Raw genomic sequence first — 144,179 nt, 5'->3', positions numbered from 1 at the left:
ATGTGTGTTAGAATGCGTAAAATGTAATAAAGTAGGACAATGCTAGTTGCATTACTTCCCTTTTCCTGGCTAGATTTTCTTCTGGTTAGAGGAAACACAGATGAAGTGTGCTATGATCCATAGCCTTCAACTAAATAAAATACATTGAAGTAAAATATAATAGAGTTTTTACATGAGTATGATGGGCTTCTAAATAAAAATATTAACAAAGAGATCATTATATTATATCAAGGGATAATTTTAAGAGAAGTGGCATTCAATAAAGACGCAAGTGTCCACTTCCAAAACCATGAACTTTTAAGAAAACTTTAACAGAGGTGCATCCAGTGCAGGCAGCAGCTAGAGAACATTACCTCTTGTGCATTGCCATAGTAATTGTCTTCTATATCATCAGGTTCTATAAAATGACTTCCAAAATCCAGGAATTGTAACTCAGATCTTTCAGTCTTTCTGCTCTCTACTTTGCTTGACTATTCATAAAACATATTTTGAACTTTAAGGCAGTAAATGAAACCAGACGATTATTTATTAACAACATCCAGCTGGGGAACACTTTGATGGCAGAAAACAAACCTTTTTCAATATACACATGGCCAGATTCTTTTCACATTAATTGAGATTGACTGCTCTTCTCTAAGGCTTCCCTACAGCACGACAATAAAACATATTTTTCATTTAACAACTCAATATGCTAACGTGTCTCTAAGCACACTTCAACAAATTCACAACACACTGGGCAGTTCTTACCCAAGTCATGCAAATCCGACTCCACCCTAAAACAACAACCTTTTGTTGTTGCAGCATGAGAAGTGTCAAGCTGGAGCAGGAAGCCCTTCCTGCATGTGTCTGTATCACTGTGGACACCCAGAAAACCCAAATGCTGTTTGCTGCTGGATTTTGTGAAGTGTCACACAACTGTCATCCTCCTAAGGACTGCAGGCAGGTTGGGCACCTACTTGCGATTTGTGGTAAGGCCATAGCCTCCATATTCCACTGATAAATGTACCATGTGAATAGTTACTAAATTGTGAAGGATAATAAAATACATGCAAACAGAACCTGGTTTTTATATCATGATGAATTCTACCACGTTTGCTGATAGTGGTTTATAATAGTGTCTGCCCAGAATGAGAACTGGTTTTTCCTCAGTGTGAAGTAAGATAGAGTTACTTTTTCATTGGAGTCCATTGCTACGTTGGCACTAACGAATCACATGTTCCTTGGACATCTCTCTGGCGTTCAGGTCAACAAGCACAGGAGAGTTCCCATCCATACTAACAAACTCTCCTATCTCAAAAGTAGAGCTAGTTTCTGAAAACAGAAATCCTCCCTGGTACTGCACAACTTACTGGTATAAATGTAGCCTACGGGAGGTGGATTGAATCCTTTAATTGAACATGCATCGTAAGAAACCTCACTAACAACCTATATGTCAATCAGGATAGAATTTAACCAAACAAAGCTTATTCATTTTCAACTGCCAACCTAGTTGTCTTTAAATTAGATGGTTGAAAGGCCTGATCAAAAATGTTTTGCAGACCTGCAGACCAGTAATTGAATACTCAGAGAAATTACAAACAGAAAAACACCTTTTCTTCAGCTTGTACATAGCTAGTAATTTTAGCTAGAAAAATATCCCTTTGGATTCAGTAACTGCTGCCTGACTACTTTGCATTTGCACCTCCAAGGCTTATTTGCCTGATGCTGGGCTTAGAGAAATGTGTTTGCTTCATCTGTACAATGTGACAGGCATCACATTGCACAGATGGTTTCCAGTCACCACGTTTTTTCAACATACGTGTGCGTACACCAAACCCCAGTCTCAAGTCTTCAGGCTTTCTGCCCCACAGACCTTTGTGGGCTTGCCAAGACATCGGACATGCTTAAGAGAACACAGATCCTATTCAAATAAATAAAAAAAAAAGCCTCAACAACACATAGAAATCAACTACAAATGTTCAGGATAGCAAAACAAGCCAAAATGTACTTTTCTAATTTATTTTCTGTATTTAAAACTGCACTGAACATTTGCAGATGATTTGTAATATTATTACTTCCCTTACGGTATAGTTATAATTTGTTTGTCTTGTAGTTAACCATTGTTGCCCGTTGTTGTCTCCATCTGCTTATTGTTTTATCTAGATTCAGAGTGGACCTTGAAGACTCCCTCAGTGTTTTAAGATGGAGTTTATTATGATAGCTGGATATGGATATGTTCTGCTAGATGTTGATCTGTTTTAAGGAGAGATCAAGATTTGGCAAAATAAATGAGATAATTCCTGTCTTTATTTAAAGAGATCTAACCCTCAAAGCACATTCCTATTACAAGTACACACATTTACACATTTTTATGCTCGACCTCAGTGTAATTGTATGGAGGAGTGCAGCCTTTCAGTCAGATAATGAATGTAACACATGATAGAGCACTGTAGTACAATGTTTTTTCTGGCATGAGCTTAGGATGACTGCACTCATTAAGAGTGAAGCCATATTATGAAAGGACACACTCCCAGATTAAGCAGAAGAAACCAAAACAAGCAATCTAATTCACTGCTATGGAGATACTGAAGTTAATTTAGAGGTTAGCAATTACATATATATGTAATGTATATTCTTTGTATGTAAAAGAAATACGTAGGCTATACATAGGATATATATGTATATAGGCTAGGATCTATTTATGTATAATATAAAGGCTATAAAGAAGCTTCATGGACCTGGTTCTGCTCTATGATTAGTTGTTGCAACATGTTAAATTTCACTAGTACATTATCATTTTGACCTTGACCTCCTGCACTCCATTGTATCTCGCATGTGACTGCCTCTGTCCCACCACAAACGGAATGTTTGAAATATCTGGAGTCAGATTTTCTTTTTTAAGGCTATAATGCTTTCAGCACCATTGATTACAACTCAATGCAGCTACAACTGATTGGAGAACTTTAGCCCAAAGATGCAGGATGAAAACTGTAACATTCACTCGTAAAAGTAACAACCTGAGGGGTCAGGGACAAGGACAGCAGATGCAAATGTGTGTGAGAATCCACAATGAGGCAGAAAACGAATGAAGAGAAGACAGAGGTTATCATGACACTGTCTTAAAAAGAAGAGCTCCAAAAATAAGCGAAACCATGCTTTCTGTATCCAGTGCGTCATGTCCTTCATCTGCCCACTCATCATGACCCTTCAGACCCTGCTAGGAAGGGGCCTGGCCAAGCTAACTCACAGCATCATGGGATCTTTGACATAAGACTTGGAGAGAGAAGCAAGGCCACCTGCAGATTTGGGTGTGAGCAGCTTCTGTTGAGTCAGTTGCAGTGCACAAGTTTTATCCAATATCAGTGTCTGAAGGCAATGGGGCTCAGTCACAGACTTGGGCTCACACTTTAAGGCAACATAAGTAGGTTTTTAGGGAGCAGCTGATGAAGAGTCATAAACATTGTTCTTAAGAATTAATTCTCAGGCCAGTAAAGTCAGTAGAAGCTTTTCCTATAGCAAGCTGCATCCCACATAGCTTATCCCATGTAGGATCATCTAATAACCTGAAAAGCAAGACTTCGTTTTTACTTTCTGTCTTGATCTCAATGGTCATTTCCATGCAGAGAAGGCTGTTTTCCAGTACTACATTACATACACAAACTTCTTATTCATGTTCATGTGCAGGTTTGCAAAGCTGTAGATACCCCTGTGGTACATGGTCTCTACCCAGTAGTTGATAGTGAGACTCAAAAACTACTGAAGTGTAGAAATATGTGAAAATCCTTACTGATTTCATCCAGACTCCTTAGAAGTTACAATAGTCCTTCCACATAAATCTGATTAGTAGCTCTGCCCTTTATCCTGCAGAGGCCTTTAGTACCTTTTCAGGTGAAAAATATTTACTGCAAGCCATCATCAGTTATGTTCCTGGGGAAAACAAAAACTCTTCAGCCATTCCTCAGGGCTGGGAGGAAATAAAAACAAAAATTTACTTTAAAGCTGAACAAACAATCCTTTCTGAAGGATACCTTTCCTCTGCAGTTATTTCTACTGGGAAGTGATTTCTGGCTCTCTCTCCTAGGATCACAGAAAGTCTAAAGAGGAATTAAAAAGCAATTTTATTCTTAAAAAGACTAACATCAAGGAATAAACCTTCAAGGTTATTTCCCTGTGATGACGGGAGAAATGGTTTTCTCCTGTCTTTCCAAAATGTTCCATGACAGGCTGAGAGACAGCAATCTTGCCTCAAATTCCAGTCCTGGGCAATAAACAAATGTTGGTTTACTATCACAAAACATCACCTAAGGAAGTTAATGTTCTGAAATTTTATTTCCAGCACCCAGAGTCCTGAATACTTTTATGGCAGCCTGAAAAGAAACACAGAGTCCAACATGTAACAGTTTTGTTGTCATCATTTATTTTCTTCCATACATTTCACTATATATATATATATATATCTACTTTTAGCTAGAAGAACCAGTGAGGTTTTTGTATCAGTCGTTGGCTAATAAATATTCCACATACTTAGCAGGAGGATTCATGAAAATCTATGGGGCCAACAGAGCAGGTGAAGAGGCCCAGCAAAGTACTGGGAAGCTCCAAAGGGGAAAAAAACCAAACCAAACCAAACCAAAACAAAACAAAAGAAAAACAAACAGACAGACAAGCAAACAAAAAAACACAAGAAAGGTTTTTGTAACATTGCAAAATTTAAATGTAAAAAGTAGAAGAGTTAGTCCAGTAATAGGAGTAGAAAGGCAGAAATAATTACTTTAAAAATTCAGAAAAACAGTGCAGGTATAGATTGTAAAGATTTACACATCAAAAATCTGTAACTTAAACATGATAAGTATACTGGCTATTTGTTTTAGTTGTTTTTTTTTTTTTTTTGCATAAGGAAACAAAGAATTTGCAAGAAAAGAGAAAAAAAATATACTCACGTTACAGTAGCATAACGTAGCTAGAAAGTGAAGCTAAACATACCATTTAAAGAATAATAACAAAGTGGGACACTTTACCAAAGGTAGCAGTTGGACCTCTGTCACTTGCAAACAGTTTGTTTAAAACAGAAATTAATTCCGAAAGTCGTTTGGCCTGTATTATGGAGAAAATCTAATCAGAAGGTCACAATGGTCATTTCTGCTCATTTACAATCTATAAATCTTTGTTACCAAACTTGATCACACTGTCAAGTAAGGCCAGTAGAAAACCAGGGAAACTGATAGACAGAATAAGGTAACAGTAACTATAACACTTAACTCCCAGTGAAGCCGGGACATTCCTCCAAGGGAAAAACCTCCAGCATGACAGAGCCACACATGTCCAGGAGCTGTGGAAGGAACAACTGCTCTGCTCGGGTGGGACTCTCCTCTCTCAGATCTCTACAACTCTGGTTTCTAGTCCGGTCCATTCCCATGAGCTCCAACTGTAATCAAGGCAGATCAAAAAGCATCTGTAGAAGACAATTCATTTCATCTGTCTTCAATATGTGTTCTAGGATGATAATCCATGGGGTATATAAAGAGCCTAGATGTTTGCCTTGGATCAAACGTTTGAGTGGTTTATATCTGCTCACCAGTTGGAAAACACAGAATTAAAATCAGAGGAAAACACTTGCTAAACTGTGGAATAATCTCCCAAGACACGTACAAGAAGCAATTTCATTTGGCTATTGTCCTGGTTTTGTTAAAAACAAGTTTCTCTTTCAGTGAATTTTGCCTGTCAGCTAAAGCCTTCATATTAACTGCATTTTCCTGAAGAACCAGACACATGTTTTGGTAAACCTAGCAATGGAATGCAAACTTACTGATAAGCATGGATGGACATCTCGCGAGAGTGGCAACGAGAAACTGGTGACCAAGAAAGTGACCAACTGTGTATAACATTCCATTCACGTGAATACTTCATATAAAAGTGGGAGATCACGAGGATCTCGTCCCTTTGCCCTTTTGCCTTTGCTTTTTCCCTTCTGCTTATGGCCAACATTAGGAGAGGACCTTGTTAGTCGTCCCTGCGAACTGAGGCCTAGTGAGAGACTGAATCCAGCCCTGGTTGGCTGCAGAGTCTAATCCAGGACTTTGGGTGCCGGCTCTGCAGTTGCTGAGACTTTCAAGATTGGTTTTGTATTATTTTCTCTATTCTTATTAGTAGCATTAGTAAAACATCTTTAATTTTTTCCAACTCTCTTCTCTCTGTTCTTCTTTTCCTCCCAATCGCCTGTCCTGAGTGGGAAGGGGGGAGAGGGAGGGGCAAAAAGGGGGAAGTCGGGGGGGGAGAGGGGGTTAACAATACATCTGCCAGGGTTTTATTGTCACCCTGCAATCTAAACCCTTGACAGCTATTTAAAACAGAATTGGATTATAACACTAGATGTACTAAAGATGTATCCTGTCTTTGGCAGGCTTTGGTGTGTAAAATAAGTCCTTTCCAGTTCAAATGTAAAGGGACAAATTTATTAGGGCTATTTTCCAGTGATCAGCTGTTAATCAACTTCTCCTACAGAAGCTGGGGCAGGGGGGGAGGAGGATGGTTGAATATTTTTCTCTAAAAGTTGTGTCTTGGTTGGAGCTTGAACATTTTATGATGCTTCTGAGCTTCACAGGAAATATTTCTATATTACTTTCACAGTGTTGTCAAGAAACTGCATCAACAGAATAAAGCAAGTAGAGACAGAGGAAAACAAAATGGAAATTTTGTTTCCATTCCAGAGTTTTTGATGTTGCAACCATGATCTATGGCTTCTAACAATTTTCTGGGCAGTAGCTATTAAATAATGCCACATAAATTCATTTATTCTCTTGGCAGATAAGCATTCACAAAAGGCTCCTGTTCTGTGTTTCTTCTTTCCAGGACAGGACAGAGCTTTAAGAATGTTATTTCTAGGGCATTTTAAATCACAAATATGAAAGTGAAATAAATATTTGTTTTGCAAGAAAACCTTAATCTCCAGTCTAACTTTTTTTAATCAGAAACAACTCTAGACAACTGATTCAGATCCAAGATACAGTGACTGAGTATAAGCCTCTATGATCTGCATATTATCTTCCCTTCCATTTCCTTACTCCCCAGCTTATTTAATACTCATTGTTGCTTCCAAAGGAATGGGTTTCCAGCAGAGTGGTGTGTGGCCACTTGTCTACCAAATGAGACAAGTGCATTGTCTGGCGTCTCACAGTGGGTGCTCAGCAAAAGCATGGTTTTCATCAGCCAACCTCCTGCTTGGATGGGTCATAACTATCCAGGTTACTTTTTAAAGTGTTCTTCGCTTCAGAACAACATTTGGGTGTTGGCACCTGAAGGTGGAGTCAGGCAGATACTATAACACTCTCTACCCTCCCACAAGCCCCCCACGTTCTGCAGGAGCTCTGCCTAAGGGCAAAGAGATGCAGCGTCACCATGGGGCCGTGACAAGAGCTGTCCTGCAAGAACACATATTATTACATGGATAAGTATTAACAGGAGACCTGAAGTGCTGTTAGTCCGAAACACCTATTCTCTTATACTTTTACCTTAAAGATTTTTACAGGAATTACATATCGTGAACATAGCTATCTGCTAGGTAATATAAAAAAATGTCAATAGAACATCATAATAGTAAAGTGTCTAAATAAGCACTGAAAGGAGTTACTTCCTAGAAGCATTTCTTGTGTCTATTCAGTGGAAAGTTTTTGGCAAAGCTGGTGTATACAACAGAATTGTGAATGTTGTGATCTACATAACCTGGTTCTGGCTTTTCTGCCCAGATCAGTACTTTTTAATGCCCACAGAAATACAGATAAAGCCCACTGCAGTATTCTGGTTAGTGGGCCAATGCCATGTTGAATGGGTAGGAACCTTTCTAAGATGACCCCAAATTGATTTCTTTCTCCAGCAGAAAAAGCAAGATGAAGCAGGGAGGTGATAAAACGTTCAGATATGGGCAACATTGTTTTGGTTTTGTTTTCACAAGAATTCTTGTTTTGCCTTTCCCCCCTTTTAAAGTATTTCAAGAATTTCTTGATTATATTTAAATATGACTGTAAGAGCCAGATGCCTGAAGTAAAATGCTAGGTATTTAAATCTGGTTTATATCCCCTGCTCTGAGAGTCATTCCTTTGTCATGGCTCTTGCAAGGTACAGTGATAGGAAAAAATAACGGACCATAGTCAAGTAACCCATTCAAAAAGTTTCAAAGTCTGAACACCAGTCTTTGAACCATAAAAGCACATTTTTAAGCACGACCATTTTTCTTAGCCTATAAAACAGTATAAGCTTGTTGTATAGGAAATGAAACATAATTTACAAGCAAAAAAAGGACAAATGTCATTTAATGAACATCAGTGTCTTCTAACATGTATAAAGGGAAGAAGGAATTGTTTTTACATGTAGCAGTGGTCTTGTACTTGTCTTTTTAAGGCAAGGAGCAATATAAAGTTTGTAGGAAAAGCAAATATAGGCAAGTTTTCAGGCCTTTGAGATCTGAAGAAGGCCATGTGTGCCCGAAAGTTCTTCTGTTTCTTCCAACGCCATCTCTTGATCAAAGACAATATACTACCACTTCTTCAAACCTTGTGATTTTTTGAAATCAAATTTACTTTTAAATGTTATAAATTAGAAAGTATTCTTTTGCCTACCCAGATAGTTAATCCGGACTAGGGTAGGACATGTAAAGTGGTTGTAATAGTTAACACATTCAAAATTAGACACACTTATTTCATATAGCAGCATCTACACAGAAAGCTAATTGAAAATAGTTAAACAAGAATAGTTATGTAAGAATAAATTTCCATGTGTATAAATTCTGCAGAATTATCTGAAAGCTGACAGTTCTTCTAGCACCTCAGTGAAATGAAATATGATTGGAAATTGATTATATATAGCACACAACCGTGATTTTAAAACAAACAAGTTTTAAAAAAAAAAAATTCCTTAATTCCAGCACCTGCTGTTTGGTGAAACTCACCATCTTCCTACTTGGAACACTTGCAAATTGTGATTTGGCAGGCTAGTTTAATCTGTTAATATTTACATTTTCTTAGTTCAAATATTTTGACATTTTAGTGACGAAGTTGTGATATTATTTTAGAATGGAGTTATTTTTTTCTTGACACGAGTTTCCTGGTTATACTGAGTTTGATGTCATATGTGGCAACTCTGTTATGCTGTAAGAAGCTGGTTAATAAGAATAGCTACTTAACTCTGATTTTGAGCCCAAAGACAATATTTTATGAGAAAGCAGAACACTAGTTGTTTGCAATATTGTCCCTGTTTCACAAAAAGCCTTTTACAGAAAAATGCACCCTGCACCATTACTGATGAAAAGGTTTTCCTGGATGCCTGATAATTTAATACATGGCTTTTACCTATTAATGGTTCTATCTAGTTGGCCATTAGTAGGCAACTACTGCTACGCAGCCCTGGTAAACAAGGTGATTTATCCTTGGATTTCTGCTGCCAGGCCTTTGGACATAATTGCTTCATAGAGGAGGACAAGAAAAGATGTGCAAAGCTGCATTTATTCAATCTTTTCAAAGGGCACATTGTAAACCAAAGAGGAGAAGCAGGCCATCCATAAAGAGACAGCTGTATGAGTCAAGACGGCAAGAGAAAGCTCTGGAAAGCTCTGATAGCTCTGTAAAGGAGAAGGAAATTAAAATCAGAGCACAAAAAAACAGAGCACAACTTATAAAAATTTACTTTCACCCTCAACCACGAGTTAAAATGAAGACCAGTTATCCCTTAACCCACATCTCCAACACAGAATCTTCTGAAATGCATCTAGTAAAATAGTGTTTGTTTACCCTTTCTTTCTCTTTTTCACCTCTTCCTCCTTTCTGTCCACACTTACTGCATTCTCTGCTGGAGACATTGTATAATGTCTTCTGTTGTCCAGCTGGGATGCTAAGTACACAGTCCAAGTCCAGGACATGTCCAGCAGAAGGCAGTCAACTTTGCTGCCTATGAATGGCATAACTCATTTTTACTATAGTGTGAAAAATCAGATTGATAATGAAATGAGAGAGGAAACATGGTTTCTTGTTTTGTTTCGTTTTTGTTTGTTTGTTTTCTTAAATCAAAATGAACCAGATGGTAAAGCTCTTCTAAATAAACAGGAGACCTCTCACTTTTACTCACCTGACCCGCATGCTTTTTATGGAGGCGATAGTTGCAACAATATCCAGGATGCTCTGTGTGATGCTTCTCTCAAGAAATATTGCAATGCATGGGGTCATACCACATGAGATCTTTTGGCAAAATATGGCTTTTTACTATCAGAAGTGTTTATTGTTGAAAAACAACAGTGGACGTTGTTAAATGGTTAACATAGAGTGTGCCAAGTCTCCAGCTTGAACTTGTACATTTTTATAATAAACACTAAGGAACAGAAACAAGTTGTCGTACATGTCTACAAACTCCAGTCCTTCCTTATTACCTCAAAGCACCAGTGTCAATACTGGCTTTGTAGGCAGGCACAACAACCCTCCTGGCATCACTTCCCAGCCTGGGATCTGCTTCCGTCCCTGCTGCTGATTTAGACACTGAAGCCTGAACAAACTCAAGATGTCAGCCAAAAATATAATAGAAATACATGCTTTTTAGGGAACAAGTTCAACTTCATCTGGGACCTTGTCTTTTGAAGTTTTAGATATATTTCACAACTGCTGCTTCGTTATTGCTAAACTCATGCACGAGCACACATTTAATTTTGTGTGAATTCTACTTGGTCTGCAAATGAAATGAGAAAGGATAATAGAATTGTGTGATTCTCTTTAAATGGAAATTTGCTATGAGATAACCAATAGAATTTTTAAAATGCTTTTACTATCTGCTTATCAGTATTATGAGTTATGTACCATGAACTTCAAGTGCTGAGCTGCAGATCATTAAAAGTAATGGAATTATGATTTCTAGGTCAAAAGCCCAACCTGAGGAATTAATTGTGAAGTAAAAGGACTAAGAAGTGAATGGTACCCTTGATAAGCAAAAATGCTAGTCTAAACAGATGTCCAAATTCCAACTGAATATAATTCAATTGTCCTGCCTAAGTTTCTCAACAGTTTCAGCATGGTATTCTTCTGTACATCCATTAAAAAATGGGGTTAATTTTGCTCTGGATTTAGATAAGGATCAAATTCAGTGGAACTTAACTATATCCAAAATAGCTGCTTTTGACATCACATGTTATTAAATTACTCTTACACCTTGATGTACCTTTTCATATTCTTTGGGAAAAAAAAAAAAAAAAGGAGCAAATTCTCAGTATATGCTTTACAAAACCCAGCTCAGGACTCCTTGATGTCAAAAGACTTTTGCTTTTGAATTGAATGTGCCTTGGAGCACATACACAAAAGGAATCTCTGATTTAAATCTAAATAAAATACTAAAACTTATAAGTCAATATTCTTCTATAAAAAGATTGAATCATTTACTTTTTTATAGTCTACATGCCCCAAAGGATCTGATGAACATAATCAGGGGTTCATCTGTCTTTTGAGCTGTGCGCTTCTGCCCAACTGGTTATCTTACAGCAATGCCACAAAAACATGAGAGATACAACCTTGCAATACATCTGATAGCTAATCAATAAAAGTGAGAAGAAAAGCTGAGAGATTGTGTCCTGTGAAAAAGCAGACATTAGTAGCAGCTTAGAGCCAGATCCCTTAAGGATGACAAGCAGCAAAGTTGCTGCTTTTATTCTTGAAATGAAGGGAGAAAAGTGGAATGATAGATGGGAGCTGTACATTTTCCAAAGTCACTAGTAGTAGGTTTCATTGTGAAAGTTTTAGATTAAAATTCTTAATAAAGTCATTTGCTGTCAATGAGAATGGTGACAATCACTTAAGAGGAGCAAAAAGCGTACAAGCTGCCTCAGAGACTAAATACCTCAGACTCCAATCCCTTTATATTGTTTAGATATCACAAAATCCTCAAAATCTTTGGCTTAAATTCACTATATTTCCATTAGCCTGTGTTCCAAATTAAATTTAGCATAGGAAGCATGACATTCCAGTTGCAATTTTAAATGTTTCAAGAAACTTGAGGAGGTGAAACCAAGACCGATGCTCAAAATTCCTCTGTACCATTCTTTTCATTTAAGCATAGGAAGCATATATATGACAGAACATACTTAGTGTACATCAATCACACGCTATATAGAACACGCTACATTTTCCACAGAATTTTGTCTGTATGTGTTTATCTCTGTGTACATGTATATCTGCAAAGTGTTTTCACATATCTAAAAATACATTGAATTGCACAGAGTTTTATTACATGGAAACTGGGCTTGAGAGCTGCAGCAAGCTCAGTGCACAGACCAGGTTCACTGCTACTTCATCAAACTTCTTATAAATACAGACCCAGACCAAATTATTTTTTACAGTTCATACCTTTTAATACATATGATAGACAAAATTTGGACATTGCAAAGGGTCCCTGAACAGCCTGGGACAAGTGGGACAGTAAGGCCTTCCTTCCTTATTTCCAAAATCACCAGCTGGAGAGCAGGAGGCTGTCCTGCAAAAAGGTTTTTCAGGAGTTTCTGGAGCTTACTGCTTTGATTTCTCACCTTGAACCCTGTTTATCACTGCTCAACATTGATCTTTAATTTTCAGTTGTTTACATCGTGCTTTCTGGAATCCTTGTCCTAGTGCCTGTTCCCAGCCTCAAGCCCCAGCTCTACTTTCTTGGTATCTGCCGACACCCTAAGTAATTTGTTATATCTATATGATGAGGTTTGGAGGATCAGTCCTTCCTGGGATTAACTTTCCTCTACTTAAGAAGTTTTCATAACAGTTACCTCAAAGATCAACAGCTCTCCTTGATGGCCTTAGTACAGACATAGCACATGTAGTTCATTTCAACAAATACGATGGATATTTATTTTATTAAAGGTGTATTCCAAAGTTTCAATTACAGATATAATGGTTCTTTCTATTCTTACACTGGCCTTTTGAAATTGCAGCTATGTTTTTGCTTTGTTTCAAATATTTATGCTTTCTCAAATTCAAGATGAAATACATTTTTTAGTCAGTCTTTGGACACTGAGTGTGTCCTCTGAAGAAACACATGTTACTCTTAAAACAATGGTCTGTCTTACAAACCATCTGAGTCATAAGCAATACCTGCAAGCATTTCTTCACTTTAAGATACAATTTAGCCGGTATCACTCCATAACCAGAATAAAACAATAACTTTTTTTTCATGTAATATAAAAATAATATGAAAGCTGATCATGAAGGCTACTGGAATTTTTGATTCCATGAAGGCTCAAACCTTACCAAGAGAGAAATCACCTGCAGTGCAGAAAGCTGTGCCCTTTTGAGGGTCTTGCACGAACAGACCAAACCTGGTGGTTGTGTTAGACCCACGCCATGCTGGTGTTAAGCCAGAGCAGAGACCCCAGCCAGGCACACCTTATCAGCCCCATTGGCTCCAAGTGATCACTGAACCATGTAACCGGTTGGTCCATTCCTATGGAGCCTTTCCAGATAGGAATGTAGGTATTTTACCCTTAGAAAGTCTAGTTAGCAGAGCCCGTCAAATAAACAAATCTGCCCACAGCCTCCCAGCGCCAGTACTGCATTAAAGATCAGACATAACAACATTCTTCCCCCAGACAGTGAAATTCCCGAACCCTCAACAGCATCAGGCAGAGCTGGCTCAATTCTCTGCAGTGCTGCTGCAGAGCTGGAGCTGTGAGAGATGAAGAGCCAAGCGAGGAGGCAGGTGGCCACCCAGGTGAGCAGCAGACTCAGAAACCTCCATCCCTTTGGCTGTCCCCTAGGTCCCATCTCAGGAAAACAGGCAGAGCAGAAAGGCTCTTAGTGATTTCAGTGGACTACAGCACTGCTCTGAGTTGAAGAAATTTGGTATCACAGAGTGAAGCCTGCAAACCTTTCATCTTCCCTATTTCTTTGTGTCTTGCAATGATAAAGTTTTAAACTGTAAACTCCAGGATGCAGTCTGAAAATTCCTCCCTTTCTGGGCACCACTGAGCTCACAGCCTGTATTTAGCACATAATACATTGTTTTAAAGTACTTAGAAATTATTATTAGGATAATAATTTCTAAGAATAGGCATACTCTCCCCAGTGTACTCAGCCAAATGGATTTCTCTTCAGTGTCATAAAAATTGCTTCTCTAATCTGTCAGCACTCAGCATTTCCCCACAGGTTTGTTGTTGTTTGTTGTTTGTGGGCTTTGTTTTTTAAAGACAAAATGTAATAGCAGTTTTCGAATTTGGTTTTTACTTGAGTATTTTCTGCAAGGAAGGCTGTGTTAGCCAAATTCCAGCTTGGCTGGAATATGTGTCACCTTTATGAAGTCCAAGACTGAGCCAAAAATGCTGACTCAGTGCTTTCAACCCATCCCACCTACATCCCATCACAGAAGACCCTGGTTTCACTCCCCCTTGTCCACTCTGCTCGCCACTCCTCTCCAGCAGTGATCGTGCCAGGTCGGCTCCCCTCTTACAAATGTGAACAAGCTAATGAGCATTTTGTTGGCTCAGAAAAGCAAGCAGCACTTCAGCTGCACTCAGAGATGCAGCTCAAGTCTCTGTAATCTGCTGCTTGGTCAGAGGCATGCAGTGATTTGTTCAGCTGGTTTTGGGAAAGTGAGAAAGCCACCAGCCCTTCTGCTCCCTGCAACTCTACAGCTGAACTTCTTTGCTAATCTTTTGCCCCAGGTTATTGTTTCAAATTCAGGAATGAAAAGCTGGACAGTCAGACCCTGTTTCTTCATCACTTTGTGTTTTCTTTGTACTTTGAGCGCTGCACAAAATGCTGGAGGGACCTGCTGTGTTCACATGCTTTGTGCCTATTCTGTACTCTTCTTCTCCCTCTCTCTGAAAGAAGCCTCTTGGCATGCAGAAGAAGAAGCTGAAGGAAGAAATTTGTATTGTTTAGGAAAAAAAAAAAAAAAAAAAAAAAAAAAGACACTTATTAAATGAACTATTTCCCTTTTTTGCCCCTCTTGTCCAAACCAGAGTTACTGTAATTTCAGAGTAAAGGTTACTTTTCTGGCAAAAGACCAGGTCATGCAGAGATACCCATACAAACTAATTAATCTGTTTCAGAAATAATACAGCCATGTTAGGGCAGTGTTACTAGCCCTGCTCTGGGCTTTCTAAGTTGTTCAGTGTTTCCCAGCTTCAGTGTTTGATTGTTTTCAGTCAAACCAGCTGTAAATAATAGGTGATAGACCACATGTCAGTTATTTTGAAATTTCATAATATGAGGCAGTGGCCAGACAGTGGTTTCACAGATGTTAAAATGATGTTTTATTATGACTTTTTTTTCTACGATTAGCATCTTCATTCATATTTGATTGCAAACATGCCCATGAATCTATATCCCATTTTCAGTGTCTCACATCTCAAGCGTAATACAATTTGCAAAAATCATTTGATATGCACAATCCAACATGCTAAGATTAGCTTAAAGTAATAAAACACAATCATTTAGAACTACTACTCACATTTTTTCCAGCTAACATAACAAAGCTATGCACAGTTGTTCCAAGAGAACAGGGGGGTTTAAAAGTTAATTTGAAGTTTAGCTCAACTTGGCCTGTATTTTCAGTATCTCTGACAATGCTTAACAGCTTTCTCAATGTCAGTGTTGTCTCTGGACCTTCTCAGATTTTTCTTTCCCCAAGTGACTTTCATGTTTCCTTCTAAATACTTTTCTCTGCATCACCTTGCCACCACTAAGTGTTCCTTCAACAATTTCTCCCTTAAACTGATAATACAGGTGGCAAAACTGTCCAAGCCATCTGTGCTCACAGCTCCAATGTTTTACCGGCTGGGTTTCATTCGAGCAGTAGCTGTGACACGTCACTTAGCTGTGCTGAACTGAGGCCGAACAGGACTTTGTGATCAGGACACATACGTAACCCAGATCTGTTTAGAGCTTCACTGACCTTCTATTAAATGGTTCAGAAAATACACCTGCATCTACCAAACATTCCTGGGTTCATATGAAATCTGAAATCTCATACTGCCAGAGGAAAATATTCTCCATAGACATATATTTTAACTGGCTAAGCTTTTTGCTTGGCAAATGCTAATTTTCTCAGGGGTTAATTATTGAAAACCAAGGAGTCCCACTTTTGGGTAGCATCCTATCATCTCATCCCATTTTGTCCCCACCCAGCTTAATTGGAAAACAGACCTATCAGCCTTAATTTAGTCAGACTTTTTTTCATCCACTATATGACCTACATATTTCAATGTTACATGGTGGGAGTTCAGTACTCCAGATCCTTCTGCAGTACAATTTGACAGTTATCTTTAAAATGTAAAAACATCCAGGAACTAGAAACAACTACTATCAGAAATAAGCAGTATTTTCTCAGTATACTTTCTGTTTATGTGAAAATTTAACTCTCAGGCATCTTAAATGTTCTACAGAGTTTCAGTTGCATTTTGTTTTATTTTGGGGAAAGAGAGTACTGGTTGTCAACAAGTCAGTGTATAGCTGTTATGTTTACAAAGAAAACCTCAAAAATGTAACCTACTGTCTGTCTGAATTTGCAGAGAACATGAAATAACAAGTTCAACGTTCTATTTATTTCTACTTATACTAAATTTGATGGCAATAAAGACACTTTAAATCTCAACAATTCCACTGTTCATCAAAGCATGGAAGAAATGCAGGAACAGCTCATTTAAAAAAGAACTACTTAGTGCGTTTGAATGATTACCCTTTGTAATAGATCTTCAATCATGTGTTAATTAAGTGGTTTCCAAGTAATGCTGCAAAAGCAATATAATATGGGTGGTTTTTCTGAACAAGGATTTAAAACTAAAAACACTTGGATAGCCACTTTCGCTTTTGTCCCTAATCTTTCTCCACTATTCAAACATCTGAGTATCTAGAAATGAGCTTAAGATTGGCCTTTGAACTGAGTTTTTTCACCACATTGGTAAAGAAAGATTTGACATTTCTCTGCCATCAGAGAAGAGTTTTGTTTTATTATAAGAAAATCTGCCTGATAACACGTTTCTATATGAACATTTTTCCCATGCTATTTTTCACCATTACATTGTACATGGGGTTGATTAAGGCTACTGAAATTTTATTAGCAATTTCTGCACATACAGTCTTGCCAAAATAAGTGCTTGTAAAAGCTTTTTAAAATTACCTACATTATTGAATCTTAAGCACAAATTGCTACTACTGGAAAGTTTAAAAATCAAAACATTTTACCTGAGATGAGTACAATTCAGCTGCATTCAATATGCAGTTCAACTACACGCACTATACATTCCAGTCTTCTTGCTACACGCATTGCTTGTGATTACCTGAGTGTATAAGAAAGAAATGGAAACATCAAGAACCTCTTTGCTGTGCTAAATAATTACAGTTCTGTTGAAACACAAGGAGCCTGTATGGCAATGCTAACAATGATGGGAGGAGACCTCTCCAGAAGCCACTAAATACCACAGGAAAAATAGAGCACTGCAACTCCAGAGGTTGCCAAATATTACAAAAGTTACCAGGTAATGCTTTGGGAAGGTAAACCCCATATCTTCACGTTAAATCTACACAAAACTGCAAAAGCTTCGTGCCAGCAGGAGCCTTGGAACAAGGAACATGCTTGTTTTTCAGTTATGAGTAGTTGTATGTGGCATACACAGAAATGAAACTAATCCAGGCATGATGCTTGGCTAGTCCAATTCACCACTCTATGAAAAAAAGTGAGCTAAATAGCTGCTCCACTAATAAAGAGAGAACATTCCTCTCCAGGAGGTCACAGTGTGTCCTTTGCTGGCTGCTGTTCATTTGTTGTGCCCAATTATGAGCAAATGTGATACCCCACAGACTGTTTTTCTGGGAAAAAAAGGTGAGGAAGTCTGCTGAACATTTTTAATATATCGTTATTAAAGTTAACTTTGCAGACCTAGTGTTATATATGGTAATGGCTGCATGCCAGATGAATGATTACTGTAAATGTGTCAGTTAAATAGTCCAGTGACAGGTCCATATGCGCTCCATAAAGAAACTAGTTAAGCTAAGCCTGATCAAAACCAGAATGATTGACTCCAAATTTTAGGAGCTGAGAAATACAAAGACTGGTTAGAGATCTGAAATAGACTTAGGCAGATTCTTTTATCTGCTGTGATTATGCTCTCCCCCTCTGGACCACATCTCTGTACATATCCTCCAAACCTACACAGCATCTGTCCCTGAATGCAAAAGCTCATACGTTCTTTGTAGATGACCAAAGCTCTTGGAGATGCTGCTGCTGCTGGATCACTTTATGGCCCCCCAACATCTGGAGCTGCCACTGGTGGAGACTGCAGAAATGATCAGACATAGACTCTTCTGCATGCCGAGTGCAAAACCAAACACCTTGGCAGAGGTGATGGCCACATGCTCAGCTGCTCCAGGGAGACGCTGGAGGGGCCTGGGCTGGAATCGTGTTGCTTTCTCAAAGAGCAGCATGGCACGGGAAGATGGCAGCCCTCAAAGCTATGTCCTGTGCACACGAAAAGGGGTCAGTCAGACAACTGACCTCCCTGCACACCTGTGCTATTCTGAAACAGCAATATCTGCTGGCAAGTACTTCAGATAGAGAGTGCATGTATCTTATGTCCATTGTGTTTCCTTTAACAGAAACGAGAGATTTTACAAAGATGGCCTTGCTGTGTATTCTATGTCAGTTTGGGGTTCAGATTTTGAAGCAGAGTAGGAGATAACATTAACCGAAAATAGTTTAGTATTGGTTTCAGAGGGAATTCGTTTCCCTGGTATGATCAGATTCAAGAGCTTCAATATGTTACTAATTTTCAGCTACAGAGCGTGGCCTTTTTAAGCAATCAGATGACGAAAGAGCCCGTGCATACTCCTTTTGTTCAACAGCAGACCTGACTTTGAAATATTTGAAGCCACTTGTAGTGCAGAATTTGTTTTCACAGTTTTCAGACTCTGCTTTTCACATTACAGTGATCACTTTATGGTTAATACCTGCTCCATGTTCTCCTGAAAACTGATGATTTCTATTTCGTCTTAGCATAGGGGTGAAAGAATACAGACCAACTCGATACTTTGTAGCATAGCTCCCTAATTAAAAAAAAAAAAAAGTGAAGAACTAATCAAAATCCTATGTGTTCCCAACTGGCAAAAAAATGCAAGCAAAAAATACATTCACCTGTGTCAGAATAGGACCTACTGAAACAGTGTCCTGAAGAAACACACAGGAGTTGGGAATGGTTCTTCGCTGGCCTATAACCTCTTTGAATTAAAGTTTTTCAAATCTTTATGCATGCTAAATTAGCTGAAGTAATCAATTCTGAAGTGTCATTGTGGTTCACTTCCTTAATAAAATAACACTATGCAGCAGTAGGAACAAAGCACTGTTTCCTGCCAGTATGCTCAGTATGCCTAGACTCTAAACAGATAAGCCATTTCTCCCTGGGTACCATTTCACAATAGGCAAAGTATTGCTTACAGAAAAAAAAAAAAAAAAAAAATAGATACATGCTTGACTTTTGTACTTTGTTGGCCTATCTTCAAGGGCCGTGTCTTCCATGGCTGTGAAGTTAACAGCTGCTACAACTATAGACTTGTGGCTTGGCTTGTTAAGATTTCAGGGAACTGCAAAGTTTTTCCAGCAATGTCTCTCTTTGTGTTTGTTGATTATGGTTTCCTTTGAGGTACCTCCACATTTTTATGTCCATTCCTTTAGTGTATAGTCTTTCTTCCCATGTATTTACTTAGCTGTGGTCTCTCACATTTTTTCCTGATTCCAAAACTTGAGTTCTCACCCTCTCTAAGCAGTATTTTTATGAGTTTTAAAGCAAGTTCAGGTGGTGTTGAGGTCTCAGGATGTATAAATTCTTAAGTTCTCTCTTTTGCTTTCTGAATTCTAGCAAAGACCAGTTTCTGACATTGTTGAAAAAACAGCAGCAGCAAAGAGCTGGGTTATTCTGTTCCTTGTTTACTTCCTGAACTATCTGTGGTTTTGTATAGTCCTACAGTAGTATTGAAAAGCCTCAACAAAGAGACAGTCCCTGAATTGAAGAGCATATAGGTGATTGTATTAGACGCATGACAAGATATATTAAGTAATGTCAAAATATGTAACAGACAAGTTGTGAGATGGCAGTACCAGGAAAAATAATGTAAAGGCATTGAATGAAACCTTGATTCTGTTAAAACTCTATCATCCCAGGCTACAGTGAAGGCAGCAGTTCCCTTTTAAGGAGAACAACATCACTAAAGTGATGTGCTCATAAAAATGCTAACATGGTCCTTAAAATTATTCTAAACAGATTCTTTAAGATAAGATACAGAAGTATTAAGGCGGTTGTGCATAGCAGTGGTGAGGCTTTATCTAGAGTATTGAGTACAGTTCTGTTTACAAGAAAAGAACTAAATTATTTTAGCTTAAGTGAGCAGAGAAAAAGCTGAGAGAGAATACGCATGCTGCCCGAGATGTACGTTATTATGAGGACAGACATAAAGGAGACCAGACAACGGATTATGAACAAATGCACAAAGGCAAACAGGTCTTGCTGTAGGCTGGAGATCAGCAGAGACTCACTAGCCAGCAGAACAGGCAGATTCTGCAACCACATTGGCAGGACTAAACCCAGACCACTGCTACGAGGAAGCTGGATAAGTTTATGAGGGTCACTGTAAAACATACTGCCACAACAGCAGACAGAACTTCAGCCCCAATCTAGAGAACTGGGGCAAAAGGGTGTCTTCCAAAAGCTTTCTTTGTCCCACATGTAAATTTTGCTCTCATGAGCTCTAAATTAATGGCTCAGGAGATGCCTTCTAGTCTTGTGATCCCATTTTATGCAGAAATCCTCCAGTGCTTGAAGGGTGGTGAGAGAAAGGACAAAAGTATTTCAGGAAAAAAATATTACACTGATAAGCAACAAAGGATAATATCAATGACTCCTAAATAGAGGGGCCACATAACAGACAATTTTTCATAATACTGGAGCTAAACTTATGAGCTAGTGGGAAACAAGGGTACTCAGTATATCACAGAAACTGCTCAGTGTTTTGAAGATCTAGCATCACCTAAATAAATTAATTCTTTCTGTGCTTTACAGTTCAGTCCTCATCTGCTGACATGAAAGGCATTGTTTTCACTGATGTCAGCCACACAGGAACAGGACAGGTTTTTAAGTGAACTATGTACTTAATGAATCAAGTGGTTTGTCCCCATCATTCATTTTAATTTTAAGCCAGATGCAATGTTTCATTCAAATACATGACTTCTTCTTCTGTGATAAATGGCGTGCTTCTAAACCCTGAACTTTCAGGAAAAGCCTTGGAGTTTTGCTTTTAATCTTCAAAGTTTTCACTGATAACAAAAAATTCAAATTCTCTTCTTGGCTTTCCCTATAATTTTCTTCTTGTCATTGAACATACTGAGAGAAATAAACTCGGGATAATTCCTCACAAAACTAAAGACCCCCAATCCCATTTACCTCTTATTTACATAAAATAGACTATTTTATGTAAATTGTGTGCATTAAAGTTCTCCAAAATAACATGTATTTTTCCATTTTTTGTGTAAATGGAATTTCACTGTTGTTATTCTTGAGCTTGTAAATCTTCATTGACAGCTGTGTGACACAGAAATCTCCTTGTATAACATTAATAACTTCAGAGCAAAACACTCTTTTGAAAAAAGGCCTAAATTTTGGCAAAAGCAATCTCTGGGTTACATTCGCCTAACACACAGACTGGTTTGCAGACTTTGAACACATGTGTTGCAGCCCCAGGCTGCATGGAGAACAAAGCCCCGTTTTCCTCAGATGACCCCATAATATCTGGGCAATCCTACTGCAGAGAGAGTTTTCTGGGATTTCTGGAACCTCAGAAAATGTTTTTGTTGTGCCAGACAGACCTACGCACATAATTTCCGTCTCTTCACTTTGAAACACTTGCTATGAATGATGATGTCGTGAAGGACACCCTCTTAGACTCTCAATCACTTAAACACTCATTACCTCAAGGAAAGCATACCAGTTATTAGCGAATGGCAATCATTAATGTGGCCATACAAACATTTTAGTTAATTGTTAAATTAGTCCTAATTAATTCAGTTACTCCTACCTAGAATATTGCATGCTGTTAAGGGGGAATTTAACAACTCTACAAAGGCCTCAGCTTCAAAAGCCTGGTACAGTAGAGCTTCCTTGCGACTAGGCAGCTTTCTGCTGAGAATTTTGGTTCAGGCCCATCTCTGCCAGTAACTAAGAGTCCTGGGGACCAGTATCCTTCAGGAACAGGCTCAGCAGGAGCAGAATAGCTGCCAGAGCTGTTTCTTTCTCATCCTAAAAGAAACGGATCCTACCAGAATAGCGCATGATGGAAGTTACTAACCAAGAATTACAGAGGATATTTCTGGCTTGCTTGCCTCAAGCCAGACAGTTTTAGCTCCTGTTAGAATATGTGTTTCAAGGAGTATTTCAATAAAGCCTTCTACCCATGTAATGATTAATAAGGTTATACTAAGAACCCTGGAGGCAGAATTTTCTTTTTGAAAAATGATAAACCATGGCAATATCTGTAATATCCTGAAGGCAATGAGCAGGGCAGAAAAGTTCTATATGCTCATTCAAAGGAATAAAGACTATGTTCAGACAACAACAGTAATTTATAATAAAGGCCTAGGGGGAAGGACTATCTGAAAACCATAGAAAATATTTTTCAGAACCTATTAATCATTCAGGTTGTTTCTTAACGCTTTTGAAGAAGTAAAACAGCATTTTCCAAACTAATGTTTTCAGCAGTTTCCTTCTGCTGGATTCATAGTCTTTTCACAGAATCACACAGAATCACAGAATGTTAGGGATCAGAAGGGACCTTGAAAGATCATCTAGTCCAATGCCCCTGCCGGAGCAGGAACACCTAGATGAGGTTACACAGGAATGTGTCCAGGTGGGTTTTGAATGTCTCCAGAGTAGGAGACTCCACAAACCCCCTGGGCAGCCTGTTCCAGTGCTCTGGCACCCTCACTGAGAAGAAGTTTCTTCTCACATTTAAGTGGAACCTCCTGTGTTCCAGTTTATATCCATTGCCCCTTGTCCTACCATTGGTTGTCACTGAGAAGAGCCTGGTTCCATCCTCATGGCACTCACCCTTTACATATTTATAAACATTAATGAGGTCACCCCTCAGTCTCCTTCTCCAAACTAAAGAAACCCAGCTCCCTCAGCCTTTCTTCAGAAGGGAGATGCTCCACTCCCTTAAGCATCTTTGTGTCTCTGTGCTGGACACTCTCAAGCAGCTCCCTGAGGGTCCCAGAACTGGACACAATATTCCAGATGCAGTCTCACCAGGGGGTGATGACAACTTCTCTGGACCTACTAACCACCCCCCTTCTAATACACCCCAGGATGCCATTGGTCTTCTTGGCCACAAGGGCACAGTGCTGGCTCATGGTCATCCTGCTGTCCACCAGGACCCCCAGGTCCCTTTCCCCTATACTGCTCTCTAACAGGTCATTCCCCAACTTATCACAGAATCACAGAATCACAGAATCACAGAATCGACTGGGTTGTAAAAGACCTCAGAGATCATCAAGTCCAACCCTTGGTCCAACTTCAGTCCATTTACTAGATCATGGCACTAAGTGCGATGTCCAATCTCAGTTTAAAAACCTTCAGAGACAGTGAGTCCACCACCTCCCTGGGCAGGCCATTCCAATGCCTGATCACCCTCTCCGTAAAGAATTTCTTTCTAATATCCAGCCTAAATTTCCCCTGGCAGAGTTTGAGTTCATGCCCCCTTGTCCTATTGCTAACTGACTGGGAGAAGAGACCAATCCCCACCTGGCTATAACTTCCCTTCAGGTAGTTATAGAGAGTGATGAGGTCACCTCTAAGCCTCCTCTTCTCCAGACTAAACAACCCCGGCTCCCTCAGCCTCTCCCCATAGGTCTTGTGCTCAAGTCCCTTCATCAGTCTTGTTGCTCTTCTCTGGACCCGCTCCAGCACTTCAATATCTTTCCTGAACTGAGGGGCCCAGAACTGAACACAATACTCCAGGTGTGGCCTCACCGATGCAGAGTACAGGGGAAGGATCACTTCCCTTGTCCTGCTGACCACGCTATTTTTGATACAGGACAGGATACCATTGGCCTTCTTGGCCACCTGGGCACACTGTTGGCTCATGTTGAGCTTCCTGTCAATTAGTACCAGGTCCCTTTCTGCCTGACTGCTCTCCAGCCACTCTGTGCCCAGCCTGTAGTGCTGCAGGGGGTTGTTGTGGCCAAAGTGCAGGACCTAGCACTTGGCCTTGTTGAACTTCATCCCACTGGAATCAGCCCATTTTTCCAGTCTATCCAGATCCCTTTGCAGAGCCCTCCTGCCTTCCAGCAGGTTGACACTCCCTCCCAGCTTGGTGTTATCAGCAAATTTGCTGATGACGGTCTCAATCCCCTCATCTAAATCATCAATAAAGATGTTAAACAGGACTGGACCCAACACTGACCCTTGGGGGACACCACTAGTGACTGGCCGCCAGCTAGATGCAGCCCCATTCACCAGCACTCTCTGGGCCCGGCCCTCCAGCCAGTTCTTAACCCAGCAGAGAGTGCACTTGTCCAAGCCATGGGTTACCATGTGGTTGTTCCTGCCCAGATGCAAGACCCTACCCTTGCCCTTATTATATTTCATTAAATTTCACCCCACTGAACTCTCTAACCTGTCTAGGTCTTGCTGGATTTTTTCTGGAATGATCTGTATTTCGTACTTGGGAATTTTAAAAGACTCCCAGTATTTCCTGTATGAATGGACAGAACATCTTTTTTGTGATGATCGTGGTAAACACACAATCTCTTCTCAGCTGAGGACATTATTGACTTAGCTCTCTAAACTATTATACAAATTTAGGATATTAAAGCCCTATAGCACAGAAACAAATATACACCATAAAGCAGTATTTTCCCAGCATGGTGGACACAGTCTGATTAAGACACACAAAACATAGGAGACTCCACATCTGAGACAACAACATTTGTTCTAGTCTTCTTCTTTGGTATCTTTAACCTTCTACTTTGCTGAACCAGGCAGGCTGCCCATAGGTCTCCTCTCCTGGACTGGTTGAATTCAAGAAGAATCCTGGCCTCCTTCCTCTTGCAGCATGAGGCCTTCTTCAAAAGTACTTGGATGTTCGAACACACTGTTCTGCATCTATATTACCTCCAAAATATGTTGTAGCCTAAACAGCTCCATACTTTCCCATCTTTCCTAGGGTTTCTTCAGCCTCCTTGCAATACTCATCACCACCTTCACCTTTGGATTTCCAGATCTCCAGGGTGTGGACCCCTCAAGCCCCCAAGATTTCTACATGCTTATAGTGTCTTTCCTGTTGTCTCTTTACAGCTGTTCCAACTTTAAACTTACATAGCATTTCTCAGTCATGTGCTCCATCTGGATGTTACACCACCCATATAGAATTAGCTTCAATAGAGCCATAGCCCCCATAAAAAGCAAAGGAACAGACAGAAGTATGTGTTACAAGCCCAGAAGACATCATTACACCACCCGCATAACCCACACCTACCAGCATCACTCTCATGAAATTACGCACTAATTACTGGTTAAGCAAGCGTGTAGCTTCTAGAAGGCTTGTGGCTGCCTTTCATAACTTCACTTTCACTCTCCCAAAGAGACAGACTTTCCAATCTGCACAGTGCCATGAATAAAATTGATTCATAACAAGCACATATACGCACATTGGTCCTATAAAGAAGAGCATATCAAAGTGGTTTTTAACAAACATAAGAGTGAAATTGCATTTCTAAGGAAAAAAGAAAAAGCACACCACATTCTTTTCTTGTCTATAACAATTCTAGACACTTCAACTTCAGTTACACTTACCTCCTGCTTTATTCCAAGAAGATAGTGAAGACAATCCATTCCACCAATAAAAGTAAGTATTCATAAGCACACTAGGATCCTTCAGGCTGGAAGAAGTTTCTATAAATGTAATACATACTATATTAATGAGGCAAACTACTTGGATATATCCAACTATGAGCAGACAGATTCAGATGCAAAACAAATTCCATTGTACTTAGTAAGCTCCTACAAGTTAAAAAATAACTCTTTTCTCTTCTACACGTAGGTTATACTGGCATTTTTTTTCAGCAACAGGGAGATTATCTCCTGAATTTGTTGAGAACACAAGAGCAGTTTTCCAAGGAAGTGGTCATCCTGACCCATGTTCATTTCATCAGAGTAAAATGTTCTGTTCCAAAATTTCCTTTTTTTTCTCTTTTTCAAGGAAGTCAAGGAGTTTGGTCTAGGTAGATACGACTGAGCTCTTGGCAGTATGTATCTAAACTATCTGCCTATACCAAGGGTTACCAAGCTCACCAGAGCCAAGCACAGTGTTGGAATCAGCACTGGAAAAAGCATTGGGGATGGGTAGCTTCCAGAAAGTAGTTTACAAATTACTCCTCCTAATAGCATAGTAGTTTATAACATTCAGCATTGGGCTCCTGGCTGCATTCTTGTTATTGAAAACACTTAAAAACAATAGTTAAGATGAATGACCGTAAGATTGCGGGTCAACTAGAAAATTACGTTGTCATTAATTAGAACAAAAGAAATTTAAACTGTTGTGACTACAATAACCTGTGATTGCAGTAAGCAAAGCCTCGTGCCTCCATGCAGTTCATTGTCAAATCACAGCCTAATAGCTGCATAATTAAGATTAAAATTATTAAAGAAACTATTTATAAAGCGTGTCCCTCCAGAGCATAGGTCTGAAACTGGATAAGTGATCAGAAATAACATTAGAAGATTCAAGTATGTGTACATCTTTAAAAAATTAAGTAAAATACACATTAGAAATCCTCCCCACTGTTATAGTACCCAACCTGATGAGCTACAGGATTGTTTTCCCTGCCCCATAAATGAAAAAATGTCATTCATGATGAAACAAATAAAGATGTGAACTGCTTGTGAGTAACAGCTTTACCAAAACTCCAAATGTGAGGAGAAGTTGTAGAGGTTCAGAAAAGGAAACTAAGATAAACCTCTCTTGAAATGCTGTTAAGAAGTGATGAGGATAAAGCTTTAAACTGGTACCTCTCTGCATTTTTTCCCTTTATCATACATGGTCAGCAGGGGAACTCCACTGACAGAATCATCCAGAACAAAAGCCATCACTCCTGCAAACATAAGATTGGTGACATGTGAGAAGACATGTTTACATGAATGTGTTTTAACAAAATGTAGGCATTACAAATTAGTTCCTCGAAATAGGATGTTTATTGCTATTTCTATACTGCCTGCAGTATCTGGTCAAGCATAGTGGTTCTGCTGGTTAGGCTTGCATGACAGCTGAGTTGACATAATGGTGAGAAACCCAGTGGGTTCACATACATCTTCTTTGTGTGATTTAAAAGAGAAAAAAAAAAAAAAAAAAAAAAAAGCATGAAACCAAAGATGAAAAACAGAGTAGAGAATTATTTTTTCCTATTTCAGGCTCAGCTCAGCCTCCAGAAAAATAATTAAAAAAAAAAAGTCACCACAGGAACTTTGCTTTTCTATTTCCTACAAGTCTTGCATGGGAGCAATTAGCTTAAAGCATGTGACCCTCTACAGCACAATGCAAACAGCACAAAATATGGAAGCTGAGAGCTAGCTCACCATTCAGAAAACACATGCCAAAACCTCATAGTTCCTTGATATTTTTTTCCTTGTCTGAGGAGAAGGTGAGCTGCAAGAAGAATTATGTTCAGATATTGCATTTTTATTAAAGTAGGTTTACAGAACCACAGAGAATAGGAGAAGTAGCAAGGAGTGCACTTTCAGTAATAAACCAGACACATCCAGGGTACAGGGTTAATCTAAGAGACAATCTGTAAATGAAATAGTGTTCATTTTAATTCAGGCAAGGGTAATGCAGGACTGTGCTGTTTCAAATGAAAATTAGAAATCTCTCAAGTAGAGAAATATTCTGCAAATCCTGCGTCGTACATTTTTAGGACATCTGGAGATTCTTTGTTCTTTGCAATTCCCACTTCTCTCCTAAAGACCATTATTAAAGTGTCAAATAAAAACTGCTGGCAAGCCCTAAGTATTTCATAACAGATTGTGCTATCTTATATGATAATATCTTGTTAGGGTGTGAGACAACGAAAAACAATATGTGGAAAAACATTCAAATCGGAGGAGTCAATACAAAGCACAATAAAAGTAGGAAAAGTACTCTCTTTACTCATTTTCAGTGTCCAGACAAGTTCACATCACCCAAAGGAAATGGCAGGAGCCTCCCTGTGCTGAACAAAGCACCAAAGAATACCCTGAGAGGAAGGAAAAATCGTGAAATGAAGGGAAGATAAACAGATGCCCAAGAAAAGGGGGGAGAAAAAAGGGGGACCAGAGGGGGAAATCCAGACCTCGGTTTTTGTAACTTCTATGGCAACTCCCAAAGAATGAGCATCCATGTCTTGGAATAAAAAATAAAATAAAATAAAATAAAATTAAAATTAAAAAGCTGTCAATCAACTTTCCAGATTTGGTAAGTTTTTTAAATAGTCTATATGTTTCAGCTGCTATGTTTCACTGGTCCTTTAAATCATTTCGACAGCAGCATGACTCTATTGAAACCAGCAGGGTTACAGCATAACAGAGCAGAGAATTAGGATCACTAGTGTGATTGCTGGTTGCTAGACTGAAGGAAAAACAACTTTGTTTGAGCTTCACATAAGTTCTTTTAATCACTACACAGGCTGAGCTAATCCAAAAGACGTCAGGCAATTCCTGCGCTTGGAGGACATCAAGTGAGCTGGAGTTCTTTTTTACCCAGTATGGGACATTACTGAAGTAGCACAACAAATAGTCTGGACATCGTAACCCTCTGAAGACACTTCTAACCCCACAGATGTGATTAGCAAATTAACAGAACAGGAAGCTGGGAAGAACCAGTAGATCATGTTGTCTGCCCCTTTACCAGCAAATTTTATCCAGTCTTTGAGGCCAGTAACTTTTATGTCTGATTAAAGCATTCCGTATGTTTCAGTTAAAGCATATTTTCCCAAATGACAAAGATCTGAAGATTTTGAAAGAAATTCGCTGCTTCCCCAATGGTTAACTTCATGTTTGAAATAATTATTTTAAACATTATTTTTTTTTAAAAAAAAGGTATTTCCGGGAACATCAGTGCAAAGAGCAAAGATTAATCTGGAAAATATGGCACATCACAGATAACTGTCACATCTACCATTAATAGGCATACAAGCCAGTAACATCTAGAAAACCTAACAAATGGCTTTTAACCTTAGCAAGTGACGTTCTGCTGGAGGTTGGGCTCAAGATCCCACATCAGGATGGCACCAGGAGGCTTCCAGGACTGCAGCTGCAAAAATCACAATTCTAATACCATCCCTGAAGAAGCATCTCATCTCACTTCCAGGCTAAGTAATTCTCTGCAGCTGCTCAGGCTTCAGGACACCAAATAGTAACTTGTAGTGCCCAGAATTAAGTAGTTTTCTACAGCTGCTCACAGTCATTTGCAGGAATAGCCAGGGCTGAGAGATCCCCAACATTAAAATCTGTGTATCATTACAGTGCTTGACTCAACTGTTCTTAAAAATGAGTACTTACCGTGCTATTTAACCCACTATTTCTCCCTATATATGTAAAAACACCAAGTTGTTCCCATTACACAATGACAATGGATTTTTTGGTGCTTTTTACTTTTTCCTGGCACTATTTCTCCAAAAAGCAGAAAATGCAGCTAAAGACACTGAAATTATTTGATTGTTAATGTGCTTACATGGCCCGGAAAATCACTTGAAGGGACTAGGGATATTTTCTGTATTTTCTTTTCTTTAGGATAGAAACTGTCAGAAGTGTTTCTCTGTTTGACAGAACTGTTTTCCTTTCATAAACTCAGTTATAGTGAAGCTGGATTGCTAACGAACATGTGATAGAAAGATGGGAGATTGCCACCCCTCCGAATTGATCCGGACACCACTACTGAACACAAGCAGGTCTCTTCAGTTTGCATTTGATTACTTTGTAAAGTAATATTACAATATCCTTTGCAGTACTTCAAAACTCATAGGAGACTCACTAGCCCTATAAGCAGACCTGAGGATTTGTAGCTATGGGACTGGTGAAAAGTAACTTAACGGGACTCATATCACTAAACCGCTTAGCAAATCCCACCCCTTACAGTCTGGAGATGGCCATAATATTACTATGCTTTGTTTTGATTAAGGTATATGAGGCTGTATAAAAGCTATGCTAAGGTTTTGCCAGGATTGAAGCAAAAATTCTAAAAAAGGTCATAAGTATCCAACTTGCACAGCATTTTGTAGGGACTGGTGTACCACATCGGTTTAAAGCCCAATAAAAGAAACTCAGTTTCAAATTTGCCATATTTACCTTGTTAAATAAGGTGTTTCTAGGAAGGTCTATAGAAAAATTGCCACCAAAAAAACAACTCAGATTATACTGGTATTTCACAAGTCATTGCAGTGCTGGTGCAAGTACTCACTTTTGGTGCCTCCAGCAGAGCAGTGTGAGGAGACACAGATCTCCTACAGCATCAGATTCAAGAGCTGAGCTGTGGCTTGTTACCCTCTGAAAGAAATCCCACATATACAGTCACAGCCAGCTTCTCCTGTGAGACAAGGATGGAGCTAGCAGTGAGCCCAGACCTTTCTATTTGGCAGATTTGGGAATGGATCTTTTCCTCCGTTCCTGTTGCTGCTCAGCCATAGAAATAGCTGTATCTGGAAATGAGAGGCTTTGTCTCCTGGAAGATGACTAATCATAGTGTCTTTTGGAAGCCAGTTATGAAGGAACTGATGACATCGTTGTCAAATTATACTCATGGCCCTTTTATATTTTTGAAAGCTGAGGAGCTCTAGCAAGCTGCATGACTTAGATAAAGCTTATTGGGGCAGAAAATGGGTGACAGTGGGAGCTTGTTGGATTTGCAGCTGCCACCTGGGAAGGAGGTAAGGCCATCCCTGCCTTTACCTTGCAGTGAGAGCCTGAATGTCTTCTTGATTCTTCACCACAGTCCTTCCTTCTCAGCTCCCACTGCCACTTCCAGTCCAAATTGTGGAGACAGATCATAGAATTAAAGAATGCTTGAGGTTTGAAGGGACCTTCAGAAGTCATCTGGTCCAACCCCCCTGCTCAAGCGGGGCTACCTACATCTGGTTGCCCAAGACCATGTCCAGACATCTTCCAAGGATAGAGTCTCCATAACCTCCCTGGGCAACCTGTGCCAGTGAAAAACTGTTTCCTGAATATTCAGAGGGAACCTCCTGTGTTTCAGTGTGTGCCCACTGCCTCTGGTCCTGTCACTGGGCACTACTGAAAAGAGGTTCCCTCCTTTTTACATTGTCCCTTCAGGTATTCATTTGTACACATTGATGGGATCCCTGGAGCCTCCTCTTCTACAGGCTGAACTGTTTCCGGCTCTCTCAGCTTCTCATATGACAGGTGCTCCAGTCCCTTAATCACTTTTGTGGCCCTTTGCTGGACTCTCCACTATGTCCCATTCTCTCCTGTACTCAGGAGCCCAGGACTGGACCCAGCACTCCAGATGTGTCTCATCAGCGCGGAGCAGAGGGGAAGGATCACCTCCTTCAACCTGCTGGTGACACAACCAATCCTGGATAAGGAAGGAAATGCCAAGGGGCTTTATCTTCATGCACAGAGAAACACTGATGAGCGCAACATTGTTCAAAAGTCCTCCAGATTCTTCCTACACATTTCAGCAGCCATGTCATCAAAACATCTTAAAAAAGACTGCAGTCAAGAGCCTAAACTTCACAAAGCTGGGACACATTTTGTGTTCAAAAGATGACTCTTACCTTGTAAAATTAGCAAGAAGAATTTACTGGTAGCTGAATGACTCACATGGGTGATAGTATTGCTCTCCCTGATAATGCTACCCTACAGCTCAGTTTGAATTTTATTTTTTTGTTGTTAAATTATTTTTTTTAATTCTGAAGAACTGGGAAGAATGAGAAGTTATGTTACAAAAATTAACAATCATTATGGAAAAAGTCCTCCACACTTGAAGAGTCTCTGTTCTGATTTTGAACAGTGACTCACTGCATGAATTTGAAATGTTGCATAATTTTTCTGTTTCTCAAGTCTTCTGGAAAAGAAATGACAATTAAGCACCTTTCTAAAACTATGGGGTTATATTTCAAACATTTACCTGCTAATCTCATTATATATCATCTGAGGATCGTAAGCAGACGTATTTTACTAAGGATGCTTCACAAAATCATCATAATGTAACCCATAATTTTCTCTAAAGGATGCTTTTATCTTTGCCCCTCAATTAACAGCATAAGATTAGTGACTAATCTAGTTCAGAGTGAAATCATTTTTCTTTCACTTACAAAACAATCTCTGAAGGTTTCGTGGGTTTTCAGTTAATGAAACCTCGCAATGGAAAAATATGAGCATCTGATGAAGACAGGGGCCTGAGGTCCTTGACATTGGCATGGAGAGCCAAAGCCCCCATGATAACCACTAGAAAAACAAGGAAAAGCAGAAAGAAAAATAACAGATACCTTGAAGCCTGAAATACTTTTTGAAATTAAGTACACAATCTTTGGATGGATTAATATGCCTAAACTTTCTGGATTTAGAAATTCCAAAGGGTTTGAGATCAGCATTGCATATCAGTTTTCTAAGTAAAAATGAGCTCAGATTGCAATCTCAAAAAGAAACAAATTTGTAGAAGGCTGCTAGCCAGGTAAATGTGTTTGCACTGGTCCTTGTGATATATGTTACATTTTATACCAAATATTAGAAAGAAACCACAGACAGATCGTGGCATGTGTAGTATCAGTTCACAGCAGGAACTAAAGATGAAAATCTCTGGAGTCAGAGTTCATGATGAGCTCTAAGGATCCTTCCAGGTGTTTTCATGGAAATTGATACAATAGAGCACAGAGATGAAAGAGCAAATATATATTATTTTAAATCATAGCTTCAGGGCTTAAAGCTAAGCTCAGCAAGTACTAGGAGACCCAGCATGGATTTCAAAGCAAACGTACATCTAAAGAAAGCAATTTTTCATTAGAGTAATATTTTACACTTCACTCACTTTTTGTTTTCTTTTTTCTCTCACAGTTTTCTCTTTCTACACTATCACAATCTTCTCTTCTGCTACTGCTTTTTGTTAAAAGAAAAAAAAAGTTTCAGAAAATGAAAAATTGTATTTCTGCTTGATTTTATGCCCTCTTCATTTATTGTTTCCTGACTATGTGCAGAATACAGGCATAATTCAACTTACAACTAGGCAAGCCAACAGTGCAGCTCTGTATTTACAAAAGTAACAGTGATGTAACAGTACCAATTAATGTGAAATTTCCTATGTCAGATGCAGGCTATGAAAAAGACAGTGAAGAGAAAAATCCCATTTGCATGTAAGACCTGCCACGGCATTCCAGAGAAAACAACATTTTGAACACTCCAGTTCAGTGGTGATAAAAGAAGAGTTCCGTCCTAGTCTGATAGCCACACATGCAAAAAATAATGCATTCATCTGGATTTTTGATAGAATATATACTCAATCTTTTATGTGATGGCCTGCTCCCTACTAGCTGAAAAAAGCAAGTGGAATCTGAGATCCACTTGCACGATTTCTCACACTTCTAGACACACAACCAGATTTATACACGGAAAACTCTCCAAAAGCACAATATGCACTTTACTTGGTAAGAGAGATGACTGTCATGTCTGGGTTGGTAAACTCTTGCTTGTGTGTACACACAGAGATTTTATAGACAAGTATCTGGAAAAATGGAATTATGGTTCAATTTGATTTCAGAGAGCATTGATACTTTTGAATAACCCACTCCATGTCTTAGATTACTATAAAAACTTCCAAGATACTTAATGGCTTTCATATGGATGCATAGTATCTTTATATCATCTGTATTATGGATCTTTGTTTTACATGGAAGAGACATACAGCCTCTAGTACTGTTTACAAATAAATATACAAAGTAGATTTGTTAAAAAAATACTGAGTCCTTCTTTTTCTGTTATCAAAAGGGAACAAATAACATTCATTTCACCTGAATAGTTTAACACAACACAGTCCTTTGTTCAGTTACTAACAAAATCACTTTACGACAGTTCCCTGGAATTTATAGATTTTTCCATTCGCAAGTAAACTTTTTTAAATTTGTAAAAAAAAAACTTTAAATAATTAGGAATTGAATGCCTAAGAGAAAACTTCATTGAAAACACACTGAGGCTACAGAAACTATGATTTTATCACACTTTCCCTTGGGTTTCTGCTACCCCTGATTCCAGAAGTACAGCCACAGAAAAAGTAATATCAGGAAACACCAACTTTGCAATACAGAACATAGAGCAGTTCTTTCCAATTCCAGTTTTATATGGGTAGAGCACCAATACAGGGAATTTTTACTCAGACACAGGACTTCACATAGAAATAGCTTGTCTGTGCTCTAGTTGAATTCCAAAGGTACTTCCACTACCATATTTTCCTGTAAATAACTGCAAAGCTATTATATACATAAAAGATTACTTGGATATAAGCAAAGAAATGTACAGAAACAGATTGATTGCCCCCAGATGGATGCTAACTCTGTTGTGGCAAACCACAACACCAAACCAAACTCCTCTATCTACTAGGTAAATTCCACACAGGACTACATGAGAAATCATAGAATAAATGTAGAATATATGCTTTACTTCTAAGAGCACTAGAACTAGTGGTCTTTTGGATGACAGGGAGCAAGACAGTTCTTGAACAGAAAGGAAAAGAGAAGAGGGGAAAATATGAAAATGTTTCAGTTTAGGTTTGGAAAGAAAGCAAGAAATCATAAACAAATATATAAGCTGAACTAGATATTTTTCATCATTAATATTGCTTACTACAATGCTCCACATCTTTTAAAACCTTTCAGACAAAGATTGTGACACGTTAACAGCCTTTCAGGAATTAATGAAGGTGAAAGGCAAGGCACTGGAAGGAAAATTGAGTTGTATAGCAGTTATGGGATTTGTCAAAGGTCAGGCACTGAATCGGTGATATGTGGAAATAAAAGCGTGAAGTTTCCACTCCAGCACCCTCATCTCACTACTATACTTCATACAAAAATTCTGCTGCTTCTCATGGACATTCTGGCAGAAGCTGAGGGACTTAATAGAGCAAAGCAGAACAATCTGCTGGGTTTTACTTTAAATCGTATTGGCCTGCCTCACAATTTTTTTAGGAAAGAAGGTGGAGTAAAATTCCCTGTCAAAATGTTCTTGCTTCAATACACTTCACTACGGTTCCTTTATCCACGTGATCAGTATGACCAAGCAAAGTAAAATCTACCAAAATAAGAGGTATTAAAAAAAACTTTTGTTCCCCTTATGAAAGTAGCTTAGATAGACAGATAGATATAGATTTAGATAGATATAGATCTGGTTTTCAGTTCAATATTAGTTAAATTACCATCTGTTTCCACTAAGCACGTCTAACTGGTCACTCTCCCACTAATGATCCCCTTCATTGTCCTGAGCTGAATTTAAATATAAGAGCAAGTTTAAGTCACATAAACCAAGGCTCCTAGTGATACCATGTAACATGAGCACTTTTGCAGCCATATATAACACAGCAAACAAGGTCTGTTCAGATGTAGTGCCGAGAAATCCAACCACATTAGCCATTTCTGCTGACTGCTGCTGACCGGGAGCACTGGACCACAGAGTTACCCCAGGAGTCTGTGAGCAAGAGAAGCTGCATTCATATACTGAGAACAGTGGATCGCTGTAGCTGGCAGGAAGAGAGTCAATGGTAAGGGTCAGGAATACAAACCTCAAAATGCCCCGCATGTCTTGGAGGTTCACGGAATCATCGAAACTTTTTCATGATTGAGCCAGATCAGTCTCCTAATTGTCTGTGGTTTGTCTGTCATCATTTTCACATGTGCCATGATTACTTTGTAAAGCTAGCCATTCAAAAAGTTAACCCCTTTATTAGGGGGTAAGCCTACACCACATACTACAAACACACATGGAACAAATAGAATCAACTTTCAGCTTTTCAGTGAAGTCTAAATGGCCTTCCCCTCTTGAACTGTTCACATTGAACAGCAAGAACAACTGACTGTCTTTTGCTCTCTCTATGTTGCCAGGGCAATCTTCAGAAATTTCTTGCAGAATATCAAAGATCTACATTGCATGTAATAACATGGATCTGAATTAAAAAAAAAAAAAGAAAAAAAAATTTAAAGGTTCATTATCTTCAAGACTCATGCATCATGGTTAATCTAAACACTCAGTGCCCACGAGGTCACCCTTGGAGGATATGCCACAATCGTGATACATAATATTGACTGCAATTTCCACACCAAGGACTCTGGCTGAACCTAATATGCTATTTGCTTCTACAACGATGAACTACCAAATTGTAGTGAGAGACTTACTGCCACATCTATCAGGTGTATCACAAGCAGTCTTGCATTCAGCCGCCAGTAATGTGTGTCAGTAGGCTACATATTCTCAGTCTACTGTAGCTTATTGCTATTTAAATAGGTCTCATATGTGTAGTTATAATGCTTAACTGCCTTCATAAACTGTTTGGAGATCTACAGAAGGAAAGGCTGCATGTCTTAAGGACCGCTCTGCACAAGCAAAAAGCCCATTTCATGGTCACCCGTGATTGCAGGGGCCAGGTTCTGTGACCCAAAGCACTGCTAGCACTTCCTCACACTTCTGAAAAAAATATAATCTGTACTATGAACTTCACCAGGGAATCTGGGGATCCTGTTACCAAAAGGTAATGCAAAGAGGTGGTGGATGGCTTAGCTACAGTCCTAGACTTTTAGAATAAGCAGCTAATGCTGTAAAATGATGTGTCAGAAATCAGTAACGGATAGTCAGCCAAATTCTGAGCTCATTGATACTCCAAGTAACTCCACTGAAGTAATGAATTCACACTTGTCCCAGTAAATGAGATCAGCGATGAGCCCATTCAAAAGAGCAGATTTCCAGCTGGTGTTATTGTCATAGCTCTGTAATCATTAGTATTGGTTGATGTTCTGACTGTCTGTAGCTTGAGTCATAATGCTAGTGTGTTGACAACTCTTTACCGTCCAGTTTAGCTGATCAAGACAAACTACTGATCCACTTGTAATTGTCTTTATTGCTTCTTACAGTGCAATATTTATTTAGGTTGGTGAGTGGAAATCAGTGGCATATCAATAGTAATTATCAATAGCGACATCAGTGGCAATGTCATGGACAGGGATACATGTCGTATGACACATATTCTTAGCCCATCAAATAATAGCTTCTTATAAACACGTCTTTATCTCATCCCTTCTCTCAGTTGGATTTTCAAGTTGTAATGATGGAGCTTCACACAATCAGGGGTATTTACTGCTCTTTATCACCCTTGCAAGCTTACAGACAAGGTGTTCTGCTTCAAAAAAATTTTTTTTGTTGCTTCCTTGGATTACAGCCTGGACAGGAAACGAAGAAACAGATGTCAGGGAGCTGGATGAGTAATAGAATAATTTTGAAGAGTGATCTGAGCTGCTAAGAAGATGACACTTGAGAGGTCAGAGGTACAAGACATTTTCCACTTTCTTTCCTTCTGAACTCAGAGCTTAAGGCATAAGTTGTGTGTGATTCAGCTTTGTCAAGCTGGCGTGGTGAGTGCAGCTATTGTTTAGATCTATTCAGCCATTACGAAGGTCTTCAGCAATGACATTTCAGGGAGAAAAAAAAAAAAAAGGGCAAAAAAAGCAAAAGCAGGGAGATGTGTTACAGCTAGAGAAACTGTTTCATGTATCATTGTGCTGTTACAGACCAGGATTTACCAGAGAGGCTGAGAAACCATTAGCTACCCAGCCCACCCCCAGCAGCACAGCTTGGACTTGCACAGCTGTGCGAGCTTCTCCCTCCCACTTAGTGCAGAGCTACGGTCAGGGCTGTCCTAGTACTAAGTGGATGTTGAATCATTATTTATGTTACAATGATAATGACAGCCCTTCTTGGTCTGGATGGGGAACCTTCTCCCGGCTCAAATGTTATTCCTTGGCCAAACAACAGGAGACACTTCCTGTCCACAAAGCCCAGAGCCAAAGCTGGCAGGACAGAAAAAAGGTGTGTGGGTGACGCTGCTGTTCTCTCTCCTCCAAACTGGGAAAGTGGGGTACTCAGACCTGAACAAAGTGGCCTGAATTCACAAGGGAAGGTTACGACAGGAGGGGAAGCCAGTGTCTTCTCAATCCCCAGGGACTCTGATCACAAAACCATCTTTGAGCAGAAGTTTATAAAACTGACAAGTCTTTACCCAGGTGTAACTGGTCTAGGTAATAACCCTATCCAGGATAATGGGGACACATACAGACCCGTCTGCCCTCAACATGCTGATCAGCCAAAATCCAAAGAGCACTAGAGGGTACAGCACAGACAAAAGGGGACCCCGAATGTATAGAAAATGAGCATCCCTCCCAAGGGATTGTCACAGCAGGAATGCATTAACACTGTACTGGGGCAAGCGGTAGCTGCTACAGAAGTCCTCTAACTGCAGTATTAAAATGTGAATAGCAAAGTATTCAGGTATTCTGCTTCTGTTACTGTACATTGCAAGTTATCTGTCGGCAGCAACTAGTAGATTTTCTGGGGATACTGCATCTCACACTGAAAGCTTTTTGCTCCAGAAAACAAGGACAGAATATGTCTTCATTTGCTTAGCTAAAAGTGTGCCTCATGTAGAGGACCCAAACAATACCAGGATCAAGCCACAACACAGACACACGGGACTGAAACTTTCTATTGAAGTAAGATGCTGCCACCATCAGACCAAACTGAAGATTAGCAGAACTCCCATGGAGGTAAAATGTACTCTGAAAAACTGGAAATCTAAGGTAAAGGCAGGAAACAATGAACGTCTCAATGCCGTGTCAATGATACTTAGTTACACGTTTTTCTGATATAACATATAACTTTGTATTGTAAAAAAGACAGCAGAATATATTATGACCATGCTTCCTGGAGAGCTTAACACCTATTAATTTTTACTATTCTGTACAATGCTCTTTTCTTATAAATAAAGGCTTATAAAATGCTTTAGAATAAGCACATGTAGGCTCTGTGCATTGCTACTTGGCATTGTTGTCTTTCTCTTGAGGCAAAGACAACAGAAATGAGACAGGGAATTGCAGAAAACTATAAAATAGTTATTCAGATCAGATTTGGGCTAACACACAGAGCTCAGCATGTTTTATTGCTCATTACAAAGACAGCATGGATTTCTTAATAGCTATAGGTTACATGAGCAAGATCAAGGAGAAGAAAAATGTAAAGGATTTTTTTTCCTCAAATAAACAATGGGGAAAAGACAGCCTGGTTTTTGTTCTTTTCACCCTCAATTCAGAGAAACTCTCTGGATTCCTCTGGTATTTGCACGGATTTTAGGGAGAAACTTGGAACTATCCATGAGAGAGCCTCTTCCCTCAGCTTTGACATTTGAGTGCCTTCCTCTGTCGGCTTCTTGGCAATGTGTCTCAATTGGAGTCAGGATCTCAGCAGCTCACCAGCCAAAACCTTACAGAGCCATCTGTGAGATCACAGAATGTCAGGGATTGGAAGGGACATCAAAAGATCGTCTAGTCCAATCCCCCTGCTGGAGCAGGAACACCTAGATGAGGTTACACAGGAAGGTGTCCAGGCAGTTTTTGAATGTCTCCAGAGAAGGAGATGCCACAACCCCCCTGGGCAGCCTGTTCCAGTGTTCTGTCACCCTCACTGAGAAGAAGTTTCTTCTCAAATTCAAGTGGAACCTCCTGTGTTCCAATTTGAACCCATTACCCCTTGTCCTATCATTGGTTGCCACTGAAAAGAGCCTGGGTCCGTCCTCATGGCACTCACCCTTTACATATTTGTAAACATTAATAAGGCCACTCCTCAGTCTCCTCCAAGCTTAAGAGACCCAGCTCCCTCAGCCTTTCCTCATAAGGCAGATGCTCCACTCCCTTCATCATCTTTGTTGCCCTGTGCTGGACTCTCTCCAGCAGTTCCCTGTCCTTCTGGAACTGAAGGGCCCAGAACTGGACACAATATTCCAGATGTGGTCTCACCAGGGCAGAGTAGAGGGGAAGAAGAACCTCTCTGGACCTATTAACCACCCCCCTTCTAATACATTCCAGGATGCCATTGGCCTTCCTGGCCACAAGGGCACAGTGCTGGCTCATGGTCATCCTGTTGAGATGTGCTTCTGAGAAGTGGAGGGGGCATACAGCAAACTTAAGGAAGCTTCTGGCTATGTCTACTTTGTTAAGTATTTGCACAGAAGTGGAATTTCTGTACACACTGTGCACATGGCAACCCAGAGAATTCTCACTTGTGGTTCAGGACAGCAGAAAGACAACCGTGCCACAGGTGTGGCCATCATCCTCTGCAAATCGGGCAGCAAATAAGCAATCAAGTGGGATTGGTGGTGTAGATCAAGAGAGCCCAGCTGAATGCCACAGGTGGTCAGGACCTCAGAGTCCACAAGATGGTACTCACAGCACTGTCCAAAAAGGACCAGCTACATGAATCCTAAGCACTGCTTCCCACAGGCATCAGAGCGTGGTACTCAGCTATAAGATCAAAGCACGCCGTCCTGCGACTTAGTGCAGAGAGCAGCCTGTGCCTTCCAGAGAAACACAGCCAAGTGTGAATACTGGATTTCTTTCCAAAAATCAGAAATGTATCTGCAGCCTCTCACGCAAGGCTTTGCAAAAAAGTTTTGTGTGGACATAAATACATTTATGAAATACAGTATTTCTTGTTAGCAGGATTTCTTAATGATGATTTTAACTTGTTCTCAGACTTCAGTTATGCTGAAAAAAAGTTAGCGTAGCAAAGATCAGGCTGCATGAAAGACTGCACCAGTCTTTTTATGTGCAGGAACACATCAAAGGGCTTCAAGAGGTTTAATAATGGAACTATGACAGCCTGAAGAATAAACAGAATTTGAGTGGACAGATGCACAGGACTTAGAGCTTAATCTAGGAGTCTGTGACTTGCTGAAAGGAGCCAATATTAAAGTAATTATGCATTTAAAACAATTACTATTTATTCTTCAAAGAGTCATAGTCAAGTGAAGTAACCCATTTTAAATTATTTCTGGTAATTGCATTGCATCCCCAAATTATATGTCTACATACTCTTTGAACTAGGCTTTCCAAAAAAAACCAAACCACCCCTGTATTTTTGCTTAAAGATTACCCCCCATCTTGAATACTTCCCCTCTAGCTTATCATTTCCTGCAAATGTAATATAGGGTGTTAAGCCTGAGTAAATACCACTAATTTTAGTTTCTGTGTCTAGGACAGAAGTCAGTTTAACAATGGACAATTGCAAATGCCCAGATTGTTCACTTACCATTGGACTTTGATAATCTAGTAAATTCTATAAAAGTACCAAGGCATTCCTATTTAAATTGTGGTAGCTCACCAACACATAATTGCACTTAGTGAAATGATTGAACATAAATTTAGAAGGAATAATTGTTCTGCTTCAGTAGCGTAAAATAGCTTTCCATTCAAGAACCTCAACATAGAAAATCTGATTTAAAATAATTCCCAGAGCACTCACCATTTCTACTAAGATGCAATCACATTATGTTTGTATAGCAGAACCTAGGGAACAAAGTCTGTCATCTATACCTTTTACTCACTATTTGGGACACAGTGTAAATTTTGCTTCTAAGTATAATTAACACAGTTAATGATCAGTTTGTGGGGAGATTTTGAGTGCTATACTTAAGGATATGTTCTGTTCATATGTACATACGGAGGTTAATTTTAAACCAGTTAGCTGTATTATTTCTGGCTGTTTAACTGTAGCAGAGCAGATTCAGTGTAGACTTTCCTCCATGGACCTAGGGTCGTTTTGGGCAACTGATCTATGCCAAGATCCAGCTTACAGCCACCTATGCTGCCAGCAGAACCCACTGTGAGCTCCCTGGCAGCTGGCTCAGATGAGATTCCATGAGCTGCAGTCCCACTAGGAGTTTCATATTTGGAGTGAACAGGACACCGCTCCCCCCAGTCTGCCTCGAGTCCACCAGACCTATCCATTCTACCTAGAGAGTAACTCCTCACTCTCTCCACACCTTGAGATGCTCCTCATCCTCTTTTGTTCCATCTTGAGACTGTGTCTGAGGGTAGATGTACCTCACACGGGCATGTGCTAGCTAAGCTAGTTGTCTCTTCTGCCTAAATGCTCTACCATATCAAAAGAGAAAGATCTACATCTCCAGAGAGGGACCTTATCTCAGGCAAGGGAGACCTGCCAATTGAAGAGTAGGTTCCACAACATAGAAAGGCTTTGAAGCAAGATTAAAGAGACTTACTTTTGTATAATTTTCATTATTATTTTCTAAAATAAGGACAGAATTCCCCTGCCTATAGAGAGACCACAGATGAGTTGCTTAGACTAGTTCTCTGGAATTGAATTCAGTTGCCTAAACATTGGCATCTAGTGAGATTTGAGTTGCCGCGGAGTATCTAACATGTCCTATGGCTTTGGCAGATAGGACAGAGGATGTATAAGACACCTACTCCATTCTGGTGTGGTAGCCAGCAGCCACACTGGATACCACCACAAATTGCATAGAAGCCTACACTTACGGCAACTGGAGTGAGTCTGTGCTGTTTAGGTATCTAGAGTTAGTTATGACTACTCCGATGCTTATTTTCTAAAAACATATCTTCACTATTCCAAGAGAGTATGATTTCCATTTTCTAGGTAACTGAAGCTTGTGAATCACCTATTCTACAGCAAAACCACAGTCACTGGAAACTTCCATTTTAATGTGGATAAGCCTGCTGATGACAATTATGTGTCATGAACCTCACAGTGACACTAGAATTGTTGCATTTTGCTTGTTTCAGCCTCTGGATAGATAACACGCTTTATTTACCTTGGGTAAAACACATGGAAATGAGCTTGAAGTATTTACTGAACATCTTATGAGCTACTTGTATGTTAGTTTATGGTCTGTTACAGGATTTAATTAATACAGGCATAAAGCATAAATATCTGAAGGTCTGACAGCACGTAGACCTCTTTAGGAGCTGTTAAACTCTTATTAGAAGTCAGTTCCTTCAGCAGTTTCCTCATTTAAAATAGTGCAAGATCAACCTGGTTTTTAAGTTCCTTAAAATTTCCTCATAAATGTTCAGGGTGCCATCTCAAGCTATTTGCAGTTTTTTAAGTAAGGGGAGCTTACACAGTACATTACTATATTCCATAACACTACCAACCATGTGATTTCTAGAGGCTTTTTCCATTAATAAGGAAACATATTACTACATTTTCCAACTTTAATTCACTCTTTATCTTGAAAGCACTTAGAAATATCTCAGCATCACCCTTGTCTTTATGCTGAGGTAAAAAATACAAGATTCATACTGCCTGAGGAACTATGCATGCAGTAGATGGCTGTTCTAACTCATCTTGTACCACTGGCTCCTTTTCTTGGTCTTCTGGTTTTCTCTCAAGAAGAAGTCCCCCATCTTCCACATCTTCCCTGAGTCAAAAACCTCAGTCTAACCTCAAGTGTGGTCAGTCACCAGCACCCCTGTACAGGATGAAGGGATCTTCCCAGCACCTGGATGTCCTCATGGCCCATTCCAGGTCCAGGTGTCCAGCAAGTTCAGTGGATCACACTAGCAAGTGTGTCCTCCTGCCTGAGATCACCTCTGACCCTAGAACAACATGTCTTTTCCAGCACTTCAGTCAAGTGGGCTGTGTTTTTTTTAGTTCTTTATAATTCAAATTCCTTTCTCTCAACAACTCCTTGAGCTAATCTTTTATGTGCTGTTTATGATTCATTTTTTTTCCATGCTGTCTTTTCCTTCTGCCTTCTGGAAAAGGATGCAAGGAAACAAACATTTTTCTTTTGTTTTTTATTTCAGTGATACTGGTTTTTATTAGTATGGGTTTTTTTTTTTCCCGTTAGTCAGCCAGTACCAATTAAAATGGCCTAAACTTTCACTTCCTAGTGAGAAAGTGCTGCATGTGGACTCCAGAGCTAAGCTGCCCTGTGGAAAAGGTGTGAAGGGTCTGTCCAGCGCCTGAGGGCACCCCCAGCCTTGCCCGTCCGTTCCCAGGCTCTTGGAGCTCCCCTGCCCACAGCCCAGGATCCCATTCCAGCCCCCCAGACCACCTTCAATCTCCACCTACCCAACACCCTGCTGGTGGTGAGCCCACCACTGGGCCACCCTGTCCTTCCTCCTCAAGGTGAAGTTGAGAGGTGAGTGCCTCAGATGAAGGGACCAGCACAGGACACCCTGCAGGCAAGGACACCTGGAAACACCTTCCAGGCGAGCAGTGCAAATAAGATGGCTTCTTCTCCTTTGGCACCATGTCATGCTGGGGTTTTTTCCACACTTTCCAACATTTGGCTGACTGATCAGGAAACAAAAGAAATTCCTTTTCTTTAGTTAACTGCTACCATTACCATGCTTTGGACAATCAGGGTCCATCATGTAGATTGTTATTTAAGACTATGTTCAGGACATGCGCAGTCAACTGTATCTCAAATAAATGTGCCTAACTGGTCTACCTAGGTACAGCCCAGCTCATTGTAGCTCCATGTCCCACCTCTAACTGATCAGTGGTGATATCTAGGAAAGGGCTATAAAGAAAAGTATTCAGAGAAACTTAACCTTGCAGCTTGTGAAAACATGTACCTTAGGACATCATAAGCCAGAAGCTGTACCTTAATAGCTCTAGTGGAATTTTTTCCATTAAACCATCCCGTTGGTTTCTGAATCCATTTGTATTTTTGGCCTCCACAATATTCTGAGTTCCAAGATATGACCATACATTGTAAGAAGTACTTTTTATTTATGCGTTTAAGCTAAATCTAGTGGGTCACTGTTGTCCTTAGAGTTCACACAAATGTAGTATTTGTTTGACAGCATGTCTGGGAACTGATAGCTAGGATGAAAACTGCCTCCAGTTCTCCCCAGCTTGGTCTACAAGGACCAATGCCATTTATGCTGTGTCTGTAAGACTCAGCAGCTAGTATAGCATCCTACTTCAGCGAAGCTCTGTTATTTCTAAAGCAACAAATACTGAATTTTCAGATCGAACCATCAATTTTATATCATACTGTCTTCCTGTCAGAGGAATGAGTTCAGATCTGCCACAGATACAAATAGAAACTGAGACATGATAAGCAACAAACATGACTTCTGTCTTCAAAAGTTTGTTTCTCCAAAAAGTTTGTTTCACCTCATGTAATCACATGTAAACATGTGTAATGGGGTAGACACATTGTATGTACATTGGAGAAGGGAATAAAGGAAGTGCTCTAAAATAACAGACATGTAGAAAACCTCTTGTTCAAGTAGATAAGCAGAGAGAGACCAAAATAAATTCATAAATACAGGCTGAAAACCTGCAGACAAGGAAGACTATAAGGGTGGGTAAAATGCAAAAGACTCTTTGTGAAAATATTGATAAAACTGATATCTCTGCTCCAAATAAATGAAGTCCTTATTCTCCCAATACATAAGTAGCATGCTAATCCAATGATCTCCAAAATAATGAAGCCGTGTAATCTTAGGATTGCATCTGCTTCTGCATCTGCAGTTGCTTCTGTTGTATGTTTGATTTTGGACATGAAATAATTGTTTTCTCCTAGTGTGAATATGTAAAATGATGTGGTACTATAGAGCACATGTTTACAATTCATGAGTATCATTGCTTCTCTCTGACAGTGCTCAATTAGTAAGGATATTGTGCTCTTATTACCACTATTTCAGCCCTGTTATTTAGTCTTTGATTAAGTATCGTTTGGGCTCATTTCCATAATTGTATAACAAGAAGAAATCTGGTATCATGGTATCAATACCATCTCAAGTGAAACTAAAAGTTTTTGCAGAGCATACTAATATCTTTTGCATACAACTAAGGAATCTGCACTTCAGTGTCAGCTGAAGCAAATAGTACGGCTTGTGAAGACTTCTTTCCCAACCTGAAAAAAAGCAAAGTCATATATATGAACCCATTAGTCTTGAGTTGCTCAGCTCACCATTTCTGCTAATATCTTGAGCTGTCTCAACAAAAAGTGTGCATGAGGGTTCAACCAAGCTTATTTCATATGTAAAGTGAGGTTCAGAACAACCCATGTACAAAAAAACCTCTGCTCCAATACCGGTAAGTGATACAGTTCAGTTCCTGTCATTACACCTTAAAATATTGTAAAGAAGGCTGACAACTATTCTTGCTCTGTGAGCCGTATAACAAAATCTTGATCTGTCTGACAGCCACAAGACATAGACCACACCCTGTGAAGTGGTGAGAAGGGGCGGCTCCTGGAACAGTTCACAAATGGGACAGGGTAATGGTTCCATAGGATAACACTGTGAGATTGGGTTGGGAGGCCGGGAATGCCATTACATCCTCAGAGTGCTCACACAGTGTTTGCTGAATTGCACATGATGACTCATTTCCTCCGTAAGTAAAACAGAGATGCCTTGGAGGTGTACCTGAACTACGTATGAAACATGCTGCAGTTCAAAATAAAATGCAAGCAGACAACCTCTGTTTTAAAGTAAGGGAAAGACTTGGCTTTAGAGTCAATTTTTTCAGTGCTCAGAAAATTATTTTAGATGTTTAACTATAAACAACTCGAGAGACAGAGATTCCTTAAAAAAAAACAACCAAACAAACAAACAAACAAAAAAACTTTTAAAATCTAGTCTCAATTCCCATTTAATAAAGTTATTTTTGTGCAGAATTCTTCTGGGAAAAAAAAAAAAAGGTCTTTTAATGAACATATATTAACAGACAAAAACATGCATTCTAGTCACTTTACAGTCCGCTGTTAGACAAAGTAATTTTTGTGTCTCTACAAGCACAGACTTCTGAAACAAATGCATTGTGATGATTTTATGAGTGGAATATAGATGGATCAATCATACAAAATCATACCTTTGTGAAAGGTGCTTTGGCCAGAGGGTTAGAGGTCTCTACTGCACATACCAACTGATCTTCTTTTGCCTGCATTTATGAGGTAGAGGAATGAGAATGATTTATGTACAGAACTTTTTCTATTATTTACATGTGCTTGTATGCTCACGTATACTTGTGTCACATCCAGCTTGACAAGCCAAACATATCCCAGACCAGAGTTAGGTTCCTGGAGTTTCTTTGCAAAAATTGAACCCGTCATCTGAAACTGAGTTCCTTGGAATAGTATCTCCAACCTTGGCAGGTGAGAGGTGACACAGGTTCATCAGGGAACTCCAGGAAACTAGGCTTGTGATCCCGCCATTCCTGATTGGAGAATAATATGTTTCCCAAAGCAGCTGCCTTCTCACAGAATCTGACACCACTCTCTGACACCAGCAAATTTTATTTTCCCTCTCTCTAAACACAGATAAGCTCAGTGAAGGATCCAGAGCCATTTTGTCAAGAGCCTGCTGTCTTAGGCGATTGACTACTTTGCCTGTATCCAGAGCTGGCCTTGCCTCTTGCTCACATAGGAGGCAGCCAAGGAGCTACCATCCCCTGAATGCCAAGCTGTGCCCTCTGTTCTTTATCCATTCTTATGGTAAAAGCAAAATGAAACAACAGCATTGCCTGTCTCTCTACGAAAAGTTTTTTATAGTAAACAATAGTTTGTAGATCCTGTGTTTGTTAGCATATACCCTGCCACAGTTTACTGCCATATTATATAATACTTCGGTGCCATACATCAAGCCTATTTATTGGCTACGCCTTTTTGGGGGATCAAAGTATTTTCAGAGTAAGAAAAAAGCTCCAGGCCATTAATTTGAACATGGGAACACTTATTTGTTCTTAAACACATTTCAGAACCACTCACTCCAAGCTGGCTGTTCTGTCACAATGTAGACATTAGAAATAGCATCTACTATATTGGACACAGCAGAAGTATCTTCATTCAATTTCAATACAGAAGACAGAGAAATCAACTGTCTTGTTGGTTTAAATCCCAGCAAAAGGAACCTGGAGAAGAGTTGGGCCTTTCTTGATTTCAGCTTGAGTGAGTTGGTATGAAGTGCACAAGATCTGCCTGGGTGACATTGAAGGAAATACTTGGATAAAATGCCAAAAGCTTGGAGAGATCATTTTCTACTTCACCTTTAAAAATATTCCAGATCCCAAGAGAGAAGCTGACAACAATGTCACATTTCTCTGGGCTGCCGCTTATGAAGTTCTTGTCAGCAATAAGCACAAAGCAGTTTTTGTGCACAGTAGCTACATTTCAAGCATATTCCAGTCTCCTGTCCACAATAGCACCTCCACAGTCACCGTAAGCAGAGGTGACATTGAGAATTTTAGTGGATTAGAGATGTATAATTAAATGCAATGTGAATAAAACAGTCCTTCAGCCATGCGGTCAGCTGTATCTGTTCACACACTCAAGCATACTGAAATCACAGCTCCCAGGAATTTTTCAGTCACAAACATGTTGCTTTGGAAGGAGAAAATTGTAGCTGGGTTCTGCCATGTATGTAATAAACAAACAAATGACAGAAATAACTGAACTTTTAAGTAAAAAAATTAACTAATTAAAGTTCTTCAACATTATCTAGTTGTTACATAAAACTTTTTCACTATATTATGAACTGAAGAACATAATTTAGGAAGTATCTTAAATTTTTCCTAGCAGTTTGCTTTCTGAGAACATAGGCTTTACAAAATTACTCCAGGAATTTCAGAGAGAAGAATGAATACTAACACTGTCAGCAACAGTATTTCTTTTTTATTTATATTCAGATAGTAAGCACGAGTGTATTAATTATAGACTGATAGTATGCTGTTATCACAGCTAAACAGATCAGAGTTCAGCCCATGGGCATATATCTACCAACCTAGTAGATATACAGAGTTACTGAAAGCACCTTCTGGAGCAATGACATTGATCAATGATCTGAAAACTGAGTAATTAAACCATTATCTACCTGAAGCTGCAGCCATACAGCAGTCTGAAAGAGCAACTTCATCACTGTGAGAGGCATCAGCAAGGAAACAGCTACAGATGATAACTCTGGATCTCTTTCTCCATCTGGATCAAAACACTCCACTCAGAGGCACTGCATTCACTTAAATTTATCTCACACACTCAGAGATGGAGTTATACACACAGCAATTAGAATTGGAGTCCTTCATAGGATGTGTGCATTTCATGATCGTTTAAACACTTATTTTTTAGAACAATTAAACATTTGACTTTCTAAGTGGATTCTCAGTTTTATTTCCATTTCTTACAACAAATGTATCAAATCACTGACAAGTTAACAGCTCTTTTTACTCCTCAGTGTGCTTTGTTTGACTTACTGTGTTTTAATTGTTTTGATTTAGCAGAAGGACATTCTGATTTTGTTTCAACCCAGGTTTTTTCTCCTTACACCAACTTTAACCCTGTAGTCAATATGTGCTTTAGAAAGTTGAGTAGATGGGTCAGATGCCTTCGTCCAAACAGTTTTCAGGAATGCCACACACTGCAATTGTAGGAATGCCAGATGAATTCTCTTTGAAAGCTTTTGCTCTGAATCTGTAACAAGGCACAGCAATGGCTCCTTTCCAGCAAGTCCCTATCATATTCCATTCTGACAGCCATTTTCCAGCTTTATCTACAACTAGGATCTATAACTTGAACAAGGCAGAAAGAACAAAAAAGATCCTAGAAAATTAATGGTCTTTGGAACTATATTGCCACAACCCCAGCTTCAGTCACCATAAAGAGAAACACATGAACAAAATCAATGTATCATGTTGGCCCAGTCACTGAATAGGCTTTCTATAAGCTTCAGAAGAATAGCATTAGGCTGACTTGGGCGTCTAAGCACCACCCTGAAAATCAACTACAGCATACCCAAGAATCTTCTCAGAATGTCCCTTACGATGCAGAATTCCCTCCCCAATTATCTGTTCCCACAAAGAGAAGTAAATGTTCCTCACTTGAACCAAGAAACATTGCAGACTCAGTTTTGCTAGTATGACGGCATCAGAGATGCATACTTGCCTCACTGTCCATACAGCCTGCCCTCACAGAGAAGCTGTAGATGTGCAGTACCTGATAATGATGGATACCCGGAGCACCTCTGAGTAGCCCACAAATAACTTCCCACATGTCTACATTGACCTCAACCTCTGCACTTCTGAGATGTTTGGTAAGTACCCAAGATAGAGTGCAATCTGGACCAGTAAAGACACCATGTAGTGTAACCAGAGTTGCCCTTCATGCTAAAATTTTAATCTTTTGCATTCTGGGCACTTTATGTTGTAGGTGAGATTTCTGTCTGTGGTGGAATGCAACCCCCTCTTTCCCCTTTCCCCCCCTTCAGTTTGGAAGGAGTGGGCGCATCTCCCTCTTTCTCTGGTACTTGAGGCTAACAGCTTCTTTTGTTTGGCCCCAGAGCACCCTGGCCAGGGCCATTAGGAGAAGGGAGTGCCGAGGCGCCACTGAGCCGCTGGGTGCCTGCGGCCAGTGTGGGGGATGTTTTGGAGGCTTCAGGGGCATCCCACAAACAGTGTGGGGGTGCAGAGAAGCTTCTAGAATGCCTACAGGTCAGATCTGATCAGCCTATAAAAATGGGACTCTCGTTGGCGACTCCGCCCATTGTGCGGGTCCCTCGGAGCACGAGCTTGGCCCCTGCCGCCGGGAGCCACGGGCTCCCCCCCCGCTCCCCGGGATGGAGACTCCGCTTGCCTTGCCGCCACGTGTGTAAGTAAAACTTCTCGCAGGAATTGCGAGTATATTTATACTTTTCGTGCACATTTGCACATATATTTTCCGTGCACGTGTACTTTAAATTAATCCTCACAAAATCGCGAGTGGCTGCCAAGAGCCCCTCGCACAACCGCGAGTGTATTTTCCTCCCGTGCTTTCATATAAGCATGTGTAGGATTCCATGCACACTAGCACGTGTAAGTAAATTATTTCCTCGCACAATTGCGAGTGTATTATAAATTTACCCTCGCGGAATCGCGAGTGCACACTTCCCGTACTCACTACGAGTACGTGCATCTCTTTTAAAAAATAATCCTGCACCGTGTTTGGCAAGTGTGTGCTTCCCCGGGACCCAGGGCCGGCTCTGGCATTGTTTTGGTGCAGCCACGTGCATGCACACTGTGGACCGCCTGTTGTATTAGTTGCTGCCCCTTCAAATTATTTCCTCAACTGATATCCGAACCTGTATTTAAGTCACTTGTGGAGTGCAAGAACCCTGTTTCTCACTGGTTTAATAAAAGTTGTTGTGGACTCTGTTGTCCCTTAAATTAACCTCGGGGTGCCTCCGTGTAATATTTCGTGACACTGTCCTACCTAGCACTTCATCTCTCCCCTCTTCCAGAAACAGGGAGTCCAGCAGGAAGGATGCAGGCAGCGTTGCCAAGACTTTTGCTCTGTCCAGACCTGAGCACGTGAACAGCATGTGTCAGCCTGGGCTGAGGATCTGCGAAGGATCTCGCCTTTCATCCAGATCAGTTGGGAATTTATATGTTCCCCACAGACCATGGCTTCATATGTAGAAATGAGCCTATCTAAGGATGCTGCAACCTTGCTCCTTTTCTGGCTTGTCTTCCTCCTCTCCTCCTAGCCATGAAGACCCAGTATCTCCTGCATAGGTTGTGGCACTCACTGGACCCTGCCATCATCTGATCTAACTCATTAAGACAGATGGCCATCTTTATCTGCCCTATTAGTAAGGTAAGTTTTCTCACATGAGACACGGAGCTGGAACAAGGTTGGCAATGGGAGCCTAAACCAGAAAGCTCCATGGAAGGGAAGTAGGAGGCTGAGGACATCTTTCTTATTTCAGAGGTGATGAGTTGGTTAATGAGTACACTCCGCACAACTATAGCCACTGAGTCCAAGTCTGGTACACACCTGGCAACTCTCAACTTCTAGCTAAAGCAGAGGCTCTTCTACAAATTTCTGCTCTGTTAGAGCTAAGAGATATGACTGGTGATGGAATTGAAACACATTTAGTAACATCTAACACTAAAAGACTTTCCCAGTAAGCTGCCTCTGTGCTTAATAACTACTCGTGTACATGCATCAAAGATAAAAGTAAATCTAATAATGTAACTCCACAATAAGAAGCCAGTGGAGAAAGTATAGAGTTTATATCAGAGGTAGTTTAAAATACAAAAATGTGCTTAGTGTGGAATACCGGAAGACCACCCCCACCTTGGGGAAAGAAAGTGGCAAATGAAGCTTCAGAGCGGGTGTTCAAGAGTCTGAATCAGTCAAACCTGCACTACGAATGCATAAGCACCACAGCTCATATGTAGAATTCAAAGCATACAAGTGCGTACGAAGCTCTGTAACCCTCCCTGGTATACACTACCTTTGAAATGGTAGTGGCCACATAGTAAATATAGTACTCTGCTGTGTAGCTGCTCAAACTCAGGCTAAAGACCCTTTGTTAGCAAAAGTGATAAAATTGCATTGCTGGCATGAACATACTAGGAAATTCCAAAGTATGTTTTACCAATTGGAGATTTTTTTCTTGCATCAAAGATCTCAGTTCATAAAAGGCTTCTGACATAGAAGAGAAAAAGAAAACCTAATTAAATTGTATGGGAAGTCAGAACGATAGGTGGCCTAATTATTTCCAATTAACCCTGTCCAGGAGCTCACATGTAAGGTAAGCATACACAAACAAATCCGTGTTGTGGATAGCTGCTTCGACTAAAAACAAAGGCAAATAACACAAAATAATTAGGTGGCATTCTCATCCTGCTATGATAAAAATGTGTATGCTGAATGTGCTCCAAACTTACTCCTTCCTGTGATTCACCTTCTCTGTTAATTTAAACAATGAGAGTTAATCTTTCTCCCAAAGCTCAGTGATTCCTATACCTGTCCTGCTAAGACTTCCTCCACCACTGTGCTCAGTGTTCTTTGCCCTTGGAGCCCTTTGAGGTCCAAAACTGGAGTTACACAGACACGGCAATCTGATTTCATTCAGCCAGACAAAATTATCAGTCTTTTATATGAGTACATTCTAGGCAGCTGTGACCTTATCAGATGCTAACTCTGCATTGTTCCAGACGAACTAAACAGCAAAGTCTTTTTAAATAAAGTTCTTGAGACAGTTCAGTCACAACAAGCAAATTCAATAACTTCATACATTCAACCTTTCAACAGTTCAGCTTCTGAGCTGCCTCCTTTTTTTCCACATCTTACTGAAAATGTAGTAGTGTACACCAAGGATTGGAAGCAGGATTAGGTGCTCTGCTCTCCTTAGACAAAAGTGCCTTACCTGTCTAGGAAACAGGCATTTCTACCAAATAAAGCTCATGATGACAGAGAATAAAATCCATTTAAAGGTATATTGACATCCTGTCTTATACATCACCCCAAAAGATTATAAATTACCCTTGTAACAGCACCCCAGGCTTCAATAAGAAGTAGCAACCTGAAAGAAAGTCCACTCTGCTTCTTCAGCTTCGAACCCTCTATCAGGTAATAGGGGCAGAAAAAAATGAACTGAGCATTGTCCTCAGACCTCTGTTCACCTCACCGGGCACACTTACCCATGGCTGAAGAATATAAAATGGAGTGTAACCTCTCTGCTTACAGTAGTGAAACTCAGGGGATAAAAGTCTTCTACATCAACAGTGGTAACCTTCAATTAGGGTAAGAGTGATCATCATGCAGAGGAGTACAGAAATGAGAACCAGATGGCTGCAAACCCTTTGGAAAGACTGAATGAAGGAGAAGGATGCTGGAAAGACAATGCAGCAAAGCTTACCCTAGTGGAAGTACATTCCTTTTTGCTGTGAGATGATAGCTCAATTCTGTCTGATGCTGCTCTTAGTGCAGAAAGAACATTAAGCACCTTGTATTTTACAGTAAAACATTTTTTGTCTGGTAGCCATTACATGTTACATGGAAAAATCCTGTGTGATTTTAATTTGTACACAAACCAATATACAAAAGTGAAGTGTGTCTATTTTTAGCTCCATGTGCATGAGACTAGGCAAATTGGATTTAAACTAGAGGAAACTTCCACAGATAATTCTGTCCTGCAAGTGCTATTACCAAGGATACCTGACAAGTACACAGCTGGAAACCATACCTACAATTAAAAAGAGATATTAAATAGTCATTTCTCAATTAAAAAAAAAAAATCTAATTATCAAGTAGTATAGAAATATTTCTAACGCTGCTGTTAATCGTGTTGCATTCATTTCGACACAACTGCTTGCAATACCATTATAGGAGGCGGGCAGCATAAAGTAAAACATAATTAGATTTTTTTTCTTGTTGCCTTTAATTCTCAAACATTTTTTATGTTTTTTCTGTGATTGATCTAAAGATTAAGCATTTCCAACAGCAATAACTTTTAATATTTGTAAGAGTGGGTTGGATTGCATGCAGCTTAGAGGTATACGTAAGGTTTATTGACATACCTCCTCAAGGAGTGATACGAGAAGCTTCAAATATTGTTTTCAGGCTTAGCTGCTCAGTGTGTTGAGCACTTTCTCCCTGCCCCAGCATTTCTGAAATCACTGCCTGCTGAGCCTTTCCTAGAACATCCTCTGAACCAAGTTGTAGGAGACCCATTGCTGGAGAGGAACTGCTCCAAGGAAGTTCTTTCCCCTTGTTTATTCACTGGAAAATGAAGAAGGAGACCAGTGACCCAACACCTTCATAGGAACTCTTGCCTTCATTCTGTTTTAAAATAAATTCACCATAGACTGTAATTGACACACACAGCAGAAAAAAAGGACAATGGTTTACAAAAGAGCTTCAGCAGTGATTTTTTTACTATTACTGTTACTTTTTAAAATCACTGCGGTGACTTTTAATTAAAGCAAGATCCTAGAGGTAAGACTCAAATTCCATGCAATGGCTTTGGTTTGTCCTTCTCTAGACAACATAAGATTGCCTCAAAACAAAGGAAGGAAAGGATTTGTCCAGCATGCTAAAGGAAGGTGCCATGAGAAAAGTAAGTTAGAGAAAATAATTTCTAAAAAAATCCTGGCAGCATCACCTGTGCTAAAACTTAAGGAAAAGCCATAGATACATACTGTTTGTATGAACTCTATAGTGCTCTTTTTCTGGGATATAATCATAGTAGTTTTCCTTTTTTGTTTATCATGATTTTATCACAAAGATTCCCCATATATACAAATTATTCCAGTTGAGCAAGCTTTCATGAGAGTTTTACCTTCAAATCCTGTCCAATAAAGTAAAATCATGATTGGAAAACTCAAAAACACAGTTTCAAGAAGACAGTCCAAACACCAAAATTAAAAACCTTAATGAATAAATGAATGGAATCAAACTGGCACTAGGAATATTTACTGTTTTTTTTCCATTAAGAAATCTGTGCCCCAAAATTCATGTAAGTAAAGACTAGAAATTAGTAGATTTGTTTCTATAACAATGAGAGTATTTTTCTGTATACAAAATGGTCATGTCTTAATATCTGCTAGCTTTTTCCTTTCCAGGCATAGCTTACCCCATTTGTAAAGGAACATTAATGGATTTCTTGCAGGTAAACCAATAAGGTTTCTTATATTAGACTTCTAAGCTGCCACATTTCCAAACATTAATGAACCATTCTGAGTTATATGAAGGGAAAGAGGAGAAGGGCATATGGTTCCCTTCAAATTTTATATAGTGAGTCATACTAAAAAAAGACATAGGTGAAGTAAAATGAAACAGTGTTATAAAAAGTTTGCAAACCGTTTTGAATACTGCTGCAACTGTGTTTTGGTATCTATGTGGTATATACTCAAAAAAGTATTTTACGGCAGAACTTAAAGAATTCATTGGGGATTTTCTAGGTTGCCTGATCTAAATCAAATGTCATTTTTTTTATTTTTGAGTAAGATGATAATATCTCACAGAAAAGTGTGACTAGTACAAATAAAGAGTAGCAAGCAGGTACACTGGCTTGGTCTTTCCAACCTGAAAAAGAGGTGATGGGGAGAGAGATATGACAAGCATCTGAATAACCCTGAAGTGTGGCAGGAAGATTTTTCAGTGTGTCTCATATGACAGGAACTAGTAAAACATCAAGCAGCAAGTACAAACAAGTAAAGGGAGGTCCTTTCACACAGTATAAAATTGTGAATTCATTGCCACAGGATCTTGTGGGTGGGAAGAAAAATCCATCAAGGGCTATTAAACGCTAAGATATCATCCAAAAAAACGCAGAAAATCTCTGTGCCATAGATCACTAGAACCTGAAAACTGGGAAGGAGGGAGACAGTATAATATGACTGTATAGTCGATTGTTCTTTGATGGGCATCTGCTACAGCCACTATCAAAGAGAAGATGCTCTTTTAAAGGATAGACAGGCCCTTAATCTGAACAAATGCAAACCCCTTTATGTTATCATATATGATGCAAATTTTAAAAATAATTTATATTAACTGTATCATCATATATTTCCCTTCCTACATATATCTATATCTGTATCTATATCTATGCACATATATATACATATACATGTAGCTATGCACATACACATATTCATTCGCGTAAAAGGGATAGCCATGATTTTCTATGGTTACAGGTACTCTTTTAGCAGTGAGTGGTAATAGAAACTGCTGCCTTGGGAAAGCCTTAGCAGTCTGTTGGTACAGGGACACCATAAGCTCATATGAATTGTGCCTCTGAGGCTCATGTTACAGAGATTTGTGTTACAGAGGCTCCTGAGCTAGCAGAAACTGCAACTTCAATAATGTTTTTTGACAGTTTATTTTTGTGCAATGCCCCAGATTAAAAGAAAAGAAAAACAACACACCACGAACAAAAACTGAAAAGAAACCAGCCTGAATTCCAGCGTGCAGCTCCATAATCAGATCCACATGTGCCTTTTGCAGGGCTGGAACCTCTCGCTCTTCACTACAGACATCCGCCACGAACCAGCTCCTTGAGGCATAATCTGGAGCATCCTTGCCATTGCTACTTTGCTTCTCTCGGATCTCCTCATCCCTGTCTGTTCGTCCATGGAGTCTCAGTCTCTCCAGCTCTAAGTCTTGCTCAGTCACCTTGTTCCAAGAAATGTGCCTTTTCCCAGTCCCTCTCCTTTGCTAAATGTCTTCTGGTCTGGATCTCATACTACAGACTTGAGACTTCTATTTATAGACATTTTTCCCCAAGTTCCCAAACCCAGGATCTTTTTCCAAAATATGCCTCACCTGTGACCTTACTTGCCCCTTCTCCTTGACTCCTATCCCAGTCAGCTTTGCTCTTCTCTTCTTGTTAATTGGGTTTTTGCCTAATCCTGGAATTTTATCTCTTCCTTGCCTATTCACTACACATGACTTTTTTTCCCATTTTGCATTTAAATCAGGTGATGTCCTTCTGCAGATTTCCTCAGTGGCCACAGTTTCCCTTTCCTTGCTGTATGAGCCAGCTCGGAAAATCCTTTTCTCCCACAAAAGAAACTTCTGTTTAATGAGGAAATACCTACCCCAAATAATAAGAACATCAGCACACCACAGCTTTATGCCCCAACAGTGAATCTCTGGATAGGGTATAGCTTTTTGTTCCTTTTGTTGTTGTTTTTTGGTCTCAGACTGTCTTTGTGCTCATTTTGCATGTGTGACCAACCATGAGACACCTTGGGCCACTGTTCAAGAGGCTTGTGCTTTCTGTCTTCATAAAATTTCCTTGAATTCTTCTTCTGGTACTGACTGATAGCAGCCACGGCTCTGGCAATGGATTTGGAGACCACATGTATCTTGGAGAGTTTGAAATCATTTTGCCTCGGGACCTTCACCACATGGCATTCAGCCTGTTCCAGCTTCTGGTCATCCAGTTGCATCAGCAGCATCTCTTCATCCTTCCCTCATAGATGTCAGGCCTCGATCTTTGCTACAAGGGTAGCACAAGACACTAAATGTGAAGAGGACCCATTGCAAACCTGGGTTCACCCTCTCAAGCCCAAGCTGTTAGCTCGTGAGACCTGCTCAATGCCTCAACAGAGGAAGAGATGCAGTACAGTCAGTGACCACATAAAGATAGGGATTTTGAGTGCTGCATATCTGAGCAGAAGGTAAGCAAAGACTTTTGACTTAACTGAATTCATTTTACCCAACCATATCTCAATAGCAGCTAAAATATTTTGATGGGATTTTCTACACATGCACACACAGTATCAGCCTGTCACTGACATCTAATCTAGCAAAATTTTCCAAGTGACAGAGTTTTATCTGATAGGCAATTAATGACTTTAGAAGTTGTATCTATAGCAAAATTAACTGCCTTTTTTTTTGCCCGACTTTTGCAAAAGATGTGCAGTCTGTCACACACAACCCAAAGTTACACTGAAATGGACACTAGCAGACAGCTAACAGCTCTGCACACCTAATTAAATACTGAAAGATCATTAGCTTAGTCAAAGGTAAGGTGATGACAGCAAAGGCAAATTTTTTCTGCATTGTTCTGCAGGCAGAACATGCATTAGACTTTTCACATAATGAGATATTTAGGTTGAATGTTGTAAATATCCATATTTTCTCCCCCAGCTACACACCTGCTTTCTCTGCAGGTCTCACCCATGCATGGAAAGGGATGAGGGAAGCCAAGAGGAGGAAGCGGTGAGATGCAAGGAGATCTAGGACTGCAGCTGGGACTGGGTGAATGCACGTCATCCCTTTTCCTGTTCTGGGGAGCTTCCCAGAACAGAAAAGATGCTCTATGACTCCAGAATGGACTTCTCAGCTAAGAGAGCATCTAAAGTTGGCTCTGCTGAGAGGACTGACACATATCACAGACTGCCAAAACTCCCACAGACAACTCTCCACGGTAGAGACAGTTTGCTGTCCAAACATTTTTCAACTAAGAAAAAAAAGAGAAGGGTTTTTTTCTTCTTTTTTTTTTTTTTTTTGGTGGGGTTGCGGGGAGAGGTGGAGTGTTTAATGACTTTTCTTAGTGACCAAATTTGCAGTACTCATCTCTCTCACCATGTTTTTATTCCAGTGAAAAATAAATCAACTATTAAACTTTACATTATCTAACAGTTCAGATTTGCTAAAGGTCATGAACTATGCACAGTCACAAAGCTTCGCTGCAAAGGAAACTATCATCACAGATATTTCACAATGAGCTGGAGGATTTTCTTCTTCCTTTTTGTTCCTCTTACTCCAGGTTTATTAGAAAATATTAAACTGTTAAGAGGAACGCAGAAACAGCAGCCAGGACATTCTGTTCACTTGCCCTTTAATCTTTCTGCTGTAATGCTAGTGTGATAATTGATACCAATTATTTTCACAATTCTGTCTGCAATTCTGTATGTATTAAGCAGATTAATCTGCTCTGCAGAAAAAATAGTGCTGTATTTTATAATCTCCCAAGCAAAAAGTCTTCTTTATCATGAGTGTTTTTGCAGATTTCTGTCCTTGGCTTGGTAGGCAAGTTTAAAACTGTGAAAAAAATAAAGTCCTATCCAGAGAACATGAATTCTACATAACAAAATTATGCAAGTAAAACATATTTATTTAAACAATCATAGAAACACTGAATTATCATTTCCAACCTGAAACTATGGAGTTCCACAGTGGCAGCAGATATATAATTGCAGTATTACAAGAATGCTCTCAGATTCAGTCCCACATCACTATTTTCAATGTAAGCTCTTTCTCACAAAGACCTGTAAAAATTGGTTCCAAAGTATTTCATAGGATTAACAACTTGCCTAAATGAACTACATTTAATTTAACAGCTTCCAATATCTGGAGAGTATTAAGAGGACACAAAAAGAATACAAACTGTATAAAATCAATATTGAACGTATGCCTCTACTATTTTTCACTTGTGCATTGCATTCCTATCTCTAATTACGAGAGCACACAACGATATATCTGTGCTGCACTCTCTTGCAATTAGTCACACATGGGTAATCTATTTTAGCATGCATATTGCTTTGTATATGCCTTGCTAGACCACAAAAGCTATTTATATGATATGTAAGTATAAATTGCATTTACACAATATGCTACAAATTAAGGATAACAATGAGAAAAGCAGTTAATATCTGCTAGCACATTAGGCCAACAAAATACTCAGCCAAGAGTTGTGTAGATGGAAAGTTACATGCTTTTATTTAAGGTTTGCATTTGATTTAGTTAAAATGATACTGAAAGTTGTGCAAAAGTTCATTTAAGTTTACACAAGGCTTATCTCTATTTGGTTTATATAATTTAGAAATAAACTTAAACCTAAAGAGGGTTTAAGCTAAAGTCAGTTTAGATCTTACCTTGTTCTCTCCTTATTTTAGAAAGTAAGCTCTGTGTAATGAGCTTTATAGCCAACCTCCTCATTCAACAAAATAAATGTAAAAAGTCTTTGCTATAGAGTGTGCTATATACATGAATGAAGACAGAAAAAAAAAGCTTGCATTTTATAATTACTGTCCAGTAAATACAAAATGAGGAATGCAAAAACATGCACAAGAAGAATAGATCCTAAAGAATTAATTTGATTTTAAAATTGCAGCACACTTTACAATCCAAATTAGTATTTGTAACATGGGTACAAGTTACAAACAATTTATTTTGTTTTTTCTTCTAAAACATGTTGACCTCTAAAAGCACCAGATGACTACATACTATACACTGTATAATAACACTGTATCATTTTCTGTTACCTCAGATTTTAAAGATAAATTTATTGAAACAATAAATTTTGAATTAAAATCTAAAATGTACTCAACTAACAAGAGAATATGTGAAAGGGTTTAAGCTCATCTAAAGCATGAACAGTTCATTACAATTTCCAGTATTCACAGCTATTTACATTTTTAAATTAATAGATAAACACATATGCATACACACCACAGACATATAAAGCATGACAGAAGAATTGAAAAGGATGCTGTATGAACTTCTATCTGCATTAAAAAAGGGGGAGAAATGCTGTGAAAAGTCAAAAAATCTTCAATTAGTTACCATTTTTTTAAATTAATATTTTAACTTAGTTAATCTTCAGCTTCTTAGTTTCTTTTGCCTGTTAAACAAAATACTGGTATCACATCATTTTATTTGTCAGCCTCTTGAAAACCCCAGCTTCCAGGTGAGAAGAGACTTCCAGAGCTAAAGCAGAAAAAGTATAATAGGATGAGGCTGATTTAGAAACTCTTGCAAATATTCTGAATTATTCCTCTGTCAAACATGCAAATACACTGCCTAAAGCCTTCCCCTTCCAGCCCTGGTCCTCTTAGGAAAACATGTAAAGTCAAATATGTGCAGGCTAGCACAATCAGAAGATATATTTCCTAAGGGCCATTCTCACCTGCCAAGTACTATGAAGAATTTTCTTAGAGAGAAACTTCTCTGGAGCAAGTAAAAAGAAAAAAAAAAAAAAAAGTATATTCCCAGAGGAAGTCTATTTGCCTGTTAACACTCCTTATTGCTCAAGATATTCTCTCAGGTGTTATTCCAAGCTTTCTGCCCACCCAGCCAGAAAGCTTTGCAGTTCTGGGTTTGTGGCACCTGCCCCAGTAAGAATCAAAGTGAATTTGGTAGCAGACAGCTGAAAATCAAAACCTTACTCAAGGTCCATGATAGAAAGTCCACTGCCAGGGAGCCCTCAGTCTCACCTGAACTCATAAAGCACACTCCTGTGAGAGCAAAGGGAATGGTTTCTATATTTAAAAGGTCTTTCCAGCTCCAGCTCTGTGTTGTCAGACTTGGCCGAGGTGGCTGAGACCTCATTCAGACTCAGATCTGAATGCAGAAATCCCACAAGTTCAGCATTAATAGCACTGAATGCTCAAGTTTTCCCACTGCTGATTTCTGAGATACAAAGTGGATATCTAAATAGCGATCTAGATATAAATCTCGGGCTCTATCTACAAAACAGACAAATAAAGGTATATAATTGTAATGCAGGTGCAATGAGTTCAATTTTAACATGAAAAAAATATATGCAAAGAAGTTGTATTAGCTCAGATTTCTTTCCTCTCATATCTCAAAACTGAAATGGGATCATCAAATGAAACATTAGTGAAATCATAAGCAATGCTCTTTCCTCACATAGAGAGAAATTAGGAACTTGTTTTTCAAGCTAGGGCCCAGTGTTGCCTAGTGGATGAGGCATAGGTCTGAAACAATTTTTGTTAGTGGCCATAAAAATATCTCACTGCAAAGATGTCAACACTAGTTCCCTGCCAAGATTCAATTTTGGATAATTATGGCATTCTTTTTTCCTAAAACTTAGTTTCCTTCACAGCAGTACTGTGGATTTGCTGTCCTATAATTGTGTACAGTGTTGCTCCATGTCCTTCACTTTAATAACGTACAGACTACTGCCAAAAATGTTTACAGATCTTAATCTTATACTAGCATGTTTTTGTATGAACTCCTGTATCCAGAGCCACCTTCCCACAGCACTGAAACCTATGACAAAGAATTCCAGACTCGGAAGCTTCCTCTCCTGGGAAGGGGGTGGTGCTGCAGTTGTTGTCCTCCAAGTCCCTCCCTCAAGCCCTGAGAAATCTGTTCATGAAAATCCAGCACAAGGTTGGTACTACACCTTCCCAAGTATCTTGTGGTCCTACTTGACAATAAACACCATATACTGGATAATCCACACTATGGGATTTGGCATCCAGGATAGACCAGAAGTTGTAGGCTCCGTTTCCTTCATTTTTACCCTTGATAGCAATGGCAGGAGCGCAGACATTTTCTGCTGCAGTGTGAACAAGCTTTTAACAGTGTTGCTTTAAAGGACACAGTCTTAAAAATATTAGTGGCATGGACAAGCAGCCTGTGCTACTGATTTCAGTGTTGCTGTCACCCACAGAGATGCTCTGGCTGTCACATTACTCGGACAGCAGGAATCACCAAGAAGGTTGCACAACCAAGCTGCTTCTCACAGAATCACAGAATGGTTGGGGTTGGAAGGGACCTCTGGAGATCATCTAGTCCAACCCACCTGCTAAAGCAGGTTCATCCAGAGCAGATTGCACGGGAATGTGTCCAGGCAGGTCTTGAATGTCTCCAGATTCAGACGCATCCGCAGGCTGTGATAAGCATTCAGTCAGCATTTTAGTGTTTACATTGTATTTTCCTTCTGCTGCACTGTTGAGGGATAATTGTGTTTGTATTTGTCCTAATGATGTGATTATGCATCGCATTTGCCCTTTTCATGTGATGTCAAAGGAGCTAATGACATCCCCTCAGGACTAAACAAAGAAGGAAGCAAATCTTAAACCAAATAGCTACTTCTCTGGGAATAAATATATCCAAAAGAGATGGGTAGAAAAATGCAAAAGGCCAGACATCCTTTTTCCTTTACTGGAAATAACTGAATTTGATGCATGTAGGGTCTGGTGAAGAGGGCTTTTGAGGGTGGAGCGCTTCCAATTTTACATATATCTTTAAAAACTAGTTTATATTTTTATTTAGATAATAAAATAGTAACTTTTTTAAAAAACTGTAAATTTAATAAATATGTATATTTAATAAAATAAAACCACTATCATTGGCTATATTTGCAAATTCTAACAGCTTTTTATGGATCTTCACCTGAAAAAGCACTACTTAAAAATCAACAGTCTTCCTTAGCTTGGGAGGCTTAAAATCAAATCTAAATCTGCACAAAGCTGACTAAATAACATTGACTTGACTCTTCTTTTTCTTTCCCCTATCAAGTGAATCAGACTATGTATTTTTATAATAAGTATAACAGGAGTGCCTATTAAAAGGCTTTTCACTGCTTTGCCTTCACATCAAGGCAGTACAGCATAACTGAACAGCTTCACAACTGAGGGTTCGGGGTTTTTTAAAATTAATGGCTATTCGATTTTTTTTTTCAAGTGAACGGAAATTGACCTTCATTGTCTCTTTAGTCAATCCAGCTCAGAATCAAAGAGCAAGTTAATTATAACCATTTAAAACTTAACAGTTGAAGCCTTTTGATGTAATATCACATTCATTTCTAATTAACTGTACATATGTCTTGCCGAGTTATCCAATAACTCTTGATATCTGTCAGCATAAAACCTTAATAAAAGCACAAACACTTCAGGATGAAGATTAGACAGTCCTTATATAAGAAGGAACAGGAGGTGACAGGGAACAAAACTGAGTGTAGGAAGAAATCTCTGGCTAACTGTTTTCCCTGATGTTCTTGAAAACGTGGCTGCTCCTGTTGCTGCTGCATAGCGGCTCAGTCTGCTGAGAGTCTGGCTTGTCAATTTTAGTTTTATAAGTAAACCCAAAGTATACGTAGCTGTATATCACAGCCTTTTCCATGACGAATTGTGTAAAGTTTTCATTTGGTCAAGTATAAATATTTTGTTTCTGTGGCTATTTATGCTCCCTGTCCTAGAAGTTGGTCATTAAAATCAGTGAAAGCCATCCCAGCAGCTCAGTGGAATAAGCTGAAGTCAAGGACACATCCTTCTCCCATTGAAACTCTTCTCTCCAGTGACCAGATTTACTGGGTGTGGAGTTTGAGTTGGGCTGTGAGCTTTGCAGTAAGGATCCAGCAATGTGCTAGGAGAGTTTGGGATCTTAGTTTTGTTTCTCTGAAAATGAAGCTGCTTCTTAGTTCATCAAGGTTATCATTATCATCGTTATTCTTAACCCTCCCAAACACTCCCAAAAATAACTTGTCTTGGAAAATGACTCCACAACATGGTCACGTATATGATTTTCATTCCATGTGGCTCTTAAAATGGCAATGACTTAAATAGCAGTGCTCAGACAAAAAGATCCAAAGTCACAGTGTGCCTGCTTTCTTCAGACCTCCTTCTATCACCCAGGTGCTAGATTTGGTATTTTACTTGGTGTGAGCAGGATAGGAGTGGGTTGGTTCTCCACTCTGCTTCTTCAGCTTCGAACCCTCTATCAGGTAAGGGGAGCAGGAAAAAACAAACTGAGCATTGTCCTCAGACCTCTGTTCACCTCACTGGGCAAACTTACCCATGGCTGAGGAATATAAAATGGAGTGTAACCTCTCTGCTTACAGTAGTGAAACTCAGGGGATAAAAGTCTACTACATCAACAGGGGTAACCTTCAATCAGGGTAAGAGTGATCATCATGCAGAGGAGTACAGAAATGAGAACCAGATGGCTGCAAACCCTTTGGAAAGAGTGAATGAAGGAGAAGGATGCTGGAAAGACCAAAACATCAAGATCAGGGGGAGATCAAGCTGTGTTGATTTTTCTTAATTATAATTTAAATGTTACTTGGAGGTTACTTTGGGAGAACAGTTTACAACAGCCCTGAGGAAGGTCCAGGACAACTGAAAAACAAGTTGTGAATCCACATCCTTCTGAGGGATGTAATTTATTATGGGTTACTGTTACCTTGGGAAGGATGAAAATTCATCTGGATAATTACAAGAGTCAGGGAAAAAAGCAAGACTGGGGTGACAGTAGGCACCATTGGAAGAAATCTGTACATTACAGCATTTTAATTTATGAAAGCGTGATGCACCATGAGTCACCCTACTGCACATTCTGCTCTGCTGAACTCCATTAAAATCAGTGAGGAAACAGGAGCAAAGAAATGTCAATCACACTCTCAGTATGCTTTCCATATTTTCCCCAGAAAGGGGCCTGCTTTATTTTATTTATTGATAATCTGCTGTGCTCAGTAGATAGGTGCAGCATTTCATTTTCACTTCACTGGATTTTTTGCCTCACTGAAAATTTGTAACCAGCAAGCCCATTCCTGCCAAAGTCTGGGAAAAATCAGACAGAAGGACTTCTGTTGCATAATTCTGTATCCAGTTAGACTTAAAATAAAAGCATATAATTGACCACAAAAAATAGTTTTGTCCTTGTAAAATCTTTCAAAAAAATACTGAAAGGAAATTATGTCACTGAGAATATTTTGTATTCAAGTGTTTTTGTTTAGCTTCTCATCACAGCCAGCTAGCTGTCATGAAAGTGCTTTTATATTTACAATGTTTCTCAGCATGAATGATCGCAAAATGTTTTGGGTTTGTTTCTTTTTCTTTTTCTTTTTTTTCAAATGGGAAAATATTCACCACTGAAATGCAGCCCCTTTGGCTTGGAAGAAGGCAGGCAGCTAAACAAATGGGAATATGAAAAGGCTGTGTAACTATAAAATGAAGTAAATTATAGCCAGTGGTTGCATGCAAAGCTATGCACCATAAAAGTGTGACCAGAATGACTTTAATATCCATACACTGTTTATATTTTGAGTGTCTCCACTGAGTAAGGTCTGTACACTGAAACAAAACTTAATAGAGATTCACCCGGGAAACTAGAAGCTGTCAGTCTAAGGTTCTGGAATATATCAAACCTAATCTATCAGCCTTTAAGCTCTCCTTGCTCTTGCCCTAACCAGATGTAAGTTGAACTTGGGATAAATTCAAATGTAATTCTTAAAATTGTACAACCTGTAGTGCAATAAATAGTTATAATTTAGCAACACACTGGCCATTTCTTCCGTGTAGCTCTACTAGGTATCTGGCAAATGGATGGCATGATTTAACTTTAATGGGTCTGAGACACTACTGGTTGAATCTGCAGGAGTTTTAGGTTCTTCCCACTCTTTCAGCTCTGACAACAGCAACCAAAATGTGAACTCTTCATGTATGATCTGCAGCCCTTCTAAGACATACATAGGTTCACTTTGTTCTTGCTTCTAATAGATTCAAGTTTCCACTGGAAATTGTCCTCTCAACATGAATAGAAAAGCAGTCTTATTATTTACAATGTCCAAGTTTAGGCCAGTCTACCTTAAAGTATTGGCTATTGATAAATCAATCACTTGTGAAATGTGATGGCCAGTTTACCAAGCAAGTAAAAGCCCCTTCTAGTAAGCACTACATGAAATCCCATTCAGGGATTCCCTACCAAAACCAAGTAGAGGTCAGGAGTATGCATGATCAGGAACTTACTTTCTGCACAGAAACAAGTTCTATGCAAAAAGGCAACAGCTGCTCCTTATGAAAACCTGAAAGACAAGGCTGAAAACCTGAAACAAAAGAAACTTGCATTGGAAAGGAGTTATCTAGACAGCCATTTATATTTAATGAATGCAAAAACTCCATTTTATGCAAAGAGAGACATGGGATGATCCTTTCACTTTTTTAAGCCAATAAAAAACAAAGCTGGGAAAGGAAGCCTGGGGTCCAAACATCTGCTACCATGCCCTGACATATTATTCTTTTCAGAAATACAGTCTGAAGTAGTGTGGGTTTTGGTCTGTCTTACTTGTCCTAGCCGGTTATTCCGGAGCATCAGGCTCTGACGGTGGGAGGCCGCCTTCTCCATTACAGGATGAGTCTGTCTGTGCTCTTCCACAAACTTGGACACTCATCTTACACATTTTTTTGCCTTCTTAATATTTACCGAACTGTAGTATTTATAGGCAACACAAACATCCCCTCTCACTCTTTTTCTCCCTGAGCAAAGTAATCATAACTTTTTGTCTATGGAGTTACTTCTGCTGTCAGTTAGAGCAGTGCAGGTCACAGGTGTCAGGGAAGGGGAAGGGGAAGGGGAAGGGGAAGGGGAAGGGGAAAGGGAAGGGAAGGGAAGGGAAGGGAAGGGAAGGGAAGGGAAGGGAAGGGAAGGGAAGGGAAGGGAAGGGAAGGGAAGGGAAGGGAAGGGAAGGGAAGGGAAGGGAAGGGAAGGGAAGGGAAGGGAAGGGAAGGGAAGGGAAGGGAAGGGAAGGGAAGGGAAGGGAAGGGAAGGGAAGGGAAGGGAAGGGAAGGGAAGGGAAGGGAAGGGAAGGGAAGGGAAGGGAAGGGAAGGGAAGGGAAGGGAAGGGAAGGGAAGGGAAGGGACTCTCCTTACTCAAAAGCTTATAAATAAGTAACAGAAAAAAAGGAAATGTCAGAAAACAGAAGAACCTAAAGGTAATATTACTTATTCAAAATTGTAAGCAGAAAATGTCAAGGCTAGCAATACTGCTCAAGAATGACCCCCAATGAAGTCTCCATCAGATCAAAGGCACCACAGATCAATAAGATCTGGTAGATAAGATGAGAAAGGCAAAGCTTGCAATTGCCAGAATAAGAAAGAGGAAGAAAAAAGGGGGTGGGGGGAAGAGGGGGGGGAGAAGAGAAGGGGAGGGGGAGGGAGAGGAAGGGGCAGGGAAGAGGGATGCTTTGAAATGATGTTCGTATAAGTTAGATGTTTTCAAATCTGCTTGGCCTTACAGAGTTGCTTCTAAGATGCCAGCAGAGCAGGCTGCTGCAGTATGTCAGCAGTTATTCCTGAGAACTCCTGGAGGAAGGAGGAGGCATCAGAGGCCTAGCAAATAAAAACAGTGCCTATCTTTAAAAAGGAGATGACTTCAGCAAAGCCTTTGTTTCCTACTTTTTCCTACCAAACATGTTCTAGATGAAATGTCCAAAGGTTGGAAGAGAATTGGTAGATAACCATACCTACAGAGTATTTTCTGGTGTGGCACTGAAAGACAGGAAAGATGCAGCGACTAAAGTCCTGTGAGGGTCTTGCCTGGATGTAATATGTTCAATATTTAAATTAACCACCTGAATGATAAAATACAGACTACACTTCATACAAATAGCAGCAGCACAAAGACAGCAGGGATTGCAACTATGTTAGAGAACAAAATAAAAATTATCTTGTTCGGGAACAGTAAAATGTTGTTCAGGCATGAAAACCCCCCCAAAAAAATTCTTGGATACAGGAATAGGAAACTGCTGACTAAGTTGCAATTCTGCTGAAACTGACTGGAAGGTTATAAAGAATTACAAGCTAAACACGAGTTAAGAACACCATGCTGTTGCCATAATAAATTAAAAAAAAAAAAAAAAGGTGAAGAACACACTAGACTTCTAATTAGGGTTACAGATTGCAAGATTTATAAAGGGATCCTTCTGTCCAACATCAGCAAGAGCTTTGGTATAAAGTACAGCTCTTGACCATAAATCAAGGAAGATGCAGACCAACCAGACAAGTGTGAAGCAGAGCAAGAACAATGAGAGCTAGGAAACACCCTCAGCTAGGGAAGATGGACAAAATTAGAAGAGAAACTGAGGGCAGACATAGTAAAACTTTCAAAAGTGGAATAAAATCAAATAAACAGGAAAGGATTAGTTTATTCTCCACTGTCATTTTAGATGCTCTAATGTATTCCACTTGGCCTTAGCTGCCTGTCTAGGACAGCATCCTGTAGGACTTATTCCAAAGAGGCCAAGCCTCCAGAGATGCCAGAAGGCATCTAAAATGTCACTAGGCACTTTGGATAGCAAAATCTCCTATGTGAGAGAAGATGACTGGCACATAGATTATGCTGTGGTCAACTGACCTCAAGGCTGAGTTAATATCAGGCAGTGTGCCTTCTCCCTATACTTCATTCACTTCGGAAATGACTCATTTTATCCAAAAGTCTTTTGTCTGAAATAAATTTGATGACTTGCACTCTAGAAGTGTTTATTTGCTTCCATTCTCCACAAAGGGAGAGTGACTAAGGCAGGTGTAGATGTGTGTACTGCAAATATCTACAGTTCTATGAGATTAATTTCCTCCCATTCTACAAATATTAACTCCCAGATCATCCAATATTTTTACTCCATCATAAGTAATGGTCTTGATGCAAGAAATACAGACTGAAGTTCTATGACCTATACTAAAAAGAAGGTCAGACCGTAAATCCCTTGTTTATTCTTATAACCTACTCTCTATGAGCTACCCCTAGCCTTATGTACAGTGTTCCTGTACATAACTGTGGGAACTCTGATAGGAATCACCATTACACACTACAGGGGTCATAAATCATGAAAATAGTGTGCCTGCTCTGAAGGTAATATAATTTTTCAAAACAAAATAAAGGGAAATTTTAGTTGTTATTCATTCAACAGAGAAGTCAACAACTGCACTGTAATGTGGTTATGCTTGGTATTTATCTCCATACTGAGTTTTAAGCCTCATTGTCAAATGTGTTCAAGAATATTTCAGCCTCAGCAAAACGCAAAAAGTTTTCCATCTCTGAAAATGGACAAGATGGTGAGACCATTGCTGTGACTTTTTTCTCATCTTCCGGCAACTCAAGAAAATAAAACCTGGTACACCTGGCAGATGCAAACTGCTACTATCAACGACTTCTTCAAATAAGTTCTCAAAGTAGTTTATATAAAAATGAATTTTCTGATACACTGATTTACTTAAGCATGACTTAGGTGATAAAATAATCACCTTTATTTTCTGGAAACTTTCACTGTCCTTTAGCAACACAATGCAAAGCATTGCTAGAGCAGACTGCACTACAGACTTGTCCCAGGTATACGCCTGTTAGCTATCACCTGGGTTGATTCCTTGTTTCCTTGAGGAGTCTTTGGTAGACTTACTTACAGAGGAAATAAATTGCTGTCGAACTTCCATCTTCAGTTTATGACATACTAAATGGTGAAGTCTACAATGTCGTTGATGATCCTTGTAGCATAAATATAAGCAAAGGATACAAGCAAAGAAATGAAGTGAAATTGGATTATGCATGCATGCAGGCAAGCCTCTACCAAACATGCGTTAAAAAGACTCAGGATCTTCTAGACCTCCAGAGCCTAACTTGAATTTTGCACTGCCACTCTCCACATGATCCTATAGGTAGTGTGATATTCTGAGATAATTTATGTCTAATTCAGAAAGCAGCTGAGGTGTTCACACTAGTGTTTACAAAGGTCACATCATATGATGGAAAAATTCAGGTACAAATAACTGCATACTAGTTTCTGCCCTTCATTTATATCTCTGGGATATCTACAGATCTGAGCACAGCCACAAATTAAATGGGTTTTTTGCAATATTCTGGTTGTACAAAGCTCAGTGTGAAACTGTATAATAAGCAATGGTAACTGAAACAAAACTGATTTCATTCACATTCATTCATTCACACAGATTCTCTCACACCCACATGCTCATGTCCAAGTAGCCTGGGCAAGGCCACTTCAGTGACAGGGAGGAAATGGGACACTGGCTATTCATCACATCACTTGTCTTACCCTGTGTCGTGGTTTAGCCCCAGCCAGCGACTAAGCCCCATGTAGCTGCTTACTTACTCCCCTCTGGTGGGATGGGGGAGAGAATCAGAAGAGTAAAAGTAAGAAAACTCATGGGTTGAGATAAAGACAGTTTAATAGGTAAGGCAAAAGCCACACACACAAGTAAAGCAAAACAAGGGATTCAGCCACTACTGCCCATGGGCAGGTGGGTGTTCAGCCATCTCCAGGGAAGCCAGGCTCTGTCACATGTAATGGTTACTTGGGAAGACAAACACCATCACTCTGAACATCACCTCCTTGCTTCTTCTTACCCCAAAATATATAGTGAGTATGACATCATATGGTATGGAGTATCCCTTTGGCCAGTTTGAGTCAGCTGTCTCCTTCCATCTTCTTTTGCACCTGGCATGGCTGAGAAGCTGAAAAGTCCCTGGTTACTACTTAGCAACAGCTAAAACATCTATGTGTTATCAACGTTATTCTAATTCTAAAACCAAAATACAGCACTATACCAGCTACTATGAAGAAAATTAACTCTATCCCAGCTGAAACCAGGACAGACTGGCAACCACGTGCTGTTCTTCTGATGTGCCTTTTGTGCCCATTGGGACTTGACAGGAATAGTGATATTTTGCCTTTTCCATCCTGTAACACCTCTGTAAGTTGTAACACTGCTGATTTCCTCGTTATTCTTTAGACTCCATTTCCGCATGTAGCTTGTCCTTTATCTTAGCCTGTCCTTCATTTTCCTTGTCGGATGTCTTGAGAAGGTGGAAGTAAATGTGCTCTGTTGTTTACACATGCCATTCTTTTATCCCTTCCTCCCCCCGACTCCCCCTTCCCCATTATTTTTTCTGGTACTTTCATATCTAGACACTCTCATTCATGTCTACCTTAACTTTTCTAATATGAATCTCTGCATTCTTAATGCTGAAAACCAGTAGGGAAAGGTAAAAATGAGTAACCTTCTTAGCCCTTTTAGTGTTTATCCATGAAACAGCAGCCCAAAATCCTTTCCTCACCGGAATGCATAGTTCACAGAGCACACTGAAAACGAAACAATAATTGAATGACAGGATCAAAATGAAAGTTAAAATTCAGTTCAATTTCATATATGGAAATTCTTTTGACACTAAGAAAGAGAGATGATAACTCTGAAATTTTCATCACAATCACTAACTGAACAGCAATTCAAAACCTAAGATAAAGGAAGGCAATTTAAACAACAAAATGTCAATTACATTGATCAGCATGTTTTTATAAAAGGCATTGCCACTAAATCAGTATGACTGTAACAAAATCACATTTAATATGATCCCCATCACTTTCCTCATATATCAAAACAGCATAAGACAAGAACACACATCTAACAAATTCAGGATACCTTGGGTAATTTTGGTACTTTCGATGCTGCCACAGAGAACATAATGAGCATAGAGTCTTGAAAGATGCTTTTTCTTCCCATGACTGGTAATTCACTGTATCTCACGATTGCCCAAGTGCATTATGGTATGACTCCTGCCCATCAGAACAATAGTCATTTAAAGGCAACAGATGAATGATGGACAAATGGTCAAGTGCGAACTAGCAAATCATAGAAGGCTTTTGCCTCATCCTCCTTTCACCACTTTGGAAAGGAACTTTTGCGTTATCCCAATGACTTAGTAATAGTGCACATACTATTTCAGTGTCTAGAAATCTTCAAAGATACTCACAATCTGGAATTTAAGGGACAGAATGGTGTTTTTTGAAGTACAGCTATTTTTCAAGCAGTGGCATGTTTGAGATAATTATGCCATCTATTTCATGAGCCTAAAGGTGCGGCTTTCAGAACAGCCCATATTGAGTGTCAGTAGGTTCCAGTTCCCTTAGATTCTTTGGAGAATCCCAGCCTAAAATCTCCCAAGTCATCTTTCCTTCTTTATGTACCTATTTATCCTCTGGGGGAAAAAAAAAATAAATAAATTTAAAAAAATAATTAAAAAAAAATAATAAGCTTATCAGAGATTCATTTTATGGGTTTTGCTTTTACTGCTAAGCATATCCCATTAAAAAAAAAGATCTTAAGATAAAACATTTCATGAAGTAATGAGAGAGAGGAGACGAGGAGAGGAGAGGAGAGGAGAGGAGAGGAGAGGAGAGGAGAGGAGAGGAGAGGAGAGGAGAGGAGAGGAGAGGAGAGGAGAGGAGAGGAGAGGAGAGGAGAGAGGAATGTCCATGGTGAGTACAACCATGAGCTTATGGATGTTCTTAGTGTACATAAGAAGCAGCAAAGGGTCTACATGACAAAGAAGATTCAGGTAATATGCTAAGCAAAAGGAAAAAAAATATATAGATATATAACAAAGTGAAACACCGAAATACATTGCAAGGGGAGACTACGCATTTCCAGTCATTAAAAGTCCATCAGGTATGGCATAGGTGTATACCATACAACTTGAGGAAGAGGAGTCTTGATGATTGGAAACAGTCTGTATTCTCTCATTCCTCTTCCCAGCTGTCAGTGCTCCTCCTCCTTTCTACTAAAATGCTAGAACAGGACTCGAGAAAGTTCTACATATACAGTGCAGGGACAAAAGGTGGTAATTCTTGGAAAGTAAGGGAAAAGTTTGTCTGGGTTAGGGTGTCCTCTATCATAAAAAAGCTACCGTGGGGCCTTTGTGAGTGTTTATATCCCAGTAGAGAGAAGAAGGGGGTTTGTTATGATGGAGGAAAACCTAGCTCCTCTCAGGGTGAAGGAGAAAAATGGAAGTCCAAGCAAGCCCAGTACCACTGTAAGCTGCTGTCTCCACCATAGCGTGAAGTCCTAAGAAAACAAGACACAGCTGCCCAAACAGCCTTAAGGATCCTAGCACCAGGAACATGGCATAGCTTGCAATACCGGGTGTAGCTCTGTACTTTTCTTGATCATTACTGTAGAAGATTCAGGTCCAACATTTTTTGTACTCATATGTACCAAGAGTGCACTGTAACAAGGCATAGAGGTTACCCTTGGTAAAATATTTTGAACAAAAAATGACTAGATAAAACACAAGCACAAAGAAATTCTTATTGTTTAAAAAGAATTGTTGAGGGCATAAAACTGTAGAATCAGATTCTAAGTTTCAGAGGTTATCTAGAGCTTATCTGAATACTAAAACTTGAATCAGGAACAGATATATGGTCTTCAAAGGCACACTCTTTGTACTCCTTTATTCCTCACACAGACGGGTATCTCTAGTTACTTGAAATGACAGCTGGCATTTACATGGAAGGAAGGAGTTTCTTTTTTCACTATTACCTCATTGTATATACAAAAACGTTGCTCTGAGATATGATGTGATTTGACATGAAGTGAGGCAATGGTAAAAAGAATTTTTAAAGGTTTCTTTCAGCTTGGGTGGTTCCTGTCAACTTACGAAACCACCGGAGAGCAAAATGCTTTGTAAATAATTAGCAGGTTAATTACCCATAAGCAGTGAGTAATTTGTATTACCTATGTGGTTAGCTCACCACACTAAGACTCATGCTGATTGCACATGTCTGTGTTGCCTTATACATTAAAGGAACAACCCTGCAAGGCAGTGTCTGTCCTCAAGTCCCATTGTTGTTCCAACCGTGCATAACACCTAATCCAAAAGAGATTCCTAAGGGATGACAAATGTGTGGTGGATTTCAGATGAGATGCCCTAAGACAATGTACTTTAGAAAACAGCCAAGAAGAGCAAAGAAAGAGAAAAAATTAAGTAACTGAACCCCACCAAAGTGAAATGAAATGTTTGTTGTTCTGGTTATAATAATCTTCCTTTGTTGTCTGTTCAGTATTCAAAAAACGACAAGAATCATCTGTTGTTGGAAGACCTGGGACAAACATTACTGCAGCAGTGGCTGCTGCTGCTGACCCTACGCGTGCCTGTGTGCCTTGTCTGCACGCACCCCACGCTCCCTCAGAAATTTCCCATTTTGCCCAGAGACACATTCCCAGAGTTTCCTTCAGCTCTCTTTAGTACGTGCCTGTGGGTTTCAGTCATACAAAGGCGTCCATGTGCAATTTGTAGGTCAGCAGAGCTGGCTACCCCTTATTAAACAGATCTTTCTGATGCAGTTTGGAAAAATTTGTGGAGTTTTACTACATTGACCACAGTGAAACCCAAATTTCCCCTGACACCACTATACTCCCAAGTCCCAGGAGTATCCATGAGGTCATTCGGTGCTCACTGTGACCCAAAACAGATGTAGCACAGCACAGCGCCCAGGATTGCATGCCAGGGAGTGAGTTCACAGCCTGTCTGCACTGCATTCAACCTGTCAGAGTGCTGAGGACAAAGTAACTCCTGGGTGCTAGAACATGGCGAGTTTAAGGCCCATCCTTACCGCTCAGCCACCACTTCAAACAGATTTCCTTTTAATTTAGTCAAGCATCGAGGTCAGCTACAGGACAGCCTGCCTCTGGACTTTGCCTCAACTGGAAATTGTGATGCTAAAAAGAAAATTGTCAGTCAGCAACAATGACTCAAAAGCCAGATCCCACTTTTTGGTATCCAAAAGCTATCAGTGAGCATCAGAATACCAAGCAACCTAGGCTGCCAAGTGAAGCATGTGTGAATGAGGCAGGACAAAGAAAAAGTATCCTGAATTACGTAGAAATTTTACACTACAGTCCAAAGGAAACATGGCTGGATGAATAAACATAAAATAATGTCAGCTCCTTCCATTTTGTGCAGACTATGCACAATATCTTCCAGTGGAAAGTTTTGCTTTGCTTTCTCACCAAAATTCTCAGTTAAAGGCTTATAAGTGCTTGCTTTCCCAAAGACCCTGAGAACTGCTGGTAGACTGAGCTGTGCCTCCAGTGCTACAGATCCTACAACATGAGAATTACTATGTGCTACATATAGGTAAAATAAAAAATGCACGGTGTAATACGGTATAAACATAAGCTCAGACATTAGATTAGTGCTTGTGTAAAATGGTTCTCCAAACACAGAGTAAACTAATATCCAACATGCCACAATTCTTTGATTCAATATTTGCTTAAAGACGGGTTTTAACTCCATTTCTGAAATGATTAGCTTCTGTGGGTTCGAACAAGACCTTTAAATGTTATTTGAACATAGATTTATGGATGATTTGTTTACCAGAAATTAAGTGTGTGAAGTCTTCTTAGTCGCAAGTCATCAATATGTGGTCTTTTGAATAGATGTGCCTCCCCGCACTCAAAAGCTGTGAGCAAAATTCTTTCACTCGTATGTGAAATGTTTCTTAAAACTTGATTTTGACTACTGGAATAACGTTAGCACCACCTAGAGGCATACGTTAAAACCACGCTTATATTTTACCCAGAAAGATTTCAATTTGAAAATGTCTGTCTGTGATGCCTCTTCAATTTAAAGAGGTTCCTCTATGCCTACGGTTTTGGGGGCTGTATCTGATAAAAAAATGTACTCCAACGTCTTCATCCAACATGAGATTTTTTTAATTGCAAAAAAGTATGTGTTCTTTGCTTATCTTCCATCTCAAAAGAAACCTAGAAAGAAAATTAATTTGTTTTCACATAATTAGAATTTTAAAAAATCTCAGCAATGAAAGAGCATACAAAAAGCACAAACGGTTCTCTTTTTTATTGTGTTTAAACAAGGTAACAAGTTATTAAAACTGTAGTCTTAGTACACCTGATTTTGAACACAGCTGATGAGTTCTGTCTTTTAAGTGAGCTAATTTACTTGAGAAAATTCCCCTATATAGCCACCTTCAGCATCTCCTCAAGACTCACAGTCACTTCACTTGCTTGCCTCTGTCTTTTTCTTGGCCCATATTACATGTCAGCAAGTCCCAGTCATCCTGTGTTTGTCTCATATGTCTAGGTCCTTCATTTCTACAAATGAGTTCTAAGTCTATAGGAGTGTTTTGCTGTTGGTGTCTCAATACATGATTTTGCATTCCAACCTTTTTTTTCCACGTGCCATGAAATGACAGGAACCATCTGTTGTCGGAAGACCTGGGACAAACATTACTGCAGCAGTGGCCACTGCTGCTGACTCTACACGTGCCTGCGTGCCTCGTCTGCACGAAGCCTGTCCTGGGACTCCCTCAGAAATTTCTCATTTTCCCCAGAGACACATTCCCAGAGTTTCCCTCAGCTCTCTTTAGTATGTGCCTGTGGGTTTCAGTCATGCAGACTTTCTATCATTCAATTTTTCACAAGTACCTAAATTTTCCAGTACATTTTTTTTTTCTAATTTTGTAGTACAATATTCCAGTTCATCCTCTTGAAAACGTTTTAAAACTTATTTTGTCAGAAATGTCATTAACGGATGACAAAGACGCTTTTTCTTATCTCTGAATAAATTCCTACATTTCTCAAAATGCACCCTTTTCAAGACAGGACCTTTAATACTTGTCTGTTTCTTATGGTATATTATTTCAACTGAATAAATTCAGTTACTATATCCAGCTTTCCTATCGTATCCCAATTGCTTTTTAAAAGCTTGTTTAGTAGAATATACCGTTTTTCTCAGATCAGAGACTCTTTGATGAAGAAGTTTGTTAACTTTCACTAGCAACAACTGTGTCCACTGTCATTAACATAATTTTCCAGCCTATACTGAAAAATGAAATCCAGTCATCATGACTAACAACTTTATTGAATTTATCTAATAATATTAGGTGCTCAAGACGCACCTAACCAAATGAGAGTCAAAGTTTTTAGCAGAAACCCAACATGATACGATGGAATCTGTTTTAGTTTTTTCTACAAAGAGAATTTCAACCTACCCAGTTTTTTTCCTGTTAAAGTCTGCCACCACTTCAGTATACATTAGTATCTCAACATTACACAGTGTCATTTCTTTGTTCCTTGACCAGCAATATATTTTTGTGTGTCATGTTATTCTGCGTCATGATTTAAGATTTTACTATTGCTATTCCACCACTCCATTTCTTTGAGATCCATGTTTATATCTTACTGTGATTATTTCTAGTCCTTTGCATTATTATGAAAATACACTAGTTTGTTTTTTTCTAATCTCATCTAACATCCCAACACTTCATTACATATACATTATTTCACTACATGTATCATCTGAATGCTACCAAGTGTAATTTTCTTTCTCCCCAACACCTTACTCTTTATAATGGATGCATGCAATTTGAGACTACCCTGTACCTTTTTGGCACTTGAATGCTTCACATAGTCACACAAGACAAGTATTCATCGGAAGCCTCTGTCTCTGCCTTTGTGTGCTAGCATCTTCCTCAATTGACTTAAGCTGGAAAACACACATTAGACAGTTAAGTATTTCTTCCAGACCCCAGGAAATGTGTATTTTATTTAAATAAAAATATGAACGTGACAGCCAGATTCTTGATCTGAAAAAATTACATCATAGAAGCACAGTGGTCATCCAGTTCAACCACTGTCCTTGCTTCACCATCACCGTTGACATATCCACCAGCTGTGCTCTGCAAAAACAAAAACAAGGTACAACCTTATTTGCAAATAAAGCTTAAGGATTGAAACTCCTTGTTGCTACATACACGTGCCATTTTCTGCCTATGGAAGTGTTTAAATTCAGGAAAATGGTGGCAGGGACACCTTTCTCACCGGCTGGATTGTGCATCTCTTCTCTTAGCATGGAGATTGTGATGCCGTCATTCACAAACGTTTAATTTTTAACACAACCTAGATACAAAAGCATTAGCTCCAGTATATGGCAGGGTGCTGATGGGTGACACCGCCAAGTCTGTCTGTCCACTGTTCAGTGCAACGCAAGCTGAAAGACCAGGTGCTTTCCCCAGCCCCCAAACTCTTCTACACCAGGCAGCTTGCTGGCTCTCCCCTGGCGTTCAGCTCATAGAGAGTAGGTTATAAGAATAAACAAGGGAAGTCTGACCTTCTTTTTAGTATAGGTCATAGAACTTCAGCCTCTGGAGTGACAGGTGCAGTCCTTGTGGCAGGCGGGTCTGGCTGAGAGCTCCTTCTAACCTCTCCATGGGCCTCAGGCCACCCCACGGCCACGTGCCCCCTTGACAGCTGAGACCAGAGTGGGGCTGAGCCTGCAGCCCCAGCAGGCAGCAAACAGAAAGCAAAGCGTTGTGGTGCCAGCCATCCTGCAGGACTTCCCCGCATTATCTACCACCAAGTGATCACTTGAGCCATTCAAGCCACACGAAGGGGCAGGCAGAAAAGGGGGGAACTGGCAGCCACGCTGGGAGGCACCTGCCAGAGGGTATGCAAGCTCACAGTGACGGCCTGGCAGGAAGGTGGGACAGTAACGGCTTTTTAAAATGTGAAACTAAGGAAATCGCTGCAATTACATGCACCTACGAGCAAGCGGTGCTAGGGAAACACCCACCCGTGCACTAACAAACAAGCCCGGTGGTCCCACCATCTTCATTAAGGGCATCGCCTTCCCTCTCCGGAAATGAGCGAGGAGGCCGGTGTCATGGGACTTCCGCCCGGGTCCAACATGTCTGCTTACTCGCGTTCCCCTCGCTTGTGTGGCGCGGGAAGGAGTGCTGTCGAGCTGTCGGCGCTCTACCCTTCTGCACTGCCTGGTGTCGATGGTGCGGGAGGCCCTCGGGGTGCGGTCAGGCGGGCGGGCAGGAGCCGATGCGGGGGCATCTCCGAACCAGCGGGCTCAGCGAGTGCCGTGGGCGGGGGGCGCGGCGCGGCGCGGTGGGGTCGCAGGAGGCAGCGGGCGAAGCGCCCGCTCCTTGCCTCGCCCCGGGCGCGCTTCTCCCCCGCCCCGCCGCCGAGAGGTGAGGGCGGCTCGGCCCGGCTGCCGCTCCGCCCCGTCTGGCAGCGGTAGGTGAGGGAGAGATGGGGCTTTGGGCTCTCTGCCCTGCCCCGAGTGAAACCGCCGCTTCTGGCAGCCTGTGGGGCTCTGATAACCCTCAGTGATTGTTAGAGCGTGAAGCGCCGTCATGTAGCGGCCATGAGCAACAAAGATGATTAAGGGAGTGGAGCATCTCCCTTATGAGGAAAGGCTGAGGGAGCTGGGTTTCTTTAGCCTGGAGGAGACTGAGGGGTGACGTCAATATATATATAAATATGTAAAGGGTGAGTGTCATGAGGATGGAGCCAGGCTCTTCTTGGTGACAACCAATGGTAACACAAGGGGCAGTGGATACAAACTGGAACACAGGAGGCTCAACTTAAATATGAGAGGAAACTTCTTCTCAGTGAGGGTGACAGAACACTGGAACAGGCTGCCCCGGGAGGTTGTGGAGTCTCCTTCTCTGGAGACATTCAAAACCCACCTGGACACCTTCCTGTGTAACCTCACCTGGGTGTTCCTGCTCCAGCAGGGAGATTGGACTAGATGATCTTTTGAGGTCCCTTTCAATCCCTAACATTCTATGTTTGGCTTGGCTGTGGGGTGGTGTGCTGGCGCCTCCAAACTGGTTCTCTGGTACGTACCTCAGTGTAGTTAACAAAGCATTCCTCTGCCCTGTGTCTGCATGTTAATGGCTGACAGTAGAGTAGTCCCGGATCTGAGCTGGTGCTGTAGGTGGAGTTTAGCAGTGTTTTGAGTACCTGAGTTTGGGTACCTGAAAAGAGGTTGTAGCATGGAGGGTGCTGGTCTTTTCTCCCAGGTAGCAAGTGATAGGATGTGATGAAATGGCCTCAAGTTCCACTGGGGTGGTTTAGATTGGGTATTGGGAAAAACTTCTTCACAGAAATGGTTGTGAAGCACTGGAACAGGCTGCCCAGGGAAGTGATTGAGTCAGCATCCCTGGAGATGTTTAAAAGACTTACAGATGAGGTTCTTAGGGACATGGTTTAGTGCTGGAGTTATGGGTGGACTCAATGATCTTGAGGGTCTCTTCTAACCAAGATGATTCTATGATTCTACATATGTAAGAGGGCTTGGTGTTAATCCTCACCAGCCTGCTGTGAAAATTTGCTGTAGATTAAATCTCGGATGTGTCTTCCCAAATCAAGAAAGAGCCATTTTTGAAAAGAAGGCCGTGCAAGAATACTACAGTATTTAATAATGCCTGACTTCAAGTAATGCTATGGATTCTGTATGCACCTGTGTCTCAGAATGAGTGAATGCTTTAAGGCATCACAGAGAGTGGTTAAAATATCCCTAGCAATGGCTTAGTGATTCTGACAGAGGCTCACAAAAACAGCTTGGGAAAGATTGTTTTATCTTTTTCCTATTGATTTTATTCCATTCTTGAAAGAGCATTAGAAGAAATAAATCACTTCCTTTAATATGGAAACAAGAGTCTTTTTGAGGCTTCTGCTTAGCTTTAGGTGAACTGTCAGTTTAAGTAATAATACCATATTGATGATTCTGTTTTTAAAATATAAAATATTGTTTTCTAATTCCTTAAGTAGCAAAGGGCTCTTTGTGTTCTTATGTGATTTCTTTAGGTGAAAAGATGGAAGCGAGGCAATTTGGTGGTTGTTGGTGGAGAGTTTGTTGGTGTCAGCTGTGTCTTGACAAATCGGCTATAATCCAGACACCTGAGTTTAAGTACTTGGGATGAAATGCAGCAATTGGTTCTCTTTTTTTAATATAGATCTTTGTGTCTTTCTCAATGGGTTTTTGTTTTTCAGAACTTCTTAGGGTCAACAGTATTAAAGACTTCTGTGGCTGATCAGTACTGCTGGCCATCGTGGGTAACAGCTGATCTGTAAAGGTCCTATGCCTTTATGAAGTCTATAAAACATGTGTGTATGTTCACTCCTGTGACACCTGAAAAGGGATAAGGTCTTCCAGATCTTATAGAATTTAGTGCCCTTGTGAAAAAGAAAGTCACAGGTTACTTGTACCACACAAGGAAGGAATTCAGCAGCTGAACCGTTGCAGGGTGCAACAGTTGGCTGGGCAGTCAGCTGGGTTATGCTGGTCAGCCTTCAGTTTCCTGGTGCCTGCAACTCAGGTGCAGCAAATGTTGCCTGTAACCCAGGTGGAGAGATAAGGGGAACCAGGGGCTGGGGGAGGAATTGTGGCAAAGGGGACAGAGGAAGAGTAGGGACCTCCAGAGCTCCTTGTAAGAAGACTTATCAAGAAAAGCATGGATTGTGTTTGATCTGTTAAATGTGTGGGTTGGCTCACTTGAGATATGATGAAGGGGCTTCATATGCTTGCAAGGCGCTTCTCTTTTTGCAGCATGTATGACCTGAACGATGCAACAGAATGGGCAACCTCAGATGAGGATCATTTTGGGAAGGACTGTAGCCTTTATGAGAGAATGCAGGAATTTTATTTACATGAAGCCTGTGACTTACAGGTTTGTGTTGTATAAGTTGTTGAGTGATTGACAGTCGTGACTGAAAACAAATTTTTAATCTGTGCCTGGCAGGAATGTGACAACTGCATCAATAAATAATCTCACTGTGGTTTATCACTGTTTTGTTAATTAAATGCATTACACTGAATTTGTGTATTTATTATTCTGTTTGAGGATACTATTGAATTTATGGCTCACTGACCAAGTCTTCAGATGGATGACTTGCTGCTCATGTTCCAAGAAACTTGGTAACTGCTCATGAAAGCATTTTATGGTGCTTTAGATGTCAAGGTTTGGGACTTTGATTCTTCTCTGTGTATTTAAAAATAATACCCGTCAAGTAAGATAGATTGCTATTTGGGTCATTGAGACAGTGAGTGAGGAGTGTATCTCTGTATATATGGCTGGATTGCATCGTGCTTATTTGGTTGGGTAACTTTCAGAATTGTCACTTTGACCTCAAAAGTCAGGCTGGTTAACTGTTACAGTTAGGATGATAGTTAAACAAGGGCTAATCACCGTCTTTACAGACTTCTGTGTGTGAGAGGGGCAGAATCAAAACCATTTAGGCTTCCTGCTCCTGCCTTCAGTTTTAGGAGGTTGTTTGGTTCTGAAGTGCTGGTAAAGGCCTCTCTGACCAATGGGTATTTCATGGAATGCTGCTATCAAGCTACTCTGATTCCAGAAACCACACTGTTTGATAGCAGAACTATTGTGTGGGTTTCAATAATATTTTTCCATTAAAATAAGTGAAATCGGGAATTCCAGTTCTGAAAGAGTTGTGAAATATGTCATTAATTACTGAAATACTAGAGTTGTGAAATCCTGATTCAGTAAAAGCTTTTCAGTTTTAAGATGTTAATTTTGTGGCTTATTCTGTAAATGAAATGTATTTAGGCCCCTCAGTGCATCTTTTAAATAAGATGTCTGTTACAAGTTAGTGATGTTTACAAGCTTTTGTCTGATGTGGTATTGTGGTAGTTTGAGTGCAGTGTGTAAATATGCAGCTAATACAACAAGCATAGAACATTGTGATCTGTAACAGATCCCCTGGATATTTGTGAATCATCTATTTAAAGAGAGATGGAGAAGTTGCCTAGAATATCCTTGTTGTATTGACATCTCTCATCTCTTTATTTCATCACTCCTTTCACCTTCATAGGTGTATTTTTTCTTTATTTGTAGTTTTGGGATTGTGATGTGTCTGTGGTGTTTTGGTTTTGTGGTGTTTTTTTGTTTGTTTTGTATTGTGGGTTTTGTTTTTTGTTGTTGTGGTGTTGTTTGTTTTGTTTTTTTAAATAATGGTGTCTCCCAAATGAGCTTCAGGGACCAGTGTTAACTTTCCCATTATTTCCCTGTTTATAATGACAGGATCAGCTAAAACTTCATCTCTTAACCTCTCAAGAGCCTGCTTGGCTTCTTTGGTAACAGAACTAGCCCCTGAGAACCCTGTGATCTGCAGCCAGTTGCTGTTAATGAGCTGACAGGCAGGTGAGTTGCAAGTGAAGTGACTTTATGTACATTTTCTTGACCCTGCGCTGCCTTCCAGGGTCTGCCAGCTGTGCACGGAAGTGGATCAGGGAGCTAATGCAGGTTAATTATCCTGTGTTGGTGGGGATACGTTTTGGGGGGGGTTAAATACTCTGCTGTGAGACTACGCTTAAAAAGGCAAAACAATAAAAAAGGTTAGTGATGGTAGTATTTCTGTGAAGGTTTAAAATGATCAAACTTAATTACAAAATCAAGATTTGATTTTTTTTTTTCTGAAGTTCCTACAAAAGCCTTAACTGATATGCTTACTGACTTGATTTGTTCTTGAACTACATTCATGATGACCCTTGGTTGCGTTACTGATTAAGTTTTAAAAAAAAAGTCATCAGTTTTATGCACTCCCTCCACTTTCTGTACATGACAGAACAGTCTAAGACTAACAGGGTGCCCAAGTATTTATTGTCTGACTCGCCTGCATGGGAAGGGATGTAGACAAAGCACTTGGTGCTTCTACACCATCATTCTCAATTGCAGCACTAAATTGAAGTGGAAGTAATCATCTAGAATTGGAGTATAATGTCAAGAAGACTGAAAGCACAGTCTAGTAATTTAACCTCCACATTGAAAAGCTGAGAATTCGTTTGCTTTTGTCTTTTAAGAAATTATGACCTGCCCCAAGAGAAATTTTTCATAGGAAAGGGATGCCTGTAATATCTATGTAACTGTAATCCAAGGGATAGGAATGAAAAATTGCATGCAATTGCATGGAAAGACTATTGGATTGAATGGTGATTGATGGGATGTTTTTCAAGAAACTCACATGTACAAGCCTAAATCTATTCTTGTGACTCAAAAGACTGAAAACAGAGTATGTTTATTAGAAGAGTTCTCAAATAAGGGCCCAAGTTGTTGGGTTAGTGCTGTGCCATTCTGGGTGTTTGTAGTGCTAACTCAGCAATTCCACTGGCAGGAAGAGCAACATGTTCTTTGGAAAGCTGTGCTAAGCTTTATGACAAGTGCAGAGCAAGAATGAAACTGTGGAATTATCTAATTTTTTTTAATTGCTTAGTATTATTTAAAATTTTATATTACTTTGGCATTTGGCATTGAGGAGGTACTAAAAATCTTAACTCTCTACCCTGTCTTCCATATATATTACCCTTCACCTAGCTAGAGTACTTCCTCTGCTTCTCTCTGTTCCTCTGAGTTGTTTTGTTGGGGGTTTTGAGTAGGTTTTTTTGTTTGGTGTTTTGGGTTTTTTTCTGTTGGTGGGGTTTTTGTTTGGTTTGGTTTTTCCTCCTGTGTAAAGATTAAGCTCATGCACACTGAAATCTAGTATTTTGGAATTTGTGAAAGTCTGTCCCTGTAGCCCTAAAAATATATTGGGTCATCTTAGTTGCATTTCTATCAGATTTGCAGTAGTTGTATCTCCTTGATTGTCTTGTGCAATGTTGTATCTCAGAGCACGGCCACAGGGAATGATTAGCACCAAAGACAAGATTAATCTTTTTAGCTTCAAACCCCAGTACTTTAAGCGTACATACCCCTGGTTTGAAAATTACTTGCTTTCATCTTAATGCTTGAGTTGTGAACCTGTCAATCAAATGAATGTGTTTGTGTTATTTTTCTGCATCAAAATGTGTCATATCCTAACTTACGGTACACCATGGCTACTGTCTAATTTATTAATGCATTATAGTTTGCTTTGCATCTGATAAGATCTGTCTTACCAATGCTCTGAATTTATTTTTGTCTTGCTTTTTATATTGGTGTTCCACTTCGAAAAGCTTTTATCTTCATCATTTTATGATCGTGCATCCATTTCCTTCCACTATAGTTTTCCTAGTTTGTTTCTCTGTGTTGGTTAGAGTGAAAGTTAGGAGCATCTCATAAATGATATGTAAGCTGTAAGTCAATCCAGCAAAACTGTTTTACTAACTTTATTATAGATACATTCCAAGAACCTGCTGTCATTCTTTCTGTCTCCTTTTTGCACAGATTATTTGAGTAATCAGTCTGTCACATCCTAGAGGGGAAAAAAAAAGTATTCCAAATACTGTGACAAATTTCATAAATATTTCTAGTTATTCTAAGACAGCAACAAAGTTTCAGTCTTTGGCTGTGTGTATTTTGCATTTGGCTGCTTCTGTCCTTAATTCTTACATTCATCTTGGCTTAATAGGAAAAAATATTTTAACTGTTATACTTTGTAATTCAGTGGAAGCCATTAGAAATAACTATAGCAAGTTTAAGATAAAGTAAAAAAAAATTTGTACTTACTGAAAAATAAGGTTTAGGGGAAGAAAAAGAATGTGTTTACAATACCTAATATAAGCTCTTCTAATTTTGGCAGAGTACAATTGTCATATATTCCTCTTTCCGTTCCATTCTTAACTTTTTCTCCTAAAGAATATTACTTGGGGCAGGAAGCTTAAGTTTTCTTTGCTGTGAAGTGCTGTCCTTTTTCATTCCTCTGTAAGTTTGGTTTTTTGGCTGGGGGAAGGGCATATAGGGGAATTGTTTTTTTTCTGAGAATTGAGTTTAGATCTATGCTGAAGAACTTCTATGTTTTAAAGACTTGGTGTTTATAGTAGTTTCTCAGTGGGTATCAAGATGCATAGTGCAGTTTACTTGAACTGAGCATCTGGACATATCTCCTTACAGCCCAAAGGTTTTATGGAGGTGTGGGGGTGGGAGGTCTTTGTGTTTTTTCACACCGGGGCTTTGTCTAAACTTGGGAACCTCAATTATCATTTAAACTTTAAAGTATTTGCAAAGGACTTTCGCATTCTAAAGGGGGAAGATTTTTTTTTTTCCTTCCTTCTCCTTCCCCCTCTCTTCCCCACCTCCCAGTTGCATTTTGGAGAAAACCTTCAGTCTGTTTTCTCATAGAAGGTCATAAGAACTGTGGCCACATCCATGTCCAGTTTTGGCAGCTGAACACACTGTTGTCCTTGCTAATGCAAGTCTTAACTGTTTTATTTTGCCTTTTTATTTGGACACAAAGAGATACTACTGAACTCCAGCTTTGTGTTTGTTTTTCATTATGACTTTCATAAAGTTATGCAATATGAGTTGGGATTCAGTAAGCAAGAACAATAAGGTTCTGTCTGGCAAGTACCAACATCCCTTTTTCAAAAAAGGATAGGAAATGTTGCTGTCCAAGATAAAAAGCAAAGTAAATTCAGTTTATGTTTCTAGGTAATAATATCCTGAGTTTGTTCATGAGTTTTTAATATTCTACTTAGTCTTAGGATATCTCACAGATACAGATGCATTCTAGTCTTGGACTCTTGGTTAGTCATATTCACCTTGTAAGGTATGGGAGGCATTTATCAGATGTTGCTGGGGGGTATCAGTATTGCTGGTATTCATTCTGGTTGCAGACAGTGTGACTGCAGCTTCTGTAGTCATCAGTGTTTGGAGTGCACTACAAGAAAACTTTTCATGGTGAGCAACCTTATACATTACCTTCAGTGAAAAATGTCAAATGACTCAAATGCACAAACTGTACTGTCTCAGAAAGCACAATTGTGTATGATCATGAAATGCTGGCGCTTCTTGTAAATCTAATGTGTGTGTCTAAAGACCTGTAAAAAGAGCATTCTCATTTTTGAATTTAAATATCTTAGTTAATGTCAATGTCAGAAGTGCACAAGCTTGCTTGTTCTGGTCCTTCAAGCTAATTTTCCGTCTCCTATTCTGTCACCTAACACTAAGGGGACAGAGTTTTTTAGGGGTCCTGGACAGAATGATGATGGCGCTAAGCTGTAGTTACAATTAAAGCTTAATTTTCTTAACGGGATATTATGATTAGTATAGCACAGAATTTATTATTAGAATCACACAGGGTTTCTACGAGAAGAATCAATGTAGTACAATTTATCAGTAGCATAATACAGCATTTATAATACAGCTTAAATTAAGGTTTATAATCAACTGGACCATTTGCAGGTCAGGTCAAGTCTTAATACGTGCTTTGCTGTATCAGTAGAACAATCATAATTCAGACTCAAAAATCATTTAAAAGAATGACCCGTCACCAACAGCACCTGCCTGGCCAGGTGCCTGGGACCTTCAAGGCTGCAAGGAAGGGAGTAATTGGCCTGGCGCCTGGGAACCTTGAGGCTGGTAGGGAGGGGAAGAAGAAATCTGTTTGGTTTGTCTACTTGGTTCACAGGACCTTCAAGGCCTGATAATGAGGGAAAGGGAATGAAAATGTGACCTGCTCAGTCACAGAGGATGACTGTTTGCCTTATGAAATGGTGTTAGTTTAGCTGATCACATTGTCAGGGGTCAGGAGCAGGGGGCACCGGTCACATATATGTGCTTCTTTCCTTTTCATGAACCTTTGAGAATGTGAGGGAGATGCTAAATAAAAGAACTTCTTAAGCAGTCTTTTTGTCTCTTTCTCACTGGTTTTATTGTGTTCTATTTTGGTAGTCTTTAGGGACCTTTATCTTGTATAGAAATTGGTAAGCATGATCCAGAGGAGATCGACAAGATGTTAGCAGTTGTTCATCAGGCTCAAGGAAAACAGGATGTAATGGATTCCACACTTTAGAGATATTTGACATACTGTTTTAACAATTAAAGCTGGTATTTGTCAAGACTCTGAGCATGTGGGGTTTTTTTTGTTTATGGGTGGGAGGTTTTTTGTTTTTCTTTTCTGTACCACCGTCATAAACAGTCAAAATCCTTCTTTGTTTGGGTGCTGTTGGGAAACAGTCATTCCAGTTTTTTTTCTTGAGCATGGAAAACTATTCTGTTATGAAACTGTACATCTGTCGGTTGCTACAGGGGCCTGCTTAATGGGATTGGACTGATCTGATAATGAAACATGGTAGCAAACATCCTGTGTACTGCATGTCATAGGCTGGGCCACTGCATCTGTGTTACATAAAGCATTATCATTTCTAGATGGGACCATGTTCCCAAATATGCTTTTATGATCCCAGTACTCACCAAATTAATAGTTTTCTTTATGTTCATGTTTATAGTGGGGTAGACAATTGAAGAAATAAACTGTCTGCTAAAATGAGGAACTCTAGTTTGAAAATTAGATCTCTTAATTCACCTTCTTTTAGTATGGGATAATTTACTTTTTGGATGTGTGTGGCTTCCTGAATCTGGCACTTAGACGTAATCTTTTTAGATGCCTTAAGGTGGCTGAAATATGGTATGGCTGGAGTGGCTTATGCTTGTTGAGCAGTTACTCAGTTACATCTGATGTGCAATTGTATTATGAGAACGCGTTTCTTAAGCAGAGGTTTAAATCTTGTATTGTAAAAGAAAGTTGGGAAACTTAAATTGCCTAACATGTTCTTGTGCAACTTGAGGCTTTTCTGAGAGAACTCCTGGTGGTGAAAGCCAAGTAGCGAGGTACCTCACTGAGACCTTTTCAGGGGTTTTGGGTACTTTCTTGAAGAGTTGACTTAAAAGTAATGCAGGAGGCTGTCAATGTGAGTAGCATGAACGTACATAATCTCTGCGTTTCCAAGTGAAGTACTGTCTCTTTTCATCTGTTCGGGATGGATTGTTGGCTAACTTTCTTTTCCATGTTGCTTCCTTTTTCTAAGAGAGACAGCTCATGTAATAGAGGAACTCCTTTTAGTAAATACCACTGTATAATTAAGTTCTTCCCTGTTCCCAGGGATTGAATTTCCTCCTCCTGCATTTTTCCATAGTGTTGCATTACAGATTTAAAATAAGCAAGTAGGGTGTTGCTCTCTCAATCTAGGGAGTTTCCTAAGTGTACTGTCTTCCTGTATATGAGAGCTTTTTGCTTGTTTGGCTTAGGTTTTTCTGCTGCTCATGACATTTTGGTGAAGTGCTGTAACAGTCTTGAGAGCCAATGTATTATGATGATACATGACTCTTGCTAAACCAGTATCCTGATATTTTTTTTTTTTTTTTCCACTATCATCTCTTTGTAGAGACTGCATGTCATATAATAATATACCAAATGAGGCTTGCAGAGGGAGGTAATTTTCTTTATTAGACTGGCTTGTAATGGGACAGGGCACCACACAAGCTTTTAGTCACACAGTGACCTCAAAGGCCTTATGTACCCAGATGCACATGAGGTCTTTTTACCAGCTATATTAGTTAGCCTAATAAAAGGTATTACCTCTCCATAGAAACATTGCCTGACTTTGCAGCCTTCATGATCTAAGGATGCAACAACATGGCAACCACTACCAAGGCTGACTGACATGGTCTTCTGTGTACTATTTCCAGTTACCCCCCTCTCTTGTTTGCCACATGCACCTTTCAGGTCTAGGGTTTTTATATTCAAGATATGATGAAGTCCTCTTTGATCATTGTGCTCTTTTCTTTAAGTATATTTTGAAACAAAATTTAATTTGTCTAAACTGAAATGGAAATTTTCACTTTGCAGTGCCTCTGGCATCTTTCAACATTGCTTTAGTGCATGGTTTTTAATAAATGAGACCCAGGTTTATAACTCTGGAAAGCTAAAGGTCATCCATTGTTCATGTATGAGCATGTGTAATTTATCACTGTCATGTTTATTTGCTTTAAAACTTGTCTTCATGAGCAACACAATGCTTCATGGGATGACATTTACTGTTGCTTTTCAGTTACTAAGTGAAGGATACTAGAAACTTGTTTCTGATGCCTGTTTTACACAGGATGTATTTCCTGCTTGAGACAATAACTAAACTCAAAAGCAGTTTAACTAATAAGGTGTTAGAATGTGTCACTAATGATGTCTTCACTTGCCCTGTTTTATCTCTGTAGATCTTCTCAGTTTTCTTGTAAAAAGATTTTACTTTAAACTAGGTTATTATTGTAATAATTAGAAGACTTGGGAAGTGTTTTTTGCTAATAGATGCACACAGTTTATGAAAATGTATACATGATGGGGCACTATGGCTATGTTTTCTGTTCTGAAAAAAAAAGGCAGTTTTCCCAATAACTAATTAGATTGAAGTAAAAAAAAAAAAATCAGATTACATACTGGAAAGCCATTAGCCATTACGTTGCCACCACAAAACTTTTTATTGCTAATGGAACAGATGTACTACAGGGATTGTTACCAATACATAAAGTATCATGGCAAATACCCATGGCAAAGGGGCTTTCCTGGCTCCATCCTCTTGATCATTGTAGTTGCCTAGACAGGTATGTTATATTGGTACTATTTCTATATGCACACTCCTTTATGAGAAAAGGAAAGACATTAAATATTCCACTGAAGTACCTCAGACTAACCAGGTATAAGTAAGGAATTCTGAAGAGCAGTAATATAAACCACCACTAGATATTCTTATTTATTTGAAACAAAATGTCTTAGAAGTCTGTACTGATGGCAATTACAGGTAGACACTAGTATACTTCTCAGTGTCAGAGGTACATAAGAAAGCTTAACAACAACAAAAAAAATCACACCATTTCAAACTATCTACAGTTATGTTTTAGCATCACTCAGTAGCTATGGTTACTCACTGCCTCAGAGCTGTTGATGTCTCATTTGCTTCTGTTTAATATCAATAACTTCCTTCCAAAGGAAGAGGTGTTTTTTCCCCTCTGAAAATTCAAGGGAAACATTTCAGTAGATCTTGAGAAGTTCAACATTGATAGAAAAAAGCAAGGAGAAACTGGGATTTTGAGAGTAACCCTAAACTCCTCAAAACAATCATTGCATTCTTCCTTCCTCATGAAGTATTCTAAATGTGAGATGTGCTTTTGTCCCGTTCTGCATAGTACCAGTGCAGTTTTGGGGTAGTCTTAATGTTTTGGGACAGGTTAAATTTAAAACAAACAAAAAGCTTAACTAGATCTGTTCTGATGCATATTTTTCAGGATCAAATATCTGATTGAAAAAAGCATATTCTTCAAGTCATTCTGAAATTATGCTTTATATGCAAGTAATTCTTACTATCTACATATGGTCATTCTAAATTGCTGTTCTTAAAAGTGTTTATTCTTAAGCATGCAAGTTAATATCATGCAGTGTTGAAGTGGCATTTGTTCAGTCTTTAGACAAAGAACCTCAAAGTGTTAGAAAAATATCTTAGTAGCCACACCATAATGTTAGCACAGTAATCTCAATATGTGGAAATTGAGGAGTTAGCTTTTTTTATTAGACTCATTTGGAAAATATTCACTTCCTGAAATGTATACTACATTAAGTATTGCTGTGCTGCTTAATGTTTTATCTGAAATATTGAGAAAGAATGTTGTGTAATTTTAGTTTAATCTTTTATTTACTAGTTGTATGGGATAGTAATTTAGCAAGCAAGGATCGAATGTACTTAAAACAGCTTTTTTATATATTCTTGGGATTGTTATCTGGGATCAACCAGTTCCCTACTGAATTTTGAAGTGCCAGATCTGTGTTCCAAATCAGTTTCAACAGCTTTATTTTTTGAAAACTCATGGTACAATTAAAGTATTGATTGAAATGGAGTTTGGAGCTTTCAGAGATTGGAGGTTTTTGTGGGACTGTATAAAAAGACAGGGTGTTTCAAAAAGATGGACCCAATGTGCTACAATTACACAAAACTTTACAAATGGTTTAATGTTATCAAGTTTTAGTAACCTTTTTGTAAAATGCCCTGTGTTCCTTCCACCTGCTGTATGGACAACATCAAGATGATCATTGATAGTTCATGGTTTCAGAGAAACAGTGATTTCAAATTGGGTCCATCTTTTTGAAACACCCCATAGTGTGCCTTGCTGAAAGAACAGAAAAATAACCTGGTGGTCTCGCTGCTCTAAAGGACCATGTTCCTTTTCATGACAGACACTAAGCCGTTGCTGCTTAAGCTGTTTGGATAAAGAGGTTGATAGTTTGCCTACAAAGATTACCCTACAAACACTAAACATCTAAGAGGACAAAAATTATTGAGTTAAATGTAGTAATTGTGATCATAATGTTGTGGAAAGTTTACTTTTCTCTTGAAAAGGAACTTTGATAAATTCAGTGTATCGAATTTCTGAATTTGAAAATAGCGTTAGGAAGCCTATTCTTCATCCTTGTTGATCAACAGATCTGCATTACCAATGACTGAAGTTCAAAGCCCTCATAAACTGTGTAATACCTACACTTAGAGTGAGCAGACTGCTGGGGAACCAGCTGCTTGTCCCTTTGGCAGTGCTGCAGCAAGGGCATCTTAGAGGTTAATCAGTATTGTCATTAGGTATCCTCATTTCCCTGTTAGTGCCTGTAGCAGTCTTCTCCTTACATTCTTTGAATAACCTAAACTTAACTCGGATAATTCCTTGTGTAATAAATTCAATAGGACCATATGGTTTTGAATGTTACTTTTATTTTACACTGAATAAAGATTTATTTATTTCAATAAAATAGCAGCTTGGTATAGGGCAAAGGTGTGGGGGGTTTTACCTGCAAGCAGTCACTGAGTTGCCTTTTTTTTTTTTTTTTTTTCCTTTCAGAGTTTGACAGGAAGCAGAAACAAAGTTGAAGCTGGAGTTGGTGGCTTTTATCAATGAAGGGTTGGAGCAGACACAACTTGGACATCAAAAAGGATGGCTGAAGTGTAAGAGCAGTGCATATAATTTTAAGTGGAAAACAGTATCAGAATTCTTAAATCTATCTAAGAAAGGAAAAAGACTGATCTTGGGATTGAGCAATGTTAGTCTTTCTGTAACAATAAGGGGACAGCTTTGCTGTAAGCAAGTCAAACTAATATCCGTCCTCCTTGTTTCCTGTCCACCTTCAGCTGTGCCTGAAGTTCTAATTCATGGCAGTTGGTTCAGCATATTCTAGCTTGTCATAACTGGTTTGTGTTAGCTGTTTTTGAAATAAAAAAGGGTAATATAGTAGGAGAAAGAAAGAGTATGTGGGGCAGGAGCTCATGTTGGGAAGGGTTAGTAGACATTCCATGTGTTTGAATGTAGGAAAAGAGGGATGAGGTTGCTTGAAAAAGTGTCCTACCCCCTTTCCCTGTCTGGCCCCTTCTACTCATGAGGTAAGGAAAAGGAATGGAGCTTCTAAAAGCTCCACTAAGACACAAGGCGGGGTGGGAGCAGTCCCTTATGTTGATGGGATCAAGGGTGAGAAAAGGGAACATTTTTCTGTCTCTGTGGGGACTTCATCCTTCCAGACCTCTGATTCTCAGGGTATTATTCCTTTTCACTTGGCAGGTTATGAGTTGAAAAGTGAGCCTTGGGGTTTTGTTTGGGTTTTCTGGTTGTGTTGGAAGTGGACTTAAAGCAGAAGAAAGTGGTGAGGGGAAAGTGTTCAGTGAATGTAAGTTATTCTGGTTCAACACTTGCTCCAAATGAATCATGAGACACACATGTATTTTAGTTCTTGGTGTTGAATATGAATGGAGTTCTGCCATGTACAAAAGTAAAGGTTTCAGAATGGCAGCTTGGGTTCAGTGTTTGTCTGAGGTGGGAACCCTGTTTTTGTTTCAGCTCCCTTTCTGATGAGTGTACAAATGGCAATTCTTAGTGCAACTCCTCTGCATTGAGAACAAATGTTCTAGTTGTGTCTTCAAAAGGGAGTTTAAGCAGTATTCAGCATATAGGTATACTAGAATGAACACACCTTGTGAACTCTGAAACTTAGATCTAAGATGCTAAGGAAATATATCTTCTGGAATAAAACAAAGACATGAAGTCATTGGTTGCTGCTTTGAGTCAACTGCAGGTCTTTCAGACAGTTCAGTAATACCTGAGACTTGTCAGGTAAAATCTAACAAACTTGAACCATGTGTCTTTTGGTTTAAAAGTGCCGTTCTAGAATATGCTTAATATGCTTAATATTATAGAATATGCTGGTTTATTCCTTGATATGTTTTTGCTGATGTCAGGTTACTGCACAGGCTCAAGTGCAGAGTGATAAATTACTTAAGCTTTTTAATATGGATTAAGTCTATTGTGTTTCCCTCCATGTTTTCTGATGGGTTGGAGTTAAAGAGCTGTTAAGCAAAGGTGTCCCGTTTGGATTCCATGCTTTAACTACTTTGCTACAAAGTCAATAGGAATACCTCTGCGTTGTGACACCAAGAAAACAGAATAAAAATTTAAGCAAATGTAGTGATTGCCATCTGTATACTCCTATAATTGGAGCTGGTTACCCTAACAGTATGAGTGAGCACTTCAGCAAGGCTGATATTTGAGAAGCTTGCTGCCAGTCCTGAAGAATTTGGAGCATAACTAACTGATTCCACATCTCTGCTGCAGGGTATGAGAGACTACCACCATTTTATAAAATGAAAATTACATTAAGATATGCACAAGGCTGTGGTGTCATTTACATTGAGCTTTTTGCCCTGTTCCATGCTACTGCCAGTAGACCTTGTCTATTGTGCAGCATTTTGAAGTGTTTCTATTGCTTAAAAGATTTACCACTCCCAAGTCTCCTTAGGCTTCTCCCCAGTTGCATTAAATGATGTGTTCTAAGAAATAATCCAGTCCTGGTTGCTGTCTTCAGTTTAAAGTTATGGAGTAAATTGCTTGTTTGAACATGCACTATGCATGCACACAGAGGCACCTGTATTGCCTGTGGCTTAAACATGCTGAAGATTAACATTGAGTTGAAATTACATGGTTTCGTTGTAACAAAGGATTTTACTTACAGAAAATACTTAGCTTTACTGAAGACCTTCTCCCTTTTTCACTGCTTTGCTCATACAGCTTGAGAATGTGCATCTGCACAGCAGTACTAATAAAGAGATTAAAACAGAACTTACTCCATAGAAGGATACTACAACTGAGGTGCAAGACAAGTTGGTCATTTAAGAAAAAATAGTCATGGTCTGTGTCCAAACCAAAATTTGCTTCACCAATTTGCATTTCAGTTCCTGTCTGGCATGATTAGTAACTTTGTTAACAAGGAAAACTATTTAACTGAGTATATGTTATCCTAAGGTTTGTGTAAAATGAACAAAACTAAACTGTTAGATAAAACTTGTGATTATTTTATGCAGTAAAGCGTGTGGCTGATTTAAGTCACCTTCATTTTTTTAGTAGGTCTGAACTTTCGCTATCCTTAGCTTTTATTGGAACACTTCTAAATAATGCTATTTGCTGTTGTACAGCATATGGTGTGTTAATGCTTTCTTTTTATTTTTAGTATGCCAGAACTATGTGTTCCTCCCTACAGCATGAGCTGGCTTTCCTTCTTCACATTCCTTGCGGTCCATGTGCCTATAAATGTTTTTAGAGTACATCAAATGATGATGCTAAGGTGCTGATGTGTTAAGTCATTAACAATAAAAATCACACATAAAATTTTGTGGCTTATTTGGCCTGAGCATGTTCCATTAGAACCCCCAAAATCATGCAGCCTCTGTTTTTTAACTAAGATCTTATTTGGAAGCTTTTAATCTAAAATCAGCACTTGTCACATTTGTTGAGAGCATCTTTGGGAGTAAATCTGAAATTTTCTCCTGTAGAATGCACGGTGTTTTGTGAAGGGCAGGCAGTATAAAATAAGTTCTTTCTGATTTGGGGAGAATCTGAGTGCTTTTTCCAAGTCACTGTGAAATGAAGGAGCCCAAAAGAGAGGTGAATGCATCCTTGTTAGACACAATTCAGCTAGTAAGTGATATTTTCTGAGAGGCAGGTGATTTTTTTTTTTTAATTGGATAATTCTCATCCAAAATTATTATTTTGTGGCATAAAACACTGTATATTTGCAAAGTGGCAGAGGTTGCCACCTGTTCTTGCTTTACCTAAGTTATTATTGATGTAAAAATATCAACAAACTTACAGTTGTCTGTAGTTCACAAGTTGCATTTTTCACAGTGGATTCCTCAGGGTTATTGAACATACTTTAGGAATAATGGTTGCTCTGGCAGAGCCTCAAACGTAAACTGTTGTTAATCAAGAGTCCTGGATCTTGTGATCTGACAGTGAAAAAAGGGAAAACAGGTGGTAGGGCTAGATATAATGGTTCTTTCCTTTTTTACCAGTGTGCTGACAGCTTTCCCTAGGAAGCTTTCTCTTTAGAAAAGAGATAAAACAGGATATGGAATGGGCTAGGCATACACAGTGCCTGTTAGCCTCTGACTCCTGCCATCTGCTATATAAATTCTTGTGTTTAAGACTTGATCCTGTACAACAAACAATTTTATTCTTTGTTTAAAAAAAAATCTTTTGGTGTCAGTGTATGGCATGCTTCATTCAGTAACACTGTAGTTAAATCAGTGTTGTCTGTCAACGCCTATGTGTAACTTGGAAAAAATCTTGAGTAAACAGGTAATTCATAGCCATATCTCTGTATTTTTAACCAGTTCCAGATCAGTATCTAAATAGTAGAGTAGCATACACCCACAGTTTTGTAGGTAGTAATACTTTTTTATTTAATATCAGCATTTTCTAACACAGCTCATTTTTTCCCCAGGGTAGAAAAGGTTTTGAGGTAAGAATTCTGTGCTGTGTTTGAATTGTTACAGACAGTTTTGTATTAGTAAATGGGCATACTGTTCTCATCAACAGCTGCTCAGGGATGAGCAGAAACTATCATAGGACTGGTGCAAATGTGTCTTCCATCAAGAAAGAAGAAATAAGCAGAACTGATGCTGCTTCATCTGGATCAGCAAGGCAGATGTTAACTTGGAACCTTTTGAGCATTGTATCCAGGTTTGCATCTTCTTTGGGAGAATGCTTGGACAGTAAGGTGCATATATCTGTGCCTAACATGCCACTTCTGGCATGTCAGTATCCAAAATACGGTGGATTAACCAATTCTTTTCTTTTTTTTTTTTTGTAAAAGCATGTATTAATTTTATCAATGATGCAGCCTTATCTTCAAACCCTTGTGCCAGGGAATAAGTATAGCACTGTCTATCTTGTGTGTTATCTCAAATGGGTATTTAAAGGGTTTGGCTCTGATTAAAATCCCACTGATTCTGTATTTTAGGCAGCAGTGTGACTCAAAATGCCTTTGTAGGATGTTTTTAACCTCTCCAGCTGTCTTGTCAGTGAGGATGAGTCAGAAGCTGGAGTCCTACAACCAACACTCACTAAATCTGGAAGGCTGAGATGTTAGGGTAGCTGATTTGGCAGCATGGTACAGGATGTGGACTGGTGCATTGCTGAGGTGACAGCAGCCTTTCTGGAGTGCTGCCACATCTCAAAGAGAGGAAAGTCTCCTGGTCCCTTATTTTACTCTACACTGACAGTGGAAACAGTATTTTCCAGGAGAACTGAGCTGACTGTGGGCTGACAGGAGAAGCAGTGTTTGTGGGAACTTCTCAGGTTGGTGGTATGGTGAACGCTTTGTTCACTTCTTCTGGAGAAACAGAAAGTTTGGTGTTTGGTGGAAGGTGCTGAACTTGCAGCACGTGCATGATACAGCAGATGACTGGTCTGCAGTCTCCTAAGCCTGAGAGAAAGTAGGTGGCTGGGTCAGTCAGAAAGGACTCCAGTAAGACTGGGGCATCCCTACTGTTTAGTAGAGATCCATATGGAGTGCATGCAAACTGAGTTCACATGTTCAGTCCTGATGTATCCACACCTGTGTCACCCAACACTAAGGGGACAGAGAGGTTCTTTTGAGGATCCTGGGCAGAATGATGATGGCACTAAGCTGTAGTAACAAGTTTTTTTTTAGTTAATGGGATATTATGACTAGTATAGCACATAATTTACTATTAGAATCACACCAGATTTCTACAAGAATCAGTGTAGTACAATTTATGAGTAACACAATTTAACTTATGGTTTATAATCACCTGGACCCTCTGCAGGTCAGGTCAAGTCCTAATATATGGTTTGTTGTATCAGCAGATCATAAGCTAGACTCAAATCATATAAAAGAATACAGGTTGCTCCCTCAATCGCCAGAAGCAGCAGATGACAGTGGATATCTCTGACCATCAAGGCGTCATGGGTCTCAATGTCCAGCAGCAGTTTGGGCCAAGGTTTCCTACTTAGGACTTGTCGTAATAGCTGCTTGATTTTACAGCCAGTGAGTGCCCTGTACGCTGTTACGCTTCCGTTCTGTGATGGGGGAGTTGCCTGGCCGGGTGCCAGGGACCTTTAAGGCCGTAAGGAAGGGAGTAATCGGCCTGGTGCCTGGGAACCTTGAGGCTGGTAGGGAGGGGAAGAAGAAATCTGTTTGGTTTGTCTACTTGGTTCACAGGACCTTCAGGGCCTGATAATGAGAGAAAGGGAACAAATATGTGACCTGCTCAGTCACAGAGGATGGCTGTTTGCCTTATGAAATGGTGTTCATTATGCTGACCACATTGCTGGGGGCACTGGTCACACAGCTGATGCAGGTTTTGGTAGTGCTCTCCTATGGATGTTAGGCAGAGACTTCACAGAAAGTCATCCTGTGCAAACCATGGTTAGAGCCTGTATAGATTTGTTTCCTTCCCTGCCTTTGAATGTTGGAAAGAAGAGCTCTGTGCTTCATGGTCACCTGGCAACTGCATACACAATACAAGAGTGTTTTTTCTCTTTTCAAGTTACATCATCTTGATTTAGCCATAGTTACAAACTGCTATTGTCAGGTCATAGATGTTGGGTTTTGTAGTGTTGTTTTTTGGTTGTTTTTTTGTTTTTTTTTTTTTTTCTTTTTCCAGTGAAATTTCACAGGCCTAACAGCAAGTTCTTGTAAATTTTAAATATGGATAGACTTGTAATTTTAGGTCTACAGACAAAGAGAAACATTGTTTCTCTGTATTTTGTTGATGGTTACCGTGGTTGCATGTTTGAGTACCTTTGTGTTTTGGTTTTGCTTTTTAGTATAGTGTTAAAACTATTACACTAATAATGTCTTTATTTTACTTCCACAATATCTCCTACAGGCTTCAACAGAAACGAATACATCTAACAAGAATTAGTCCTAGCTTTCTAATGCCATTTTAATTGTCCTTTTAAAAATACAGCTTTTTACAGTGATAATTATAAATCTTTCAGCTGTTATTGAAGGTTATTATTTTTTAAGCCAGCTGGATTTGGAGTTCTCTGCTGAATAGTTGTGAAAAGAAACTAGTCTATATAAAAAAGTTCCTAAGCCTGAGATTTGCTTAATCACGGTCAGAATAAAGCAAACTACAATAAAAATTACCAAGTACACTAACTACAAAGGACTATCTTGACAAACCAAGGTTTTGAAAAGTTAGGGAAATTGACAAGCTAAAGGGCAGAAAAAGCTTTAAAGTGCAAAGGTTTGCTGAGGACGCAGTTTATGGAATTGGATGAATCTCTTAAAAATTAATATTTCTTCTGGTCTCAGAACAGGTGCAACTTCCCTGGAAATTGTAGGGGAGGTATGTAAGAAAGTGAGAGTAAGTAAAATACCAGTGGTATTTTAAAACTGGGCAAGGGTATGCTATAGAAAGCATCCCTGATATTTCCTGTAGCTTTAGGTGTTTTCTAAAACTAGTGCAAGAGTTCCTGTGTGTTTGGATTTAATTCCTACATTTGTTTTCACTGTTGGAAAAACTTGAAAATTTACCTAAAAGTACATTTTTTTCCATGGCTGGAATTATGCATTGTGTTATCACACACAGTTTACCCTCAAGCTTACGTTCTTTTTCCGGAATACATGCATCCAATACAGATTGGGTACTCAAACTTTGGAATAGAAGCTGTGAAAATCAAGAATATATAGTAAGAAAAAATACTGTATTCTTCTGCCTGCTGTTTATTTACATGAAGAGATTTCTTATAACCAAAGGCTTTACTGTTTCTAGTACTTTCTTTTTCTTGTTGGTACAGACTTTGTTTTGGCACTTGTCTGTCTTGATCAGGAAAATACCAGGCACTTGGAACATGGTTTAGCTTGTGCTTCATCCTGTGATTTATATTTGAAAACAGGATTGTCTTGCTTTTATCGTACTTCACCACTCTTTATAAATCCTTCACTGGGAGGAGAGAATCTCAAGGTATAATGTGCTTAGGCTTCCTAGCTCTTCCCTTCCACTCCTAGGCCATTCTTTCAGTTGGGATGATGAATCTTCTTTTCCATCTGCATTACCTGTACTGGATTATAGAACTGATACAGATTAAAAACTCTCCCCTAGGTGTTTAAGGAATTGGTTTTGGTGATTTTTTTTTTTTTTTTTTTAAATCCAGTTTGCCTTGATCTAATATTTATTGCAGCATAGTACAGGAAGTAGCACAGCAGGGAGGGAACAGAAGGGATTGAGTAACATGGCATTGTAACAAGATCGGAAGGGGAAAATTTTAATCAAACTACAGCCTTTTATGTTCTGAGGTTGCTTGCAGTGTTCTTTCTGTTTTTGAAGGAGCAGCACCTAGCTGAAGAGAACTAGACAACAATTACATCTATGCAGCTTCTTTAGTAATATAGCTGGTAAATGTGTAAGTGGAATGTCCTAGTGGTCCTCGGTGTGTGTCACTGGCTTGGTAAAAGAATTTAGTACAGATTCTGGTTCATAGTACTTGTCACTAACAAAGAGCACCGTAGCCTGAGAGTTGTTCCTCAGCACTCGGGGACAGACCTTAATTACGAGTGGGGAAATGAAATAAATATTAATTCGTTATTTGTAATGTCACTAAAGGAGATAACTGCAGGATATGATTGTAGCTTGTATCTAGAGGAGGACGTGATACATAGCTGAGACTACATTAAAGTTTCAGGATAAGGCACCAAATGTGCAGTCCACAGACAGAATCTGCCAGAACTGTGAAGTCCAGATGCTCTGTCTGTATTTAGTTCTTACATCTGCAAATATACAGAAGACTACCAGTTGCAGCTTTGTCTTTTTTTTAACATAAGCATTCAACATAATGGCAAATTTGTGTGGGGAAGAATACGCAGCCTAGGAAAACATATTGATGCAAATTCAAAAATAGCTTGATCACATTTTACTAACTAAACAAAGGCGATGACAGCTGCAATTGCAGTTGCAGCATAGATAGCATTTCAGTCACCAGCTGTCCACTGAACTGTGCTGTGTGGCTGTTATAGCTGTAGTTGTAACCAAACTGGGAAGGAAATAGCAGAATCCTGCAGCAAGTCACTACTTTCTCTAGTATCTCTCACAATACAAGAAAACTAGTAGTTTGAGTCACTTTTTTGGACATGAAGTCTTTTTTTTTTTTTTTGTTTCCTTTATAAACACTTAGAGGAATCTGAACAAGCAATAAACAGTGGATTAGACACTGACACAGAAGATTGCAGTTCCACCTGTTCAGATCCAGGTAAATTAGATTGAGATTAACCAGTTTGGTTTGTTCTGTTTTCAGTGTGAGGGTTTTCCAGTTTAAACAGGCTGAAGAGAGTTGCTAAATGGCTGTTAGCACATGGGGAGACATGACAGACTCCACCACCACAGAGCACGTGGCTTTTGTCCATTCAAATAATATCTCTGAATGGCTTTAAGAAGCAGACTAAGCTTATTTATTCGTGAAAATAAACTTAATTTTAAAACTTCATAAGAGCACTGTTAATTTTACATGCCAAATACATAGTTAAAAGTTGTTCACTGGTACTTTGTGAAGAACTACTGTGGTTTGTGCTTTTGTTAAGAGTAAGCCAATGTAGTGGATGTTCCTTGAAGAAAGTTTTCCCATGTTCTGGAACTGGGCTGACAGAACAGTTATTTTATGGAGGTTTTAACATTTGGAAAGTGAAATAGTGTGACATGGAGGCCTTTGAATAACTAAATCATTGATGCAATGTATGCTTCCTAAATTAGCTTCAGGTTAGATTAATCTTACTTGAAGAAACAACATCTTGAGAAAATTGTGCTAAGCTTGTTGTATCTACTTTTCATTTTGGAATAAAACAGTGGTAAGTTTGGATGATGATATGAGCACATATGCTCAGGTTGGTTTTTTTTTACCATAGAAACTGTTTTTCCACAACTACCAACACATGGCCAGAGCAAACTGCTCTAGAACTTCAGTAGTTTTCTGCAAGGCATACTGCCCATGAAGGCTGTCCTTTTTTCCCCCAAACTTACCATCCTTCCAGAAGTTTCAATTAAAATATTAACTTTGCAGAAAGTCCTGAAGATAATCTGGCCTGATATTGGAACTTAGCGTTTTAAGAAATGTTTACACTCAGGGTTTCTTTCTCTCCTTTTTAAAGGTGGGGGTTTTTTTAATGTCTTCAAGCATCTTAACAGTTGATTTTTTTTTTTTTAAAGAAACTGACTGCATTTGAGTGCTATCTTAGCTTGTTTAAGCTAAGCTTGTTTAAGACTTGCTTAGCTTTTTCAAGTTTGTTACTTTTACTCACAGTGTAAGAAATTAGTTTAAGATACATTGATCATTTTCATGTAGTATAGAAGATCTTGTCTAACTGGGGAAGTATTCCTTGTAAAGAAGCAAATACAAAATGGATACCACTGCCGTGCCATTTCCGTAGCAAGCTATCTTGAAGGGTTAGTAGTAAATATGAATGTAGATCTGAATTTTCCTTTTGAGTAAAAAAAAAAATAAAAAAGAAAAAAAAAATAAGGCAGCCATTGATCATGAATGGAAATGCATCTCAGTTATCATAGCTTAATTTGAAATATACTGTAGGGAACAGCTATCATAATTTTAAAACTTACTGACAGTCTTCAATGTATCATTGTCTATTAGATATCCGGTGTGCTGACTGTGCCATCTGCTTTTCCTGAAGGGCATGTGGAGAAGGAAAATGAATCATTTTTAGCCATCTGAAAAACTAAACTGTACTTGAATCAGATGCACAAGCATAGCATAAAACTAGCTGGAAGGATATTGGCTTTGAAAGAACAATCTCTTCAGAACCTCTCTGAAATTTCGTTTACCTCACCTACTCTAGCCATTTTCATTATGAAGAAATCTCAAAGACTATCCCAGGCTCAAGGAGGTTTAACTTAAAGCTGGGCCTCTTAGGACCACTTTTAATTCAAGGACATCCTAATATGTGCAGAGTTGGGACTCTTAGGAACACTCTCAGGTATTTAAATGGTGCAATGCCTTTTTCAGAGGTGGGAGGCTTGCATCAAATTTGGCTGATAAGTGCTGTGCACACTGTTTGATACTACGGACATTCCAGGGTGGTTTACTTGTGGACTTCTGTGCTTGTTCCAAGGGCAACATATGTGCGAGCTCAGTGACTGATTCATCTTTTGCTTTCACATGGATCAATATAAACAAATCAATAAAGATAACTGGATCTTTAACACAAATTATAGCCTGCATAAGAGTTACAGGATGCCTGTGTCATTCTTTACTACCTTATCATTGCCAGAACCTTGAAATGTCATGCATTTCAACCTGGACAAATAGTCGTCACAGAAAGAGGAGACTATTGCCTTGAAGTCTGTCACCCTACCTTTGGCTCACTTGGCATTTTGAGTTCCTTGTGTTGCATCATGCTGTTTGTCTAAAGAAAAATCTATAGACTGGTATCCCTTGGGGAGTTGGCTCAGGCTTTACTCAGGGTCTGATGTAACAAGAATTCACATAGATTGCACTTCAGACTTACAAAAGCCACAGCAACAGCCTGTAAGGAAATGTTGACCCTTGCTGTATATTCCACTATAGTGGAAGAAAATAGGAAGTGAGAGAAGATAGGTGAAGTTCATGTCAGAGAAGTATTGTCACAGGAGGGCTGTTTTGTGACCTCTGTGTAAGTATGCTGTAGAACAAAGAATCCTCATCCCAAATTATTTTTTCAGAAGCCGCATTCAAACTGGGCAATCGGTTGCCAAAGCTCATGAGAGTACAGGACTGCTGTGGGGCTTGCCTGCTGCAGGGGGAGGAACAGCATGAGCTGGGGCTCAAGGGGGTAGTTAAGGGATATGAGAAGAAATCTGTTCTTTCTGAATTTCCCCACATTTCACTATATCCTGAAAGTTTTCAAGTGTTACGTTTTTCTGGTGATAAGAGGGTAAGAACTGTATTGTGAAAAATTTAAATAGCTTGATCTGTCTCAGAACTGATAATTACCAGATTTCTGCAAGCTGAGTGGAAGAAAATTTTACCGTAGAGTGGAAAAAGATGATTGATAGCACCGTTCATGAAGATACTACGAAGTAAAATAGCCCTGGGTTAAAGACTGGCAAGTTCTACAATTGCTGACTTGTAAAATAATGTAACAGGAAGCTTAATGAACATAGGCAAGCTATTACCTTCTGTTCAGACCTCATAAGATAGTAAAAAAAACTAATTGAAGGGTTGTGTTGTATATTGCTAAAACTTTATGCTAAGTATTAAATTATAACTTCCAGTTCTTAAGCCTTAAGAAGAAAAATTTTTTCCTAAACTGAGGTTTAGTAAGAAAGGTTGAAAGAATTCCCTTGACTGCAAGACATTGGAAATAAAGCTATACAATGGTCTTTCTCACCAAGATTAAATATAATCTACTAGCAAAATGAAAAAAATTGTGTGGTTCTACTTCTGTCTGAGCAAAAGATATCAATGTAGCATTTTATCTTTAGAAATAATTCAGCATTTACAAGCACATTTTGAAATATTGTCCAACAATTTTGCAGATTAACTCCTTTTTTCAAATGTATGTTGTAAACAACAAATATAAGGTGAAGAGAAACATTGTGTCCAGATTAAATCACAACGATATTATTTTTGCTTTTCTAGCATTTGTAGCTAGATAAATGGAACCTGGTAGGAGCTTGCTGCATTGCATGTCAGGATGCAGAATTACTTGGACAATTACTGTAAACTCGTGCTTGAATTTAAAAGGTGTTCTCGTAAGTTTTACCATACCAAATACAGACCCTGGGACTCTGAGCCATAAATATTATTAGTAACTGTGACTCCTCTCAGGAATGATCTAGTCAGTGTCAGTCCTCAAGTTTGTTACAGGCTGCTGTAGTCTGCTAATGCTATAAGAGAAGCTGTGTGATACCTTGAAATTGAAATATTTAAATTCGTTTTCCTGCATGCTACCAGGCTAAAGGTTCTCAGTTTTTTTCATGTGCCATTGTGCTTTAGTCTCACTGTGAACTGAAGCAGATCAAGCTGACCTTGATTCCTTGAGACTGTTTTGTGAACTCTCAAAAAAATAAAACATCAGTAACACTGTCAATTCCTGAGGATTTGTTGTGAAAATACTAGTTTTAGTTCCACATAATAATTTATTGAAAATTATTTACTATTAAGTTTGTAATTAAGTTTAGCAAAACACTTGGTAGTGTATGGAAAGAAATGTTGCTGAATTTTACCATTTGTTAGGCTATTTTCCTAGAGATGTCTTTTTTATTTCAATGGACTTTTCTTATTCCAGAGTCTCTGTAGCCAATAGGTCTGAAGTTTAAAAACAACTTGCCTTGGAAAGAGGTCTCCTTAGAGACTGCCTAACCTTTTTCCTGCTGGATTAGCTTGGAAGTTGCTGTTGTGCATATGTGTATGTTCATTTTCTTAGGTCGTGTATATAATGATTTACCATGGTATGAGTGCTCGTATTTTCTAGCTGACAAGCTATTTCTTAACCTTTCTCCTAGATCTTTCTGAAAACATAGGCTTGGGTAGCCTTCCAAAAGGCATGTTCTCTGCACCTGTAAGTTGCTTTCCAGACCTTGCCAACCTGTTCTGCAGCCTTCCCTGGATCCCAGTCGCAGGTGAGAGCAGACTGCTGAGAGAGAACTGGCAGCAGAAGTGACTGTTTCAACTAGCTTTGGGAAACCTGAACGATTTTGTACTTAGTTTCATTAAAAATGTCATCAAACTGAGGAATTTTAAAACACTGAAGTCAGATTTTTTTTTTTTTTTTTTATTACAACCAAGCAAAACTTAAGGATGGTAGATGAGGTGTCTCTAGCTATGACTACACTGGCAAGTAACCTGACAAAACAGAAGTCAAGCAGCAGGCTGAAGGGGAGGGGGTTGAGGTGTTTTTTTTTGATGGTGCTACAGTCCTAGGTAAGGCCTCCTGAGAGGCTTGCATAATCTTACCACTAAACCCGAACCCAATACTGTCGTTAACATTTTTATACAGCTGATTAGCACATCGTGTATAGCAGGTACTAATCCTTTCTTGTGCAGTGTTGGGCCACAGCAGGGGCAGGCAGGAAACTGATGGACAGTCAGAGCCTCTGCAGGCCCCAAGCAATGGGCTTGATACTGAAGTGCCCGGTACCTGCAATTAGAGGTGCCTGCTGTGACCTGGGTGAAGACAAAAGACGGCGTCTCCCTGGAGACAGCAGGGTCTCCTCAGCCCCTCCCCATCTACTTACGCTCACCCTCATGCCCCCATGGGAACCGGCCCCCAGCCTACCGCGTGGCCACACCCCCAGGGGAGAGGCGCGACCCCATTGGTCCAGGCCAAGCCACATCTGTGTGGGGGGGACCACGCGCCGCCCCGGCCGGCCGGCCTGTCCCGCGCTGTTGTGACACGTGACAGGGGGGTGCACGTGGGGCCGTTATGTAAAGCGCGGGGGAAGGGGCGGGCAGGCGGCCGCCCGGAACGCACGCGCACGTGCGGCGGGCTGCCGCGCATGCGGGGGGCGCCCGGTGCGCAGGCGCGGGGCGGGGGAAAGTCGAGCTGGTTCTCCTCCCCCTGCGCCCCTCCCCCGGCCAGACGGCAGAGGATCTCGAGCGACAATGAAGCAGGAGCAGCCGCAGACCCCCCAGCCACAGCCGCCGCCCTCCGCCAGCGCGGGGGTCCCGGCTTTCCTCAGCAAGCTGTGGGCGCTGGTGGGCGAGGCCCCCAGCAACCAGCTCATCACCTGGAGCCAGGTGCGGCGCGCGCCAGCCGCGGCGGTTGGCCGGCTCGCCCCCGCCCGCGTGCGCGGGGCGGTGGGATGTGCGCCCCCCCCCCCTTTTCCCCCGCCAATTCCACCGGTGGCGTCGGGCAGAGCCTCCCGCGCCCCGGCGGGAACGCGCGGCCTGCTAGGGGAGGGCCGGCCGGCTGGTGGGCCTTCCACGGGGCTCGCGGCGGTGAGGCGGGCGGGGAGCCGCCGGCCTCGGCGCGTGTGGAGAGGAGGGCAGAAAATCTGCGCGCGCCCGCATGGCGTGGCCGGGCTTCCCCCCTGCTGACCCGGGGGAGCGCCGCCTGCCCGCCCCCCGCCCGACCCGCCGTGCGGCTGCTCTGGGCCGTCGCAGCTCTCCCAGCCCGGGCAGGGCTGCCGGGGAGATGCCGGTTCCCCTCGCCTCCGGCGGCGGTTACCTGGGGAGTACGAGCGCTGGGGGTCGCGCCCCGGGCTGCCGATGCGGGGTTTGTGTGCCGTCCCCGACTGAGGAGGCTGGGGGTTTTCCCGGGGGGGGGGGGGCGATGGGCGGGCACCCCTGGGCTTGGGGGTCAGGGATCGGAGAGGGGTTGGTTTTTTGCGGTGGGCCGACAGGCAGCTTTTATTAAGCCGTAGTGCGGGAAAGGCAGAGATGCAGTGGGGTTTTCCACCGCGGGTAAATAACCGGGCTCGCTTACGGTGAGCCGCGGACTGCGTGACAGCGCGCGGTTCCCGGGTGAAAAAAAAAAAGGGGGGGGGGGGAGGGGAGGAAACGGGGAGTTGTCGTCTCCTGTACGTGAAGCAGGTGGGAGAGCTGATCCCCCATGTGACACCCATCCAGATCGAGCGGCCTTTCCCGCGGGGCGGCCGCGCCGAGCTTGCTGCCCGCAGGGGCCATGGGCCGGCGGGAGCGGCCCGCGCTCATTGGCGGGCGGGCGGGCGGCCACGTGGGGCGACAACTGTTGAGCTCGGGTGGTGTCTGCCCGGGTTTGTGTCCACTTGCTGGAGCGGGCACCACCGCCATCCACACATCAGCATCCACCCCCGGCCTTGTGCGGCCTGGAGAGGATGGGTCACGGGCATGTCTCTGCGGAAAGTCAAGCCGGGTATCCGTCGGTAGTGATGGAGCCGATACATGTGTCGATCTGTTGCTGTTTGTTTTGGTAACCGGAGTCCCTGTCCTGGGAACTGCAGATTAACCGGGTACAGCGGCCATGTTGATATACATCTACTTTGATTGGTTTTAAGAAAAACGGTAAATCTGCGTTGGATGCCCTTTCATCTTGAATCCTTTATATTCAAATGTGGGCAGTTGTAGTAAGTAAGAACTGTTATCAGGGCACAAAGTTTATAAGTATCTTAAAATATTGGAAAGCAGGAAGTAACCACCTTCTTACAATGTAATAAAGTGCTGGCAAGTTTGCTGCAGTAGTCATTACTAACTCTTGTGATAAATGCTAAGTAGTTGGTTTTTTTTTTCACAGTAACTTCATTTTTCTATATATCTTAGATGTTTTTTAAATAATTTTTATTTTTAAAATGCTTCGTCTCAAACTGCATTCACATCTTCAACTGGTGTGATGCCAGCTCTCACTTAAGGTTATTTTAAATGCTGAAGCATTGTTAAAATGTTATCTTAAACATTTTACTGATAATGTTACCAGTAACCAGCCAAAACTTCTGAAGAAGGAAGCAGGTAGTTTTTGTAGATTACAGCAGCTTTTCCTCCCAATTTTTTTTTTTTCTTTTCCTGGAAGAGTGATGCAAAGAGATACATGAAGATTCAGATCTTGTCTAGTTTAAGAAGTGCCATTTTTGCACTTCATTTTTACACTTTCAATAGAGACTTTCCAAATAAATTGCTTGTGCTTATCTCAAGCACACTAAGGCTATTATTAGGTATCCTTGTATTATTTTCTTAATTAAAAATAAAGACCAATTTTAGATTCTGCAAGGCTGTTTGTGGAAGGAAGATCTGCTAATCACAGTTGATGTTATCAGTGTGCAGTAGTTATTGTGTGGGGGAACGTTTTGGCATCGCTTGGTATGCAAGTGATGACACCTTATAAAATATAGTATGTCAATATTGTGGGGTACAGAAAGTGTACCAAGTGTAACAGGGAAGGAAGAGTACAGTTACTCTAATACTTGCTTCCCTCCTATACAAACCTATATCCTTACACTATAAGGATAAACACCCTCTGAAACCAAACAGCCAGACTTTGTCTCCGTGCGTACTTATGTCAGTGAAGCTGTGGGTACGTGTTGTCCGTGGCACTGTGTACAAGGAGTACCAAATGAGGTACTTGGAAGATTGCTGTGTGCTGCAGTCAATAACACTAGAACTTGGAAACTGTATTTAGCTGTGTAGTAGTGCTTTAGTGAGTTCAAGTCAGGTCTTAATGTCTGTACAGCTTTGCTGTAAATGACTATCAGGGCAACAACAACTAGTAGAAATATTGCCCAGATTTTCTGTGCTCCGCCTGAACAATGTCAAAGTGGCAATGAAGTAAGGTGCAGCGTGAAAGCCATTGGCATCACAGGTCACTGTAGTGCCATATAATTACCTTTGGCTGGTGAGTTTCTTTAATGCATTGGCTAAAATGATCTGTCCCTTTGCTTAGTTTGCTTCCTCTTTTCCTTCCACTGACTGATTCTCAGTAGGGGGTAGGTCGGCACATAACTGGGAGGTTTTCATCTTCCCACCCTCCTCTCACTCTTAAGTTCTTAACTCATCCAGTGGTGAGCCATTTATAAATCCTGCTTCTGACCAGCCTTGCTGATTTCTCTGAAACAAGCTCTTGGGTAAGGATCTTCACATGGTCTCATGGTTGGTTCTTTGCATTTCTTGAGATCATAAAACTGCTGGCATTTGGAGTAAGAAACAAATGTGACTTGTTGAAATAAAGGGTTTTGAAGAAGGTGCAGTGTCAGTGCTGACATTTGTCAAAGATAATGTGCTGCTTCTTATTAAATACAGGGTGAGAATACTATGGGTGTACAGATAAAACCTAAACCATTTTGAAGTAGCTAGTTTGGATTCTGCCAGTTCCTCGTCCTTTAGTTAATGGAGCACAGTTACTAAAGAACAAAGAGCTGACCTTTCTATTTTAGTTACAGCTTGTAGATGAAATAAGATCAGTCCTCCCTTACACCTGGCATCCCAGGAGGATGAGGATGTTGCCTTGGGTGGCTACTTTTTGGTAACTCCAAACCCCAGTGGACACCCTACAAGTCCTATCAAACTAATCATGCCTTTACACTGGAAAGCAGAAGGGACTCTCAGCTGTTTGTTTGTTTGTTTGTTTTCCCTTGTGCAGTCTGTTTGTTAGATTCCTTCCCAATACTTTGAAGCTACATACAAAATTGATAGGATTATCGTGTAGCAAAACTGTGATAATTGTTGGTAAACAAATAATTAATTGCTCAAGGAAGCAATGAGTAACAATAAAGCTGTTCCCTTTCAGATATGGATAGCTATGTAAATTGATAATACGGTGTTGCTTTGCAACTTTTGTTGTGGAAAATTTTAAGCAAGCAGATCAGTTACTTACTGCATGCACAAAGGAAACATTCCTATCTGGTGATGAATTCTAAAAGCCCAGCATGTTTTCTGTGATGGTCTTTAAGTAGCTTAATGTGTCTTTCATTTTAGAATGGCCAGAGTTTCTTGGTGTTGGATGAACAGAGATTTGCAAAAGAGATTCTTCCCAAGTACTTCAAGCACAACAACATGGCAAGCTTTGTCAGACAGTTAAACATGTGTAAGTTCTTGGGTTTTTGCTTTCTAGCATCGTTCTAGATCCTGTACATGTTTAATTGTAGACAGTTTCCTTTGAGCAGTGACCCTGCCTTCTTTGCAAGTAGGATACTGTCTTATCCTCAAAACTGATAAAGGAATAGTTGGGACAGCATAGTTTCAGTTTCTTAATGTGGGTTTTGAGAGGTGTTTATTTTTTTTTTTTCCTTTTCTGTTTCTTTTTTTAAAGATGGCTTCCGTAAAGTTGTCCATCTTGATTCTGGGATCGTCAAACTGGAGAGAGATGGTCCAGTAGAGTTTCAGCACCCGTATTTTAAGCAAGGCCGGGAGGACTTGTTGGAACACATTAAAAGGAAGGTTAGTGAAAACTCAGTATGTGGAAAATCTGTCCTGGTAGGTATGAATGAATAGCAAAGTTCATGTCAAGCTTAATTGCAGGATTGTGGGTGCAAATAAGTTTGGGTTTTGGGGAAGCAAATTGCTCGTATCTGTATCTTGGCTTGCTTGAAGATATGTTGGGTGATTTGACTGGGCTTCTTTATCTAACTTGCTTTGCCGTCATTATAGTAAGTTTTCACAGGTGGCAAAAATGAATGAGTTATGCAAATATGACATTTTGCAAATGGGTATTAAAAGGAGTGCAGAGCGTGCTTTGACTTAAGCATCAGTAATATAACAATTTGCTTGTTTATATAGCTCATTTCAGAACAAAGCTACTGTAAGCATTAAACTTTCCACCAAAGAGAACAGGGGGAAAACCTATAAACATGTTTGATGTGCTTCTAAATGTGATTTTGAAATGTGCTCTGCTGTTACTGTGATTCAGGTGAATACAGATTTCAAATAGAAATATGTCAAGTTAAACTGTGGTGAGAGGGATGTACTTATTAACACTGGGTTATTGTGAAGTGGTTGTGATGAAGTAGAGCACTTACGATAATGCCTGAAGAATCTGAACATACACAAATATTTGTAACAACTAAAGCTGATATGACAGCTGTAACAGGAAATCTGTGTGTTTCTGTATTTTTTTTACTTGATACTTGGTTTATTATTAACTTAAATGCATGATTTATCAACACTGGAAGAAAATATACTTGATTACCAAAAGAAGATAGTCATCAACATGAGTAAAGGAAAGTGTTGTTTCTGGATTCTAATCTTTTAAAGGTTTCTTCTTCGAGACCTGAAGAAAACAAGATACGTCAGGAAGATCTCTCCAAAATAATAAGTAGCGCTCAAAAGGTGCAAATTAAACAAGAGACTATTGAATCTCGATTGTCTGCTTTGAAGAGGTAAGCTGCTCCATCAGCAACTGACCACTAAAATTGAGTAATTCTGGTAATAGGTACTAGACAAAGACCTAATTTTAGGTGTTTCCTGATCTTGTTGCCTAACTTCAAATATTGCTTTAGGAAAGTAAATTTAAATAAAAGAATTGCATTAAAAATTGAATATTTTGATATGGCTAAAAGTAATAGGCAATGTTGGTATTTGAAGAGCTGTCTAGTAGTGGACAGTTAAATAACACCTTGAATAGTAGTTCCATAATGCTGGTGAGACTGAATATTCAACTCAGCTCTTAGCATAAAGTGTGCTGGCTTATGTCTTCAAGTTTGAAGTAGTTATTGTGTTTAGTTAGAGGCAGAGTTTGGTTTGTGCAAATTGCTTCTAATACTTTCTCATGACAAATAATGTCTTCGCTCATTGCTTTTTATTTTCCTGTTGTCTTTGTTCCCCCACTACTAAAAATTGTGGTAGAGTTAATGTCTATGAAAATCTGTTTAGAAATCTAATTTGGAAATTCTTTAGTTGCCTCAGTGACAGAGTTACAGAATCTAAAATCCAAATACAAATAGGGTATTTTTAGAATTGCATTATTACCTATTTAGTAATTAGGATTTATTGTCAACAGTGAGAGATGTGTGTCACAAATTATTTAATCCTTTAGAGCAGGGGCGTCAGGTTCATTTTCACTGGGGGCCACATCAGCCTCATGTTTGCCTTCAGAGGGCCAAATGTAATTTTAGGACTAATTACATTCGGCCTTTGAAGGCAAACATGAGGCTGATGCGTTCCCTGGTGAAAATGAGGTTGACGCCCCTGCTTTAGGGTATATAGATACAGACAGGGTATACGAGCGTAAGCTCATGCACTACAAGTCACAATACCTCAGCAGTAACTACCTCAGGAGTCTTATGTTGAGAACATAAATGATTGTGTACTTCTGTGGCAGAGGTCACCGATTAGTTTAACTTCTAAGAATTAAATTCTGTCATTTCTAGTCTTCAGTTCTAATTACCTTAGTGGTAGTATATCCAAAGGTAAACTTATTTTGTCTAGGAAAAGTATTAGAATCTGGCCAATCTAGAGTAAAAATGTTCATATTCACCCTTTCCAAATTGTAGACTAATTTGGGTTGGAAGAAACCTCAGAAGGCTGTCCGGTCCAAACCCCTGCCCAGAGTAGAACTGACTTTGGCTGAAATGACATCCAGTTGCTAATGACCTGACAATTTGTAGAGATGAGAAGATAAAATGGTTTGTCTTTGACATCCATATTGTTGTCCCACGAGTTTAAAATTATTTAAGTGGAAACTGGAGCTAAATCAGAAGACTTAGTCCTACAAAACATGTTAACAAAACAGATGAGAAATTGAGAAAGTTCAGAATCCCTGACCTAAGTTGTTAAATTTGTGATGGAACTGTACTCTTGAAGTGTATGTTTGACATAGGAGCAGTTTGAGGGGTGAGTAATAAGCTTCATCACACTGCATATAAACAACTGTTTCCAAAAACTTAGCTTAAGGTTTCCTAAAAACCCAGACACCACTGGAGAGATTCTCCTTTTTTGTTGTTGTTGCTGTTGGCATACATATCTGTTAAAAACTAAACTGCAAAAGAGGGGAGGGTGGTATGTTGTCTTTCCTTATTCAATGAAGCTTTTGGTGTCAGTTATCTTCCCCTTAATGTACTTTATGCTGTTGGAAAAAATGAGATTTATGGATGTGATAGCGAGGACCACTTTACAGCAGTTTTATAATGTCTCAGCAACTGGACTCCTGTGAGTACTGGAAAAACCCAGGTTTGTAAAACAGCAGCATTTCATGAGAACCGCATGTGTGACTTGAGAGCTTGTTCTGTAAAGATGCTTAGAGTATGGATGTACAGTTGCAAGTCGAAGTGTGTGAGGGAGGGAAAGTAGGCTTGATGTAGATGAAGAGCTCTGGTTTTTGGTGGTGAAAGGAAACTGCATTCTTCTACTGTTTGATCCTTTGCTGCTGCCAGAAACCAATTCCTTAGGATTTAATTACTAGAAGGAAGAGGAGAAGGTAACTTTGTTAATGGGACAGGAAACAATAGGGTTTTTTTTTCAAATGCTGAATGTGTGTGTAATAAGTCTTGCCAAATTGGCTTTTTTTTTTTTTTTTTTTTCCCAAGGGGGCTGGAAATTCCCTGCAGGCTATTTGTGGTGTTTCGGTCTCCATTTTGTAATTATCTGCCAAGGCTGCTGACTATGACTTTGTTTCTTTTTTCTCCTTTTCCCCAACAATCTAAAACTACATTTCAGAGCTTTAATGAAGCTAAGTAACCATTAGCAAAAATTCTTAATGTAAATATTTTAAAACTTAGTTTTAGTTTGACTTCTAAATTGTGCTTTCCAAACAGGGAGAATGAATCTCTTTGGAGGGAAGTGGCAGAATTGAGAGCAAAACACTTGAAACAACAGCAAGTTATTAGGAAAGTAAGTATAAGACACTTCAACTTCAAGTGTTGTATATGAATGAGCGAGTACTTCTGAACAAGGAATACTGTGCCACATATTACCTTGTTTTGCCCTCTTGTTTTTTTTTTTTTGTAGTGTGTGAAATGTGTTTTAAGAGAAAAAAAAAACTACAGGGTGGTGTATGGTGGACAAATCTTTGTGTAACACACATTCAATGTACTTCATAAGCAGATGTTAAAGCCAAATTCTCGTAAACGTTTTCAAATAAAGAGGTTCAGGAACATCTTACATCATTCATTAAGGTACCCTTAAAATGGTTCATCCATTTTTTATTACTTCAGGAGTCAGATGACTAATATTCTGTGTTGGATGATCTCAGGAAAAACTCTCACTGCAAGAATTACAAAGTTCTGTACTGGAAATCCACTGCTGTCCTAATTAACTGACCCTCTGACTGTGTATTTCTGAAGTTATCAGAAGAACAAGTTGAGTGGAACCCACTGAAAATATGTTAGCGTAGTTTAACAGTTAGACTTAGGATCTACCAAAACTGATGTAAATGCGAAGAGTTTTTACACATTCTTTTTTTTTTTTTTTTTTTTACATAGCAGAAACAGCAACACTGAAAGCAACCCTGTAGCAGAGAGTCCTACTGATTATGTTTTAGTTTGTTCAAGCCAGATACATACTTGTAATCCTTAAGTTTTTAAAACATAAGGGAAAAAAGTCTAGCCTGTATAATGGAAAGGCAGCTGATGAATACTGTTAGGTGTACATGTCACTCTTTCTGATTATGTCAAAGATGCCTTTCACCAGAATCAGTATTTACAGATACAGGTTACGTATACAGTCAACATGTGTGCCTTCTGTCATTGCTTATTAGAGTTCTTCTAATAGTTTCAGTTACTGCATGTTTTCCTGCGTACTATATGATGTACTGTAAAAGTCTGCTCTTAATCGTTTGCTATGTGAAAAGCCTTTTTCAGACAACTGAATAATTTTATTCTTTTTATATATTACCAGCAGTGTTTTCTATTCTATTCTATCATGATTCTTAACTTTTCCAAACAGTTCTCTATGAAAGTTGCTACACAAACCAAGTGTTCTGTATGTGTATAGATTACATTATTGAAGTCTTCTGCTTTAAAGTATCTTGGTACTCTTGAGAGAAGCAATTACAGAGTAGAGTGACTAACAAGAGTGTTCTTTTCCTTATAGATTGTACAGTTTATTGTTACCTTGGTGCAGAATAACCAACTAGTGAGCCTAAAACGCAAGAGGTAAATATGGTCTTGAAAACTTGCTGTCCAGTCAATGTACTGACATGTTTTGTTGACTAAACCCAAAGAATTGTTTTTGAGATGGCTTTCTTCCTTTATTATTTCTGATTTAGGCCTCTACTTCTGAACACTAATGGACCTACAAAGTCAAATGTATTTCAACAAATCGTGAAAGAACCAGCTGACAGTAACCACCATGTAAGTTTTCTATTATGTGTACTGTTTTGTTATGATGAAGGAAGGAGTGGAGGGGGGCAGACAGATCAAGTAGCTTGTCTGATGGGGAATAAAACATAGCTGTGTACTGAGAGCTATCAACTTATAGAAGCAATTTGCCATGCTGTCTTTCCTTCAGAAGCCAAGCATGTTGGTAATCACCATTTGCTTTTCAATATAAACATCTATAAGCATGTATAAACATGTACGTGTATTAAATACAGCTTGATGTGATCCTACAGAGAACAGTTTGCTTTTAATAGCAGCGCTGTTAGAAATAGCAGGGCTATGTTGTGGTGTTATCTCTGGGAGGCAGGTATCCCTAGCCCCATACAGGGACAAGGATTCAGCGTGCTGCTCTGCAAGGCAGCATCCAACCCAGCAAACTCATGTCAGGATGCTGTGCCATTTGAATGGGTTACCCCACTGAAAGTTGTTTTTTGCTACCCAAATAATGGTTGGTGGGAAAATCATTAGAATGAGTGCTGTAGCATGGTACTAGAATTAATAGTTTTATAACAAAGTACTACTTAAATGGCAGTCACTGTTTTAATATTTTTAGGTCTAATTTAGTCCCGTCATAGATCTTTTGTTGCTTTTGATGGTAGTGCTAGTATATTTTTATTTCTATGCCTGTAGTATTTGCCAAACATTTTTTTCCTGTAGCTGCTGTTCTCCAGCTTGTTCATTTATTTGTATGTTTTTCTATTCAATGTAGATCTATACAAACATCTTGTCATCTCTTAGAGGTGTAGGAAAGCTCTTACACCTCTTTAGAATTGAAGCATTGCAAGATACAATGATAACTGTCAGAATCCTGAAGCTTATTGTCCTTCTGTCCCATGACTCTTCTTAAAATAATTCTTAGGTACCTCTAAACAGAAATGAGGGCTTAAAACAAAGGGAACAGATTTCAGATGACATCATTATTTATGATGTCACTGAGGATGTGGGCGATGAAGAAAATCCCATGGGTGATGAAGAAAATCCTCCTATTACACCAGAAGCAAATGAAGATACCACTTCAGATTCTTCCAAGTAAGAAGTCTTCAGCCGTCTATATAGATAATTGACTTTCAGTGTTATATGATATACAGTAAGTCAGATGTCTTGGGTAATTTTTTTAATGAAGTCAGAATTATTCAGTACTCCTGCACATATAGAAGCTCCATCTGTGAATTCACACTAGGATCTGATTTATTGACCTCTGCATTTGTTCCAAATAGTTAATTGGCTGTTGGAGTTGTAATATACTGAAGATAGAAACTAGTGAGAAGCAATCAGTATTATTGCACTCTTGTTAAACATAGTACTTGTCCAAAGACAGACTAAGTAAAGTTGTCTTAGTTTTGGTTATAAATACAGACAGGAATGGCTTCCCTTGTTTTTACAGATTTTTATGGAGAATAATTTGCATGTGCTGTTTGTCAAGTGTTGGTGTTGTCTTTGAACTTTAAGATAGTTAATTTCAAGAGGGCTTTTTATTCAGTCTCATGTGTTTTGTGACAGTGTTCCTTCCTGTCTATACTTAGCACTATGGAAGTAGTTCATATTCCAGCTATGAGCAGCTGAAAGTTCATCCATGGATTGCAACACAGCTCTCTTCCTGAGTTGCATTGTATTAACTGGCCCGATCTTTTACCTCAAACAATAAAATATATTTCTAGTTTATACTGTTCAGTTGGTATCTAGGAATGCATTCTCTGATAGCAAAGCTCCATGAAGATAAGGCTGTGATAGAGGGACAACACAACAAATAGCTACTTAAGGGTTAAGAAAACCAGAATATGGAGGATATGGAGGAAAGCAAATTATTTTAGACTCTTTCTTGGTTTTTAGATTGCCTCCCTGCTATACATAACAAGCTTAATTAACTACAACACTGTCAGCTGAGATCCTTCATGTTGTGGATGCTCCAGAGTTAATTTTGTTCAACAGGAAAGATGCAAAATATATATTGTCTTCCTAGTTTGATGGCCTCATATTCTTTGGTCCATTTTGTACATACTTTATAGTAGTTGTTCTAATGCAAAAAATACCTGTGTTGCTTTATAGCAGTCGTTACTGTGGTCTAGCACAACAGTGTCTGCTAGCTGAGCTGTACTGAGCATTACAGCACCGTATCAGCAGAAAATAGACATTTACAGTATCTTGCCATGTTTCATATTAAAAAACAGCAGGGCAGTTTATTTCCTTATTGTAGCTTGACTAAAATGAGAAATAACTAAACCTGTGGAGCAGTACCAATTTAATGAGTGTATGAAATACTTTAATTCATGTGTCTCACATTACAGCTGTAGTCATTCTCCTGATATTGTAATTGTGGAAGACGATAATGAAGAAGAATATGCCCCTGTAATTCAAGAGGATAAAAGCACGGAATCAGTTGCTGTCACAGCTAGTGATCCCCTCAGCCCAGTCAGCGACAGTACAAGCCCACTCATGTCAAGTGCTGTACAGCTGAATAACCAGTCAACTTTAACTGCAGAAGATCCAGTGTCAATGATGGATTCCATACTTAATGAGAATGGAGTAATTTCACAGAATATAAATCTCCTTGGAAAGTGAGTAGCCTGATCTTCTGGTTTTTAAGTATTTTAAGATAGGACCTCTGGTTTTCATCATGAAGCTAGTTGGGGTGCATAATCTGACAGTCTAATGTTGTGGATATCGTTACTTAAACTGTAAGGATTTATCTGTATAGCTCTCGTTAGGGTTACCTGGGTGCAAGAATCGCATCTCTGTTTATGTCACGTCATAGTGTTACGTTGATGTGGTATCTGTCTGTTTTCCTTGGGTTCTCCGCTAAAGAGGCTAAAAGTTTTCAGGTTTTTCCAGAGGTTGTTTCTAAGGAAAGAGTTAGTTCATTCTAGTTCTGGTGAAGATTTGTGGATGCATGTAGTACATCTGTGTAAAGCTTAATTGTGGATTTGTTTTCCTTTTGTTAAGGGATATAGCAGTAAAACACTGTTTGTCTTCTAGAGTTGAACTTCTGGATTATCTTGACAGTATCGACTGCAGTTTAGAGGACTTCCAAGCTATGTTATCAGGACGACAGTTCAGCATAGATCCAGATCTCCTGGTTGATGTAATTTTTAATGTTTATTTTAAGTATTTTGGTAACACGTTACAGAAAATATTTGTGTGGGTTGTTACTGTTTCAAATAGATTCAAAACACAACAGTTTTTTTTATTTCTTCCCTTTAAAAAAGGAAAGCGATAAGTATTTGCGAATATGTGTTTCTGGGTCACTGGTGTGATCCTCAGTGCTACACCACTGCTGAAGCGAATGCTTAAGATTTTGATTGAAGAATGGCTTTGCTTAATAAAATAATGCTTGCATTTGGTGCCACGTGAACTCAGACACCAATTAGATGAATACTGTTGCTTGAAATAGCCCAGCACATCATCTGTGGTCTTGTCAATGTACTGGGGTTACAATGGTCTTAGCATTTGTTTTACAAGTTTCTCTGCCATTTCAGATTATTTCTTAGGAGTGGGTAGATGTTCTAAATTTCTCTTCAGGTTGAAGTTAAGTAGAATGGTCTACGTTGGAAGGGACCTGAGCATGTCATCTAGTCCAGCCCCCTTGCTCAGGGCAGGGCCAGCTTCAAAGTTAGATCATGTTGTTCAGGACCTTGTTGACTCAGATTCTGAAATCTCTGAAGATGGGAGATTCCACAGCATCTTGGGTGCCTGTTCCAGTGCTTGACTCTTCTTTCAGAATAATTTTCTTATGTCAGTCACAATTTTTCTGCTGCAGCTTGTAGCTCTTGTCTTTTGTCCACCTCTGTGGAGTCTGTCTTCTCTGTAATGCCTCTTTAGAAGCAGTGGAGGAGTGCAGTTATCCTCACTTGTCTGCCCTCTCTGAACAAAGGTTAGCCAAGCTCCCACAGCCTCTTGTATGTCATAGGCCCCCAAACATCTGTGGCCATCTGGATGCCTTCTAGTTTGAAAACTCATACTGGGAGGCCTAAACCTGGACAGTCTTCTAGTGTCCCCCACTCTTCCACAAGTGGCCTCAGGTGTTGTGCAGAGAGAAATAATTGCTTCCACTGACCTCCTGGTGATGCTTTGCCTGTAGCAAGGCCATGCTGCTGGCTAATGGTAGGGTGTTGTCTACCATGACTCTCCAGTCCGTCTCCAAGGAGCTGCTCCCGGTCTGTTTGGTCCCTGACCTGGGCCAGTGCATGAGATTGCTATTGTGTCCTAAATGTGCTTGTCTATTGAACCTGGTGGAGCGCCTGTTGGCCCCTCTTCCACCTTGCCAACATCTCTCTTAACAGTGGCTCTGCTCTCCCACATGTTGATGACTCCTTCCAGTTTGGTGTCACTTGCAGACTTGGTCAGGGTGTGTTCTTCCTTACTGTGCACAGCATTCTCCATGCAGCAACATAAGAAGGAATTGGTATTTTAAGACTGCAGCAAACCATGTTAGTCTCAGTTAGGGGTAATACAGTTGTTTCCTTTGTGACCAAGGTACATGGAATTCCAAACCATTACTCTCCAAAGCTCAGTTTTCTTTGCAAAAGTGGTCACTACCTGTAAATAAACCCTAATCCCTGACAGAGGGTGAAAACATTAAGTACAGGGATTATTCTCACACATGCAGATGTGATGTTCTTGTATTCTTAATAGCAACATCGAGATACCTAAAACTTGATGTGTTTTGTCTTATTCAGCTTTTTACAAGCTCCGTGCAGATGAATCCCACAGATCATATCACTAATGCCAAAGTAAGTCTTAAATCCATTCCTCAATGTGCTCAGTAGTGAGAGATGCAAACTTTATTCATCCTTTTCTGTTTCCTTACTGGTATAATAGCACTTTTTTCATGCTCTGGCTGTGAAGACTTCCATGAGAATAGGAAGGCTGCTGCTAAATTCATCCTGTTAGGTTTTAAACAGGAATGGGAAAAGCACACTAATTAATAATGCCCATTAAAACTCATACACTACCTTTAGGCCAATACCTGTACATTGTACCAGTCTCCTGACTTTTGTATCCTCTAGTATTTTATACTTGCAAACATGGTGCACACTTTGTCTTAATGTTTTCATCTGTATTGTCAGGTGGGAGAAGCACAAGACTAAGCAGTAGTGCAAAGATCTAGCTCTTTGTATTTGTCCAGTTCATTTCTGAGTTTTAGTTTTGGTTCTTGCTTGAGTAAGCCTGTGTTTCCATTTCACATTTTCTCAGCCAAGGTCTCTTTATGTGGGTAACTGATACTACTTTGCAAGTAAATTTTTTATTTTTTTTTGAATAGTTGGTCAGCTGTGTTGTAGTGGCATTGGAAAAGGCTTCAAGTGTGTATTTTAAGATTTTGCTTTCATTTCCAGATGGAGACGAAGGGAATAGAAACAAAGAATAACGCTGGTCCAGAAGCTTCACAGGAAACACAAGTTTCTAAGCCCAAATCAGGTCAGTTGTAGTGGATTTTTTTAGAGAGTTTAACTGTTGAACAAGCATTGTTCTAAAAAACATCTCAGCTATTTGCTCTTTTTTGTGTTACGCTGATTAGCAAATAACAAAACTAAAATACTTACTGTAGTTGCTTTTTACGTTTTTGGCACTGCATCAAGTGCAGAGAAACAGATGTTTTTGCAGGAGAATCTGAAAAATCATGTTATGTGTGAATGTAGCAACTCTTTAGTAACAGCTATAATGTTTTTATTAGTTTTAAAATGAATTCTGTGGGATGGACTTTTGTTGTTTCCTTCCGCACATAGAAAGGCATGTGAACTAATAATGTTTGGGCCATTTTTTTCCCCTTAGATAAGCAGCTCATACAGTACACTGCGTTTCCACTCCTTGCATTCCTCGATGGCAACCCAGGCTCCACTGTTGAGAGCGGGAGCTCTGCAGCTGAAACTCTTTCCTCTGCTGACAAGCCCCTGGAAGTGGACGAGCTCCTGGAGAGCAGCCTGGATCCCGAGCCCACCCAGAGCAAACTGGTGCGGCTGGAACCGCTCACAGAGGCAGAAGCAAGCGAAGCCACGCTGTTCTATCTATGTGAACTTGCCCCAGCTCCCATGGACACAGACATGCCCTTTTTGGACAACTAATGTCATGGGGACTCTGTATATAGTCATGAAGATGAACTATTTATTTAGAATGTTGTTTGGTATATGAGTTTTTTGTATATCACTGTTTTATGTAACCAGGTAACGTGGAATCTAAAATACGTTTTCTATGTTACTTCCTACAAGCAACCATTTACCTGGTTAGACAAGCTGTTAGACACGGTTGGCAATACCAAGTCAGACTGTTACTGTGCTGCTGTCAGATACTTGGTATTATGCATATCGCTAACTATCCCAGGTAACTGAACAATTGTTAATAGTAAGCTTTATGATTTCTTATACTTCTGGTCTTACATATGATGACGTAAACTTGTAGTGTATGGTTAGGGAGCACTGACTTTCTGTATCTTGTTTTTTTTCTATTTTTTACAACATTTTGTTTAACAAACATGAGGCTTTTTTGGGGTGGGGGGGACCAGGACCTGATCTAGGCTTTTTTTTTCCCTGCTTGAACTGGGAACAAAGTGCCTGTACCTTGCTGATTTTTGGTTCTGCCTTACTTCCACTTCAGTGGAAGTGCTCACACATAGCACAAACCGGGCAAGTTCTATGGCCACCAGGCCCCTTGACTGCATGAGTACTTTTAACTTGGACCATCTACTCTGATATAATAAATGTTACTTAAGTGTGATACTTGTTAAGAGTTGTGTGGATTTAAGAGCTGTGGTGGGTTGATCCAAAGCTGCTCTATCACTTCCCTCCTCAGTAGGGCAGGGGAGAGAAAGTGCAATGAAAGACTTGTGGGTCAAGATAAGGACAGGCACCAGGAGGCCTTGACTCAGCCATGTCAGCCTCTTGCCTCCCTTACCCCCTTTCTTAAACCTGGGGATCACCACCCTAGACGTCACTGAGGGACAGAGAGCAAGGGAGAAACTAGATTTCAGTAATTTTGTATATACAACAGGCACAGCTGCTTATCTTCCTAACTCACTGACTAGTTCTTTACAGGGCTTGGGAACTGTTGTATTGGAACTGGTATCTAGGTATTTTACCCAAATTTAAATATAGGTGCAATATGAAGCAGCAGCTGCTGAAGTAGGAAGGCAGTTACAAGTGTGAAGCATGTTTATGTTTTCAAAGAGATGGGTGCAAAGGGCTCAGAACTGTCAGAAAACTTCAGGAAGGAGCTTTGTGATCTCCCAAAGAGCCAGGCACTAACAGCCTTACAGGTGTGCTCTGCAGCACTGTCAGCTGTCACTACTCAGATGACAAGTGCTATGAACTGCCCCAACAGAAAAGATGGGAATAAAATCCGAAACCATACACTGTTCATGTTTGGCAGTAGTACAAGACATCAGAAGTCACTGGCCATCTTCATCCAAATTTATTCATTAATAAGGTAACAATGTATTCCAAATTATTACAAACCTTTACTAATCTTTCCATTACCATCTGATGTTTGACTGACATGTCAGACCTCTGCAATAACTGTCAGTGTTTAGGTGCAGAATTAAAATAAAAGCTTAGAGAATAATTAGCAACAGGAAGTAACAGTATAAACACCACGGTTAACAGATCAGCATGACATCTGCTGAAGGCTCTATGGTCACTCCCAGTCAGGCTGCTCTAGTCTCAAGCTGTAGTGAATAACAGAGAGGTATAAGTAATGCAGTTTACCTACTTCAGTTACAAAGCAGCAAGCACAAAAGCATTTAAGATTTCATAACTGCACAGGAACTATACAATATTTTAATAAAACAGATTTATGTCTTACCTCATGCCTAGATACAGACTTCTTAGGCTCAAGTCCATCTCTGGCAATGGACAACAAGCAAAATACTTAATACATTAAAAGATTTCAAAATTTAGAGCCCAAATATATTAAGAAACACTTCTATTGAAGCCTCAGTTAATGCAAGTCTCCTCTTCAGTTACTGTAGTTTCAGTGCTCCTTTTCCTCAATTTCTTTTTTAACCACAATACTCAAAAAATTCCTCTGAAGGGCTTACATAGTTTTCACCACTCAGCTCCTTGCAAACTGTGATTGTAGCTTAATCAAGAAAGAAAGTGGCACACAAAACGCCAATAAATTACAGCACAGCTATACCACTTGACCTACTTCTAGAAAAAAAAAAATAATAATACATAGATGCACATTGTAAACAGGTGTCTTAAAAACATGCTTCTGAGCATCTGGTAGCAGGATGTTTTTCCCCAGACTGTCTGTCCTCCTGTCTGCAATGGGACACATCAGACCCAACAGCACCAAGGAGGAGATCAGCTCCTCTGCAGCTTCAGGTGCGAGTTTCCCCGTTTAACATCCGTGCTCAGGGTCCTACTGCCCTCAGTGCGGGACAAGGTCAGGCTGTTGGTGCCAAAAGGCTGCGAGATGTCCTGTAAACTCTAACGAGCACAATTTTGCATCTAACAACACTTACTCAAGCCATACTTTGAAATCAAGGCAACAGGGATTATCAAAGGCAGCCCCTCCTTCGCTTGCAAAGCCTGATCTAATACTGTTTTGTTATCCTAATCAACACTTGCACTTTTTTTCCTACAGCTATTTAATGCAATTGAGGGGAAAACACCTACTTCCAAAAGGTGCTGATCTTACATCTAATGCTCCGAAAGCACTCAATCTAGGAGTAATCCTATGAAAACCATCATTATAGCAATTGTCACTGAGCTCAGATAGAAAAAGTCATTTAGTGAAATGACAAAAGACATGATTCAAGGTAATCATGCAGAATAAAGCAGGGCATACTACATGGGTAGCACACGCGTGTGTGCACACGCACACAACTGCACTATTGTCTGGAATACCATTTGTTTCAAAGACACGGGGAAGCTAACACACAGTCTCCCTAGAGAGCAGACAGCTTAGTCAAAGTCACGGTTTGTAAGAACCAGCGGAGCAACCAGAGTCCACACGTACAGCACGATGCCAATCCAGCTGGAAGATATCTTCACCCACACAGACGGCCATTTGCTGGTCATTGTCTCATAGGAAGAATCCGGACTGTGAAAGAAAGAAATGAAAAAAAAGATGATTTGCAATTTTTGTATGACATACCTGTGTAATAAGCCATTCTTTAACACTGTTTTCACAGGTGGCCATTTTCACTTTGGCTCCACGCCACAAAGGACACCTCTACCCTTCTTCCAAGCAGTTCTAGCCAATCTACACAGGAACACCATTTGTAAGTTGGTGTCACAGGAAGGCAAAGAGCAACAGCAACCCAAAAAAAATATTTAGTAGAAGATGCTGTCAAGAAACAACTATGAGGAATCTCTAAGTAAGGCTATGGGAAGGAATTGGATAGCATTTATAGATACAAATAATGTGTTTTACCTTGCCAAAAGACAACACCTAGAATTAATGATCTTGTGTCATACTGACCCAAGCAGGGCCACAAATCAAATCTGCAGTGGGACTATCTATTAAGAGTTACTTTTGAAGGAAACACCTTTCTAGTGTTGCTATCTTGATGCAACTTGTCCTTTAACAATTTATTAGAGACCATAATTTTTATTTTTAAATTCTGAAGAACATCTGCTCAAGCTGATAACACAATTCACACTTAAGAGGACTATGTTCGTGTCAAGATTTTTCCAGGGAGCAAACAACCTTATTTCCTTCCACCAGACCCTGTCACAGAATGCCTGAGGTCAGAATAGGCCTCTGGGGGTGATCTTGTTCAACTCCCCTGCTCAAGCAGGATCATCTGGAGCCAGCTAAGGAGGATTATGCCTAAATGACTTTTGAGTATCTCCAAAGATGGAAACTTCACGACCTCCCTGGGCAACCTGTGCCAGTGCTCAGTCACCCTTTCAATAAAAAAGTGTTTCCTGATGTTCAGAGGGAACCTCTCATGTTTCAGTTTGTGCCTGCTGCCTCTAGTCCTGTCACCATGAAAAGACCCTGGCTCCAACTTCTTTGCCCCCTCCCTTCAGGTATTTACACACAGTGATAAGATCCCCCTGAGCCTTCTCTTCCTCACCTCTCTCAACCTCTCCTCATACAACAGATGCTCCAGTCCCTTAATAATTTTTGTGGCCCTTCCCTGGATTCTTTCCAGTCTCTCTTGTACTGGGGGGCCCAAGACTGGACCCAGCACTCCAGGTGTGGCCTCACCAGCGCTGAGTAGATGGAAAGGATTGCCTCACTCAACCTGCTGGTTTAACATGTCCTATCTCTCCTTTCTTGAGCTCTCTGTACCAGACATGAATCTAGTGTTTATTTATTTTTAGTCATTTTAGAATTCAAGACTCTATCCTGTTCACTTCAGCAGGACATATTTCAGCAGTCCAGCAAGTCTTAAGAATTATCCTAGAAAATATGATAGGCACTTGTGAACAAGGCTGGCAACTGCAATTTTCAAACACAATTAATCTAATATGGATCAAACAGTATCCTTCCCTTGAGAAGTCCCATTCAAGACCCACATTCCTCAGAGCAAACACATATGCCTCCTGTCCAGCTAAAGTCAGCATTTTCTATGCTCATTATTAGCACAATATATTATCAAACGTAAATACCTGTACCAGTTGGTAAGTGTCATCATGATATACAACGATGCCAGGAAAAGCATGAAATGAAAGAAAGAGTAACTGTAAGTAACTCCATCCCTCTCATTATCTATAGCTCGATGAACGTCATCTCCATCATCAAGGGAGCCATCACTCCTGGGCATTCCATCCTCTATCAGCGTTGATTCATCGCTGGTCAGCATCAGCTTGTTGACCTGGCTGTTGTTGGATGTCCGGATGCTGTATTTGACAGGAAAAGGGCACAGTACAGTTACCCAAACAAATACAATTTACAATCTGACAATGAGAAGTAATACAAGTTAATAGCAAATTCTTTAAAAGACTGTTACCTTGAATAGAGAACACACAGCAAAAATAAAACCAGTCCTACAATTCCTTGTGCATCCCACCACTGAACTACCTGACCTTGGGTTGGAGTGGTGGTGCTGTTGTAACCAATGATGCTCAGCAAGCTTGGGTTACAGCGCCTATCTGTGGGGGGAAATGACATTAGAACTTAAATAAAACAAGAACTGAACAAAGATTTAACAGTACATTTCCACACCGAATGCATGGTAATAGAAAGAAACTTTGTAACCATGACAGCCTTGAAGTAAAAGAGCTTTGAATCTAATTTTAGCCTATTGGGTTTCTCTAAAGCAGACAAATGACAGTATGTGGCATAAAAAAATCTCTCTCTTTGAGTGGACAAAGGATTTTAAACTTATATAAGATAAGCATCAACTGCTTTACTGTTACATCTCATATAATTAAAAGCAACAAAATTCAAATGCTCTGCATATTAAGCTCTCAAAATTCTACCATGAGAAAACAAGTCTGACAAACACACAGTCTATAGATGGGGTAGAAGAGTCGTCTCAGAGTTGGAAAAGAATGCTACAAAGTCAGCTTCATATTATCGACAGTTCCAAACCTACAGCATCCACAGATAACACAGATGAAACAGCTGAAAGTAGCAATCTTATTTCCCCACAATTACTGGAGGAATTAGATATCACTCATATATATGCTGTTACACAGGAGCACGGAAGATCGTCTATAATTAAAAAGGCCAGAAATGAAATCAAAACCACCAAAATCATTCTTTGGCAGTTTATTTTAATCACCAGAATTTCTGGTTTTATTTATATATATATTTTATTTTTAGAGATGCTCAGTTGTTTTCAGACATATGAAACATTGAAAAACTTTATTAACACATTTTTAAATATTCTCACTTAGGAAAAATACAATCGCAGCACCTCACTGACCAGGTAAGAAACCTGAAACTTGGTAGGGAGATGATCCTTCCACACATCTTGAAAGATTTGTGATACTCTGAAAAAATCTAATCTTTAGAATACTGAAATCCTGCCAGTAATGGGTAGAAATTCTTCCACATGATAAACATAAGAGCAAATGAAAAACACATTACCTTTGGAAGAACTATTTCTTCAGTATCATTACAGAAAGTTGGGGTGGGGGGAGAGAACACAAACTGAGTCCTGCCTCTAACCTGCATGCATTACAGTACCTCATTCTAATATTGCTTTGCAAAAAGGTGAAGATACAATTTACTGCTGATTACCCAAAAAGCTTTATATTGCTACTATGCTTACCTGGTTCATTGGTCATAGCTGACCAAGTCAAATACATCGTATAAATTGTGATCACAGAAGACTGCAGCAAACCAGATCTTGGCTGAGATTCCTATACGAAGAAGTCAGGAAACAGCGAAGTTAAGCAATTAAGAGATCTCAGGCATAATTACAGGTTTCTGGGACTCATAATACAGAAAAAAATAAAAAGGCAACAGAATTAAAACTATACCTGAATCCTTGGCAGAATTGACATTACAGAAGCACCAATACACAGCAGCATATTAACACTGATAAAGGTCTTGTTTTCAGAACAACCTTCCGGGTGAGTGTAATAAACATAAAACAAGACAATGGCTACTAGAGACAGCAGATAATTGACAGCTGTAGCTGACAGCAGAGCTGTGAAAAGAAACAAAAACAGTTTATTAACTGGTTAATGGAGAGTATTAAAATTGAAGTAATATTGCATGATTATCAGGTTTTAGTTACGCTATACAACTACAGAATTAGAGAGCGGCTAGGCACACTGAAATGTAAAGGAAATAAGTTCCTCTCAATACTCCAAGGTGTTAAAAGGAAAGAACACAATAAATGGATAGCCTGAAGCCATACTTGATTCTCTAGTGCTCTAACAGCAACCAAGAGCAAATATGAAGGAATACGGTCATACTACATACACTTTGGTGAAAACAATAAAAAAAGAAACTGAAGAACTACTTCTCCAACAGAAGGAAAACCAAAATCTTATTTCCAAATTCCTTCTTATTGAAAACATTAAAGAGTGAACTGGCCATTGCATGAAGACAGGATGTGCTCTCTTTTTAACACCTGAATTATCACATCTGAAATGTTTTATTAAAATCAATATATCATTCATCCAGTGAGATTACTTGTACTCTCCTCCACTATCTCGGCCTTTCACTCAGCATATACCTTTGAAGAATGACCAACTGGCAGACAGAAAGAAAAAAGCAAGTATTTGAGATGCTTGTGCTCAGCATGAACCAGAACCAGGCTAGCTCATTTTTAATCAGTGCTAAGATGTAACAAGACATGTGGCTGAAATGACAAAAACACACCACTACAACTGCCACTTCCCTGCTACCATAAACTGATGACCTTCTCCCAGGGATTAGCTCTTATTACTCAGAGGCTACTGCCCCTCTCCCTGCTCCCTCTTATTTAACTCAACATCAAAAGGACAGCAAAACAATGGAGCTAAACTACACCTTCTGAGAAAATGGTACTTATGCACAAAGTAGCTCTTCTGCACTCTGGTAAATGGATTACTCAGTGAATAACTCATTTGGCATAATGTACAATGACATTTAAAACTTAATTGTAGTGCAGTCCTGTACCTGCATACCAGCATCTTGAGTTTCCTTCTTCCATTTTTTCAACCCAAGATTCATTCCAGGAGTGGGCAAAGTCAATAAGCAAGACCAGTTGAATAAGAATAAAGCAGAATGCTCCGGCCATACCTACATAAAACCACACTAAAAAAGAAAGAAACCAAAATCAGTTCAGAACCACAGACCTGTCTTAATGTCTCTAAACACAGTACAGTGCTATAGTTACACAGCCAAGATAAAAAGTATTAAGACAACAGCATACACTTGAGTTTTGTATTAAAAACAGTTATGATTATACCATGATACAGTGGAAGACAATATTCCCTTACCAGTTGTAAATGGTCCCTCTGGTATGAAGAAAGCTCCAACACTAATTGCAAGTGCTGTTGCAAATTTAAAGAACCAGAATCTAAAGAGAAATTTAAAAAAGAGTCAGGCAACTGCCAAAGTCTGATCTAATTCACAAAAACTCAAAAGTACACAAAATGCACATCCTTAAAAGTTTGTGGGATTTTGTTTGCCTTTTTTTTTATTCATTCTTAATGCACTTCTTTTGAAGTAGAATAACAATCTTATTTTATTTGCCCAAGACTTTTGTTCTCCAGAAAGTTATGCTTAAACTGTGCCAGACAGACACTGAGTATGATGCATTTCCAAGAGGTATCTCACTGATGTATTACAAATGAAGCTAGGGTAGAATATAATTCTCTGTTTGTTTGGGGTTTTTTTAAGAAGGTTTTTAACTAGAGCAGTGAGATTATTGAACTGCCTGCATATCAGAAAAAAAAAAAAAAAATCGGTTAAAAGAATCCCTATCTGTTCTTAATATCAAAACCAGAAAGGCAGCAGATGTGGTTGATGCCTGCAATGACAGAAGACATCATCCTGGAGTTCCCTACCAGCCTCAATTTCCTACAAGAGAGAGAGAAAAAAGCCTGGATTATTCCCACTTAGACCCTTTAGGCCTGCATCTGATGAGGATTTATGACAACAACAAAAGCAAAGGATTTATCCTTCACAGAAAGGACACAATCAATTCTAAGTCCCCTTTCCAGTGAAGCAGAACGGGATTTTTTTCCACTAAAAGACAGGCACTCATGGACAAACAGAACAGACCAGATGTCTCCTAGAAAGCAGACAAGGAAACACCTTCCACCGAAGATTCACCAAACTCACGCCAAGTACAGACTGTGTACAAATATATCCTGCATAGCGAACTTCAAACCAAAAAGTCATGACAACAAAACCATAAGAAGGTGAAGACTGTTTTGGCAGTTCCAAATAGAGACACGGTACCATCAACATGTCTTTGTGCAATATTCAGTTTTGAAATACATGTACCGCATCCCCACAATGTCAAACACTCGCGTGGTTCCCAGGTCTTCTACCCCTTTCCATACTTTGGTCATCATCACCTGACTGTGGCAGCCAGAAAGGCAGACTGAACTTGTTCAGAGGAATAAATTCCCATTGTGTGGAGAAGAACTATGTGAGATGACAGAATTGCAGAATATGGAAAAAAAGGACTAATGCACTGAAATATAAAAAAGTGACTTAACGTAGTTTGAAACGGAATTAACTTGTAACATTTGCTGTGTAATATATACCCCACTAAAACTAGTTTTTGAATCCACGTGTGGAATATTTTTTTAATTCAACATAATTCTCAATTATAGAAATAAGAACAGGTTCAAGCTTGTATAAGTTTCATCTCTAATTCCAGACTTTTAAATTTTAAGGGATCTTAACAACCTACCCATATAAGCCAAAAGTAATATTTATCTGGAATAACATCTACATTTGCTATGCATTCTGTGTGAGCCAGCAATGGTCTTCTGAATGCATTATAACTGATTTTTTTTCTGTTATTATTATTACTACTAACATGAGGCAACAAACCATTCTGACTGCTGTCACAAAAGCCACGAAGGTGAACATTGACACTGGACCACATTACTGGGCTTAACTTGCATGCAAGTATGAAATACTACACATACACAGGAAACCAAATATTCCAGATATTTCAAATCCCTGACAGAAAGATTACATTGCAAAGTGTTACTAAAGATACATATAATTTCAAAAATCAAAAGCCATGGTTTTCATAAAGCTCTCTCTAATGCATGCTATTGAAGCAACTAGTTATTACAGAAATCTTGGAAGTAACATTATTAAATATTTTACCAGTAACTGTTAACAAGTATAATTATTCCTTTCATCCTAGTGCTGACACCTGATTGGCTAAGAAGAGTCAACTGCTATGTGTTACATAAATAGTCCCTAAACTTGTGCTGGAAAGCACAATTCCACAAACCAGCATCAAGAAGATCCCAAACACTTACGAAGCGGTTTTACATAAAAAGATTCCACACCATGTAAAAGGCATCTTTTATTGTAAAAAAACCACAGTGTTGACACAGTATGCACCTGAACCATTTTCTTCTTGCTTGTAACAAGTTATGTTCTCCTGAACAAAGCAGGGCAGGGGGGAAGGGCTGAACTGAGTTACTGCTGCTAACACATCTTAATACTGTACCCAGCCTCTTTTTCTTCATACCAAAACAAACAAAAGAAGTAAACAAAGCAATATTCTGCTGAGTCTTAATTATTTTCTTTCCCCCTACAGAAGTAACATGAAGTTTTTTCTCATTTTATGATAAAAATGTTTAATCTTATCACACTGAATAGAAAATAAAATTACTACTTCATTTTTATGGCTTAGCTGTTGACAGTTTCCATTAAATAAAACCACCTTGAAAAAGTAATAGTTTAAGCAATCACTGTGACCACCAAGACCAGGCACCACAAATGGTTTTATGCTTTTTCATACCTTGCCCTATTACAAAAATCTCCATCTCTCTGATTCAAGAAGCTGCATCACACTTAGGCTGAGCTTCCAGGAAAACTACCACTTGTGTCAACCTGCAAGCTGAAATCCTACTATAATGTTCCATCTGATAATCCTAACTATAATGAAATACAAAAGAAAAATTTATTGGGAAGCTCAAAACTACATACATCTCTCACTCTTCTTTATGCAGAGGAGGACACAGAAGATAGCAGAGGGGGAAAAAATATGCTATACATCTATGTGTGTGTATATACACATATATGTAACTGTTACCATCCTTGAAATAAAACTGCTCAGCAAAGAGCAAGCCCTTACAAATATCAAAGTTAGGAGGATGTAATTCCTAGAAGACAGATGAGGCTTTTAATATTTTTATTTGCTGAAAACATCTTAGTGGAATGAAACTTAGTGCCATTATTCATCTGTGCATTTTGTCATCTTTGGACAAAAGGAGACTCTCTAATCTTAGGAAACCTCCAGACAGATGATGCACTTTAATAATTCAGGCTCTGAAAAGCAACAGCCATGTGTATCTTTTCCTCTTATAAAAATTAATCTGAAATTGTTTGTTTGTTTGTGGAACAGTAAATTTGACAAGCAGCATGCTCAGCCACAGGCTTTATTTCATAGTAGCTGTATCTTATCTGTGCATACCACCCATCTCAGTTCTCATTTCTATACCTTACCCATTGTGCACCGCTGCCCTTGGGTCGTTGCTGCTCTTCACTTTGATCATCAATAAGGAGAAGAGAAGGAAGAACATGGCCATACCGAAGCACACACGGTACACAGCTTTGTAACCAACGAGTACATCGCAATTCACGTGGCCATGCACACCAGGAATACTTGTTCCCATCCCTCCATCACAAAATCCGGGAATCTGTGATAAATACAAGACACTTCAGGGACTTCTAAAAGGCGTCCTGTGAGTAAATAACTGTTAGCAATTTATTAATATACAACTCATTAATACTGTAACATTATGCAACTATTAACATTACTAGAAAATATGACACTGAAGGGCTGTATTGTTAGTTACAGTCAAACCAGAATATTAAACACATTCAGGGAAAAGTATCCCTTATAGGCAAATTCTATACAAAAACATACTATTAACGGTGTGGTGTTATTAGTAATTTCAGAACTTCTCAAAGAAAAACAATTTTGACTTGTTGATCTGAATCAGAAGATACATAAAAGATCTATGATTTGGTAAATTTGACACTTCCTACCAGGTTCATGACATAGCCAGCCTGCTTACATCTCTTTAATACAGAAACAGCCTCTTCCCCAAAAAAGTAACATCACAATCATTAGAACCATCCAACGCTTCCTTACGAAACAGCTGAGAATAACCTTTCCAGTCACTACCAGAACATGAATAACACCTTTTTTGAAGTAAAATCATAGTCCAGGAGGCTGTAATTTTCTTTCCTAGGTGACTAACATGGTTCTTACTATACCACACCGAAATAAACATTTGCAAATGAATCACCTTGGGGGGCGAAAAATCAAATGCATGCCTAATAGATGTTACTGTCTGCTAGAAAAAAAATCAAGGCAGCTTAACAAAGACTAACAGAACCAAAGCACACACAAACCAAGTTCAGTGAATCTGTAAGCTCTCCTATAGCTCAAATTATTACTCTTATTTTCCATGCATTATCGTGTCTTCATATAAGTAATAAACCGTAAAATCCTATAAGAACTTCCCAATATCCTTAGTGAAAATTATGCTACTGTCATTAGTGAAAAATATTTTTGTTATGCATTTGCAGACTTTAAAACAGAATTTTAACTAGTGCAGCACAATGAAACTAGAAGACATCTTAGACTGTGGTTATTTTTGATTCTTTCATTAGCAGCAATCAAAATTAATCAAGTGCCACAAATACAAGCATCTCAATAATATATAATTTTAAACTACACAAATATAAATTGTATTTTCTTATTTGATAAAAGATTTTACTCTTTCTGCTCTGAGCTAGTAAAGAGGAGGTGCAGCTTTTTTTTTCTAAATAGTGGGACAATCACTGCATAGATAAAAAGCACAAGTTGGTTATCTGATCTACAATCAAATTAATGGTGACTGTGAAGCACAGGTGGCAGCACAATTACATATTTCCAAATAAAACCCATGCTTTCAAGATGTTATTTACAATTATCTCTGACATTTGTTCTACTAAATATATTAGCAAAGAAGTAACCTGACCTTCTTCAGCTGCTCTTCCATCCCTGGTATTAGCATCACACAGGCAACGCTCACTCCAAGAAGTAAAAAGAATGCATAAATCAGGCGAGTTATGGTGGAGTTGTTTCCACTGGGGCAGCATCGGCAGAGCAGGCATGGGGCACTTCCACATAAGCATGGTATCTGACAGAGAGACAAAACACAAACCAAATTATTTGAAAAGTTTTGCATTACCAGATTTCAATATTTAATCAGGCTGTGCAGATCATCAGAAGTTATGATGGAAAGTGACTCATCCTACACATCTCATCACTGGTGTAGACTAAGGCACTGCAACATGTTACAGAGCCCACTAACAATATTGACAGCGCTTCCTAATGTACCACTGCATGGTGAAATTAATGCTAATTCAAAAGTAATCATTTAACCCTTCAGAGGAAATAAAGACTGGATTCAGGCTTATTTGCTCTCTTTAATTTTATCTAGTTTCAGCTAAATGAGACACCAAGTATTGCTTTTAGATAACAACTACATCCTCCCTTCCACAACTGCAGAGATTGAACAAGTACACTGCAGAAAAAGAAAAAGAGTGCAACTGGGATCTAAACACACTTTCAAAATCTGGCAGAGCCGGCCACAATCCTCACTAGGGCATAAACATGACTGGACCACAAGCAATAGGTAAAACAGCCTAAAGCTCAAGTTGCAATTTATTGCACATTTAGCAACTACTCATGTATAACATAGTTCTCTGCCAGCTGGCAAAATTACTTTATGCAATGTGAAAAAGTCACAAACCACAAGAACAAAGCAAACACAAAGTACACACATTATCATCACTGCCAAATATCAGCAGCAAAAGCGGATAGGAATGTTGTACAGTTGCATTATTACGAGGCAAAAAATTAAGACAAAAGTTACTTGTATTCAATTCTTAAACAAAATTGCGGGAAGAAGGAAAGGGAATAGATAGTGCTGCAGTGGAATTTAAAATTAAAAAAAAAAAACCCAACAAACTTTATCCTGTTGCAATTTTCTGCCACTTGCTAAGTGACAAGAAGAAGAACAAGATTCCATATGTAAACATAAGCCAATAGAGGAGAGGTACAATTGAAATGTTTGAGGGTTGGGTTTTTGTTTTTTTATTTCCAAATAAATTATTTTGCCTAGAAGACAATATCCCAGAGAGCAGTCAACAGCTAAGTTTTGGAGGCCACATGTTTTTCAGCTAAGGTAAGTTACTGAGCAAGCAGTGCCCTATCTGAGCTACAAGAGACGACACAGCCTCTGATGAAGACACTGAAGGACAGTAAAACCAGCTTCTCCCCCTGCACATGGGCAGGGACGCCTCAGTCATGAAAAAAGCCACAGGTGTCCATCACTGCGTCAAAGACACCCAGTCAGTCACATAAGAACATGACTAGTTACACGGCCACATGACCAGTGCATGTCAATCACCCAGTATGACTGGCATGTATCAGAAAGTTTAGTCATATAACAAACAAAACCACCAGCAGCCTCCTGCTACCAAGAGGGCCCAGGGGCTTGCAGGGAAGAGCAGAGGGACTGACTGACAAACCACTCCAGGCAGCCTCCTGAGAAACCCTCAGATGATCTGTTCTTACAGGTTCAACCAGACACACATACCGGACTCACAAACTGCATCTTTTAGATAATTTTCTTGTATTCTTTTCATACTTGTGTTCCTTTCCAAGGATAGAGGAGCCGTGAATTTCGACTCTGCTATACTACAGAATAATTTTAAAATTAGAAAATTTCACTATTAATCTTTCCTTGCTAAAAAAAGTAAAACTAAGTAAATTCTCATTGTAACTATTTGAGTAGGTAAAAGATTTTTTAGCTGCCCTTCTCTACCTCCTTCTCCACTCAGCATCATTATAGCACAAAGAGTACGAGGGTACTGATTCCAATAGAGGTTTCATCTCAATATAAGATTTTTTTTACAGTGAGAACAATCAGTCACTGGAACAATGTCCCCATTGGTGTGGTAGAGTCCCCAACACTGAAGGTTTTCAAGATGCAAATGCACAAGGTGCTAGCTTATCTAGGCTCCCTTTCCCATGAAAGGGTGGAACAGACAGTCCTTCAAGGCTGTTCTATGACTGTAAGCAACTACATTAGAGGCATCTGTGCTTAGTAAGCAGGAAACATATGACAAATACTGTCTTAGGATGTATTAGGATTTTATAGTACTAATGTATTACACTATTTCTTCCCCACATACAAATAACTTTTCTAGTGAAGAATATCTCTATTGTCTGCTCAAAAAAAATACTTTCTTGAACTAATTCCATCTACGTGAATATTTTAAAAGATATTGTTGAATAAAAGGTTGAATTTGGCAGCACAGGATACAAGTCTAGGCTCATCTACTGCAGAAAACTTGGTACAAGGACCATCTGGCATAAAGTCACTTATCTGGAGAACCCCTGTATTAAAATGTTTATTAAATGCCTGAGTAATTGAAGAAGCTTCCTCCTGACTGAACCAAGGACAGGAATGCATGTATCCCGGATGTTTCTAGAGACACAAAAGGCCCACAGTGGCTGAAAAAAGATTACTGTCCCCCACCCCCAACAGGAAACAATATGCCCCAAATTTAAGTGTCTGAGCTTCAACACCAACTTTTAAAACATTATGCCCCCAAACAGCTCATTCTTACAAGCTGTGATCATGCACATCTCTGTACAAGAGACACCTATTGATAATTTGTGCAAGCTGGCCACTTCTACAAGGAGTCACATTACAGTCCAAGTCCCTGTTTCTTTTGGTAAGACAGAATAAAATACATAACATTCCAATCAAATAATATTATACGACTGGCAAAAAACACTTCTAACATGTAACAGACTTCAAAAAGAACAGAACATTCAAAAAGAACATCCATCCCACAGAACTGAGTTTATCAGCAGAGAAAACAATGGCAGTTTGTGCCACTTTCTTCCTAAACTCAGAGCTCACCTTCCAAAAAAATACTACAGTACAACCTACTACACAGATCAAGGCTTGATATTAACTCCCCAGGTGAAGCCCAGCTTAGTCATCGATGCAAAGAGTTACTCTGCAAACAGTTTTGAGTTTGTCTTCCTCAGGAAGCTCAGTCAACAGTTATTAAGTCATGACTTCATAGACCTATTGCCATCCAGTAACTTTTGGACCTCCCAAGCAACTTGCATTTCTGTACGTTCCATACACATTACAAGAATATTGCAGGACAAAGGAGGAGGGAGAAAATCCCACAAAACTACTGAAAGCCGAGTATTGCTTTCCCGATGCACACAGAACAAGTTTTGAATATCAAACATAATCTTCTTACTGGGGTAATGACCACATTAGTATATACAGAATTAAGTATTCACAAGAACATTAAGCCCCCCGGCTGGGCCTAGTCAGGTCTCAGCTACATCATCCCTACTCATACGCTTAAAGGAACTGATTCAATCAAGATCTTTGCCTTCACAGAGAATATTAAAGTAAAAGAATCAGCAGCTGAGCTATTTCAGAGAACAGAGCAACAGAGGAAAGAACCAACAGAGTGAAAACAGCACTGCCTCACCAATCTAGGTCATCAGGATCAGACTTTTGATGAGATGATAGTGCTCTTAAGGCCTCCCCCCTACCCTACCCTCCATCTCTGACAGGCTCATCTTTGCTCTTAAAAACACTAAACTGAAACATTGCCTGACCAGTGCACAGCAGGGCAGAGCTACAATAGCACCACACAAAAGTTCTAGCAGAAATAGAGGTGTGAGGCTGGATGCTGCTGTCAGGTACCCAGAGTAGCTCTGCATGGCCCAACACATGACCTCGCAGAGAAGCTGCACAGCTGAAGCGACACCAGCAGTAGCGTTTTCCCAGACAGAAGCGGAGCAGTGATCCCAGCCATGGCACAGTCTGCCCTAGGACAAACTCCACTACAGCTGGCTCCTCTGCTACCTCACCCTCTCAGTTTATTTCTTTCTGAGCCTTGAATGGTGTGTATACTGACATATCCTTAGAGACCAGTGCAGAATTCTCCTATAGGAACTATCGTTTAGGCTTTAAGTGCTGATTAGCTACGGTTTTATAAGTGGAAAGAAAATAAACGCTTTAAAGCCACATGGGAGGGGAGCCCCTCACTTGTTTGGGCACTTTAAAGGAAGGGATGGATGGTGTTTAGTTACCGGCAGTAAATTTGACTTAATCAAGATTATGTGCTCATGTAAATGATTTTATCTAAAAGATTAGCCGAATTTCTCTGTACAGAAACACTCAAAACCAACAGCAAGTATGCAGGGTCTCTTCATGCTCTATGAACACCAGCTAGTTATCAGAAAAGCTGTTTATGCACTTGAAAATCCAGCATATATCAGCTCAAGTATTTGGATTAAAATCTATAGTTATACTGTCACTTAGTATTTGACAATAATTAAAAATGTTAACGTTAACTATATTCAGATAGTAATTAAAGCCTAACTGGCTAATCCATTAAGTAGTGTATAAAATGTTAATTAAAGCAAAACAAACACTAACAGTACTTTGTTAGCAGGGTGTTATCAGTGGTCTACATGCTTATTTACAGGCAATCTGCCTGGAAGCTTAGCTCATACAGATCTATCACTTTGATGATAATTTCAGAGAATGTGCACAGGAGATTAAGGAGTTAAGTATCATCTCTCTAATTAAATACATGGGGAACCAAAGCTCATATATATTGATAGCACAAAACAGAGCAGTTTGGATCAATATACGGTTTTGTTAGATCATTAAACTGTGTCTGTTTGAACTCCTGTTTAAATACACATAATTCCATTTAATCCAAGTATGGCATAATATTTTTAGTACAGAAAATTCAGGTTTTCACAACCCAACTGACATTTCAAACTCAAATATCTGAAGAGTCACGATCCATCTGATTGTGTCCATTTGCATTAGAACTAGATTTGGAAAGATATTATCACTTAAAGATAAGACAGCAATGCCTCAACTGCAAAGACGACTACCATGCAGGATCTCTATCGACTTCTATGTTTTTATGGACAGTACTAACAGTTTTAAAACCACTTCAAAGTATGTTTTCTCGTTAAGGAAAATCCGCTGTCGATGCTCAGCATGGGGCTGACACATCACCACGAACCACTGTGCAGTGAGAAAACGATGCCTGGGTAAGACAAAGATGCTACAAGGGGTGGAGCTGCTCAAGACAAAGCCGTAAGAAAGAGGAATTAAATACAATCACTAGGACCAAGACAACACGAGAGTTTTGCTCTTCCCGAAAAGAAACGCCGAAGTTCCTAAGCGTTTAATGAGATTTTGAGTCCTTTACAAATTTGGGGAGGGGGAATTTTAGCTGACACAGTAACGCCTCCCGCACAGTAAGGCGGATTCAGCAGCAACCAGCAGCGCGACAGGCCGCTCTAAATCAGCACGAAGCCGCCCATGGCCCCAGCGAAACGGCTTCGGCAGATCCCTGGGGAGACCCCGGAGACACCCGAAATGGGAGACCAGGGTGGGGGCGCGGCCCAGGGCCCGCGCCCTCCAGCCTGCCGGGGGTAGCGCCCGGCCCCGAAGCAGCGGGGGCGGCGGCCGCTCAGGGTGCAGAGAGCCCGGGGGGGTGCGGGTGGGGAGGCAGCGCCACAGACACTCCTGGGAGACAAAGCTCCGGGGCGGGGGAAGCGGGGAGGGGGACGACGTGCGAGGCCCGGGGAAGGGGCGGCGGGACACTGGCCGCAGGCTCCGGGCCTGCGACGGACAAAGAGGGGTAAGGAAGCACCACCCGCCTGCCCCCGCCTTACCCAGCTCGCCATGGAGCAGAGGCCCAGGACGCCGCCCATGGTCCGCGGCGGGATCCGGATCCTCAAAGATGGAAGCGCCGCGGCCCCGGGTTGTTTACCGCTCCCAACGGCGCTTCCGGGTGCTGTGACGGTATCGTCACGTCACTTCCGGCAGGAGGGAGACAGGCAGCCGTCTCCGTTGCAGCCGCCCTTGATTGCGGGTCCGGGACCGGTCGCGGTTGGGCCGCGTTGTCCCTGCCCTTGTGACTGGGGAAGGCGCCGGCCTGCGGGGCGCACCGCTGCAGGTGGCGGCTGGCCCGCGGCCTCGCTGGTCAGACCCCTGCATGGGCGCTGGCAGCCGCTGCCATGGCGGCTGCTGCGCGGTGGCTGCTTGCGGCGCCGTCGCGTTTCGGTCAGCTCCCCTGATGTGTTAGAAGGATATAAAATGGTTAATAGTCGGCCTGCGCTTCTTCATTGCCTTCTTTGCCCTTAGATGGGGTGTGGTTAGTAGGTCGATACAGGTTCTCTTCCCCCTCTACTCTGCCCTGGTGAGACCGCACCTGGAATATTGTGTCCGGTTTTGGGCCCCTCAGTTCCAGAAGGACAGGGAACTGCTGGAGAGAGTCCAGCGCAGGGCAACAAAGATGATGAAGGGAGTGGAGCATCTGCCTCATGAGGAAAGGCTGAGGGAGCTGGGTCTCTTTAGCTTGGAGGAGACTGAGGGGTGACCTCATTTATGTTTATAAATATGTAAAGGATGAGCGTCATGAGGATGGAACCAGGCTCTTCTCAGTGACAACCAATGATAGGACAAGGGGCAATGGATACAAACTGGAACACAGGAGGTTCCACTTAAATATGAGAAGAAAGTTCTTTATGGTGAGGGTGCCAGAGCACTGGAACAGGCTGCCCAGGGGGATTGTGGAGTCTCCTCTGGAGACGTTCAAAACCCGCCTGGACACCTTCCTGTGTAAGCTCAACTGGGTGTTCCTGCTCTGGCAGGGGGATTGGAATAGATGATCTTTTGAGGTCCCTTCCAACCCCTAACATTCTGTGATTCTGTGGCTGCTGCGTTGTGGCTGACAGCGGCACCATCACGTTTTGGTCAGCTCCCCTGATGTGTTAGAAGGATATAAAGTGCTTAAGAGCTGGCCTGTGCTTCTTCATTGCCTTCCCAGGCATACCTAGAGCAGGGAGTGCCGGAGAGGGGGAAGATGTTGCCTGGAGCGATAGGCCAGCCGCCCTACAACAGCGGGTGGTGCTCACAGAATTGCCCAACGCTTTCCAAAAACAGCTAATGGGCTGGAGCTGGGTGGCTGTAGCCTCCTTACCTGAGCACTACTAAATGGGAGGCTTCATCCCGTAAAACCCGTATAAAACCATATAAATATTTCAGTGCATCCAATCTCATTAGGCCCCACCTTTCTTACAAGTACTGGTAAGAATCTTGAGCCTGCAGGACCTTCTGGCTGTCGTGGTGGTGCTATGTAGAAGATTAACATGGTCCAAAAAAGAAAAAGTCAAAAGAAGAAAATGGTCCAAAAAGAAAAACTATTCCTCAAACTTTATCTTCATAAAACAATCACACAATCAAGGAACAGGAAAAGTACATTTTAATAATATAGACATAATAATACCAAGGATACTGTCTCAGCTGAAAAAATACAAGTTTCATTTGGCAAATGTGTTTTAATATTCAAAAGTAGGCACTTAACAAGGATAAATAAGCAAACTGATTTTTTAAGTATGAGGCAGAACATTTTGTATGGAATAAACAATATGTAACTTAATTTTACAAATTAAGAAACGTTTTTGACTCCCACAAGCTTCTCTTATAGTACTACATACTGAATTACTGATCAGGTTGGACTTATCCACAAATGTTGCTAAATCTATCATTCATAATTTTTTTAAAGGCAATCCTGTTTGCCAAATTCAACATGAAAAAGCTAGGAAGGAACTTTTGCACCCTGAAGGTTTAAGGCTGTGATTGTTGTCCAGTGACGAAAAAAAGAAATGAGAATAATTAACAAAATGGTTACAGCTATTAGTTTGAAAGGCAAGTACACAGAATTAGTGGATATTGAATGCTGAACTGAAATAAAATGTGGCATGCTTGGCCTTACCAAAAGGTTAAGAAAGCTTTTGAAAGCCTGTATAAAAGTAAAAATGTTGATAGACTGGAGGTTCTTAAGGATGGGAGGTGGAATTGGCAGCCAGAGTGCATCTGCTTCTTGGCCACCAGCCTCTCCTTGATCCATAAGCACGTCCTGGTCCTGCAGTGAGGCAGGAGCTGAGGTGCAGCTGGGCTCTGAGCCGAGCCTGAGCCATCTTCCCCACAAGACTCACTGTGGTTTAATGGAACCTTCCCCCCCCCCGCTGGGCAGGGTAATAGAGGTGGATTGGCAGCTGCAGCAAGGAGGAGGAGGGAGACATCGCAAGAGGAAGTCAGCGAGTGCTCCTCACTCCTGCTCCCTGTTGCTGGGGCATGAGGCTGAGGTTGGCAGCGAACAAGGATTTGGTCCTCCTGCATCCCGTGTCTCCTCAGAAGGGCCATGAGAGGGAGTGGGGGGAAATGTTGGACTCCCTTTAGTTGGGCCAGTAGGTCCACAATAGCAGTTCTTAACGATCACTTTTGTTTGAGCGCTAGTTTGAGCCAGTGAAGTGTGCCGAGTTCAGCTTCTACATTGCACCACCGCAACAGCCAGAAGGTCCATCAGGCTCAGCATCAGCTCACAGCTAACACCATGCCTGGCTTCGTGTGATGAATTCATGATCTCTCAAGACAGGAGTCCGTTCCCTCTCCTTTCTGAAGCCTTTAATCTTTTACAAAGATGAGTTTTCATTAGTTACTGATTTTTTCTGCTTCAGTATTCCTGCAATCTTCACAGTGCACTCTTTTTCAATACAAGGACTTCTGATAGCCAAGGCAGACTATTTCTGTCCAGACCAACCTGATCTCTTTTCTTTCAAAATATCAAATCACATCATTGTTCTCTGATTCTTTATTTCCGCTGTCTCGTTTGGAGCATCTACTGTGGAAAGATACTGAAGCATTAGATACACTTCGCTGGACCAAGTCCTTCTCCTCCTCCATCACACATCTGCTACAGGAATTTCTCTTCTGGAATTTTATGTCACTTTCAAGTTGTACAGCTTGCCTGATAGCATTAAGTCATACTGTGAAATATCAGTTTTGTAGAAACTCCATTTTCTCAACATTGTTGCTCTGGAATTTGTAAGTCTGTTTTGGCGGTTCATATGCTGCTATGGAAATGCTTGGGACTTTGTTTACCTTCAGCCATGATGGCAAATACTTTCCTTTGTACTGGCATTCCTTTTGACTAGTTGCTGTCAGGCCACTTGCCACTGGAAAAGCCTCTTGCAGCATTGCTAGGTTTGAGTCCTTCCTTTGTTTTCACTGCAGTGCTTCAGTTGTATTCAGTTTGAAGGGGGATGGAATCCTTCAAAGCCAGGTGTCTGTCTCAGATGGCTTCTCTAGTGTGATCTCCTGCTTCCCTGTGAAGTGTCTTGAGTTTGCATGAATATGAGGATCAGTTGTCTGTTATTTCAGTAGCTCTTGAGATTTTTTTTTAGAAATAACAGGACCCAAATAGCTGAAGTAGTTATTTTTGCTTTTTTGTGTTAGAGAGCTTCTTACTAAAAACTGCCTTTTTGTCAGATGCTTGTTGGA

General features: G+C 39.9%; 3 protein-coding genes and 2 long non-coding RNA genes across 8 annotated transcripts; 2 read left to right on the top strand and 3 right to left on the bottom strand.

Moving 5' to 3' along the window:
- Window positions 1-9,447: 9,447 nt before the first annotated feature.
- Window positions 9,448-26,243, bottom strand: LOC309437899. The gene is made up of 3 exons (XR_014183671.1): window positions 25,820-26,243; window positions 17,172-17,266; window positions 9,448-9,589 (listed from the first exon to the last, which is right to left on the bottom strand). It is a non-coding gene; the product is annotated as an uncharacterized lncRNA (long non-coding RNA).
- Window positions 26,244-78,150: 51,907 nt separating this feature from the next.
- Window positions 78,151-78,885, bottom strand: LOC309437382. The gene is made up of 2 exons (XR_014183544.1): window positions 78,748-78,885; window positions 78,151-78,316 (listed from the first exon to the last, which is right to left on the bottom strand). It is a non-coding gene; the product is annotated as an uncharacterized lncRNA (long non-coding RNA).
- Window positions 78,886-79,278: 393 nt separating this feature from the next.
- LOC309437381 (uncharacterized protein) lies at window positions 79,279-106,206 on the top strand (the record flags this gene model as incomplete). Of its 3 annotated transcripts, none has more annotated exons than XR_014183542.1 (5): window positions 79,479-79,615; window positions 82,277-82,350; window positions 83,474-83,593; window positions 93,017-93,120; window positions 105,958-106,206. XR_014183542.1 is itself a non-coding variant. In XM_082047750.1 (3 exons), the coding sequence occupies 2 exons, from the start codon at window positions 79,279-79,281 to the stop codon at window positions 93,043-93,045; spliced, it is 366 nt and encodes a 121-aa protein (XP_081903876.1). In that variant the 3' UTR covers window positions 93,046-93,120; window positions 105,958-106,206. The 3 variants fall into 3 exon arrangements, 1 of the variants encoding a protein (XP_081903876.1); XR_014183543.1 differs by having other exon boundaries at window positions 82,277-82,393; XM_082047750.1 differs by lacking the exons at window positions 82,277-82,350; window positions 83,474-83,593 and having other exon boundaries at window positions 79,279-79,615.
- A 781-nt stretch (window positions 106,207-106,987) lies between these two features.
- HSF2 (heat shock transcription factor 2) lies at window positions 106,988-122,879 on the top strand. 2 transcript variants are annotated; one of them, XM_082047748.1, is made up of 13 exons: window positions 106,988-107,191; window positions 110,837-110,945; window positions 111,171-111,298; window positions 112,112-112,236; window positions 114,610-114,685; window positions 115,886-115,947; window positions 116,061-116,145; window positions 117,032-117,201; window positions 118,458-118,727; window positions 119,146-119,251; window positions 120,846-120,899; window positions 121,503-121,584; window positions 121,939-122,879. In XM_082047748.1, the coding sequence occupies exons 1-13, from the start codon at window positions 107,057-107,059 to the stop codon at window positions 122,226-122,228; spliced, it is 1,692 nt and encodes a 563-aa protein (XP_081903874.1). In that variant the 5' UTR covers window positions 106,988-107,056; the 3' UTR covers window positions 122,229-122,879. The 2 variants fall into 2 exon arrangements, with proteins under 2 accessions (XP_081903874.1, XP_081903873.1); XM_082047747.1 differs by lacking the exon at window positions 120,846-120,899.
- Window positions 122,880-123,547: 668 nt separating this feature from the next.
- SERINC1 (serine incorporator 1) lies at window positions 123,548-140,625 on the bottom strand. Its single transcript, XM_082047749.1, has 10 exons — window positions 140,507-140,625; window positions 134,733-134,894; window positions 133,207-133,400; window positions 129,999-130,078; window positions 129,676-129,813; window positions 128,547-128,716; window positions 128,336-128,426; window positions 127,067-127,208; window positions 126,726-126,956; window positions 123,548-125,205 (listed from the first exon to the last, which is right to left on the bottom strand). The coding sequence occupies exons 1-10, from the start codon at window positions 140,543-140,545 to the stop codon at window positions 125,067-125,069; spliced, it is 1,386 nt and encodes a 461-aa protein (XP_081903875.1). The 5' UTR covers window positions 140,546-140,625; the 3' UTR covers window positions 123,548-125,066.
- Window positions 140,626-144,179: the final 3,554 nt, after the last annotated feature.

Source organism: Streptopelia decaocto (assembly GCF_964273445.1).
Source record: "Streptopelia decaocto genome assembly, chromosome: 3".
Lineage (NCBI taxonomy): Eukaryota > Metazoa > Chordata > Aves > Columbiformes > Columbidae > Streptopelia > Streptopelia decaocto.
This window is presented reverse-complemented; position numbering and strand designations above follow the sequence as displayed.

What these genes read in the sequence shown, in the direction of transcription:
- HSF2 (XM_082047748.1), top strand. Translation starts at nt 107,057, where the DNA reads ATGAAGCAGGAGCAGCCGCAGACCCCCCAGCCACAGCCGCCGCCCTCC. An exon ending in TGTCAGACAGTTAAACATGT is followed by an intron (nt 110,946 to 111,170) that starts GTAAGTTCTTGG and finishes CTTTTTTTAAAG; the next exon opens with ATGGCTTCCGTAAAGTTGTC. An exon ending in TGGAACACATTAAAAGGAAG is followed by an intron (nt 111,299 to 112,111) that starts GTTAGTGAAAAC and finishes AATCTTTTAAAG; the next exon opens with GTTTCTTCTTCGAGACCTGA.
- SERINC1 (XM_082047749.1), bottom strand. Translation starts at nt 140,545, where the DNA reads ATGGGCGGCGTCCTGGGCCTCTGCTCCATGGCGAGCTGG. An exon ending in TGGAAGAGCAGCTGAAGAAG is followed by an intron (nt 133,401 to 134,732) that starts GTCAGGTTACTT and finishes TATTTATCACAG; the next exon opens with ATTCCCGGATTTTGTGATGG. An exon ending in CTGTGTGTTCTCTATTCAAG is followed by an intron (nt 126,957 to 127,066) that starts GTAACAGTCTTT and finishes TGTCAAATACAG; the next exon opens with CATCCGGACATCCAACAACA.